General features: G+C 54.0%; 9 protein-coding genes and 1 long non-coding RNA gene across 24 annotated transcripts; 4 read left to right on the forward strand and 6 right to left on the reverse strand.

Annotated features, from left to right (window-relative positions):
• Positions 1-1,733: 1,733 nt before the first annotated feature.
• On the forward strand, positions 1,734-10,765 carry CBARP (CACN subunit beta associated regulatory protein). 4 transcript variants are annotated; one of them, XM_037138253.2, is made up of 10 exons: positions 1,734-1,985; positions 3,738-3,848; positions 3,932-4,071; positions 4,321-4,385; positions 4,723-4,867; positions 5,096-5,267; positions 5,486-5,623; positions 6,136-6,346; positions 7,485-7,668; positions 8,521-10,765. In XM_037138253.2, the coding sequence occupies exons 2-10, from the start codon at positions 3,756-3,758 to the stop codon at positions 9,572-9,574; spliced, it is 2,202 nt and encodes a 733-aa protein (XP_036994148.2). In that variant the 5' UTR covers positions 1,734-1,985; positions 3,738-3,755; the 3' UTR covers positions 9,575-10,765. The 4 variants fall into 4 exon arrangements, with proteins under 4 accessions (XP_036994148.2, XP_036994151.2, XP_036994157.2 ...); XM_037138256.2 differs by lacking the exon at positions 1,734-1,985 and adding an exon at positions 2,964-3,071; XM_037138262.2 differs by lacking the exon at positions 1,734-1,985 and having other exon boundaries at positions 3,766-3,848; positions 3,936-4,071.
• Positions 10,766-10,821: 56 nt separating this feature from the next.
• STK11 (serine/threonine kinase 11) lies at positions 10,822-28,815 on the reverse strand. 4 transcript variants are annotated; one of them, XM_037138286.2, is made up of 10 exons: positions 27,485-28,815; positions 20,889-20,972; positions 19,904-19,993; positions 19,039-19,171; positions 18,828-18,964; positions 17,496-17,623; positions 15,232-15,289; positions 14,950-15,146; positions 11,934-12,132; positions 10,822-11,355 (listed from the first exon to the last, which is right to left on the reverse strand). In XM_037138286.2, exons 1-10 carry the CDS (start codon positions 27,772-27,774, stop codon positions 10,977-10,979), a joined length of 1,695 nt encoding a protein of 564 aa, XP_036994181.2. In that variant the 5' UTR covers positions 27,775-28,815; the 3' UTR covers positions 10,822-10,976. The 4 variants fall into 4 exon arrangements, with proteins under 4 accessions (XP_036994181.2, XP_036994198.1, XP_036994190.1 ...); XM_037138303.2 differs by having other exon boundaries at positions 11,264-11,355; positions 11,918-12,132; XM_037138295.2 differs by having other exon boundaries at positions 11,267-11,355; positions 11,914-12,132.
• An 8,390-nt stretch (positions 28,816-37,205) lies between these two features.
• RPS15 (ribosomal protein S15) lies at positions 37,206-38,989 on the reverse strand. 2 transcript variants are annotated; one of them, XM_037138248.2, is made up of 4 exons: positions 38,890-38,989; positions 38,413-38,498; positions 37,428-37,662; positions 37,206-37,343 (listed from the first exon to the last, which is right to left on the reverse strand). In XM_037138248.2, the coding sequence occupies exons 1-4, from the start codon at positions 38,890-38,892 to the stop codon at positions 37,230-37,232; spliced, it is 438 nt and encodes a 145-aa protein (XP_036994143.1). In that variant the 5' UTR covers positions 38,893-38,989; the 3' UTR covers positions 37,206-37,229. The 2 variants fall into 2 exon arrangements, with proteins under 2 accessions (XP_036994143.1, XP_036994146.1); XM_037138251.2 differs by lacking the exon at positions 38,890-38,989 and adding an exon at positions 38,640-38,662.
• Positions 38,990-39,029: 40 nt separating this feature from the next.
• LOC128626341 (uncharacterized) lies at positions 39,030-43,638 on the forward strand. The gene is made up of 3 exons (XR_008390266.1): positions 39,030-39,113; positions 39,817-39,957; positions 43,548-43,638. It is a non-coding gene; the product is annotated as an uncharacterized LOC128626341 (long non-coding RNA).
• DAZAP1 (DAZ associated protein 1) lies at positions 43,512-68,821 on the reverse strand. 3 transcript variants are annotated; one of them, XM_037138237.2, is made up of 12 exons: positions 68,610-68,821; positions 60,145-60,185; positions 59,281-59,447; positions 58,918-58,983; positions 56,178-56,285; positions 54,870-54,918; positions 51,710-51,792; positions 49,084-49,237; positions 47,764-47,793; positions 47,506-47,646; positions 46,352-46,528; positions 43,512-44,465 (listed from the first exon to the last, which is right to left on the reverse strand). In XM_037138237.2, the coding sequence occupies exons 1-12, from the start codon at positions 68,636-68,638 to the stop codon at positions 44,293-44,295; spliced, it is 1,218 nt and encodes a 405-aa protein (XP_036994132.1). In that variant the 5' UTR covers positions 68,639-68,821; the 3' UTR covers positions 43,512-44,292. The 3 variants fall into 3 exon arrangements, with proteins under 3 accessions (XP_036994132.1, XP_036994123.1, XP_053514336.1); XM_037138228.2 differs by having other exon boundaries at positions 56,178-56,288; positions 68,610-68,820; XM_053658361.1 differs by lacking the exons at positions 51,710-51,792; positions 58,918-58,983; positions 59,281-59,447; positions 60,145-60,185; positions 68,610-68,821 and having other exon boundaries at positions 56,178-56,265.
• A 17,827-nt stretch (positions 68,822-86,648) lies between these two features.
• Positions 86,649-102,526, forward strand: APC2 (APC regulator of WNT signaling pathway 2). Its single transcript, XM_037138218.2, has 14 exons — positions 86,649-86,789; positions 86,965-87,055; positions 87,175-87,355; positions 88,243-88,351; positions 88,489-88,605; positions 89,337-89,414; positions 89,607-89,705; positions 90,192-90,582; positions 91,186-91,281; positions 92,512-92,651; positions 93,056-93,133; positions 93,328-93,444; positions 93,834-94,048; positions 94,898-102,526. Exons 1-14 carry the CDS (start codon positions 86,649-86,651, stop codon positions 99,840-99,842), a joined length of 6,798 nt encoding a protein of 2,265 aa, XP_036994113.2. The 3' UTR covers positions 99,843-102,526.
• On the reverse strand, positions 102,492-106,505 carry CUNH19orf25 (chromosome unknown C19orf25 homolog). The gene is made up of 3 exons (XM_037138206.2): positions 106,133-106,505; positions 105,817-105,958; positions 102,492-104,112 (listed from the first exon to the last, which is right to left on the reverse strand). The coding sequence occupies exons 2-3, from the start codon at positions 105,947-105,949 to the stop codon at positions 103,886-103,888; spliced, it is 360 nt and encodes a 119-aa protein (XP_036994101.1). The 5' UTR covers positions 105,950-105,958; positions 106,133-106,505; the 3' UTR covers positions 102,492-103,885.
• A 2,319-nt stretch (positions 106,506-108,824) lies between these two features.
• Positions 108,825-115,472, reverse strand: PCSK4 (proprotein convertase subtilisin/kexin type 4). Its single transcript, XM_037138141.2, has 15 exons — positions 115,278-115,472; positions 114,916-115,020; positions 113,171-113,260; positions 112,970-113,098; positions 112,799-112,875; positions 112,614-112,702; positions 112,165-112,337; positions 111,855-112,067; positions 111,185-111,285; positions 110,978-111,081; positions 110,791-110,908; positions 110,349-110,528; positions 110,005-110,129; positions 109,617-109,739; positions 108,825-109,497 (listed from the first exon to the last, which is right to left on the reverse strand). The coding sequence occupies exons 1-15, from the start codon at positions 115,470-115,472 to the stop codon at positions 109,439-109,441; spliced, it is 1,881 nt and encodes a 626-aa protein (XP_036994036.2). The 3' UTR covers positions 108,825-109,438.
• An 828-nt stretch (positions 115,473-116,300) lies between these two features.
• Positions 116,301-121,327, forward strand: REEP6 (receptor accessory protein 6). 2 transcript variants are annotated; one of them, XM_037138184.2, is made up of 6 exons: positions 116,301-116,524; positions 119,273-119,366; positions 119,446-119,584; positions 119,863-120,031; positions 120,238-120,324; positions 120,550-121,327. In XM_037138184.2, the coding sequence occupies exons 1-6, from the start codon at positions 116,410-116,412 to the stop codon at positions 120,585-120,587; spliced, it is 642 nt and encodes a 213-aa protein (XP_036994079.2). In that variant the 5' UTR covers positions 116,301-116,409; the 3' UTR covers positions 120,588-121,327. The 2 variants fall into 2 exon arrangements, with proteins under 2 accessions (XP_036994079.2, XP_036994088.2); XM_037138193.2 differs by lacking the exon at positions 120,238-120,324 and having other exon boundaries at positions 116,303-116,524.
• A 16-nt stretch (positions 121,328-121,343) lies between these two features.
• ADAMTSL5 (ADAMTS like 5) lies at positions 121,344-133,842 on the reverse strand. Of its 5 annotated transcripts, XM_037138160.2 has the most exons (13): positions 133,452-133,731; positions 132,986-133,058; positions 132,787-132,878; positions 132,470-132,530; positions 132,218-132,326; positions 131,058-131,185; positions 130,444-130,555; positions 130,004-130,090; positions 129,723-129,886; positions 129,220-129,415; positions 129,072-129,143; positions 128,626-128,731; positions 121,344-124,160 (listed from the first exon to the last, which is right to left on the reverse strand). In XM_037138160.2, the coding sequence occupies exons 1-13, from the start codon at positions 133,514-133,516 to the stop codon at positions 124,100-124,102; spliced, it is 1,326 nt and encodes a 441-aa protein (XP_036994055.2). In that variant the 5' UTR covers positions 133,517-133,731; the 3' UTR covers positions 121,344-124,099. The 5 variants fall into 5 exon arrangements, with proteins under 5 accessions (XP_036994055.2, XP_053514384.1, XP_036994046.2 ...); XM_053658409.1 differs by lacking the exons at positions 121,344-124,160; positions 133,452-133,731 and adding an exon at positions 133,823-133,842 and having other exon boundaries at positions 127,541-128,731; XM_037138151.2 differs by lacking the exon at positions 121,344-124,160 and having other exon boundaries at positions 127,541-128,731; positions 133,452-133,767.
• Between the last annotated feature and the right edge of the window lie 2,006 nt (positions 133,843-135,848).

The following is a 135,848-nucleotide window of genomic DNA, read 5'->3' on the forward strand; positions in this document are numbered from 1 at the left end:
ACTGAACGGGAAGGTTCTTTGCTGAGAAGCAGATGATTGCAAGGCGCAGGGGGGTGGGTGTCACTCCTTGGCTCGGAACAGGTGGTCTGCGATGCGGGGCTGCTGCAGAGGTTCCCAGCCCCAGGGGCAGCATGAGTCCTAGCTCCCTGCAATGTCTAGGCATTCGCTGAGGCCACGCCCCTGCCTGGCACCGTCCTTGCCAAAAAAGTTTGTTCCCAGCCCTAGTTATGGGGGAATGTACATTGGGAAGCCCTACTCACGTGTCTAGGGGTGTATTGTGTGTGCAACCTGACCTCTTCTGGAGGCCCGGACCCTTTATCGAGACCTGATCTATCTAATCGACTGCTCAAACACATCAATTGGACTTTTTTCCAGTCCCCATTCCAGTGTGGCTCGTGGGTCAAGACACCGCCTGTTAGATCCAAAACCTGAGGTTATCGTGTAATAAATACCCTGGTGGACCCATTGGCAAGACCTGACCACTCAGCTCGGCCACCTGGCCACCATCAGTGGCTTGGATGGTTCCAGCCTCCTTCCCCAGCCTCAACATGTGTACCTTCTCCACACACAGCCAGAGGGACCATGTTATTACTCTGCTGAGAACCATAAGCTGGTTTCCCCTGCTCCCTCAAACATGTTGGTCTTCTGCAAACATACTTTCCTACCTGATGGCTTTTGCACATGCCATCCTTATTCACCTGGTGCCAACTTTCATGGGTATTTATCCACTTAGCTGCCCCTTTACTCTCCTTTAGTGGTGTCACCCTTTCATCCACTCAATAAGCACGTTCCCTCCTAGGTGCTATACCTGGGAACCCAGCCTTAAATGAGTTACTGTTCTTGGAGGTCATCATGTAATGGGGACAGGGGATACAACACATAGAGGGCCACAGCGAGAAAAAAAGTGCAGCAGGGGACAGGAGTGGGGGGTAGTGGTTGCCATGTTAGCAGACATAGCCAAGAGGAGAAGCAGGGAGGCTTTGGTATTTGGGAAGTGTTGAAGGGGGTCAGAGCCTCTTACAGCTGAGCTGGGAAAGAATGGTCTTGGCCTGGTGCCTACAGGTGCAAATACCTGGAGGTTGAACTTGGGCATCGCTGAGCATTGTGGGCCTTCCCTGGAGAAGGGGTGTCGTTATGGGATCTGGAAGGATGGGATCAGGACCAGACTGATGGCAGGGTGATGGCCTAGGCATCTAGAAGGGCAAGGCACGATTTTAGGAGAGGAAGAAGAAAAAGCAGCTTTGGGGTTTGCCAGGCGTGGGGTTTCTGCAGGGTAGTTCTGCTGTCACCGGCACTGGGCAGGCCCCGATGGTACTCTACGTAGGCTGTGTTCTATTATCTTTGCTTGTCCCAACGAGGCAGGGTGCACCGTGAGCCCTAACTGTCGCCCTCACACGAGAAGACATGTGCCTGAAAACCCTGAGCCTTCCTCACACAAGGGAGGTACACACAGTTCCTTGAGGACCCCCAGACTGGGGAAAGATAAGGAGGGGGTCTGTACACTCCAGGACCCAGGGCTGGGGATAGTTTTGCATTCCACGGTGCTCCCCATCCCCAACCCTTTGGGTCCACGGGAAGGGTCGACGAATCTTGCTGCAGAGGCTGGGGGCGGAGATCAGCCGCAGCAGGAGAGGGCGGCTCGTGGGGAGGGGGCGTCAAGGAGCGTAAGCTCCGCCTCCTCTTACCCCCCTCCCCCGCTGCCGCCGGAAGGGAAGGGGAGGCGGTGGCCAGTGCGGACCAAGCCAGACGCTGCGGCGAGTGCGGCGGGGGCGGTCGGTCGGGGACCCGGCGGCACCCAGCGGGTGGGAGCGGGCTTGTAGCCAACGCGGTCACGTGAGCGGCCCCTCCTCTCGTGCCCGCCTCCCCCGCGCACCGGGCTCTCCATTCATAAATTCTTCTGCTCCGCGGCCACCGGGCGCCGGAGCCAGCCGGGAGCGCCGCGCATCTCCGCCCGCTGCCAATGGGCCGCGCGCCCCGAGACTGAGGTAGGCGCGACGGGCCCGGGGCTGCACACGGGCGGGCAAGGAGAAGGCCGGGACCGCGGAGCCCAGGATCGTGGTCGGCTCTGGTGCCCGCCTGGGCTCCGGACCACTGTCCTTTCCCGGCGAGGCACGAGGAAAAGACCGGAGGATGCGGGGAGGGCGTGGGAGCCAACCCGCGGGTTTCTCCACCTTGCCTTCCGAGGATCGAAGAGGGACCCCCCCTTCCGCCTGCGGCCTCTCGGGCCTCAGTTTACCCCTGGGAGATCCAGCACGGGCTATGGCGTTTCCGCCTCTTGGCTTAGCCCGGGGTTTAGATGTGCCTGGAGCCCCTCTCTCTGCTTGTCCTCGCTCGTCATCCCCGCCCCCGGGGCCGGATGTAAGTGCGGGGTTAGGCTCAGGCTAGCGAGCTCGGGGAACTGAGGCCCAGCCGGACCTCAGGGTCTAGCCCTTGGGGAACCTCCGCCCTCGCTCCGGTCCCCGCCCACCCCGGGAGTCCACCTCTCTTCTTCCTCCGCCTCCTGCCATCTTTTCTGGTCCCTTGTCATGTCCATGCGCCTCTGCCCCCTCCCCCTCCAGCCTGAACTCATTTCCCAACCTACATATGCGCGAACCCTACCCCCGAGGAGATGGGAGCCGCGGCCAGAGCCTGACCCCGAGAATTGTGGACACCGGACTTTCGCCAACACCCACACTATCTCTGGGCCTCAGTTTCCCCCGCTATCGCGTGGGGTCAAAACCCGAAAGAGTTGGGGACGCTGGAGCCTGTGTACAGGTTTCCCTTTCCTCTGGGGAAGGACCGAGCGGGAGCCCAGCCTATTCAGCGCTGCCGGTCATCCATCCGGCTCCAGTCTGAGATTCCAGACTGCACCCCTGTCCTTCCCGCAGCGGGGAGGGTCAGGTGCACTGTGTGAGCAGTCCCTTTCCCGAGTGCCGGGTCCCTGCCTGACCTCAGTTTCCCCCAGCGTAAGGCAGGCATGGAGGCCTGCCAGCCCGAGCTGGGAGAGCCTGCTGGCGGAAGCGCCCGGTCTCGGGCTGGGCACCGGTGCGTGGGGAGGCTCGCAGCAGCCATTTTGCCGCCCAGGGCTCCGTGTGAGTCGCCCTGCAGGAGGCCTCTCTCCCCCGCCCCGCCCCTCCCCAATACTCCCTGGCAACCCCCCCCCCCCAGCTCAGCCTGCTCGCTCAGTCGCCATGGGAACCAGATTCTTCAGGGCTGGGTACAGATGCTCCTTCTTTGGCTTCATTCCCTCTAGCGATCAGTGGAAGGGGGCCTTTAAATCCCGAGTCATGACCCTGGAGTCCCTGTGCTCAGCCACTCTGCCCCGCTCCCACCAGTGGACTACCAGTCCCCGCTAGCTTGGAGCCAGTCTCCTGGGGTGGCCCCTCCCTCTCCCTCGATGGGGCAGGCAGGGCCCTGTGGTCTCTTGGCATGGTGGGCATGTAGGTGTAGCTGACGTACTCAGTTTCCCCATTTTTCTGGGGGTGCTTCCCCTTTCTTGGGCAGGGCTCCCAGCCCAGTTACCATGCCCATCTGGCCCCACCAGCTGGGGAAGCAGGTGATACACACACACCTTTGTCTTAAAGATGGGGAGTTGGAGGTCCCTGCTGGGCACCCATCTGAGGTGGGAGGTGGCGGCCTCTGGTTCCCCCCACCTTTCTGTGAGTCACTGCCCTGCGTAGGCTCCTGCTTTGACTCCCTGGGATAAAAGAGGGGGTGGGTGCCAGGGAGCTGGAGCTGAGCAGGCCCTGCCCCCACAGGGCCCTCCTCACATCAGAATGCAGCCCACTACTACCATGGCCACAGCTGCCACCACCTCCACCGCAGCCACCCTGACCATGACATGGGACAACACCACAGTCCGCCCCACTGTGAGTTATGGGATTAGGGAGGGAGATTGGTGGGTTGAGGCCACCAGAGGCCACAGCAGGACCTGACCCCTGCCACTCCACAGGCAGAGCCTGAACCCATCCTGGACAGCTACATGCTGTTAGTGGTGGTGATGTCGCTCTTCGTGGGGGGAACCCTTGTGGTGCTGTCTGGTGTGTTGCTCCTGTGCAGGCGCTGCTGGGAAGTCCACCAGCACTTCAACAGGTGCGTGGCCACCACCCTGCTGCCTTCTGGGGGGCTGTGGAGCAGGGTGAATGTCGGACAGCTGGCCAGTGAGGAGCAGGCCCATCACCCCTGTGCAAGGGCAGCAGTGTTTGGGAGCCGCAGGTGCATGGGCATCTGTGCAGGGACCCTATCCCAACAGTTGGGATCCAGTGAGCTCGAGGCACTGCCAGTGGTACAAATCCTTCAGGGACACTGACCCACCTTGCTCTTCCTGTTGTCCTGCCCCAGAGCCACAGAGGAGTTAGAGAAGACCACCACCACCTACCTGGACAATGGTACCCACCCCATCCAAGGTGAGGCCTCACCCAGGCTCCACCCTTGCCCAGGCCCTACCCCTGTCCACTCTTGGGCCTCCCACCTTGGGCCTCCTGACCTTCTATGTCTGTCTGTCTCCCCCACCAGACTGGGCGCAGCTCGATTCCGACTCATCTCTGTTTCCTTAAAGCCCACGCGTAGGTCCTCACAGGCGCATGCTGAGCGAGTGAGTGTGTGAGCGGATGAGCGAGTGCCCGCCCACCTACCTGTCCGTCCTTGGCGGTCAGTTGGGCCCCCTCGCTCCCTCCCAGGCCAGTCCCAATCACAGTCAGCCAGCACCAGGCTCGGCCCACCCTCTCTTGGCTCTCCTCACAGACCCCGAATTGAGGGGGGAGGACCTCGAGGGCCAGGATGCAGAGACCGAGCGGTTCCTGTCCACCAGCTCCACTGGCCGCCGTGTGTCCTTCAATGAGGCAGCCCTGTTTGAGCAGAGCCAAAAGGCGCAGGACAAGGGTCGAAGGTAAGGGGATCCCTGGGTGGTCAGCACTGTCAGGGCTGAAGTATGGCCTCACTGCTGGGCTCACTGGGCAGACTTGGCCTCTGCCGAGTGGCTACTCGTGTTCTGCTTTCCCCAGACCTGGCAGGGTGGAGGATGGGGCCATGGAGTAGTGCATTGTGGGCAGGGGGAATCTGGCTGAGCACAGAGACCAGCCAGCTGCTCAGTGACTGGTGGGCATGCTGGGCACAGGTATACCCTGACAGAGGGGGATTTCCATCACCTGAAGAATGCCCGTCTCACCCACCTGCACCTGCCACCCCTCAAGATTGTCACCATCCATGAGTGTGATTCCAGTGAGGCCAGTGCAACGGCCATGCCCCACCCCACCGCCCCTCCCAAGGCCAGCCTTGCCATATTCCAGGTGAGATGGAGGGTTTGGCAGCCAAACCTGGGTTTTGCTGGGTGGGAACCCCGCCCTTACCTGGCAGGTGGCACCTTTCTCTCTCTCTGGCCCTCATCTCAGGATGGGAGGGGGCCGACTGGGATGCATAGAGGGGGCTGGGTCCAGCACACCCCCTCACCCACCAGTGCTCTTTGACCTGTCACTGCTTCCTCCTCCACCCTGGCTCTGTCCCACAGCCCCCGGGGAAGGCCCTCACTGGCCGCTCCGTGGGCCCCAGCTCCGCCCTGCCAGGTGACCCCTACAACTCTGCCACGGGCCCTGCTGACTTCGAGATCAGCCCCTCTGCATCCAGCGACTCCGGGGAAGGCACCTCGGTGAGGGCCCCCATGTGTCCTTCCCCTCTCCATGTGCAGCTCCAGAACAGGTCAGCCCGTGGCCTCCCATCCTCCACAGCTCCCCTCGACCCAGCCTGGTCCCTGCACAGGGCACACAGCACACAGTGGGTTCCTGCAGGCTGGGGAGGCTGCCCGTGGGCACGAGCCCTGTGGGGTGGGTAGCACACGGGACACAAGCACAGCTGTCTCCCACACCAGTGTGCTCACACATGCACAGGGCACTTCGGCAGCTGGCAGGGTGTGGTTAGGACCCAAGCCAAGTAGCAGGGTGAGCACTCCTGGACATTTACCCTTGGACCCCCTGTGTCCAGGGCTGGGGTGGACAGAGCTGGCCAGCACCTGGCTGAGCCCCTGGGGACCTTTTGGGGAGTGTCTGGGGTGGGAGGAAGAGTTCCATGTTCCCCCTCTGCACTTGGCCTGGGTGGAGTGACAGGTGGGAGACCATGGGGAAGGGGGCCTTCCTGCCTGAGAACATCTCTCTTCTTTCCCAGCTGGATGTGGGTGCTAGCAGCACCAAGCCTGCTGGGCCTGGAGCTTCTGTGGGGCCCCAGGAGGTGGGCCCAGGCTCTGGGGCAGGCCCTGTCCTGCAGTTCTTCACCCGCCTGAGGCGCCATGCCAGCTTGGATGGGGCCAGTCCCTACTTCAAGGTCAAGAAATGGAAGCTGGAGCCCAGCCAGCGGGCATCAAGTCTGGACACAAGAGGTGAGCTGTAGCCCCTGTTGATTGAGGGCCACAGGCCCTGCTGCAAGCAGCTAGAGTGGGAGGCTCAGAACCCGGGGGGGGGGTCTCTGTTCCTGAGGGATGTCCAACACCTGCCCCATGCTGGCCAGTGGGTACCCTGTCCAAGGTCTCCAAGGTGATCAGGCAGGGGCACAGGGCCACACGCCAAGCTTTTATGGGGACCCAGATGATAGTATTTTTAGCTTTGCAGTCAGACTGTCTACAGTGGTAGTGGGCAGTATACAGCATGGAAGCGAGTGTGGCCACGTGCCAATAAAACTCACAACAGGTGGGGAGCCCATTTGGTCACCCCTGGACAAATGACAGCAGCTTTCAACACTGTAGACCCTGGGGCATGTGGGGTCATGGATATAGGGCTTCCTTCTCCTCAGCCCAAGGCAGGGCTCGGTAGGAGTGTGGGGAGGTGGGCACTGACAGCTGGAACCAGCCCTGCTTAAAGGAGTTTAGGCTAGGCTAGACCATGCCTGTGTTTGCTGCCCTGTAGAGGAGGCAGGGAGAGGGGACAAACTATCAGAGAGGGGCATGGTTAGTGACAGTGCTAGCACCTTGTTGGGCTCCTGGCCAGGGAGGGCGGGTCTGTCTTGCTACCCTGTTGGAGCCCTGCGTGCAGCCTGAGATTTCTGAGGGTGACGAGTCAAATGCAGGTGCAGAAGCACCCAGGGCCTATTTGCTAGGTGACTGTTCTCTCCACTCCTGAGGCCTTCCCACTGAAGCTTCTCCCAGGCCTCCATGGTGAGAGCATCCCGGCCGCTGTCCAGGTGGCCCAAGGGCAGGCATGGGGCTGGCAGGAGAGGGCTTCACCTCTTCCCTCACCCCCCTAACCTGTTCCTTACTCTTCACACCTGCCTGCACCACATCTGCTTTAGTTCAGCTGTGCCTGCCACTAGGTGGCCAGTGACAGTCCTTGCTCTAGCTAGGCCTGTCTTCCCAGGCTGCTCAGGGCACTGCTGCTGCCTTGGCACAACCTCACACCTGTACAGCAAGGTGCATGCTCATCTGGCCCAGACTGGTGCCTACAGATCTGGGGTGGGGCACAGGGCTGGGAGGGGCACAGGGCTGGGAGGGGCCCAGGCAGGCTGATGTGCCTCCCTCTGCACAGGCTCCCCCAAGAGGCACCACTTTCAGCGGCAGCGGGCAGCCAGTGAGAGCATGGAGCAAGAGGAGGGGGACACACCCCACATGGACTTCATTCAGTACATTGCCAGCACAGGCGCTGCCATGGCCTTCCCGCCCCCCTGCCCCTTTCTGGCCAGCCCCACCAGCCCATCCCCCGCTCTCGGCAGGTATTTTTCAGTAGATAAAGGTGCTAGGGGTGGGCCTGTGGGCCCCTGCCCGACCCCGTCACCCAGCAGCCCAGGGAGTGAGTTCCCCGCCCTGTCTGCAGGGCAGACAGGCAGTCAGATTCCTCCAGTGCCACTGCCCCTCTTGGAGGCTGCCTCCCTAGGGCTACCTCTCCAGCATGGATCAGAGAAGGGGAGCAGGGGGAAACTGGAGAAGGGCCCAGGGGAGGGTGGGGACCCTGGTGATAGCCTGAGGGTCACCAGGACTAAACGTGTGCTTAGGCAGGGCTGCTGGGGGTCCATGCATGCCAGGGCAGTGCCCCTTCCCAGTGGAGTCCTCGGCCTGCGGGGACCCTTCCCACCTGCCCAGGCTCCTTCTCAAAAACTGTCCTGACCAGTCTCAGCAGAGCCCCCTCCCCAAGCCCAAGAGCAGCTATCCTGAAGCTCTGGGCCGTATCAGTGAGATAGGGGGTCCAGCGAATAGGGCAATTCCTACAATCTGATTGTGTGTCATCCCCCTAGTTTGTTATCAATCCAAAATGGTGGGAGGGCATGAAGTGGCTTTTGCAGTCATGCAGGGATAGGGGTCCCCCACCTGCAGTCACTCTTTCTGGGTAAGGAGCCACAAGTGTTTGGATCACATAAGATACCCTGGGTGAAAAGGAGGCTCCAGGAGAGCTCGGATGTGTACCCAAAAAGCAACCCCTACAAAGGAACAGCATTTTTAAAAACTCACCTTCTGCAGAGCCTGGCCAAGGTGCAGAGTCCCCATCTGTCCCTACCCTCCCTGACCAAGCAGGGTAGCCAGGGAGGGGACAGGGTGAAGGTCCTCTGACGGTTGCGCCTGGCTTGCAGGCTAGAGGTGGAGGAGGAGGAGGCAGGCGCCATGGGAGGATTGAGCCCCGAGCCCCCCACGGAGCGCAACGTAGGTGGTTCGGGGCATGAGCAGCAGCAGGAGTCGGACAGTGAGCGAGATGCAGGGCCGGAGCAGGCCCAAACCATCTACCGCGACATCTGGAGCCTGCGCGCCTCGCTTGAGTTGCATGCAGCCACCGCCTCAGACCACAGCAGCAACGACCGTGACTCAGTGCGCAGTGGCGACAGCTCTGGCTCCGGGGGCACAGCGCCCGCTTTCCCACCACCCTCACCGCCGCCTATGCTGCGCTCTTCGGAGGGTGAGGTGGGAGGGCCGCGCAAGCTGCTGCAGATGGACAGTGGCTATGCCAGCATCGAGGGGCGCAGCGCTGGTGATGATGGGCCTCCCAATGCACCCCAGAAGCACTCCTCCATCAGTGCAAGCTATGCGGCTACCACGGGGGGCAGCTTCGATGGGGCCCCGCCTGAGGAGTCCACCTGGCCTTCCAGCCCACGTGCCTGGCCCCGTCGCACACCACGCCGGGACTACAGTGTGGACGAGAAGACTGATGCCCTCTTCCATGAGTTCCTGCGCCATGATCCGCACTTTGATGACGCCCCGCCCAGTGCTGCACGCCATCGAGCACGCGCGCACCCGCACACTCATGCACGCAAACAATGGCAGCAGCGTGGCAGGCAACACAGTGACCCTGGCGAGCGAGCTGCGCACTCTGCACCACCTGGGCCTGATCCCCGCCCCACACGAGCGCCTCTGCGCCGTGGTGACAGTGTCGACTGTCCACCGGAGAGCCGTGCAGGTGAAGACTCGACGGCTGTCCCGGTGTCCACCATCCCTGCCATTGAGGAGGAACCTGGCAGCGGGTGCCCTGGATCAGGTCTGTGTGCCCGACCCTCGGGGGAGCTGCTGGACAAGCTGGCAGCTGGCCTTGAGGACAGACTCTTCCTGCCACATCTTGCCCAGCCAGTCAGCACAGCCCCCACGCTGGCTGCTGCCACTGCAGCACCCACGTCGCCAGACCACAGTCCTGCCTAAGTCCCACGCCCTGCTCTCCAGCTCCTATCACATGCACAAGGGCTCCGCAGATGAACATACCAGGGGCACGAGGTCCCAGTGTGTGTGCACTGAGATTTCATGCACACGTGTACCATCCTGGATGCCCATGCTGCCCCAGTGTACATGTGCCCAGTCCCCTCTGGTCACTAAGCTGGATTCCCGTGTTATTTCCAGGCCCAAGGACTCTGGTCCATCTGGAGGGGACGAGGCACATTCTCATCTTTACACTTCGGAGGAACATGTTTAACTGTTCTTACCCCAGACAGTGTGGCCTCTGGATAGTGGCTGGGCCTTTGTTTGAAAGAGGCATAAATGCAGCACACACTTCCCTGGGCCAACTAAGCCTTGAGGCACATCTGGGCTGCAGTAGCTGAGTCCACACCAGGGTGCATGCTCCAAGCCTGCTGGAACATGGACCACGGTGTACTGAGAATCAGTGGAGTGCACCGGCATAGCTGCCAATTACCAGAAGCCGTTCTCACTGCTGTGTGTGTTTAATGCAGCCCAAGCCTCCTCCAAGCAATAACCACACTGACCACCACTGCTGCCCCCAGCCCTGGACGAGAACTCCTTGTAGTCCCTTCTGGGTATCTGCAACTGCCCTCTGCATGTGAGTGGGCTGCCTGCCCCACAGCCACACATCCAAAGAGCCCCAAGACTCATCAGTGTTTGAGACTTACACAAAATCCAAATGGCCAAGGTTTCAAGTTTCCCAAGCTTTATTTATTGCCAAAAGATGGGGCAGCTCAGCCGCCCTGCCCCGCCAAGCTTCCTGCAGTCTGTGTACCATTCAGTGATGAAACTTCTTGTTTTCTGGTTGACTATAAATATTTACTGCATACTCTTGCTCACTCTGAGTTTTCTCTGGGGACCTAGGAGCAGAGGCCTTGGGGAAAAGGGCCAGGATTCTGCTGTCACACTTGGCCCCCTGTGCTGTGTGAATAGGCCCCTTGGTTCCAAGGGCCTATTCAGCTTTGGAGAGGCAAGGTTGCCACTGCAAGAGCACAGAGACCCAGTGTGGCAAAACACCCCCATGGAGGCCCAGGGCCTCCATGCACTGAGAGCAAGACCTGAACACTTCGGCCAGCCCCTGCACTTTGGGGCCCACCGAGGGGCCCCAGGCACAGATTTGGATGACACCTGACAGCACAACTTGCCACCCGACAATTTCCAAACACCCCTCACAACCACAGCTCAAATCGACCTGTTTTATTTTTTTCTTAAAAAAAAAAAAAAAAAAAAGAAAGAAAAGGAACCAACCAAGCAACAAAAACAAGGCAGCCACCTGGCTCCCACGGGCACTGGGCATGTGTCTCGGTGGGCAGGCCCATCCACCCACTGAAGTCCACCCCACTCAATCGATTGCAGTTTGAACACATTACTAGGTGTGGGAGGTGCTGTGTAGCAAAGTAAAGAGAAGTCGGGGGAAAACCAGTAGTCTAAACGTAAAGTGCATGGCGAGGTCTGTGCGGAGCCCGTGGCCTAGCCTCACCCTCCCCTGGCCAGGAAAGGGCCCAGCACAAGATTGCAAAGTCAACCGGAGGTTGTGTCCATGGCCCACAAGTGGGAGGAGGGAGGCAGACCCCAGTCTCTGCTGTTCCCCAGCCACAGCCTTCCAGGACCCCCTGGCTTCCTGACGGGTGGTCAGCTCGAAGGGTATGGCAGTGGCCTTCCTGGATGGTGGGCAGTGGGCCAGCAGTCGTCGGGAAGACTGAGGAGGACCCGGGCCATGGCATCTGGCCAGGACTCCCAGAGATGGGCTGCAGATGGACAGAAGGGGTGTCAGTTTCAGGCCAGCAAATATGCTTGCATTTCTGGGGGCATCCCCACCCTGGGCCCCACTCTTAGGGCAGGGAAACTTGAGGCCCAGTCCCACAGGGCTTTCAGACATCTGAGGAGATGGGTCCCACAGCTGGGCAGGGGCAGCTGCTGCCTTCAGCCTACACCCCACTGCCCACATCCTGAGCGGTGACAGGATCTCCAGCACCTCTGGGGCCTGATCCACACTTTCTGAACTGGGGCAGCCAGGGATAGGAAAGGGAAGCAGGAAACAGAATTATAGCCTCAGCTAGACCCCCCTGCCACTCCCCACCACCCTGCCCCCTGGCCTTCCTTCGGCACAGGGGACCCACTTCCCAAGTGGCTGGTGTCCTACAGAAGTGGCCTCTGCCCCCAACCCTGGTAGCAGTGATCACAAACTGACAGGACTTTGAAGGGCAGAACTGGACTCGGTCAGCCATAGCCACAGGTTGACTTGGCTAAGTTTGAGCAATGCTTATTCCTGCCCCCCCCCCCCCATCATCCCCACTGTGGCCCACCTACAGCCAACCGCCCTCACTGCTGCTTGCAGGCTGACAACCGACGGATCTTGCCACTGGTGGAACAGGCCTTGCGGGCAGGGTTGGAGACAGCACTAGCCCGGCGCTCTGCCCTTGATTTGGTGCTCAGCTGTGCCGAATCGGTACCATTCATGCACATAGTCTTGGACAGGCCCCAGCTCTGTCCATTCTGACTGGCCTCCTCTTCTGGGACTTGTCCTAGGAGAGGGAGGACAAGTGTTGGCTAATGGGGGCGCTGGACCAATAGTCCCCACACACAGCCACCCAGCTCCCCAGGCATGACCCCACCTGTCCCACCCAGGTCTTGCCTGCAGAGGCCCTTACCCGGGTAGAGGGAGAGCTGGTCTCAAAGTTGGCTAGCCAGCCAGGGCAAGACCCAGACACCTGGTGAAGGACCAGGGTCCTGGGACAAAGTTGAGAGCCTTGGCCCTCTCATCTGTTCTGAGGCCATACCTTGCTGGCACCTGTGGGACCTGGGAGGGGTTGGGCTCAGGCCAGGTGTCTCTCCCAAAACAGCCCATTGGGATGAAGGAATCTGAGCCAGAGATCTACCATGACCCCACCCTCACCCTCGAGGCATCCTGGGGGCCATGGGCCTGGGGCTTCAATTCTGTACTCACTGAAACAAAGGGCCTGCCGGGAGGGGCCCACGAAGCTCAGTCAGTGCGCACCGAAACCTTGCCTACCCATCTGTGACATTTGGTTGGAAACTGACCTCAGGTGCCTGAGGTCCCCAACTCCTTTCCAGCAGAGCCCCCTCTCTGCCAAAGATGTCCAGGGCCCAACCGGTGGCTTCCAGAACTTGCCATACCCACTCATGTGTGCCCAGGTCAGAGCTCATCCCTCCTCACAGGATCCTGCTTAGACAGAGCACATCAGGGGGTCTCTCTGCGGATGACTCGGAGCCTAGCCATCAGCACAGCATCTGAGACCTGCCCCACTCACCCTCAAGGCACTGTACAGGCAGCAACTGCCTGGCCCAAGGCTCACCTCTCAGGGTGGGTGGCAGGACCTCCATGGTTTAGACAGCTGAGGGCCTCTGAGGGTGACCCAAAGTGGGACAGGTTTTGGCCCCAGGACAGCCCATCACTGACCCACTGCAGGTCAGAAAGAAGTGGATGGCGGACATCTTATCCCAGAGGACATTCCCAGACTGGGAATCCCCACTGGGGAAAGGCCACCCTGGCTTCTCACACAGGCCTGAGGGTGCTTGGGAGCCAGCTGCAGGGACCTGTCAGGATCCTCACTCAGCCTTGCTAGGACAACAGACCCTACCTATAGGTGAGGATGACATTCAGCCGCCTGTAACTTGTCATAGGTCCCAGTGCCTCTGTGAGGCAGGACACCTCATTCCTGTTCTGTGAAGGGAGGAAGAGGGGACAGAGGGTCTAAAAGGCCTTAGATCCAGGACTGGATTGCATCCAGGTCTCCCAGGGCCAGAGCACCACACATGTATCACCTCCAGGGGCTCCAGGCCCCAGGACTGACCCCACAGGAAAATGGCTAAGCCAATGCCACAGTGACCTGAGACCCTAGGGCACCAGGTCTAAGCTGACCCTGTGGCTAGCTACAGTGGGCATCAGACCCCAGAACAACAGGATTTCTGGACCCTGCCCAACTCTACCAGGGAAACAGCTCCTGGGACCCTGCCCACCTTGCAGGCTATCACTGCACAATGGTTCTACCCATAATAAAAACCCACCACCCGGCCCTGGCAGGGTAGCTAAGTTGGTTAGTGTCGTGCTGATACCCCAAGGCTATGGGTCCAATTCCCCGTTAGGGCACACACAAGAATCCACCCATGGCCCTGGCTGATGTGGCTCAGCACACTGAGCGCCAGCCTGTGAACCAAAGAGTCACTGGTTCAATTCCCAGTCAGGCACATGCTCAGTTGCGGGCCGGGTTCCCAATAAAGGGCGCATGAGAGGCAACCACACACTGATGTTTCTCTCCCTCTTTTTCTTCCTCCCTTCCCCTCCTCTCTAAAAATAAATACATAAAATCTTTTAAAATTATATATATATAAAAAAAGAATCCACCAATGAATGCATAAACAAGTGAAACAACAAATCACGCTTCTCTAAAAACAAAAAAATCAATTTTTAACAAAACAAAAACCTACCATCAGGCTGACAGCCAGGGAGGGAACATGAGCCCCCCCCCTTCTCTCTCTCTCTCTCTCACACACACACACACACACACACACACTCTCACACACACACACACACACTCTCTCTCACACACACACACACACTCTCTCTCACTCTCACACACACACACACATACACTCTCTCACACACACACACACACACACTCTCTCTCACACACACACACACACACTCTCTCTCTCTCTCTCTCTCACTCTCTCTGAGTAAACCTTTATGATGGGGACTGCAGAACCAGCCCCCAAACAACAGAACCAGAAAGGCTGCAAGGGGATACAACCAGCAACAGGGGAAACTGCCCAGCCTCCCTCCGACACTGGACAGGGTCCGCGTGGGCCTGTGAGAGGTGCTCGGCCTGGCCCCTACAGCCCAGGTGGGCACGGTGGCTACACTAAGCATGGAGCTCCTCCTCGAGCTCCTGTGTGCCCCCGGACTCAGCTTCCTCTGCAGAAAGGTCTGGGCACTGGCTCTGCTGGGTGCCTTGCTCCTCTATAAGCCCTGCCTCAGACGCCTCCTCGCCACCTGGGAAAGCAAGGCCACTCATCAGGGCAAGAGGCAGGGCAGGAGGGCCACTGGACCCTCAGGGCCGTCAGAGGGGCTTCCCACAGCACTCGCCACCCCACAGGATGAAATGTGGTCTGTGGAACTTATACAGGGAGAGCCTGCACAGCCTCTGCCCTCTAGGGCCCTACTTGCTCCTGTAGGGGAAGGGGGTACCAGTCCACCCACAGCTGTCTGTGCACCCCAACAGGCCCTTGGGCCTGTGATGGCATGGCTGGGCTTGCTCTGAGGATTTGGGGATGTTGGGGACATCCAGGCTGGGCTATGAACCTCCACGGCTGCCACTCACCAGGCATGGTGAAGTCCTGAGTGTAGATGATGTCGTCCTCGATGTCAAAGAGGTCCTCGTCCCCCTCATCGTCAGCACAGCCATGAAGGTCCTCCAGGTAGGGCACCACAGTCATACTGCGCCACCGGTCCTTGCAGTCCGAGCTTGGTGGGATGGGCACCGGCTCCTCTGCTGGTGGGTGCTTCTTCCGGAACCAGCTACAGAAGCCAGTACATCAGGACAGCCTGGAGCACCTGGCTCCCCATGCAGGCCCCACTCAGCCAGGCACCTGGGTACACTTACCTGTGCTGCCTGATCTGCTGGATGGAAAACCTCTTGGCTGGCTCATATTCCAGCATCCCTGAGGAGGAGACCATGGGGGAGTCAGCACAGGCCCCTGTCCAGCTCTGCCCCACCTGCCCGGTGCTCTCCAGCAGTGCTGGGCCTGTAACTGTGTAGCCCTCGCAGATCCAGGGCCCTATACTATGGGGACACAAGGTTGGTCCAGGCACCAAGGCACATGCAGCCACCTGTAGAAAATTGCAAAGCCATAGGCAGTGTGGCTGCGAAGACAAGGAAAGACTGCTTTCCAAAACGAAACCAGAGCAGGCCAGGCAGGACACAGCCCCAGCCCACAGGTCTTGGACCTGCTGTCCACATGCTTGAGGATGAGAAAGCATGGATCTGCCTCTGCCAACACCCAGCCAGCAAAAGACAGTAAAGCTGGTGACTAATGATTCTAGCCAGGTGCCCATGGCCCCAGAAACAGTGGCAAGGGCAGCACATCATGGGTGTTCATGTGCCCAAGGGGTAGGTACCCCATGAGGACAATCCCATACCAAAATAATCACTTGAAAAAGGGCAAGACTGGCCCATGGCCTACCCAGCCAGGGTGGCAACACCACACTCAGGCCACAGGGGACCCCAGAGCTGCAATTTCTGCTGCCCCTACACCTTGTTCCCTGTGTTTCCTGCTCCCTTCCCAGTGGGAAGACAGAGTTGTGCCTCCTGAGCATGATGCAGAAGGGATAGGAGAAAGAGCTAAGCTCTGAACACCCCTCCCCAAAGGAGGGCAGGTTTGTGTTCAGAAAACAACAGCAATTTTGAGAGCTGAGGCTCAGAGTTGAAGGTCTCAGTGTTGTGGGGACGGGAAAGGACATGGTGATTGCTCAGGGGATGAGAGGCCCCTACAAGTTTCTGCTTCCCCATCCCTGTCTCTGTCACCAACTCTCCACACGTTGGTACAGCTGCCACCAATGTCCTCTCCCAGCATGCCTAGGGGATCTGAAACAGAACTCAGGGCCAGGGTGACTCTAGAACTCACAGGGACACTGCCCACCACCCCAGCTGATGGAAGAACCTCCAGGGTGACCATTCAGCTAGACCCAACTGCAATGGAGGAGGAGAAGGCACAGCCCATGTGCCCAGCTGGCAGGGAAAGTAAAGAATGGGGCTGCCCTGCCTGCATCTGGGGACAAGGATGTTCTCTGCCATGTCATCACCCCACATGGGGCCATTTCAGGCATCAATGAGGGTATGGGAAGTAAAGGTCAACCTGTAAGGGACACGAGCTCCGGTAGAGAAAACGTAACTGACACTTGCCCAGGGAAGGCAAATTCACAACACCCGCCCCTCAGCAGAACTGAAACCACTTGTTATGGAAAAAGCCTGATGAGTGGAGGTCGATGGCCAAGCTCTGGGCACACCAGAGGGTGGGACACTGAGATCATAGCCACCCTGCAAAAGGCTGCCTGGAGCCCATGAGCACTTGGGAGAGTTCATGGAGGACTGGGGATGGAAAAAAGCCAGGCCAGCCTCGATCTGGGGTCCCTTCTGAAACAGGTAGACTGCTTCCTGACTGCTCACTCCTTCCCTCGTTCCAAGAATAATCAGGGCACTGTCCCCAGAGCTGGCCATTTTCCTTTAAGTCCTTGGGTGGCCAGCAAAGCCTGCACTCAGCATCAGGAGCCCAATTCCACCTTTGAAGCATCGAATGAACTTGCATGTAAGAACCAGCTTGACTCAGTTACTAGGAAACTAAAGTATATTTGGAGCAGCTTGGAAACATAACTTGATCTTTCCAGTTGTGCCCCAAACTAAGCCCAGATACTGACCCAAGCATCCAATGAGGACAGGATGTAAAGTCAGTCACACACCAGAGCATGATGACTAAGGGGAGAAAAAGAACCTGAGACAGTACTGCACCAATAAATCTTACATACTGGTCACAAGCTGGGTGTGCAACATCCTCATTAAGTGTCTCATCCAAACTCACTACAGCTGGACCCCAGGCTGCCAGCTGGGGCTCCCAGCCACCTGCCCACACCTGTACAGCCATGGTGTGGACCACAGCACCACCTGCTGCACTGGCAGTAAAATGCAGAGGACAGTGACCAGGGCAGGCAGGCTGGGTTCCTCACCCTTTGGGGAGTGGGGTGTGAAGAGTATTTCCTGGACTCAGCTACTCTCCACACCCCAAGGAGAACCGTGCCCCCATCCACCCTCAAAAGCCCCATGTCCTGCCCCTCCCCAGGGCCCATGGTCAGTCACCATCCTGAGGGCCTCACCTTTCAGCAGGTCCGAGAGTGGGGGGCCGCAGTCGCCTGGGATCGTGTAGTCCCCCTTCCCGATGTTCTCAAACAACTTGTAGATGTTGTCCCCCTCGAAGGGGTACAGGCCTGTTGTGATGTTGTAGCTTCGCCCCCGAGGGGAAGGACAGAGGCCCAGTCAGTCGGGGCTTGTCCTGCAACCCTGGCCCAAAACCCACCTGGTCCAAAACCCACCTGGCACAGAAGCCTCAAACCACCCCCACCTGTAGGACCTCATATTGGGGGTTGGGAGAGATCTGGAATAAAGGATGGTGGCTACACCACTGAAAACACTGTAAACTACTTGACTGTATGTGTACTTTAAAGGGTGGGTCACAGCCCTGGCTGGTGTAGCTCAGTGGATTGAGCGCGGGCCTGTGAACCAGACAATCACGGTTCAATTCCCAGTTCAGGGTACATGCCTGGGTTGCAGGCCGGTTCCCTGAAGGCCAGTTCCCAGCAGGGGACGCACGAGAGGCAACTATGCATTGATGTTTCTCTCCTTCTCTCCTTCCCTCCTTCCCTTCCCCTCTAAAGATAAATAAAATTTGTAAAAATAAATAAATAAAGGGTGGGTCGCCCTGGCTGGTATTGAGTGGGTTGAGCACTGGCCTGCAGACCAAAGGGATGCCAGTTCGATTCCTGGTCAGGGCACATGATGAAGCCTTAAGAGAGGCAACTGACTGATGTTTCTCCTGTGCTCTTTCTCCCTCCTTTTCCCTCTCTCTAAAAATAAATAAAATCTTAAAAAAAAAAAAAAAGGTGAGTCACATACTGTATGAGTTCTCTCAATGAAATACAAATGCCCAGCGTGCAGATGCCCTGTGACAGGGTGGTAGATGAAGGTGCTCAATGGGGAGCTCTGCCCGCACATCTGGAGCATGAGTACCACCACTTCAGGAATGAACAGGGTTCCAGAAAACTCTGATGGGCCCACCAACACTGCTATTCGAAAGTGCTCAGGGACACACCTGGATAGGCCAGCAGGCCAATGGGGCAGAATGGGGGCAGGGGCATAGGGGTTGGCTGAACAACGGTTTCAACTTGCTGTGTCTGAGAATTCCCAGTATGAAGTGAAAGGACAGAAGGTGCCCACAAGATGAGTGTGGCTAGGTGTCAACTGATGAAAGTAAAGACAAACGGGGCACTCGACGACCACGGGGGACACAACCTTCAGTCCCACCCGCAGGGGCTGCTAGCCCCGGCTCCATGGCTGCCCCTTGCTCAACCACGTCAAGAGGGGTAGGGTCCAGAAGCCTGAAGCCCGAGCAGGGTGAGCAAGAGAGGGTGCCACAGCTTACGGTCACTTACAGGGTAACCCCAGCCGACCAGATGTCCACCTTGAAGCCGGAGAAGGTGTCCAGGCCATTGGCAATCTCAGGTGGCTGGAACGCTGGGGAGCCCTGGCTCGTCCTACACGTATCGTCCTCAGCGAAAGGGTGCAAGGCCTATAAGAGAGCCAAGTAGCCTAAGGAAGTGGCCTTGGGGACTGCCCTGCCCCCACCATGTCCTTGAGTCCTACCTCAGCCACACCCAGGTCAGAAATCTTAAGCGTGCCACTGGTGGTAAGCAGCAGATTGCCCGGCTTGATGTCCTTATGCACAATGCCCTGGCTGTGCAGATACTCCAGACCATCCACCAACTGGCAAAAGTACCTACAGAACACAAGGGCCACCCGGGGTCATCCAGCGAAACCAAACAGGCCATATAGCTTGGGAGCCACCAGGGCCAGAAAACAGAGAAATGATAGGACAGGAGGCTCCTCGGGAAACCACAGGCCACAGGTGAGGCTGAGCCACTCCTAGGCCCCTGAAGGCTTCAGTCACCCCTAACCAAGCCTCCTGGGTAGGACACAGAAGGGCTCCCCGGCTTCCCTCCTGCCTTTCCCCACCAGGCAGCCCTTCCTCGCTCTTCCTGTCACATCAAGGCATGTGTAACAACACCCCTCCCCAACTGCTCTGACACAGACATGGGCATATAGTCCCCCTGGAGCCCTCCCTGGGGCCAGGGACCCAGGCTCATCCTGCCAGCCTTCCACTCATGCCACAGGCCAGCTAGTCCTACGGCAAGGAAGGGGGATGATACTTCAGGAGGGCCAGCCAGCAAGTGGCAGTACAGGTCACTGTCAGGGGTTTCCTAAGGTCCAGGAGGTCTCAAAGCCTCAGGAGCAGGCATACTGGCATAGGGGATGCACACAGAGGGGCAACCTGCCTGGGGTGCTGCAAACTAGGCTCCCCAAACTCTGAATTTTAAAGCACACTTGAGCCGTCACTTCATTAGTAATCAGAAAAAGTTGAAACATAGGACTGAGCCCTTGAAGCCCTCGGGCCTGTGGGTGACATGGCAGGACAGAGGGGCAGCCGTGAGGCCTGGCAGTACACACTCACCCATGAGCCTGGCACACAGGGAACCGCTTCTCGGGCACGCTGTCCAACATCTCCTGCATGCCGCACACGCAGTACTCCATGACCATATACGTGCAGTGCTAAGGAAACCACAGCCCAGCCAAGACTCCACCCTACACAGAGCCAGTCCCTAGGGAGAACTGGGAAGAAGGCCCTGGAAGGTGCTGGTAGGAGACCATAGGCAGCCAGTACAGGAGAAACCAGAAGTGGCTGCATGTCTCAGGCCAGTAGGAAGGGGGCTAGACACACAAGGCTGCAGGGCCGGGCAGCACAGGGTCAGGCCAAAACCCCTACTCTTGGCTGTGTCTCCACCATATGGACAGAGAGGAGCCACATGCTGAGAACCCTGTCACTGAACCAGTGAGTTGGTGACAGGCACCTGTGGAAGGACATGGACTCCTTAGAAGGACTGAGTCCACACGTGCCTGATTCCAGGAGCTAAAGCAGAGCTGTCAAACTCATTTTCACCGGGGCCCACATCAGCCTTGAGGTTGCCTTCAAAGCACCAAAATAATTTTAGGACTGTATGATTGTAACTCTTCCTTAACTGTTACAGAGTTGAAATTACAGTCGGCCCTTCAAAGCCAACAGTGAGGCTGATGTGGCCCCCGGTGAAAATGATTCTGACACCCCTAAGCTAGAGTCAGCCAGAGCCACACGTTTTGGAGAAAGGGAGCCTGTCCCACTCGATGAAGGGCAAAGGCCAAGGACACTCCTGCATTCCAGCGTAATACCTCTGGCTTCAGCAGGCGAGGCCCAAATACCAGACTCAGGTGGTGTGCCCACCACGGGGGCACGTAAACATGGGGTCACCCAGGCTGAGGCTAGAAAGCATCTTTTTTCCAGACTTAGTACTCCCACTGAAGCCACAGAGCAAATGGGGACGCCAGCTAGTATGGGAATAACTGGGAAAACGGATGCATGGGTGTCATGACCCGTGTCTACCCACTCTGACTCTGAAGGATATATCTTCTGCTTCTCCTCATTGTACAGTACATCCACTAGCTGGATGACGTTTTTGTGCCGCAACCTCCGCAGTAGCTGAATTTCCCTGGAGAGAGGACAGAGCATTAGCCAAGCCCTCTGTGCAGTGGGATGTGGAGCTTGCTCTTGGGTGCTGTGCATAGGACATGCCAGCTCTTAGGCACCAGGAGGACTGGTAGGCTCTGCCACTCCCCCTTCCGTTGTACCAGTTTGCACAGGGACAGCTAGCTGGTGGGGCCTGGACAGGGACAATGCAATCGGGACACCTGTTATACATTTCAACTGAAGATGAACAATTTGTTTTACAAGAGATCACACATAGGGACAGTACCGCGAGGTTGGCATGAGCAACCATTGTGTATGGAGCTGGGTTTACAGAGGGCCCCAGAGATGGGACTGTCACACAGTAAGATGAGGCCACACCCATCCTCTGGCATCTTATAAGGGCTTCCTTCCTCTCCAGCACTCCACAGCCCTGCAAGAAAAACGACGCAGCCTGCTTCATTAGAACAGACACTGAGGCACCACTGACAACCAGACACAATGTTGGCTTGTGACAAGGGCTGGGCCCAGAAACCACCCACGTGTCTGTCTACACATGACGTGGGTCCTCAGGAGCAGGGGCAGCAGGAACGGGGAGCCTATGGTGGTGCTCCCCATGCCTGACTGCCCAACCCCAGAAATGCCCTTCTAACCTAGGCATAGACAGCCCACAAAACTGTGTGGCTGCGCTGGGAGCGGGAACCCCCACTGCTAACTGGGGGGCTTTGGGGAGCACTCTCCAGGTTCTCAGTGATGAGGACCCACCCACAGTTCTGCATCCCTGCATCTGAAGATCACCCGGGACCCATCTCCTGGACTGTGCCCTACTCTGCTCACAGTTAAGGTAAAGTCTGACAGAGCAGATGATAGCACACTGTCCTCTGCAGTGAGACAGCTCGGTGCTCCTGCTGAAACCAATAAAGTGTGTTTTGTTTTTTAAGAGGGGGCCCATCCACTTAACTTCACTGTGGGGGGAGTATTTGTTTGTCCAGTACCAGGATCAAAGCACTCTGCATAAACATCGAAGTTCCATCACTCACACCAGGAAAGACGGACACACCATCAGCTTCGCAGTGACAGGGCAGTGGGAACTACACGCCCCCAGAGGCAGAAGCATGTGTCAGCAGTACCTTAGGTGAGGGAACTGGAGACCGCCACCAGCACGACTGGAGCTGCCTACCACAGAAAGCAGGATGCAGCCACCAAAACCATTACTGCAGTGGCCTTGAGAGAACAGAGGGGTCTGTACCTTGTTAACCTCTCCTACAAGTTGCTTCTCTGGCCAGAAAATGAGAACAATATTTAAAGAAAAAGGAAAGGCCAAGTGCCCAGCCAGGATGCAGAAAGTGAAGGTAAGGAAGTGGCGCCTTCTATGTCAGGGAGGCTGCCTCTGCTCCTCTGGACCTGCCCATGGACAATGCCCAAGCAAAGTGGACTGTTCCATGACTCTGAACAACAGAAGAGAAATTGAAAAGCCAGGGTCAAAGCTTTAGAGAAACAGAAAGTGGCCGCCTCCATGCTGAGGCTGAAACACACGGAACAAGCAGGGGAGACAGGGCTGCGCCACAGCCACTGCTTGAACTACCCTACCTTGCTCCCCTCCACATGCGGGGGGGGGGGCAGGTCCAGGGCTGATGGCAGCTCTGGAAGAGGAACACTAAGCAAGATCCCGTTACCTCCTGGTCCTTCTGCAGAGATTTCTAAACACACAGCAAGAGGCCCTCAGAGGTGGAAGAGGGAGTAAAACAAGGGGAAATTTGCTATAAGTACAAGTCGACAAACACTTGCCCGTAAACATTCACAGCAGCAGGGTTCATAATAGCCAAGTAGCAGAAACAACCCAAATGCCCATCGACAGACAAACGATGAATAAACAGAATGTGGCCATCCACAAAGTGGATTATTAATCAGTCACACAAAGGATTGAAACACTGATACTTGCTACAACATGGATCATCCTTAAAAACAAGATCCTCAGTGAGAGAAGCCAAACACAAAAGGCCTCACAGTGTGTGACTCCATTTATGTTAAATGTCCAGAACAGGCACATCCACAGAGACAAGAAGTGAGTTCATGGTTGTCAGGAGCTGGGAGAGAAGGATGAGGGTAACTGATGATGAAGATGGGGCTTCTTTTGGGGTGATGGAATGTTCTGGAATGGTTAGTGGTGAGAGTTCCACCATCTATGGAAGTACCAAATGCCATTGAAGTACACATTAATAGGGTGAGTTTTATGCTACATAAATTATAGCTCAATAAAGCTGTTAAAAAAAATAAACTAAAGTTCAGCCACAGGATGGATGGATGCAAGATAAAGGGCAGCATCAGCTGAGATTTCCAACACACTCACAGGCAAGGAGCCAGAATTCCACAAGCACCCTGGCCCAGTGTAGCACCCCACGCTCCCACTGCATCTCAAGAGTTCTCCCCTCCCTTCCCCCCCTCCCGGTCAGGAAAGGACCAGGCAAAGAGGGAGTCCCTCAGAACATTCCGTGCAGGTGAGCCCCACACAGGCTGTGCCCTCTTGCTGTTTTTTGTTGCCTCTGGCAGCAGGCCAGTCTGGGCTCACAGTGGAATCCTTCCCAATACTGAGGGGGCAGGCAACCCAGCAGGAACCGGGACCTTATAGAGGCCATCTGGGACAAAGATGAAAGTCAACAAAGTCCAGGGTTCTGGTTCTCAACATGCTAAAACCACAACTATGTATCATCCAGAGCCAAGTACCTGTCAATCACTGCAAGGTGCTCCCAGTCTTGCCAGGCCCAGTAGGGACACTAGTGTCTGCTCCCAGAGCTACCACCCCCCCCCACTGAGGACCCACCCACATAGGGGGCAGCAAGGGAAAAGGAGAAACATCCCGAGTAGCCAAGCATGTCATACTACGTCACCTCCCTAACACAGACAGCAGACACGTACCAGAAACCAAACTCAAAAGAGAAGAGATGGCAATGTGACAGAGCTGCAGGGGACCAGTGGTCTGGACAGTTTATCACACTCATGCACGCTTCCTCCGACCCAGAAACTCCACTTCTGGTGATGTTCCCTTCATATCCTTGACCTGTCACACCACATGGCACAAAGTAACCCACCAACACAGCAAAGGTCCACAGCACAGGAAGGGTCAGACCCAGCCCTTATGGACAGAGCCCCATCCTAGAACAGAAAGGCAGGTCAGCGTGGGCTGCAGGGCAGGTCATCCCATGACTTTGTATGGTCCTGAGCAGGAGTGAAACTGCTTCACATTTCTAAACAGTCAGTGAAAAAAACCCCACAAAGACTGCAATTTGATGACACATGAGTGTTTTGTTCTATGAATGCAAGATGCCATCTGTGCAGTTGTACCGGGGGTTTCCCTCAGCCCTTAGCAGAACCTGCCCAGCTGAACCCACTCACATGTGCCCACCCGGTAGAGAACTATCTATACATGCAATAAACCTTGTTACCCTGATAAGGAGTGGGTTTGACTCTGCCAGCTACCTTCTTTGGGTTCAATCCATGAAGTACTACTGTGTGTTGGAAAAACAAATACATACAACTTATTTTTAAAAAGCAACCCTTGCCCTGGCTGGGTAGCCCAGTTGGTTAGAGTGTTATCCCTATACATGAAGGTTGCAGGTTTGATCCTCAGTCAGGGCACCTACAAGAATCAACCAATTAATGCAGAAGTAGAACAACAAATAGATGTTTCTTTCTCTCTTTCTCCCTTCCTCTCACTCTCTAAAATCAATCAATATATTTTTTTAAGTAAAACTTAGGATACGTTTATTTTTCATTAGAAAGTGCTTGGTTAGGGTAAGAAAAAAAAGAAGGGAGGCAAGATGCATTGGTATGAGGAGTACAGAATTTTAAAAAATTTTTATTTGATGCTTTATGGAACTTTCTTGTTTTACAACAAGCAAGAGGCCAGATGCAGACCTATGGCGGCCTTCCTAGAGGGAGCCCATGAAGGGAGGGGTGTTCTGACCTGTCCCACAACCTGGGCAAACACTGTTCTTTCAGGAAAAAAAAACAAAACAGGTCCAACCAAGGCTTGTCTGTCAGGTTCTGGACACTCTAAAAGAGCAATGGCTCCAATGGAGTTTATTAAACCTTTCGCAGACAAAGAAGCTTCTTCCCCTCCAGCAGGCTGGCTGGCAGCAAGGGCAGCCCAGGAGCTGACACCTGTTCCTCTCCCACCAGAGCTCTGTATAGGGTAGGCCCGCCCAGTCTCCTCCTACAGACTTGGGACAACAGAGCAGGGGCTCAAGAAAGGCCAGCCAGGGGCCAGCCTAGCACTCCGAGGGAAACCTCAACAAGGGGAACCGCCACACCCGGGTCTGGGCCTGAGCCAATGAAACTGAATGCTGGCTCACTGCCTGCAGCTGACACCTTATGCTATTGTCAGGTTGGCTGAGGACCACCAACCACTGGCCTCCCTGGCCTGTTTCCCCTCTGGTCCTTCCCACGGATTCTTCAAAACTGGTTCCATGCAGCCCCAACACCACATGCCCATGTGTTCCATAAGCTCTTGGGACCTCAGCTGACCCTTTGGGAAACCAGAAGCAGGATGCCAGTGCTTTGTGGCTCCCAGTTGAGCTCTGGTCATTTGTGTCTCTAATGGAGCATGAGGGAGCTCTTGAGTGGTAAAATGCCCTCTAACTTGACCTTGGTGTGTGCAAACTGCATCTCCTGAACGGGTGCCTTTATCACTGGTACATTACACCTTAGCAAAGGAGGACCCTCAGCCCAGCCCAACATGCCCTCCATCATGGCCGGGAATACAGACCTTCTGGGACCTTCTGGCCCTGCAGCTCTGCTAACGGGGTGGATTTGGGTGGGTGACTAACCAGACAAATCAGTTGGTGCTAGAACCCAGCCACTGGGACCATACTCTGGAAACCCTGCCTACCTCGGGCTGCTACACTGGAGAGGCTGGGGCCTGAGATGCCCGGCAGCAGGATATTTAGCAGCCAGCACCAAAACATGTCATAAACTAGTGCTGACTCCATCCAGAGTGCTCAGCCAGGCGGGAGGAGACCAGAGACCTTTCCAGGATAGATGGGGGGATGATGCTAAGAGAAGCCAGGAGGACTAAGGCAACTCTGGAGGGCAGGAGGGAGGTCCATTTCTGGAGCAGCATTCCAAATGCAGGAACTCACTGCCCTCAACCTGCAGTGGTAGCAATCTGGCTGTCCAAGGGCCACACTGCCCCCTGTGAACTTCTAATGGGAAAAACATGATTTCAGGCCAGCAGTCAAGTGGGAGATTCAAGCTTGAGGATGAGGTGTCACTTGCCCTTAAGAGGACATCTTGCCTTTAGGGCCCTGAGTCTCCCCAAGGACATGGTGGCTCATGACCAAACCCCACCTCCCAGATAAGAGATGGGGACAGAGAACTGACCAACTGGCCCCAGACACACCTCACCTGGTGTCCACAGGCTGGGTTGTAAAAACCCTTACCAAAACACTGCCCACCTTGCCCTCTGTCCCGCCCACCCTGAAGCTGCTCAGAGTACCAGGCTCTGACATACCCTCTTTTCACCTCCCCCAGGTAGTTCCAGAGGAAAGGAGAATAGCTCAGCTGTCCTGCCAGTGGCAAGGAGGGAGGTGAAAGCCGAGTGGTGGTGGTGAGCAGCGGGCAGCACTTCCAGTACGAGCCTGGCCAGCCAAACAGTCCAAGGTCACAATCAGTCCTACCTCCTGGCCCATTAGATAAACCTCTTCTGGGAATCTGGAAGCTGGGAGGAGAGTGGGCGTGGGGAGGGCAGGGTTCCACCCTGAGGCAATAAAGAGGAACACCCCCATCCTGAGAACAGCAGGAGGAAGACAGGGTCTCCACCACTCTTGGGGAATTCCTGCTGGCAGTCCCAGGCACCTCTAGGATGGGTGCCCCTAGGGGGCAGATGGCACATAATTTATGTAAAAATTTATGTAAAAAGTTCCGCAGAACACGAGCAATTCCCCTGTGGGTCACCAGGCCTGCAGTCAGGGATGTCTAATGTAACAGCCAAGCCAGCAGGAACTGGATAAGTCCTCGCTGCTGACTGATAAGCCGGTGCAAACAATTATTTTTGGCAACAGCAGGGTTCCCCTCCAACAGGATAAACAAATTGTGTTTCACCTGGCGCTAGTACTGGCTGCTGGAGGGGCAGAAAACCTGCCGGCCTCCAGGGCCTTTCCTGGCAGAAACTCTCAGGGCCAAACACTGGCTGGCTCCACTGAGCACCTAAATTCTTTGACCAGCTGGGAGGGGGAGAGGGGCACGCCCCTGCCCAGAACAACTTTGACACCGGCTCCCAATAACACAGACGCACAAGGGCCCAGCTGCAACAAGCTAGCCTGACTTCCTGAAAGTACTTAAGCACGTGGACACTTTCCCTAATAAGTGGGATGCAGGAGCCATCTGCTCAGCTAAGGTTAGGAAGCAAGGAAGGAAGGAAGGAAGGGAGGGAGGGAAAGGGGGGAGGGAGAGGGGGGAGGGAGAGGGAGGGGGAGGGGGATGACCCTGGAGCACTCTGGGACCCCCCAAAGTTGGGCAGACCAAGAAGCTTACACTTACTTCTTCACGTTGGCTTCCCCATTGGGGATCCTCCGCAACTTCTTCTTCTTGAGGATTTTGACGGCTCTCCTGCACAACGTCTCCGAGTCCAGCACCTCCTTCACTTTGCCGTAGGACCCCTCCCCCAGCAGGTCCCCCATCAGGTATTTGCCAATGAGCTTCGCCCGCTTGCGGCGGGGCTGATAGATGACCTCGGTGGAGTCGATGCGGTGGATGAACGTGTCCATCCCCACCGACATCAGCTCACCCTCTGTAAACATGCCCAGCTGCTGCGGGTCTGCCACATCCATTCTGGACTCAAGATCTCCGATTCGCGCCACTGGCGGTCCCTTAATCCCCTTTATGGATACCCCGGTGAGAGGTTCTTCTTTTTGTCTCCCCCACCCCAAATTCCCTTCTCAAAAAAAATTCAAGAAAAGCACAAAAGAAAAACAGAAAAGAAAAACCCTTCTTCGAAAAGAAACGATTGTACTAAACGTGAGTTCAAGAGACCTGCCTGGTCCGAGGCCCGAGCATCCGACGCGGAGCAGCGTCGCAAGTGCGACCCGACCTGCCAACTTCAGGTCGGGCCGGCGTGTCCACGGGGACCCTGGGAAGGCCGGTGGGGTTGCGAAGTGCTAGGTCATCCTCCAGGGACTTTAGACCCTCGGGCAAAAGCGGACGCGGCCAAGCCAAGTCTTCTCCCGGTCGTCCATTACCAGCCAGCCGCAGCCCGCGCCCGGAGCCCCGGCAGGCCCCGGAGCCCCCAAAGCTGGGCAGTTAAGCTTCGCTGGGGACCAGGGCGTATCTACCGGCCTCACTGTCCTAGGCTCCCCGAGAAGTCGCAGGTGGCTATCCGGCTCGGTCCGCTGAGGCCAGCCCCGGGCGTGTGTCCGGAGACCGCCTGGGGCCCTCCTGCCACAAGGAGCAACTTCCGTCGGAGCCGGCCGCTTGGGAGCCCCCAAACGGGCCTGGGACCCCCCCCAAGCGGCCTCGCGGACACCCCCCTGACCCAAACGGCAGCCGGCGCTCGCTCTCCGCCCCGAACGCCGTCCGCTGCTGCCCTGGAAGCGCAGGGGAGCCCGTAGGACACCAGGCAGCCGAGGCAGAACAGGCCACAGGCACCGGGCAGGGGGTTCCCAAGGCAGCGGGGCCCGGGCGGCACGTCCCCAGCCGCTGCCACCGCGCGCGTGGAGCAGAAGGGGCGAGGCTGAGACCCAGCCCATGCAAGGTGGCCGCGTTGCCGCCCGGACCCACTGCCGCCTCCGTCCGTACCTCCACCTCACTCACGGGCGCCGCGGGCCGCCTCCCCCTTCCGCACCCAACACTCCACCGCCATCTTGTTTACCTCCCGCCCCCACCCTGCGCCGTCGCGCCGCCTCGGGCCCGTCCCCCGCGACGCCGACGTGCCCGCCAGTTGGCCGAGCTGGCACGCCCCGCCCTGCCACGAACATCGATTGGGCCGTTTGGACCCAGGGGCGCCTAAGCGGGGATTGGTTCGCGCTTGGCCCTGCCCCAGGGGTGGATACTGCTCGATCATTGGTTTGCGGAGGTGTCCTTCCTGGGTACGGAAGCGGGAGTGGAGAATTAAGGCTGTGGTTCGACCTCGGAAGGGTTTGGGGTTATGCTCGGAGGTCGGAGAGGCAACGTCCTCCTCGGAGTCCTCATCGGAACGTGCGCGGGGTAGGTGCAGTCTTCGTGGGCCAGGATGTGGCTCGGGGACCTCTCCCCGGGGATCTTTCTCGAGGCGAGGTCAAGGGCCAAAAAGCCCACCTCTTTCCATTTCTGGCTGCCGCGGCGAGAGGAGCTGCCGCCTCGTTTGCCACCCATTTGCACTGGATTTTGTAAGGAACTGCTCCAGCTTCCTGATCTAGAGGAACACGCAGACGTACAGCACCGAACTCAATAACCTGAAGGCCAAAACTCCTTTAGCTACAAGTTGATTGACGGCAAGACGGGCGTGGAGCCGGCAACCAATGGCAAAGGTGTATTGGTCATCTTCAAAAGGAGTTCTGGCCAGCTCTACGAATCACCATCAACAAAAGTGCCCCGGCCACCCTGAACAGCATCCGGCACTTGATCCGCAGGAACTGGTACCACCGGGATCTGTGCAAGGCCACAACTGCAGGGCCAGCGCCATCCTGCACAGCCAGAATCCGGTGATTGTTAAGTGGAAGCGGGTCACCCTACCAAGAGCTCCTTAGCAGCCCCCTTCCCTCGAAGCAATAAAAATATCAGCCAACTTTAAAACAAAACAAAAAAACGGTAGCCCAAAGTAGCCAAGGCAAAAAGCCTTAATTAAACACAGCTGGGGCCGGAGGGTGAGAAAAGTGAGCAGGTCGGTCTCTGCCCTCAAAGAATTCTGGAGTGAAAACGCAGAAGAGAGCTGGGTGAAAAAGTCTGACAAGTTAGTTTGATGAAGTTGAAAATAGCTCCTTTGTACCTTTCTGCTTCTTTTATTTTTTAATATCTTATTTATTTTTCGAGAGAGGGGAAGGGAAGGAGAAAGAGTGGGAGAGATATATCAATGTATGGTTGCCTCTCATGCGTTGTCCCCTGCTGGGAACTGGCCTGCAACCCAGGCATGTGCCCTGACTGGGAATCAAACCGCGATACTCTGGTACTCTGGTTCGCAGGCCCGCGCTCAATCCACTGAGCTACACCAGCCAGGGTACCTTTCTGCTTCTTAACACTAGATTATTTTGCCAGAAAAAATTGTCTTGTGTGAAGCTCCTGACTCACAACAGTCAAAAAGTGAAAAAGGTTGGATGCTGACACATCTGATTCGGGATCCAGGTTGGGGGTTCTGAGTCTGTGACCCTTGAACATCCTTAAAACCGCAACATTGAGTGCCCATGTGCATGTTGGAAACAATCCTTGAGTTTCATCAGATTTTTTTTAATTATTTAATTTTTAAAGTAAATTTACATCAGATTTTCCAATGACCCATATAAAGGAGATTGGTGTAGCTTTGAAGAGAAGAGGGGACACAAGGGGCACCACCATACCAGCAAGCCCAAATCAAAACGTGGGGATTGGCCCCAAACTCCTTTTGAGAAGGAAATCATAAAGATCAGAGCAGAAACCAAGGTAATAAACAGAATAGAAAAAAACGCTCTGGCTGGAGTAAATCAGTGGATTGAGTGCTGGCCTGTGAATGTAGAGGTCACAGGTTCCATTCCTGGTCAGGGGACGTGCCTGGGTTATGGCCTAGGTTCCCATTTGGGGGAGAAAAAGAATAGAAGAATTAATGAAGCAAAAAATTGTTCTTTGAAAAGATGCAAAGAAATCTACAAAGTTTAGCTAGATTGGCAAAAAAACAAAACAAAAAAACCAGTATCAAGAATGAAAGAAAGCATACCAGTCACCACAGACTCTAGAGATTAAAAGAATTTAATACCAGGGACAACTCTATGCCCATAAATTCAATACCCTACCTAAAATGGATCAACACCTTGAAAGATACTAAAATGAAAGCTCACTCAAAAAGAAATAGATTGTCTGCAGTCATATCTATTGAAGAAATTAAGTCTGTAGTGAAAAACCTTTCAACAAAGACAACTGTCAACAAAAGATCTCCTCCACCAACTAGGGAGACACAACCATCAGTAGAAAGAGAATGTACAACCCCATAGGCAAGGGTATGGCGGATTTAGAAGCTCCTGCTCCCTCCCTAATTGGTATACTTCTACATGAATAAGAACTCCAAATCTCCATAGTTTGATTGGTCAGTGAAGATGCAAGTAAGTCTATAGCTGGGTAGGTCTGATTGGATGAGGAAGTCTGAGTACTATTGGTCAAATTTCTATCCTAGGAGATCTCTTACAAAGGTCAATTTAGCATGCAAGAGGCTTAGAAGCCTGTCTATAGACAACTTGGGTAACAGGCCCCTATAAACAATGGCTGGTAGACCCTATAAACAATGGCTGGTTATAAATTTGGGCCCAGTTAAACACAAGAAGTCCTTCTTAGCAGCTATTCCTAGAGTTAACACAATTAAGGCTCAGATGGTTTCACTAGTGAATTTCCACTGAATGTTTTAGGAAGAAAAACAAGATGAGGGAATGCTACCTAACTTGAATTCCTTTTGGCATGTTTTTTTTTTTTTTCATTGCTGACTTATGATCAAACTTCTTGGAATCTGGGAGTCTCATTGACAATCTTGGTATCTGTAGGCCCCAATTTCCTTCAATGAGTCCAGACTCTTCTGATATGCAGAACACACGAAGGGACTTGGGAAATGTCAGGTGACCATTGCAGAAAGTCCTTGAAAGTGAAATTTCTGCTCAGATACCACATCCTCCAAGAAGCCCTCCTGGTCATTCCCTGGAACATACCTCCCTTTTTTTCCTTGTTACTGAATTTATTGCGGTGACAGTGTTTAACAAAATTATACAGGTTTCAGGTGCACAATTCTGTAACATCATCTGTAAACTACATTACATGTTCATCACCCCAAGTCAAGTCTCTCCTTGACTCTTGATCACTCCTCCACCCTCCTCCACATAGTGCCTTCCTACTTGATTTTCTTCTTCTTAACCCTTGTCACCATCAGAAATTATCTTATTTGCCCTGGCTGGTGTGACTCAGTGGATTGGGCACTGGCTTGAAACCTAAAGGTTGCCAGTTCGACTCCCAGTCAACGCACATGCTTGGGTTGCAAGCCAGGTCCCCAGTTGGGGAAATGTGAGGCAAGTGATCAATATATCTCTCACACATCAATGTTTCTCTCCCTCTCTCTGAAAATAAAATCTTTAAAAAATAAATATTTAAGAATTGTTATATATATATATCTATATCTATTTATTTAAAAATCCTTACCCAAGGATATGTTTATTGATTTTACTTTTTAAAAATTTTTATTTACTTATCTTTAGAGGGGAAGGGAAGGGGAAAGGGAGAGAAACATCAATGTATGGTTGCGTCTTGTGTGTCCCCTGCTGGGAACTGGCCTGCAACCCAGGCATGTGCCCTGACTGGGAATCAAACCGCAATCCTCTGGTTCACAGGCCCGCACTCAATCTGAGCTACACCAGCCAGGGCTGTTTGTTGATTTTTTAAGAGGGAGGGAGAGAGAGAGAAACATCACTAGTTGCCTCCTGTGCGAGCCCTGACCAGGGATGGAACCCAAAACCTAGGTACATGCCCTGACCTGGGATCGAACCTGCAACTTTTTGGTGTATAGGACAATGCTTCAACCAACTACACCACCCAGCCATGATCATTTATATATCTTCATCTATTTTTTTTCTATCTCTGGCAACAGACTGGGAGTTCTCTGGAGCTGAGTCTGGGTCTGTCCTGGTCACTGCTGTACCTACCCTCAGCAGTGAGAGCTGTGAAGTCCAGTTCAGCAGCCACTGGCCACATGTGTCTAATAAGCTCTTGTAATGTGGCTGCCCGAATCAAGATATTCTGTGCATGTAAATTATACACTGGATTTCAAAGGCTTATCATGGGAAAAAAAATATATCAATAACTATGATGATAAAACACAATAACATACTGATTGTGTGTTGAAATAACTATTTTGTTCAAATAAATGTTATTAAAACCATACCCACTAAGATGGTTATGATACCAAAACATGGACAATAACAAGTATTGACAAGGATGTGAAGAAACCAGAATCCACTTAGAAAAGGTGCAGCTATGTTGTAAAAAAGTCAAAAGTTAAACACAGCCCCTGCCTGGTGTGGCTCAGTGGATTGAGCACCAGCCTAAGAACCAGGGGTTCACTGGTTCGATTCCCAATCAGGGCACAGGCCTGGGTTGCCAGCCAGGCTCTCAGTTGGGGGTGTGTGAGAAGCAACCTAATGAGATGTCTCTCTTGCACGTGGATGTTTCTCTCCCTCTTTCTCCCTTTAAAAATAAATAAAATCTTAGGGAAAAAAGGGTTAAACACAATGTTTCCATATGGCCTAGCAATTCCGGGTCCACACAGAAAACTGCCTACAGATGTCCACAGCAGCAAGATTTACGGCAGGATTCACAGCAGCCAAAAAATGTAAACAGGAATATTTGAGATCTTGCTTCCTGGTACTTACAAGTTTGGGCTCCAATAAACTCATTAAAAAAAAATTCTTAGCCCTGGCTGGCATAGCTCAGTGGATTGAGCGCGGGCCTGCGAACCACATGATCTTCAAAAAAAAATTCTTAAAATAACTCAAATGCCCATCAATGGATGAATGGACATACATAATGTGGTCAGTCCACAAAACAGAATATTACTCGGACACCAAAAGTAGTGAAGCACCGACACTCACTACAACATGGATGGACCTTGAATGCATAATGCTCATTGAGAGAAGCCAGATCAAAAAGCCACATAGTATGTGATTCCATTTATGCGAAATGTCCAGAACAAGCAAATCCAGAAACAGAAAATGGGGAGTGACTGCTAAGAAGGGGGCTTTTTTTTTGCAGTGATAGAATGTTTTAGCCCTCCCTCTTTTGCCCCCATCACAGGTGAGCAGACCGAGATCGCAGAGGGGAAGCCACCTACCCGCTCAGGCTGAGTGGGAACTCTTATCTCAATGCCCATCCTGGGAGCTCCTAGGAACCCTGTAAGGATTCTAGCACCATCTGCTCAGGGTGATGCAGGCCTTGGGGCTCTCCAGCTACTCTGTCTGCTTAGGGTTTGTAGCAATGAACAAACCCAGGTCAGGCCAGCATGGAACCAGATTTGGGGGTGCTTGAGACCCCTGTGGGGCTGCTCTCAGCCTCTCCAGGGACCCTCCCGCTGACTTCAGTTCTTTTCCCAGCACAAATCCTCAGCCAAGGCACCTTGGCCTCTCACTTCCCATTTCTATTAAAGGACAATTAACAATACTGTACGTCATTAAGTATAAGGCCATTGGTGGTGAGATGCACTGTTATTCGGTGAATGACCATGAAAAGCAAAGAACAGCCAGCAATACTTTGAGCCTGACCTCTGGGAAGATAAACTGTGACAAATGGGAATAACCATAGGGCTAGGCAGTAGTTGTAAGTACTTGGAATAGCCCTGGGAAAATTCTTGTCCTGTATCTTCTCATGCTTACCACCCTACAGGTTTTGCTAAGAATCCTGGGTTTACAGGTGTGGGCCCCAAGTTATAGGGAGAGTACTCAGATTTTAAATGGAGGGCTCCACACAGACATTCATGTTCAGCCAGCCCCCAGACCCACTTGCCCCTGTAAAGCCCCCTTGCTAACCCTCTTGCTTCCCCCAGCTCTGATGCCAAGAACCACTTCCCCGCTGAAGACAGAGGAAGCCAACTCCTCCTGGCCACTCTCTGGGGTGGCTGCCCCCATCCTGGATCTGCTCCCACTTAGTGGGTTAAGTAAATGTTGAGTTTCTGACCCCAGGCACAACTCACCCCAGATCTAGCTCAGCCCATGCCCCATGATGCAGGGCCCCCCGGAGCAGGAGTCCTTCCAAAAATAGATCAGCTCTCTCAGATAATCCAGCCATGTTTGCAGATTAGGATGTGGCCAGAGAGGGGCCAGGTCTGTGTGAACTTCTGTGGTGGGGAGCCATGGCCCAGGCTTTCTGGGTGCTTGTGATGCTGGGGCTCACATACAAACCCAGTCCCTTGGGGTAGTAACACCTGGATTGTCCTTGTTGTCACCCCTTATTGGACCTTGTCAACAATAGGATGGGAATGCGCAGACTCACATGCTGACAGTCACCTATCTTTCACTCTAGACCACATCCCTCTCCCTCACCATGGACATCTGGGCTGGGTCATCCTCTGTGGAAGAGGAAAGTCCTGGATACTGTGTGTATGAAGCAGCTTCCCTGCCCTGACTGGTCAGTGGTTTGGGCATCATCGTGCAAACCCAAAGGTCACTGGTTCAATTCCTGATTGGGCCATATGCCTGGTTGCAGGCTGGTCCCCAGATGAGGGGCACATGAAGCAACCCATTGTTTTTCCTGCCTGTTGAAGTTTACCTCCTTTCTCCTTCCCTTCTTCCTAAAAATAAAAAATTAAAACAAAAAGATCTCTTTACACTTCCACACCCCACACCTACCTACCTCTGTATATCGATTAGATAGATAACACATACTCATTGTGGAAATTTTGGGAAATATAGATTTTAAAAAATGAAGCAGCTTCCCTGGCCCCACCCATTCAATGCCACGAGCACCCCGGTTGAGACAATTACACATGTTCCCAGACATGACCTAGTGACCCCTGGTACCCTGGTACCAGTGACATAGGTCACCTGGGGTAAGGATCACTTATGCCTGAGAACCACTGGTTTAACAATACACATGTACCCATGAAAGTTTATCGTTTCAAAATACTCCTGGGCATAGTGTATTCTGGAGAAAGTGTCCTGATGTGGATCCTAGGATTTTTTATTTTTTAAGATTTTATTTATTTATTTTTAGACTGAGAGAGACAGAAAGGGAGAAACAAGAGAAACATCAACGGCTGCCTCTCGTGAGTCCCTCACTGGGAACCTGGCCTGCCACCCAGGCATGTTCTCCAATTGGGAATCATACCAGCGACCCTTTGGTTCAGAGGCTAGCACTCAATCCACTGAGCCACACCAGCCAGGGCGTATTTTTATTTTTAAATAAGGTGTAGCAAGTTCCTGGTTCACATAGGTGGTGCATTACTTGGCCAAGGAAGGCACAGGGTTCTGCTTCTGTGACACAATGTTGGGAGGTCTGCCACCTTGCACCCATTAGGATGGCTACCACCACAAAACAAAGACTGCAAAAGCCCCCCCACAAAAAACAGATAAGAAGTGCTAAGGAAGATTTAGAGAAATCAGAAGCTTGTGGACAGCTGGTGGAGCAGCTTCTATGGCAAAAAGGATGGCGGTTCCTCCAAGAATTAAACATAATCACCATTCAAGCCAGCAATCGCATTTCCAGGCAGACTCAAAACAATTGAGAGCAGGATACGGAAATTATTTGTGCACACATGTATGCAGTAGCACAATTCACAGCAGCGAAGTGTCCCCCACAGGTGACTTTAACCTTCCACTTGCTTAGGCCAAAACCCAGGTGTCATTTGGACCTTCTCCCCAGACACCATCAGTCACGAGGACTCCTTAAAATCTCACTGCTGAGGCTTGTCCCCCACCCCCCATTAAGGAAACAAATCTGATCAGGAAGCTTTAAGGAGCAGGATCAGGACCCCTCGGCATCACACTGTACAGGGGTGGTATGTGACACCCTGATCTGTCCCTAGAGAAGGCTTAACCCAAGGCCCATGGTCCTGGGGCCATTGTGTAAGGCTTTCGGATACCAATCAGGAACATCATGTCCAAAGAGAGGGATAGATGCAGGCAGCAAGGTAAGAACAAGGGGCAATGAGGGACACTGGGCAGGTATGTGAATTGGAGGGAGTGGGGCAAGAGGCTCAGTCCATTCAAAGGCTCTTGCTGTTCATGTGCTTGACTGTAGAACCGAGCCCTTGAATGGGGAACGTGAAGGGCCCAATTAGGGGATGGGGGCCTGAGGGGAGATACTACACTCAGCCCAGCAGTGGCCACCTCTTTGAGCCAAAGGGCATTCAGAGATGCTATGTGGCGAAACTTGTGGATATGGGTTTGGAGGGTCAAGGCACAGGGGCAGAGAGAAGACAGTTTAGGTTCCTGACTACCCCCCCAATCTCAGTTTGTCACAAGGAGCTCCCAACCCACCCACAGTCTATGTTGCCACCACTGAGGTCCCCTTCACTGCGGGGGTGGACACCCTGCCCAGGGCCCCAGACACTTAAAAGGATGGGCTGCACTCAAACTAAGTCAGTCTGTGCTTTTATTGACTACTTGAGAGGGATGAAGCGGGAAGAGTGGGTGGCCCCAATGCCGGGCCGACCATGCTTCACTGGCTTATAGGTGATGGAGAACTCGCCCAGGTAGTGGCCAATCATCTCTGGCTGTGGGAGGCGAAGAATGGACCAGTGTTAGGTTACCATGGGTGGAAAAGCCCACACCCACCCAAGCGGCTCAGCCTCACACACCTTGATTTCCACCTGGTTGAAGGTCTTCCCATTGTACACGCCCACCATGCTGCCCACCATCTCTGGCAGGATAATCATGTCCCGCAGGTGTGTCTTCACCACTTCAGGCTTCTCCATGGGCGGCGCTTCCTTCTTCGCCTTGCGCAGGCGCTTTAACAGGGAGTGCTGCTTCCTCCGAAGGCCGCGGTTCAGCCGCCGCCGCTGCCTGGCACTGTAGAGCTGCATCAGCTGCTCACTAGGTGGGAGAGGGCAGGCGGCATGGGTGGTCTAAGCCCTGGGAGAAACCAATACCCTTCACCCACTAACAAGGCTGCTCCCTGTTGTCCCCAAAAGCAACGTTCACGGCCCAAATATTCAGGATGAACCCCGCAAATCCGACAACCTTCACATCACTGTCTAGAAACCGAGGCAGCAGTACAGGCAGCTCAGGTGAGGTAGTGCAGCAGGAACCCCGTGGGCAAAAGGCTGTGCTCCTAAAGGCCTCAAGAATCTAGGAGAAGGGCCAAATCTAGAAAGCCCTCAGCCTGCTGTGTTTCCAGGAAACTGGGTCCTCCACGCTTACACCCAGGTACACCTTCAGCAGACAAGGGGTCCCTGGCTGTCAGCAAGCCTTCCCCCTCATCTGGAGGCCAAGACCTGTACCCACCCTGCCCCGGGGGGCAGAGTTTTTAAGAAGCACAAGTCAGACCACCACTACCCTGCCTAGAAGCTTCCAGCTTCGACCAAATCTTAAACCAGGAGCCACAAACTCCCCAAGTGCCAAGCCCGGGCCCGCTGCCTGACCCTACAAGGCTCGTGAGGTACGGACATTTGCGTTTTCAAGCAAATGGGAAGATGTCAAACAAGACACGTTAAATTTAAATTATTGTCAAACCCATCCGTCCACCCTCGGGCTAAGGCCGCGTGGGCATGTCTGGCCGTAGTCCCCAGTCCCCTGGCGGCCCCCTTCCGCCTCCACCCATTCCTTGGTCCGGCAAACCCTTACTAGGACATGTCAAGTAGTTGATCGAGATCCACGCCACGATAGGTGAACTTGCGGAAGGTCCGCTTCTTCTTCTGCTCCACTTCCGCCTGTGTGGGCCAGGGTCAGGGGTGAGCGCGAGCCCGAGACCCACCTCCCACCTCTACGGCCACAGCGGGGACACCAGGCCCAAGAATCCCGCCAGAAAACACACGACACCCCCAGCAGACGAGTCCGTCGGGACACATTACCATGGGCTCGCACCAGGGCGGCACACGCGGCTACGGGGCCTTGGCTGTGAAAGAGAACTCGTACAACTGTACGACCCGCCCCGGGCCGTCGCGACACCCCCAGGTCCGCACGACGACCCCACATCCGGCGGCCCCGGCAGCATGGAGGAGGCTGTCGGAGTTGCAGGAGCTAACCCGGACCCCAAAGAAGCAGCCTGAGCCAGGATGGTGCCAGATAAGACCCAGAGACCAGCAAAGCTTCAACTCTTACCATCTTGTTGGTTCTCCGGAAAGGACCACCCACTCTGCGTCTGCGCAATTACCGCGAGCTCGCCCCTGTGCCCCGCCCCTCGGCCGTGCCTGCGCATGCGCTCCAGCTTCTTCGGGGGAGGGCGCGCGCCCTCTGTTGTCCGGGGGGTAGAGCTCACGCTGCGAGGACAAAAACGGCAGGCTGGAGACCTTTGCTTTTGCTGGGATTGGACGCCAACCCCCAGGGTGAGGCCGGGCGCCTGGAGTTTAGGGCCCTTTTCTAAATGTCACTACCCCTTCCAAACATCATGTTCATGCTTGCGATCTCCATTAATGGAACCCAACCTAACAAGTGTTTATGGAGCACCTACTGTTGGCAGTCAGCGCTGTCTAGTTCGGGTCCAACGTTCCCTGATAGAGCTGTTGTTGGAGTGAGAGGCAGTCCCTGTAAGGAACTCTGATGTAGTTATCAGAGCCAGGAAGGGTGGGACACTAGCTTCTAACAGATAGTCAGAAAAAGGCATCCCTGATAAGAACCAGCCAGCCTTGAACTGACGAAATTATTTAAGTAACAAGTATATAACAATGCACTGCCAGGTCTGTAACATACGTTGATGTAATAAATATAACAGTAACAGCAAAAAAAGGAACAAGGCACTAAGCTATATAGGAGTACTGTTTCTGTATTCACTGGAATTAAGTTATTACCCATCTGAAGGTGATTCTGGTATATTAAGATGCATATGGGCCCTGGCTGGTGTGGCTCAGGGAATTGAGTGCCAGCCTGCCAACCGAAAAGTTGCTGGTTCCGTTCCCAGTCAGGGTACATGCCAGAGTTGTGGGCCAGGTCCCCAGATGGGGGCGTGTGAGAAGCAATTGATCAATGTATCTCTCGCACATTGATGTTTCTGTCCATCTTTCTCCTTTCTATATGTATATGGTACCAAAGGACCAAGCAATCCCACTTCTGTGTGTACCCCAAACAATTGAAAGCAGTTACTCGACCAGATCTGCACACCCATGTTTAGAGCACCATGATTCACAATGGCTAAGAAGTGGAAGCAACCCAAGTGTCCATCAACGGATGAATGTAAGCAAAATGTGGTGCATCCACACACTGGAATACCCTATTTGGCCTTAAAAAGAAAGGACACTCTGACATTTACTACATGGATGAACCTTGAAGACACACTCAGTGACAAATACTGTGTGATTCCACTCATAGGAGGCCCCTAGAGGAGTCAAATTCATAGAGACAGAAAGCAGAATGGTGGGAGCCAGGGCTGGGGAAAAAGGGTGAAAAGTTAGTGTTTAATGGGGACAGAGTTTCAGTTTGAAAAAGTCCTGGAGATGGACGATGGGAATGATTGCACAACAATGTGAATGTATGTAATGGCATGGAGCTGTGCACTGAAAAATGGTTACACATAGCAAATTTATGTGTATGTTGCTACAGTAAAAAACCAGCCCTGAGCCCTGGCTGGTGTAGCTCAGTGGATTGAGCGCGGGCCTGCAAACCAGACAATCGAGGTTTGATTCCCAGTCAGGGCACGTGCCTGGGTTGCAGGCTGGTTCCCTGCAGGCCAGTTTCCAGCAGGGGACGCACGAAAGGCAACCATACATTGGTGTTTCTCCTCCTCTCCTTCCCTTCCCCTCTAAAGATTAAAAAAAAAAAATCTAAACAAACAAACAAGCAAACAAAAAAAAACCCAGCCCTGGCTGGTAGCTCAGTTTGTTAGAGAATCAACCCGATACACCAAGGTTGTGGGTTCAATCCTTAGTCAGGCACATACATGAATTGAGAATCAACCAGCCGTGACCAGTGTGACTCAGTTGGTTGAGCATTAGCCTCCAAAGCAAAATGTTACTGGTTTGATTCTAGGTCAGGGCACATACATAGGTTGTGGGTTTGGTCCCCAGTCAGGGTGAGTACAAGAGGCAATTGATCAATGTTCCTGTGCCGTACTGATGGTATTTCTTTCTCCCTTCCCTACCACTCCCCTCTTAAAAGAAAAGAAAGAATGCATAAATGAGTGATGAGTGGAACAATTTATAAAAAGAATATACTTAAAAATCCAACCGAACATGTATATAGTAAGCTCTTAGAGGATCCTCTAAGAAAATTACCCCAAATACAATTTATAAAGTCATTAAAGAGGATAAAAATGCTACACTAGAAAACAGTCGACTGTAAAAGAAAGAACTAAGAGAGGCATTAAAGACAAAAAAACACTATGACATAGAAAACAAAGTGAAATGGCAGAGCACAGCCCAAGCATATTGGTAATACTAATGTGAATTCATCGAAGAGGCAACCAGCCCTGCTGGGAAGGCACTTTCCTGGAAGAGGGAGCATGTGTGCAAAGGTCCTGGGGTAGGGATGACCTGGGTACTCTTAAAGCAAGAGAAACCAGTGTCACCGATTGAGCCCTCAGTTCCCTCCTGGCCTTCAGTCCAGCTTGTTGGCTAGGGTTTGGCTGACACCAGTGACTGTGGGGAGCTGGGTAGGCCTGGAGGAAAGGAAGTTCAGAATCTCAACCATTTTCACAATCCTAGGGAAAGAGCCAATTAAATTCCACTCAAAGGAGGGGCTACCCTCTCTGTCCCTAAGGGAGTAAACTGTTTGGAGTCAAAGGATATGTTCTTTAGGATGTGAAAGGTAATACATGTTATTGAGAGTCCTGGCTGTCTGGAAATCTGTTTGCATGATGCCCTTTGCCAGGGACCTTAATTTTGCCAATTAATTTCACTAGCGAAAGGAGCTAAGATTTAACTCTGATACCATGGTGTGAGCCTGCTCCTCCTGCATTTTCTGTAAACCTGGGTGGCAGCAGCTCCAGAAGGAAAAGGGAAGGGCCATCCAGAGGCCCTCTGGAGATCATGAGGAAATTTGCCTGGGCTGAGTTCTGGGAATTTGGGGGTATGGCTGTTTTCTTCATTAGTTTTATCTCAATCCTGGCACATTAAAGGTACTGAGTTCATTTTGGACAAATCAGTTTATGTTTTAAGAACATTTTAATTCTTTAGAAAATTTTTTGATTTTAGAGAAAAAGAGAACACAGGGGAGTCGATTTGTTGTTCCACTTACTGATATAAATTGGTTGATTTTGTATGAGTCCTTACTGGGGATGAAACCCACAACCTTGCCCTACCAGGATGATGCTCTAACCAACTTAGCTACCTGGCCAGGACATGTTTTAAAACCTTTTTTTTTTTAAAGATATATTTTAAATTTATTTTTAGAGAGAGGGGAAGGGAAGGAGAAAGAGTGGGAAAGAAACATCAATGTGTGGTTGCCTCTCATGTGTCTCCTACTGGGGACCTGGCCTGCAACCCAGGCATGTGCCCTGACTGGGAATCGAACCAGCCACCCTTTGCTTCACAGGCCTGTGCTCAATCCACTGAGCTACACCAGCCAGGGCCATGTTTTAAAATCTTGATTGTGATCATTAAAACTACAAAATAACAGTCACCAACGACATCCCTGTGGATTTTAACCCCGAGACCATGTCAGATTCAGGAATGTAAGAGAATAAATGTTTTTTAAAGACTTTATTTATTTTAAAAAAAAAAGATTTTATTTTTAGAGAGAGGGAAACATCAATGTGTGGTTGCCACTTCTGGGGACCTGGCCCACAACCCAGACACGTGCCCTGCTGGGGAATCAAACAGGTAAAGCTTTGGTTTGCATACCAGCCAGGGCTAAACATGTTTTAAGCCATTTTGTGGTGACTGGTCACAGTGGCTATAGACACATACACTAGAATAATTAGTCACAATTGTTTCCCAGGGGCCTGACTCCTGGGACCCAGAAGCTTATCCCTACTACTCCCACCTTATGGAGAGAGGCCAGGCTAGCTTCAGCCTGCATGCAAGCTCTAACTCACCTCCCTTCTCAGGGGGGCAAATAGGGGCTTAACTGAATGTCCAGAAGCCCTGGACATCTGGGGTGGGGGGCAGTCAAGACAATAGAAGGGTTTTGCAAGCCAGGCCCATGTGTGTCCAAAAGGAAGGGGCAGCAGCCCTTATGGGGTGTCAGATCCCATTCCACATTCCTGGCTCCAGGGCCCCTTCTTTCCTTTTGCCTCCTATCCCCGACTCCCTACTCCTCTCCAGGTGGACTTGAGCCTAAAGGCTGGGAGCAAGCTGCCCTACTGCCTGGTCCAGCCCTACCTCTAGGGCTCTAAGTGTCCCAGCCACCATGCTTCATCCCAAGGCCCTGACTGGATGACCCAATGCAACATCACTAAAAATCAATAGCCTAGTTTGTGCAAAGGTAAGCAGGCTGCCCAAGGCCACAATCCAGGTGCCATTCCCACAGGGACTGGGGAGGCCTGGTCAATCAATCCCCAGCCAGATCTGTCTGGTTGCCTTTTCCTTGACACACAGTGAGTAGCCATGAACCCTAGAACCCAGGCCTCTCGTACTGGCTCTGCAGCTCTCACCAGGCCTCTACCCGACCACCCTAAAACCCATATCCACCAGAACCCCAAGACCCCCAGACCCACTGAGGTAGGGTCCAGGCCCCACAGTCAAGTAGGCCACAAGTAGCTGCAAGACCATGGAGGAGCCAGAGTAGGCACAGGTCCTTCCATGGGCAGGGGCTCTGCCCTGGCAGGGAGGGAACAAATGACACAACGTGGGTTCTAATCCAAACGCACTTCTCTTTATTCAAACCAGGGTCAAACTGGTCAGTGGGGATGCCCTGAAGCCACATGCGCAGGAAGTGGGCTGACAAGGCCTCCTGGTCCTGTATGCAGTTGGACGCGGGGTGGCTGCCAGCTGAGCCAGGCGGTATGGCACCCATGGCACACTTGCAGACACCGCCAGGCAGATCAATCAACAAAAGCAAGGAATAAACAAAAACAAAACACGCTCAGTAGATTACTTCTTTAAGCTCCAGAGTTTCTGGACCAATGAGTCCCAACCCTCAAAGCCAGGAGTACGGGGACCAAAAACACCCCTCACTTCCACCAGTGCCGACAGAAACCCTGTTTTAAATTAAAAAATAAGCCAGTATACACTGTAGAAAATTTCTCTTAAAAATCTCACAATTTGTAAATGTATATTTTTTTCTTTAACATAAAAGTTTACAATATACGGTAAAACAAAAGGCTCAGGAAAATAATTTCAAAAAAAAAAAAGGAAGAAAAAGAAACCTGAAATTTTGAATTAAAGCTGAAGACATTTTTTTAACCCTGTTGTTGAACCAGTGACTTTTTTTTATTGTGCTGATGGGTTAGAGAAAGAAATGTATTTAAAAACTCCAGTCCAGACACCCACAGCCGCCTCCAAGAGCCTCACATCTGCCCCTCCCCCCAAGGTTGAATCTCAATTTTTTCTGCCAAGTTTTGTGATTGTCACGAGTTCACAAGTTTTGAATCCTGGGTCTCAGCCATCTAGCCATCTGCGTGGCGCCAGCCAGCTAGCGTCGGTAGGGGTGGAATCCTTGCACGTTGTGGTTCTGACCTCGTCCAAAGCCACTTCCACCGGCAGGGGGGCCCCCAGAACCTGGCACTGAGGGGCCCCCATAGGAGGGGGGCTGCTGGCTGGGGTCTGAGAAGCCCTGCCCAAAGCCGGCCAAGTCCTGTCCATAACCTGTGGGGAAAGAGCACAGTGAGTGGCCAGGGAGCCAGTGCCACCAAAAGGACCCAGGGTCCCACTCCTGCCTGGTGTCACTGGGCCTCCAGGAGTAATTGTCTCGAGAAAAGCCCACCTTGAAACCCCAGCAGGACCCTGTCTCTGCATGGAAAGAAAAGTCGGAGAGACCTCATGGACCCATAGTCTATCCTCTCTGCTCTTGGTCAGTTTCCACTTGTCCCCAGACTCAGGGTGGGGGCCCTGGTGGCAGAGCTGAGGGTCAGAAGAGACCTTTGGGCTTGGAGACACACATCACCCGGCTCAGTTCTGTGGACCTCAGGCTCCTAGAAAGTCTGTTCTTGAGGACCATGCAGGGTGGGCTCAGGCACAGCTTTTAGGATTTAAGGAAACATCTGATCTACCCTAACCTCCCTCCCTCCCTCCCAAATGCACCCGATTCCAGCCAGTCCTCCCTCCAGCCTCGACTCCCTTGAGTCAAGGCTTCCATAGCACTGGGAAACACTGAGTGGTAGCGGGGTGGGCAGGACCTGCATACTGAGCATGAGGCTTCAGTGACTCAAGTTGGCCACACCTGCAGAGCCCATCTGGGTGGGGCAGGTCCCTACACTAAACAGGACCCTGACTCTGCACCACTGACCTTGGAGGAAACGAAGGCACTTCTGGAAGAAGGGACAGTACTACCTTTGCTCTCTGCCCACCCGGACCACACATTTTGGATGACGGCCATCCCAGGGCCCCCAGATTCCCATCGGGAGCACACTTGGAGGCAGAGCTCCTGGGCCATGTCCCAGAGGGCAGCATGAGTCCACCCCACCCGGGATGGCAGAGGAGGTGACGTCCAGTGCCCGGGTGCAGGCAGGTGAGGACCGTGCATGAGGAGGCGCTACCTACCTAGGCCATATCACTGCTCAGCCTGACCATAAGAGTGTAAACAAAGTATGGGCCCGAAGCCCGCAGGGTCTTGAGAATAGGTACCCAGGCCTGGCGAGAGACGAGACCAGGGTGACTACCCCAGGGTGTAGGGAGAAGACACTCTCGAGATCAGGTACACCCCCACCCAGGGCCGCTCACACGTCTGCCGCCAACACGTCCTGCTCGTCAGGGTCGAGAACCCATGCGCTCAGTGACTGCAGCCCTGCAAGGCCCCGAAGGGAAGAAGAGTGCAATGCAGGGGTGCTGGGGAGCATCTGGTCAGCTGGTGAGACTGCACTGGAGGGTAAGAGTGGCCTGACTCACAGACACTGCAGTCTTGGGTGACCCACAATTCATGCCATGAAGTGGGAAATGAGGGGCTCAAAACTCTCGCAGGAACCCTGGAGGCCCTGGCACCTAGCAACTGGCAAGGAACTGAACCCAGTGTGGAGAGACCCTAGGCTACACTCTGTCCTCACACAAGCTCCCCCACTCAGCCGTCACCTTGCAGACCCGACTCAGAAGCACCTACTCCATGACCAGCCCCTAAAGTGAAGCACGAAGCCAACGCCAAAGCCAATACCTGTCCCAGACCAGAGCTGAGACCACCCAGCCAACACTCTTGCCTATGCTCTGTACTTGGATATTCAAGGCATCCATAAGACGAGCCTGCCAGGGATGCCCTTGGCCCAAGAGCAATCACAGCCTCCCTCACACCATCCTTCTGGGGGCCCAGCCAAGGCCTCAGGTTCCCAAACCCACAGGCCCAGGGACAACTGCTGCACAATCCATGCTTTTCTATGACTAGTGCCCTGGCAAAAACCCAAGCAACTTAAATCTCTCATGACACTTGCTTGATCCTGCATTACACGAACTCTCCAACCACTCCCCGCAACTCGGATCACCCGACCTGGGAATAATGGCAGGAAATCCACCTGTGAGAGATGAAGGCAGGAGGCACAGCCACTCACCGTACTGACTATAGGGGAAGTCTGGCTGTGCCGTTGGGGGCTTGTTCATGTCTGGGGCAGCCTGAGATGGAGGTGGCGGGAAGGCCAGAGGTGCTGCCCCTGGAGTGGCAGGTGGAGGGGGGACCCCTGGAGGTGCAAACTGATCCGGCGGTGGAGGTGGAGGCCCGTAGCCGAAACCTGCAAACAAACAGGACAGAAAGACAAACACCATGCTCACCCATAGGAACCTTCAGATTTCCAGCTGAAATGTGTGAGCAGCCAGGCCCCGAGGACAAGGGTTAAGAGACCAACATGAAAACTGTGGACAGGTGGGACACAGGGAGGTGGCTAGTAATTTAAGTGGAAGTCACTGCTTGGGAATGTTAATAGGACAGAAGTCAACCACCCAACACAGCACAATCCATGTACTTTGAGAAGACAAAAGTCACACCCAACTCGTGTGCTGTCCTCAGACTGCAGATATTGTTTCTATCGCTCTCTCATCTTGTTAGAAATAGACTTCATCTAGGACACGAGAGCAGACCTTTTCTGTAAAAAGCCACAAGGTCATTATATGGCCTTGCTCTAGGCCAAGGAACTGAACTGCCCAGTCCTGGTCCACAATGCTGCCCCAAAAGTGACATACCCAGATCCCAAGAACTTAATAGGAAAAAGCCTGTATAGGACCCTTTATGCTGGTAGAATGACATGTGGCCATTCTGGTTTAGGTGAGGGGTTCCCCTTTAGTGAGGAACCCAGATCTCAGCACACAGATGCACTGTTTTGTTCTAAAGGTGCTGGGGCAGGAGGAGAGCCCTAACCTTCCTGGCGAGTTGGCTGTTCAACCACCAGATCTTTAACCACAAAGCAAAGCACAGAGAAAAATTAATTGAGACCTGAAGCTCCCTCAATCTTGAACCACAAAGATCAGGTCCAGAGACCCGTTCCAAGAGATAACCACGAGAAAGAGTGAGGTCTCTGTGCTGTGAAAAGTCCTGCAGAGCCCATGGCGTCAGCCCATAAGGGGGCCAAAGCCAACAAATGTACAAGTCCACAAGGCCGACCTGCCCCTTTCCTCCATGCAGAGGAACTGTGACAGGCTGCACCCCCTAAGTAAACAAAAGGCAGTCTATAAAAGGTATGCAACAAAGGCTTTCCATGGCCCAAGGACTTACTGAATTGCGGGGGTGCCCCATAGCCCTGTGGGAAGCCTTGTGGAGGGGGGAACCCTCCAGGAGGGGTGGACACAATGTAAGACGTAAATGGCGGGGGTGGCGGGGGAGCTCCTCTTCCTGCAGGCGGGGGTCCATAGCCACCTGGAACACAGGACACAGGTCGAGAGAGAGAGTATGGCACATGTAGTCCCCAATTATCGAGACCCAGGCCCACCGCACTTTGGACTGTCACCTCCTGTTTCCCAAACAAAGACTTACCAATTGCCTGTCCTGCTGGCACCCACATTCCTAAACCAGAAAACAAAAGATGGGGATTGGTGCTGTGTCAGCCCAATGTCACCAACTGGGGGCTGAGCCTACCCTCTCACCCCAGGAGCATGACTGCCATGCTGGCGGGACCCTCCTAGAGCCCCACTGGACACAGGGAAGATGTAGCAGTCCTGAGGGACATGTCCTGTGATCTTAAGAATGCTGAGTATTGCTGTCCATGTCCTCTCCCACAGGGAAAGATCCCAAGAAAAGTCATCAGGTCAAAGGGCCCTGGCTCTTCAACAGAACAGTCAAAAAGGATGAAGAGGAGCCCTGGCCAGGTGGCTCAGCTGGAGCATCATCTCACATACAAAGTTTGCGGGTTTGACCCCCAGTTGGGGCATATTCCAGAGGCAGATAGATCAATCTCTCCCCCCACCCCCTTCTCTCTCTAGAATCAACAATGAGCATAACCTCAGGTGAGGACTTAAAAAAAACAAAAAAAAGGATGGAGGGGATACCCACAGATTAGGGCCAGGGACTCAGGTACACATGTGGGATCTCAGGCCAGGCTGCTGGCCAAGCATAGGTCCTTCACCTGCTGGTGGATGAGTGTCTGGAATCAGTAAACAGTTTACCAGAACTGTTCTATTTTGTAATAAAATGCAGGTTTTAAGAGAGACAGCTCTGGAGAGAGCAGGGATAAAGTCTCAAGCTGTGTAGACAGCTCTGTGAAACCGCAGGTGTCAGGTGCCTGGCTGCAGACAGACCCACCTGGCCTCCTTTTGCCTCTCTCTAGATGTTGCCACTTCCTTGGGTTTCCAATGAGGGTGGAGGCTCCCAAATTCTGTCTCAGGGCCCACCCACCAGCTGGCTTAGGTATCTCTAACCACTCTGCGGACCCTACACAGAGGACTTGACAGTCCAGCTGATGTCAGCCTGGGGAACAGGGACAGACCCAAAGGGCCTGAGAGGTAGGACTCTCCTTTCAGCCAGGCAAAAGCCCCACATCACCCAGAAGCCTGTGATCAAAGTCTACCAGCTGGGAGGGTTCTCCTGACCTATCTCTGGAAGCCCTGCCCTAGAAAAGAGAAAGGGTTGTAGGACATGAAGCATCTCATGATGCCTGACCTGCAAGGGCAGGGATGCTCACTGTAGCCCTGCTGGCCCAAACACTAAACAGGGACTTAGCCAGGATCCACGTATACCACAAAGAGCCATTCCGCCCTTAAGGTGGACCTGGTGACAAAGAGGAACTGGCTGAGTAGGGAGCCCCACCTCTGCGCAAAATCTACTGGAGGGGGTATGGTGGCTGGGCTGAAGCCTTACCTTGTGGGCCATATCCTTGTTGCCACGTGGGTGGGGGCTGGCCTGCCCAGCCATTGGCAGCACTGGGCACGACTCGGCTCCCCCACTGGCTGGCCCCTGGCTGGCCGGGTGCTTGGCTTTTGCTGTCACGAGGCTCAGCCCTTTTAACCTCCACCTAGACAAACCAAGGTCTGGTTCAGGAGGATGCGCGGATCCCAGGCCCCTTCCCTTCAGATACACCCTCAGGTAACTTACGACTACACTTAGCATCTTATTACAACTTAAAACTAAATACTTAACTATAAAACTTTATTTAGGCCAGTAGCTTTCTTCTTTAAAAAGTTTTTTTCTGTTTTAATCATTATATTTAAAAAAAATGTTTCTCAGGTACAACAAATGTGACTGTGACATGCTAAGTAAGCCCTATGTGCTGCAGAGCAGGGGCCCTTGAGCATTTTATGCGTGACAAGGGTCTCCCAGTCAAGTTAAAATGGTAGCACCCAACTTCAATAGCCTCATCAACCCAGGACAGAGACCAGGACCATTCCAATAACAGCAGCCCTGTCACAGACCTCCCTGGGAGTGGCAGGAGCCAGCCCCGTGGCTGCACCCCGATGGTAGGGGACCTCTCCGGAGCCCACCCACCCTGCCTGCGCCTTCAGCTCATACCTGAGAAACACAGTTGGTTTACTTAGGTTTTTAATTTAAAATGTCTAAAGGAAGATAAAGACTTACCTTCCCCAGGCTAACGCTTAAAGAATCTCAATTAACTCAAAATAATGTCAGAGGGAATGGATGTGATAAAGAGCCTTACGTTACATCTAACAAAAAGTAAACAAACATGCAATAAAATAGACATTTGGATCAGTAAGCAATCTTCATACTGTGTTGGGTCAGCAGCCCAGGACCCTTCCTCTCTGGACGTGTCAGGAGCCACAGCCAGGGGAGGGACTGGCACAACAGGAGGTGGTGCTTGCCCCACTTACACTGTTGTTGCCCCCATGACAAAAAGATGCCCCAATTCCAAGGTTGTCCCAGCCTCTGAGAATCCTGGACTTTCTTGTTTTTATGATAAATTTTAATAAGAGACACGGTGAATCCATACACTCACCCTTGGGGTCTCAGCCTGGTGAGCTAATTCACCATCAAGTGTCAGAATTCCGTCAGTGCTGCCTGACCAAAGAGGCACAAAACCCCCCCTTCCTGATGCCCCATGGCTGCTCCGTGGATGGGAACAGAGTGCCCCTTAGCTGAAGGCAACAGGACAGCAGGATCAAGGGAGTTCTGAAGAGCTCGAATTAATGAGTCTTAACACACTCTCAAGGGAATTTGGCTCCTGCTTACAAAGCAAAGCAGCGCTTGTAATTAAAACTTCCTTTACTCTTCCTATGGGAGCTCAGGTGTAGTCACTCTGCTCCAGTTTTAATTACAAGCGGGCCCCATGCCTGTCATGATGGGAAATCCCCACTGAAGAAATGGCAGGGATCAATAAAGGTCTTGTGACAGCAGCCAGCCTCCCATGAGCATGAGAAGGCCCCTCAGCATCAGCTCTGAGCGGGCCAGACTCAGACACCCTCTACCTCACAGAGCCGGGATCAGCAACCAGAGTGGGGGCAGGAGAACCACACTCCTTCCAAGTTTTAAATGTTACAGGTCCTTCAACTACTGAGAGGGAGGCTCCTTTGACCTCGTGTTCTTAACTGGTATGCTTCCTTGAAGTCCTCATGCTGATTTTAAACTGGGAGCTTCAGTGAATGTTAGAATAAGGTGTGTGTCTCCCACTTAGCTGGGTTCAAGTGGTATTAAGTGTTCATGGAAACCTGAGCCTCTGGCAAGTATGAACTCCTGTCCTGTTGATAAACATAAGAGAGCAGGCTAGGGCCTGCTGCCTGAGCAGGCCCCGGTGCCATGCTCCCTCCCGTGCCTCAATCAGAAGGGCTGGGCATGCTGAACCAAACGAGGAGCAACTGGGAACACAAACCAACAGGGACTGCCACCGGGGTGCACCGAGCAGGCTTTACGAGGACCCAAACAGGGACCCTGCCAAGACGTGGACCCCAAAGACTTTTCTAACTGTAAGAAATCCCACACAGCAGAATTTCTACCAGTTACTCATTTTACCTTTAACTTCTCCAAAAGCTCTACGGGCCCGGGCAAACGAGGAGTTAAGGGCCACTTTCTGAAAGTTACCTCCGTGGTGGCAACACAGTATGAAGATAAAACAACCAGAGGTCACTTGACTGCATGGAGTTAAGTACTATCGAGAGCATGTGGTTGGTACTGGAATTTCACAGTAAGTGACCCAATTAAAACAACCAATCCTTCAGGATGTTTACATTTCTTTCAGTTTTATAAGAAACCTATTCTCAAAGGTTGGCTGCCCATCGCAGGTTGGATGGAACAATTGGAATACAGTACAGACATCTGAAGGAGTGGTCACTGGAACCAAGCCTGAGGCAACCTGTGATGTCACTGGACGCCCGCCACACAACCCATCACCGGAGGTCCAGGTCCCACCCAACAGCAGAAGGCCCCAGTACCTCTTGCCCAGATCTTTTCTGTGAAGGAATTTCCGTTTCCAGTGACATCCCTCAGTTGCCTGAGACTTGGTTTGGTCTTAAGGTAAAATAAAACTACAACTACACACTTTTTTGCCCATGATGTCGTGAAAATGCATGTTGACAGCCTGGTCCACTGATTGTTCGTCCTCGAAAGTAATAAATCCAAAACCTAGCCAACGACGAAGAGTGAATCAAGGTAGCAGGGTGTTGTGACACAAAACAGGATGATGAACAGTATTAGGGACGGGCCGAAGGATCAACCCAGGGCTTCAGCAAAGCAAGTGAGGGAGGGGGTTGTGGGCCTACCCGGCCAGTGACTGAGGTGGGGGACCGCCAGACGCCTGGGCCCAGCTTGAGCTGGGGTTCCGCTTGGACACTTTGGAACAGCCGGGGCATCTCTTAGGGAGTAGCAGCCCGGACAGCCCAACAGCGAGGGCCATGAAACATGGCAGGGTGTGCCGTGTTGGTGCTAGAATATTCTGTGGAAGACAAGTGCAGGCAGGGAGTAGTCCAGTGCCCTGCCTCGGTCGAGGGTGCTGTGGGCGCACTGTTGCTCCACTGAAACCCAGGGTTCTCCCCCTCGGCTTGCAATTTGCTTTGTAGCTAGTGCTGACAGCAGCCATATATTGTCTTAGGCGTTAACAGTATGGTCTCTACCACAGTTAGTGCCTCACTAGGCTTATCCAACACCGTTGGGTAAGCCCAAGGAGTCCTGTCAAAGTCACATACATATGTATACAGTATCTATCTGCACATATCTACATAACAAAATACACAAAGATACAGGCCACAGCGGGTTCCAGCAGGTCAACTCTGCTGTCAGCAGCAAGAGCAAGAGGCACCATGTCATCAAAGAGAATTTCAAAGAGAAAGTAATTTAGCATTTTCCAAACACAAGGAAGTGGCAGTATAAACGAAGTTTGGTTGGTCTGGGTGAGCGCGACCACCCGGCTAACGTGGCGTGTCTGGTCCTCAGTCTATGCCCTTGCTTCCAGGGCCCATCGGCTCTGAGCACAAAAGGACACCTGGCAGACAGCTGCCAGGAGACCCTGAAGAACAAAAGATGGGTGAGGGGAAGGACCAGCAGCAAGAAGGGGCTGAAGATAAGCACTGTGGGGGTGGGGAGGACAGTGTTCTGTCGCAGAGTCACAGAGCCAGGGGCAGGCCTGTGCTGCGTGGGTAGCGCGGCCATCCTTGAGACCACCTGGCAAGATCACAGGAAAACCATGATGGACGAAGAAACACAGAAGGCAGCTCACAAAGCTGGGTGACAAGACTAGCAGGGAGGGACAGCTGGGATGCAGGAGCCCTCTTTGGTAGTGTTCCCTCCCCACATGCACGCACACAAGAATCTACATATGGTTTTGAGAAAAGAAATAGAACCATGACAGCAAAACAGGAGAGGAGACAAAGCTGGGGTGGATGGGGATAAGGAGAAAAGAATGAGGTGAGCAAAGGCAGAAACGGAGCTGAGTGGGCCAGAGGTCAGGGCTGACAATCCAGCAGATACACAAGGAACCTCCAGGAGAGGGACACTGTCTTAAACAGACTGGAGGAGTATGAGATGATGCAAAGACTTAGCGAAAGCTTTTGGAAGGTAAGGTAGTAAGGAGCTGTTTCTGGGACACCTGGCTGACCAACTGCTGCTCTGGGTGGCGCTCCTGCCCTGTGCTTGCCTAGTGCTCATGGGGAATCATGGAGACTCTCAGGGACCTACAGAGCCAGATGGCTGAGGACGATGTGCGCCACAGGGAAATGTGGGCCCAAGGGTCAAGCCCAAAATGCTCTCCCCACCAGTCTGTCCTGCCTGCACCCCCAATACCAGGCCCAGGGTGAAAACCACAGGTGGCCTGGGAGTGGGGGGGCAGGGGCCCAACCTGGAAAATCTAAGAGCAGCCCTCAGGATCCCCACATCTTGAGGCTTCACAAGATCGGAGGCAATAGTGAAATACAGCATAGGTGATGAACACACATATTACAAGGTCACATTTTCTCAGAGTGCAGGAGTATCTGAAACCACAGGGCTCGCGAGGTCCATTAGGGCACAAGAGGCGGTGACTCGTGGGTAAGGAGCCTGGGGCGGGACGTCTAGGGATGCGTCTGTGTCAAGAGGCGACATCACCACTGAGGAAGCGGCACAGAAACACACTGAAACTTCGTTTACACCCCACTGGAGCAAAGCCCGCTCCCTCCTCTGACTGCAGGATGGCCTGTACCTGTGTGATATAATTTAACACCTGGAGAAGAGAAATCTAAAGAGAGATCGTTAATCACAAAAATTCACAGAGAGAAAGGAAAACAACTTACTTAACATTACTATATTTATTATGAAACACTTAATATGTCACTAAGCATGTACGTCTACATTAATATTAAGACTATGACTTAACAGCTTAATCGACATGAAGGGAGGAGACATTACTTAATCATGGAGTAAGAGGATGGAAGTTCAAATGGCAAACTATTCTCCAGCATGGCGGGCGCATGCTGCGGGCGGCAGCCCAGCGCTCTAGGGGTCTCCGCAGGGCAAGGGCTGCAAGGCCCGGACCAGCAGATCAGCTCCCGGCCGGGCCCAAAGCGGCTGATGAACCAAAACAGATGGGCAGGAACAAACAGCAGCAGTCACAAAACAAAACAAAAATAAAACAAACCCCCTCCAAACCCAAAAGGGCATGGAGGTTGGGTGCCGGCTGGCCCAGGCCAGACGTGCAAGGGAGGGCTGCTCAGGGAACCCAGGTAGGGACGTGCCCCTCCTCCCACCAGCCCCACTGACTGAGGAGAAAAACAAGAAAAAAGCATGAGATGGATAAAGGAAACTCCACGTTCAAGCTGAGCTGCAGCAGATCTGGCCTGACGACATGAAATGAGACTTCTGCCTACACTGGTGTGAGCTGAACGCAGGAGGTGGACTATACTGGTGTGAGCTGAAGGCAGGAGACAGTTGTAACTAAAGAGTTCACAATGGAGAAGGACACAAGTCTTTCAGTGCACACTGAAGAACAGACACCATGTTCAAATTCATGTCAAGTTGTAAAAAACTTTAAAAGAATGAGCCAAAAAAAAAAAAAAAAGACAGTAATGTCTGACCTTGGGAAGCACAGACAAGCTGGGGGCTGCACAGGAAGAGTCTTTGTTTTAATCATTTGTCTCCAAATCACCCTTTTCTCACTACAACCACCACCTAATTGTGAGATAGTTTGCCATCTGAGGGGAAAGGTCAAGAAGAACAAGCTCCATCTCTTTTACCTCGAGGCCTCTGCTTTTCTGCATCGTAGATCATGACCACTTCTGTGACCTGCAAAAGAAAACAGCCATTTGAGGATCTGGGTGCCACAGCTTGCATGAGCATCTCTGGCTATGACAGAAGTCTCAAGCCAAATGCCTGCTGGGAAGTCTCTAGTCTGGGGTAGGTCCTGAGGCAAAAAGCTGGCCTTCCAGGGTATGCTGTCCAATACATGGGACGAGGAGCGCAGGCCACCATTCCACAGGGGAGATGATAGGAGAACCATGGGGTAACCCTCCCATTCACTATGCCAGGATGGAATGACCCAGAGCACTGGTGGGTCAGTGCTCCCACTGTCCTGCTGACTTGGCCCTCACTGCCCATCACCCACCGCCCCATTCACCGAGTGAGGACCTTATCGTGTACTCTGGCACTCCTAAACCCGGGTCCCAACCACTAAACAATCAGGTGCCACCTGACAAACATGACACAGACAGAGCAGGCAGGGCCACACTGTTAACAGGGCATTTGAGCAACAGAAGCCTGAGAAGGCCTATGCGACAACTCCACCAAGGCTGGCACCCTATCCCTGTCTTTTCCTCTGCTAGCCCCATGACAACTGAGTTCCCTGTATGGCCCTGATTAACTCCAACCCCCCCAGGAGATTCTAAAGGATTTTATCCTCTTGTAGAAAACAGGACCACCCTCAGGAGGTCTATGTCACAGAGGAAACACTGAGCAGGACACAGGGCCAAACATCTCTTATGAAGCCTGGCAGCCTAAATAGCAATGAAGAGCTTCCAGAGGGAGCAATGGGCTTGGGCCAAGCCCCCCCCCCCCCCTACAGTGAGGTCCTGCTACTTGTACAAGGACCTCGGAATAGTCTCTGCTCTAAAAGTCCCCTATCACGCCAGGCCCCATCCTCAGCTGCAGCTACCAGGGGAGGGTACCTTGCCTGGGGTCCTGGGCAGGAAGAGGTAACCCAAAGTCCCAGGTGAACCTGATCTGGAACACCCCCTACTGCTATTGAAAGATAGCAGGCTGGCTTCTCAGCAACACTCCCTAATGCCTCACAATCAACCAGAAGGCCTCCTGGGTACCAGCCTGTAGAGTTTTACATCTGCCTGAAAGTCATGACTACTCTCAGGATGGGAAATGGCCATGAAGGGAAAGGATGGGGTTCTGGTTATTCTGTTCTGGGGGGATGTGAGGCAAGAGGACAGTGCTGCCAGGCTGAGCTTCCCCAGGACATAGGGCTCCACCATGCCTGTCTCAACTAGGCTGAGTTGAGCAGTTGCTGCCTGGGTGCTGGCGGTGAGGGAAGAACTCACCACTCCAAATTTCTTGAAGTATTCCCTGAGCTCTGTCTCACCACAATTGTGAGGAATTCCACCGACAAATATCTTATTTGATTTACTGTTATCGCTCCTGGATCCTTTCTGCTGTGTCAAGAAGGAAAAGATGGGTTAGTCCATGTGTGGATCCCTCAGCATGCTCCCCAGGATTTTGAGTGACTGCATAGGTTTCAGAGACATTAAGCTACAGAACACTCTGAAAGTTCAGTGAATTCAAAGAGAACCAAGAACAGAATTTTCCCAGACACCCAAGGAGACAAGATCCAGCACTGTGGCACCACTGTTTTTCAAGTGCTTTTAAAAACAGACTACAGCCCTGGCTGGTGTAGCTCAGTGGATTGAGCACGGGCCTGTAAAGCAAAGGGTCGCTGGTTCGATTCCCAGTCAGAGTACATGCCTGGGTTGCAGGACAGGTCCCCAGTGGAGGACACATGAGAAACAACCACACGCTGATGTTTCTCTCCCACTTTCTCCTTCCCGTCCCTTCTAAAAATAAATAAATAAAAAATATATAAAAACTCAGTACTATGTTCAATTATTCTGAACCATGACAGCTACATAACCTAAAGCTCTACACTGTGAAACTAAGCATTTCAGGAGCACAAGGAAGACACAAGGGGGACTCCATGATTAAAACTACTGATGAGTCTGTTTTTTTCAAGCTGGTGACCGACAATGATGATGGAAAGTTCTAATAACTAAAGAGAGTCACTCCATCATTTGTCTTTCACTACCCCTGACTCTGATCCTACTATCTGTGGAATGACCTTGCACCTACCTTGGAGGAAAATGCTTGAGCCCAGCTTGTCACTGGGGGGGACGGGGGGCGCACGTGAAGGAAACAGGCCCACCTGAACTCCCTGGGTAGACCCCAAACTCAACTCCTGGCTCTACAATGCTGCCCCTCCCACACCCTCTACTCCTATTCCCCTTCTTCTTTCTACCCAAGGAGCTCAAGATTAAGTTATCTCAACTGCCTTTAAAAAAAAAAAAAAGACTTTATTTAATCCTCATGGGAGGACATTTTTTCATTGCTTTTAGAGAGGAGAGGGAGGGAAAGGGGGAGAGAAACACCTATATGAGAGAAAAACATCGACTGGTTACCTTCTGTACACACCATGACTTGGGATCAAACTCTCAACCTAGGTATGTGCCCTGACCAAGAATCAAACCTACAACCTATTGGTGTATGGGATGACACTCCAACTGAGCCACACCAGCCAGGCTGTCCCAACTGCTACTGATTAGCAATTCTGAGGGTGGGCAAGGTTTCCTCTAGTGTGCAGGTTATGGCCCAAGCGTATTCTATCTTAATAAAGCTGCCAAACGACTAAAGGATGTTAATAACCAAATGGAATCTGAACTCTGCTTGGAGTTCAGTCTGAAAAGTTGTGAAGGTTGCCTGTGAGATGATCCCAGGAATGTGAGTATGGTGGTGTGGACAGGGGTGACACTGACTGTCACCACGGGCATTTTAGCTGTGGGGGGATGGGGGTTCTGTGAGAGGTCCATGCTTTTAGGAGATGTACACTCCAGAGGTTAGGAATGGTCTATGCAGACAGAGATAGATATTAATACAGATAACTTTGCAAATAGTAACAATTAATGAATCTAGTTTTCTGTAACTTGAAAACTTCCCTAATAGAAAGCTGGAAAAATAAAAATGATTTCAGGAGTCTGAGGCCCCTGTCTACCAGCGGCAGCTGGGATCCTGCTAGAAATACAGGTCTCAAGTCTCCACCTAGACCTGTGATTAGTCAGTCACATGTGGAGGGGCCTACTATAGCTTCTTAACAGCCTCTAGCCCAGCTCCGTTCAGTAGGGCTTTCTGCAAGGATGGGAGCGTTCTGGATGACAGTCTTCTCTGAAAATGACGGGGTGGTAGAAGGGGAGGTGTGGGCAGGGAGCAACAAGAGGACAGGTCTGCTCCAACTGACCCAGCACCCAGGGCCACACACAGCTCACAGGGAAACCCCCAGGAGTCATCATACTGGCTGTTCCAGCGACCAGTGACCAGGTTCGTGTCTGGAGGAGAGCCACAGAGCTGGGTGGTAGAAGCCTTAGAGTCAAGGATGACCAAGCCACCAAGCAGAGAGGCGTGAGGGACTGAATGGAGAAGATGCTCTTGGTCCTCTTGGGCAGTCTGGGAGCACTTGGGACAGATAAAACCTAAGGTTCTACCAGGGGCATCCAACCTGCCACCCATGGGCCGCATGCATCCCAGGATGGCTATGAATACAGCCCAAAACAAAAATCATACATTTACTTAAAACATTGAGATTTTTTGTGATTACATGCTGTGACATATTTAATGTGCGACCCAAGATAACTCTTCTTCCAGTGTGGTTCAGACACACCAAAAGGTTGGACACTCCTGGTCTAGATGGTAAATGGGTGTGAGCTGTCATTTTTTTTTTAAGTTAGACTAATACAATTTTTCCTCTTGGCTACAAGATAAAAATTTTTACAGCACTGAGTAAAGCTGAGCAATTCTCAGCTGGTCAAGTGTCAAAGGAGAAGACCTTCTGTTACTCCTAATCTTAACATGCACAATCACCAGAACAAAGGCACGTGTTTGTCTAAATACTATGCAGTACAACTGAAAATAATACTGAGTAATACTGAATGTAAACTGTAATTGAAAAACAACAACAAAGGCACACGTATCCTTTAAATTGGCTGCTGAACATACAAGGTCGCCCACCCAGTCCCTTACCCAGCCTTCTTTTGGCCGCGTCCTCTCTGGCTGCATCCCCCGAGGTGTGCATGGCTTTGGGTCAATCTGTAGAAAGTTTCAAACAAGCCAGTGGTGAATGTGAAGCTCTTTTCTTCTAGAAAAGAAGGCATCAACAACAGCAGGCAGCAGCACAACACATGAGCACTCTCCCTAATCAATTCATACCCTGTCCCTATCCATTTCCTACTCCGACCTCCAGACCAAACACAGAGACATCATGCTTTTAGATCACCGCCACAGGAAATAGTCTTAACACAAAAACATCCACAAAAGCTCAGACCTAGAGAGCTGAAGGTCAAATGACAGAAAGTGGCAGGGAGCTCGGGACAGCTGGACACTTACATTTCGCCCATCCAGTGTGTGTGGTCTGCTGGCCAGCACTGTGCCCACACAGTTGGGGTCTTTAAACTTGACAAACCCGAAGCCTCGAGACTGGTTGGTTGTCTTATCTTTCATGATCACACAGTCCACAACCTCTCCATACTGGGAGAAGTAGCTGCGGAGAGTCTCTGCTCAGAGATTGGGACAGAAACACACACACCAGAGTGTTAAGCACAGCGTCACAGCACGAAAACACACGCGCAGGTGCATCACTCTCCGGGTTCATCAGTCTGACCTGGAAACTGTGCAACTAGTCTCTTTTAAACAAACTCATCTAATTTGGGAGGCAGGGGAAGAGGGTAAAGGGCAGGAGACACATGAGAAAGAATGGGGGACTCCACACGATGGGTACAACACGTCTCCATATAAACTAGAAAGGCTGCAACTAAGCATGGCTGTGGTGAAGGCGTACAAGAAAGATTAAGAAAATGCAGAACCACCACTTTGAAGGCCACTTGACAACAAGCTTCTTTCTGCTATGTCTGAACTCACTGACAGCTGGGCAAAGCCCTGGCCATCGCATTTTTCATGTTAATCGTCCTGCCTCCAGCACCTACCTTGGTCTTGAGCTAGGAATCTACAGTCTAATTTATTGCCTAATTCTGCTGTGAAACATCAGGACAAATTTAACCATTTCAAAGCCAATACTGAGTTCCCTCTGGCCCCCACCAATGCCCAATCAAATGCCCTTGTATCCCCAAAATCAAGACAATAAATCAATCAAGAATTAAAGAAGCCCAAGGTAATAGCAAGAGATGAATTCACACAACTTGAAAACCAAGGTCAGTCCACCTGCAGCGCCTGGCACCCAGCCACAGCACCTACCTTGGGTGGTGCTCCAGTCAAGACCGCCCACGAAGAGCTTCCTGCAATTCAACAAGAAAACATTTAGGGTCAAATGGTTCTTGCATTAAAGACACCACCCATCTGACCCCTTCCAAGGCAGTAATCCACACCAAAGGAGTTCACGCAAACATGCTGACACTGTCAGTCATAGCAATGGCACAGGATAGCCTTGGCTATCACCTGGCCTCATTGGCTGCAGACACAAAAAATAATTCTGAGACCTGCCAACATGGCATGTTGAGTGTTATAACGTAGTGAATTGTACATGCACACAGACTACAACCATAGCAAGTCCCTACCCTACCACTCTTGCAATACTGTTCATTTGCAATCAAGATCTGAGAACACAGGTGACAAACCAGAATGACAGCAAGGTTAGGGACTGTAGGGCAAAGCCTCGGGTACCCACCATACGGTCCTGAGCTAGGACCCACAAATCACTGGAAAGGTCCCCAGAGCTCCAGACCCAGCACTGGATGCCCAGCCCACATTGCCCACCCCAGGGTGGCCTGGGCTGTACTTTTGAGCAGACACACTAGATGATTCAGGAGGAAACCTGTGTCATCCCTGCAGCCTACCTGCCTTGTGTCTGCCTTCAGTGGGTCCAGAACCCAGAGTCCCCCTACTGGCCCCAGGGGAGGACTCTACACAATGAAGAGGCATGGCAGCCCCTGCCTTTCCCACCTCTCATGCCACCCTCAAACTGGCTGGACCTGGAGTGAACCAAGTTGCTACAGCTGTTCTAGCTTCCACAGGGTACAATGCTCACCAGCCTCACCCTCGGCCCTGGAAGAAGGTCTGACAGAGAAGGTAGACGGAGGGGGTTCAAGCAGCAGTGGTGGCAGTTCTCCATCCCATTTGTTTCACCCAGGAAAAGGGGACACTACTACTGTCACCCTCAGAGCTGGACTGAGGCACCAGTTGGTGGGTCTTCAGATGCTGGCAGGTGGCCCAGGCTCAGTACCCCCCCTGAGACACAAGGACCCTGCAAAGCTTATCACTGTCCTACCTCCTGAGCAATCAAGAGAACCACCAGACAGAGAGCCTTGCTCTCTGCCCAAGGGCAGAAACATCAAGGGAACAGGCACAACTGTCACCTCTGCTCCATCTGGTGACTCAAGCCTTGGTATACCAACCACTGGCAAAATGCCTGTGACAGCAGGACTGTCATCAGGCTTATTCCAATCTGCCTCTTCTCTAAGGAAGGGCAATCTAAACTTACTGTGTGAGAAATAATTTCCCACCACTTCCAACCTCAAAATGCCAACACCAACACACAGGCCACCTCCTGTCCCTGGTTGGAGAGGACTGTAAGGGGACTCAGGACAAGTGTTGAGCCATGGCTATTCTTCCAGTGCCCTAGAAGGGAACTAGGTAAGAAGAGGTTTCAGGGAACATGCTGACCAAGCAGCAGCAAGACTCACATTTAGGCCTAGTTAACTTAAAACTGAGTTGCAGGCCTCCTGCTTTCCAACAATTGCAGGGGGGGGTGGGGCAGGGGACAAGGAAGCCTCTTCTGTCTGTGTCCCACTCTCCAAGGACTGTCCAGGCAATGCCCAGAGCAAGCTGTGACTCAGGCCCAGCCACACCCAGTGCGCCCAACCCCCTGAAGCCTCACATCCAATAGGGGCACAGGGACTCTAATGACAAGGGTCAGAGGCTGGCTAGCACTGCTGAGGAACTGCCCATTTGCCCAGTCGTCTAGAACAGGAACAACCAAGGGTTTGGTGTGGAAGAGCTTCTTTGTGCAGGAAAAGATATCTTAAGCATTCTCAAAAACAAAATTAAAACAAACCTCAATTCCCTTAGAGAATACCAGCCTCTGTTTAGCACTGTGTTCACTAAACAGTAAAGTAATAAAGCTGCTGCCCATCCGAGCACATCAACCTGCACCGCCTACCCACAGAGGAAGAACCCGCTGGACCAGTCCAGGCTCCAGCCTTCTCTTACTTAAATTTCAAAATTAGGCATTAAAGGGAAAAAACTAGAAACACCATCACCTGCACAATGGACAGAACTGGCATCTGCCCCGTGGATGGATAATAACATGGCATCGATACTATGCATTCCAATTTTATCACTGCACTGTGTGCATTCAAGAGAATGCTTCCCTTTTTGAAAATGCAACACACGGGCCCTGGCTGGTGTAGCTCAGTGGATTTAGCGAGGGCCTGGAACCAGACAATCACGGTTTGATTCCCAGTCAGGGCACATGCCTGGGTTGCGGGCTGGTTCCCTGCAGGCCAGTTCCCAGCAGGGGATGCACGAAAGGCAACCGTACATTGATGTTTCTCTCCCTCTCTCCGTCCCTTCCCCTCTAAAGATAAATAAATAAAATCTTAAAAAAAAAAGAAAAAAAAGAAAGAAAATGGAACACACGAACAGGTCCACACAGAGCAGCAGGAGGGCACCACTTCTGCTCAAAAACTTCACTGAAGACCCAGCACAGTTTAGAAGTATTACCTAGTTTACAATGATCTCTTCAGCTGTACCTGATTTTCAACTTAGTGTCTATGTAATTCTATTTTCACTTATTTTTATTTCTAGAGTTCCACTTGGTATTACTTCAAACAAAACATTGATAGTCTCTTATTTATTCATATTTTCCATATCTTATTTTTCCCATAAAGTATTTTAAAAATATATTTTCTATTTAGTCTCTGGTATTTCCAGTACTTGCTGTCTCTGCAAGTATTATTCTGCAAATTGGCTTCTCCGCCGATTTTTGCTCGTGGCAGCATTCTTCTTGTGCTTTGTGTATTTGAATTGTACCCGCATGTTCTTCAACCATGCATTTAAATGCTTCTCTAAAATAATGTTGTGTCCTGCATTTTATATCAGCAGGATTCATCTAAATATCTAGTCTTTCATTTTTTTTTCAATTTATTTATTGATTTCAGAGAAAAGGGAGAGAGAGAAAGAAACATCAACTGATTGCCTCCCGTACACACCCCAACCGGGGATCCAACCCCAGGCTATGTGTGTGCTGCATGTGCCCTGACCAGGAACCCAACAGGCCACCTTCTGGTTCACAGAATGATGCTCTAACCGAGTCACGGGGCCAAGGCTAAATAGCTAGTCTCAAATATTGCCAGAAACAGAAGACCAATTATCCTTTTATATAAGCTTTCTTATGTTCTTGTTTTCAGTATGTCTCTTGTTAAACAGTAATTATTTGCATTTTATTTACTAGATTTGAGCTAAAAACAACAACAATAACAAAACAGGCCCATGGATGAATGAATGGGGCAGAATATTAGCCCCCGGGGAATCTGGCTGGATAAAGAATATGGCAGCCCTGGCTGGCGTGGCTCAGTCGATTGAGTGCCAGCCTGCAAACCAAAGGGTCATCAGTTCGATTCCCAGTCAGGGCACATGGCTGGGTTGCAAGCCGGGTCCCCAGTTGGGGGGGTGTGCAAGAGGCTTTCTCTCTTGCACGTGGATGTTTCTCTCACTTTCTCCCATCTTCTTCTCCCTCTCTTCTTTAAAAATAAATAAATAAAATCTCAAAAAATACATTGGGGACTTTTGTTACTAATCTGTAACTGTCCTGTAAATCTGAAGTTATATGAAATTATAAATAAGGAAATTCTCATCATTGAGGAAATACTAGAATTTAGGTTTCTTCTGAAACAACAGCACTGACACATAGGATATCCGAGACACTTGGTAAGAGGTGCCTCTTGTATGACCATCACTTTATGCAGCGGGAAGAACACGCCAGCCTTTGTGCTGGGCGGCAGCATGCTGGGCACTTTTATGTGTTTCCACTTCCTTTGCTCCTGCTCTGAAGGCACACTCTCCCAGTCTGCACACAGAAGGTTCCAGAAGGTCCTGGGAGGCCAGCTAATTCATGGTAGCAGGGACCTATCCACAGCCCAGCACAAAGCCCTAACCTCTAAGCCTTACGTTTTTGTAATTGATACAGTCAAAATGGCCCTGGGTGCCAACCTCACCAGGGTGAGTGAGAAACAGGTCCTCCGACAGCCCAGAGACTAAGGCCCCCACAGGACAAGCCCAGACACAGTTCTTCACTGCCCTGGCAGCAAGACACACACGGACATGCAGTCCTGGCACCAGCGGGAGGCTTGTTCACCCTGCTAGCCGTCCAGGAACAGCCCAGACAGACTCACTTGGCACCATGGAACCTCAGGAGTCTATGAGCATGTACACATGAGACTCTGCAGATTAAGGGATTGACTAACTGTGCCAGCTTCCCTTCTCCAGCCCTTCCCTGAAGGGTAACATTACTCAGGTGCAACTGGATGTCAGGGCCACACAGACCCTGCACTTCCCAAACCCATGCACGGAATTCCTGGCTCTATCAGGTCCTCCCAAGAAAACAAAGGTCAGGAAACAGGCAATGCCACCACCTGGGGGATCTGAGAGAGGCCATCTTGCTCCCAGGGCCTGTACCTCAAGAGGGGTTGGTGACCTCCTCCTGACAGGGGTTCTGTACAAGTGACCAAGCACCAGGCTCCAGTTAGCATTCCTCTGGAATGTTCTGCCTGCTGAAACCAAATCTGTTTCTGGATGACTACCCCACTCTTGTTCTGTGGACTTCAGAGCAACCATGTAGTATCTGCACCAGAAAGTCAGTCTTTAGTGGCTTCCCCTGGCTGAGGCTGACCACTCTGGGCTCTACCGTGGATGCACCGTGGCAGGTTCTGGAAAGTTCCATCCTGCCTGGCAAGAATGCCACCCAAGGCAGCAAGGGGCAGGGGCAGAGGGCCCAGACCAGTCAGTTGTTGAGCAAATGACCCTTTCTTCTCAAAGAACGTCCTACCCAGTGCTTATGTTTGCACCTTCCTGGTTTCCAGTGGGGACACACTGGGACCTGATCTCCCTCAGTCTGTCTGTCCTCATTTCCCTGTAGAAAGGAGGTGGTCCTAGGAGGGCACACAAAGCCCTTGTCCATGGGCCTCACCCCAAATCCCCCCACACCGGCTCCTGCCTTCAACACTCAGGCTTCCCTCCTGCTGGCAGGGAAGAACATCCCCTCCTAGACAACTGTGGGGGCTGTGTGACATGGAAGAAAACCCCAGGACTGTGTGCTGAGTGATGGCAGGAGTCCCTCCACTCACTGCCCTGTTCCATACAGGAAAAATGTCCACCCCAAATCAAGCCCTCTCTGAAGCAAACCAATGACCCCTCCCACATCATTGGGCAATCAGCAAAAACAGGCATTTACAAGTACAGATTACAGTCCACTGCTGCTCCTGATCCCACCTTCCCAAGCCCCCCAGAGTTCAACTTAGGGGTGTCTACTTCCAGAGTCTCTCCAACAAACTATTCCAGAAAGACCTGGGAGGACTCAAGTGCTCCACCTTGGGACCACTCCACATGCCATCACTCAGCCAGTGCCAGGGCTGCAGCCTGCTGAGGTCACCTACTTGCAGCCTCTCTGACTGAGCAGCTGTGGATTCACCCCACATTCCCATCTTTCCTTGAAATGATCCAAGTGCAGCTTCACTTCCCTTCAAGTCTTTCCATTCCTGCAACTCTGCCATAAATGACATGCAGGTGTCCCTTGTCTTACCAGTCCCTGGTTGCGCAAATAGGACCACGTGTGCCAGACAAAATCTTCCTCACTTTTCTCCAGTTCCTGACACAGTTTGGCTGTCCCAGAGGTGGGTGGTACAAAGCACCTCTGGGTGGCTGTCTATCTGTAAAGGGAGAGAGCCCTCCCCCCAGCACCCAGGAGCACCAACACAGTGGCAGGAGCCCTCAGAAATACACCCACAGACTCTAACTGACAATCTGAATCAAGGGTCCTTTCTTTAAGTTGATTTTCCAAGGTCATGGCAGGGGAAGGAGTGCCTGTCACTGCCAGGCCTTCCTCAGAAGGGAAGGCATCTAGCCTTCCACAAATCAGCTACAAGGGGCCACATGCGACTACAGGTGATTTCCACCACTCCTGTTATCCTTTTGCCCTCAAGACCTAGCCCTTGCTCTGTTCTAGCTGACTGTGAAAATAAGGATGCTAAAAACATTACTAAAGCCAGTGGTCTCACCCAGCTTCCATTCTCCCATCAGAGTTTATGCTGATTTCTAAGCCAACTCAGGTAGTCAAGAACTGGGGAAGTGCTTCCTTCAAAGACAAATTCAGGAGTATAGACCAGGGAAGAATGGTGCCATAGGCATCCACACATTTCCTAAAGCTTCTGCAGTGCACCCACACGTGTGTCTATAAAAGAGGAGAATCACCCCTCCTGTCAAGTGCTCCCTGGGGAGCTACTGGGGCAAAGACCAGACACCAAAGTGAAGGAGGGTTGGAGGTGAGAGTGGCTGCCACCAGATATCACTCAGACCTGCCACCCCCTGATAATGTCTGCCATTGCTTGGATCTGAGCATAACACACCTCCCACATGGTAACCCCGCCAAAGCTGAATCCCTGCTCCTCTTATAGAAAATTGCAAAAGGGCCATCGCCAGGGGGCCTGACTAGCAAAGCTACAGAGCAAGGAGATCAGAATGAACCTGGGACTCCACATCCAACACAAACAAGGTTCCCACATAAAATAGAAACTTCTTTTTGGCAACAGATTTTTACTTGCAAAGCAATAAAAGGTTTTCTGGGACACCTGTGATTTACAAGTTTAAAACTGAGTCCATCCAGGTAGATTTACCAGGATGGGAAGAGAACATCTCCAAGCAGGATCTCTAGGCCCAGTCCTGGTTCTGCTACTCACTGTGCAGCCTTCCCAAGTTGCCCACAGGTCTGGAAGGTCCAGATCTGGGCTCGGATCCTGGCTGGGATCTGTGAGTTGGGACAAGTCAAAGGGTTAAAATGCCAGGTATCCCTTCCTCTTCATGAGCATTCCTGAGGGGCAGGCCTAATGGGCCTCCAGACTCCCTTCCTTCCCTAACCTTAGTCTCTGCTCTCCTGGTGAGAAGGGAAGGCAGCCCAGGCCTAAAGACCCCTGTGCCTGTGGTATGGATATGAGAAGCATGACAACTCTTTCCCTGCCTCCTAGTTTCCTGTTAGAAGTGCTGCAACCTTTGAGTTACCTAACAGAACACAGCCTTCTAGTTCATGAGGGGGGTGGGGGGAGAAAAAAGCAAACCAGCTTGGAGTTAAGTGCTTTCCTCATGGGTCCTCTAAATGGCATGGGTTTTGTGGGAGAGGGTAAGCACACAACATACATTTTAGTCCTAGGTGTATGCAGTGGCTGAGCCGGATGCGGGCCCAGTGATGCCAACCTCCCACCAGCAAACGATTACTGACTCACCAAATCAATTACTTTGTAAAAAACACATCTGTTCAAAGCTAAGGGCCCCAAGAAATGTACAGAAGACCACGGAAAAGCAGCCCGCACTGTTTTGCCATTTTCTTCAGGTAAAAAAAAAAATCTAACTGTAAAATTACGCTGGTGCAGTGGGAGCTGGTCTCTGCATAGAAAACTAGAGCAAACCCCTCCACCAGGACAGAAATGTATTTTCTAGCTCCTTTGGGATAGCTTCTCGGGATCTCGGCTGGTTCAGCGTTAGAGAAGGTTATAATTAAAGGGAAACAGCTGTAACAAACCTGCTCTAATAGCTGCGCCCAGAGAAAGACCTCAGAAGCAAGACGTTTTGCCCACCCGCCGTTTCCCTTTTTCTTTATTTTAAGTACACCCCTGGGGGTTAAGTGGGGGCAGAGTGAGAAGGCGCTCCACCAACGTAAAAACAAGTCACAGAGGCCGCGGGGTGCCCGGACCAGGCCCCCTGACCTTGGCCCGGGGGCTCTGTTTGTGACCCTTCCTTGTTCTCAGCACTTAGGGGGAGGAGGAATACACTGGAAAGGCAGGGATGCCGCCCAGAGTCTGCGGTGGTAAAACTTGGGCGGCTGCAGAACCGGAACCCCCACGTCGGGTCCGCCACGTGCGCTGACCCACCAAGTTTGTGCGCGGGCTGGGGGCGCCTCATAACCCTCCAGTTCCAGATTCCAGTTCCGGTCCACCAGGAGAAACACAGGCACTGGGACTCCCACCCTGTACATTCAGGTTTGGAGTCTCCCAGCGGGAAATCTAGGCACGGGGGCAGAGGGGGCGCCCGGGACCCTTCTGAGTTCCTGTTCAGGCTACCCCAGAGGGAAATCCAGGCGTGAGGGCGCCTCAGACCCTCCACATTCCCGCTCGGGATCCCCAACGATAAACTCGGGCGCGGCGGCGGCGGCCCCTCCGAGACCCCACAGGCTCCCATTCAAGAGTCCCTCAGCGGGAAACTCGGTCGCGGCGGCGGCGGTGGGCCCCTCCCGGCTCCCCTAGGCTCCCGTTCAGGACCCTCCTGGGTCAAGAAGCAGTGAGGACTCTCAGAATCCTCACGTTCCCCCTCGGGATCCCCCTCCCCCGGCTAGGAAGCGGCGGGATCCCGGCTGCGGCCCCGCAGCGTGACCTTGACGGGCCAGGCGGAATCTGGGAGGGGGCCGGCCGAGGCGGCGGCGCAGCTCTGTGCGTCCTCACCCGATCTCGTCGGCGCCCGAGTTGTTCATGGCGGCGGCGGCAGCACTTAGCGTCCCGGGCCCCCTGGCTCGCTCCCGCCTCCGGAAGGTCACTGGCCCCGGCGCCCTCCCCACAACAGCGGCCCGGATCTGCGCAACGGCGACAGCCGCGCTGCCTCCTCCCCTCAGCGCCAACCCAACAGTCACCGCGCGCCCCCGCGCCCGCGCCACCGCCCTGCACACGCTCGGGCGCGCTCCAACACAGGGCGTAAGGGGGCGGGGGCGGGGGCGCCACCTCGTGCGTGCCGGCGTTCGTGCGTGCGTCGGGGTCCGCCCAGCTGGTACTCCACCGCTGCGCGTCTAGCTTCCTCTTCGTGGGCTGCCAGCGCCGCTGCAGTGCACGCTGGGAAATAGAGTCCCTAGCGCAAGCCTCGGCCCCACCCCTGGTGGAGGGCGCGCGGGCTGAGCCGCGTGCGTGCGCGTCCGTGCGTGCGTTCATTGCGGCGCTCCCGGATAGGCACTGCGGGGCGCAGGCGCGCTTACGGCTTTCTTGTTCAGTCTCTAGTGGAAGAAGGTGGGTGTATCCCTTGGGAGAGCTGTGGACCCGGGCCACGCCCGTATCCCACGGGATCCCCGTCGGTATCATGTCCCATTCCTGCTACTTGGCTGTTCCTGCTGTCCCCATCTCACAGAAGAAGTTACCAAAGGTCAGAGAAGCTTGGTCACCTGCCCCAAGTCACTCAGGGGAAGAACTGGAATCAAATCCAACAGTTGTCTGGAAATTCATGGTTATGAAAATATAATGAGCATCTACCACGTGCTTAGTATTGTTTCTGCCCTCAATTGTCCTCACAGGTGGGTCTTATCCCTGGTGATCTTTCCCTTTCACTCCCCAGTCTTATGACTGGCAACCCCATTAAATGTATAGAAGGCTTTAAAATTCTCTTGTGGGTGTCTGCCTGAGACTTCAAACATTCAGCCTGAAACTTTCAGCCCATCACATGAAGAATGAATACGTTTTAGGTGTTAGATGATGTTATGAGTTCAGGTAGGTCAGTACTTTGCGATTTAAAAGCCTTTGCTGCAAATTGGAAAGTCTCTGTAGGACACTGGACAAAAGTTCACTTCATTCAGAAAAGTAGAAGCCTTGGGCGATTCCGCATTCAGTGAACTGCCTACCTGCGCCCAGCAAAGAGAAAAGGAAGAGAAGAGTACATGATGGCTCACGGTAGTGTCATTGTCTATTTTTGGAATTTCCATAATTTAAAAAATGAATTTGATGAAATGTAAGAAACAAGTTTTTCACATCAAATTTGCAAGGGCAAAAAGGATGCCCAGGGTGAATACACCCCTTTACTGGAAGGTGGGTTTTGACCCTAAGCTTGAATAGCCGTAAACATGGGCAGGACTTCCAGCTACTTGTCTGCTTGCAGGAGCAACAACCAAGTACAAGTGAAACTTTGAGCTCCCCTCCATCTTAAGGGGGTGGGGGAGGCCCTGGTGGAAGTGGCAGCTGGTGCTCACTCATGGATGGACAAACTACCACTCTCTGGCCAAAGAGCCCACCATCTGTTTTATTTAAATAAAGTTTTATGGGCACACAGTCACAACCATTCTTATATATGGTGCTTTCACACTACAATGGGCAGACACTGGCCTGCACAGCTGAAATTGACTGGACCTTTAACAGAAACTTTCTGTGTTCAATAAAAATGAGCAGGACCCTCCCTAGGATAGCATCAGTGTCATGCCCTCATCAGGCTTGCTAGGGTGTGTGTCACCTTTTGAACCTCCTTAGGAAGGTTCCAATCTGATCACTTAAAGTCACCTGGGTGGACTCAGGGTAGGGGTGGCCAGTGATCATAGCTTTCTTTCATTTTTTTGCAGTTGGAATTTATATAACAAAAATTATATGATTAGTGGAAGATGCATAGGATTACTGAGGCAAGAAAGATAGAATATAGAACCCAGGCCTCAAGCTCTACCCCTCCCCTTCTCCATCTTGAATGGGGCATGATAGGACCTTCACCCCGCTTGCCCCTCCCCAATTTCCTGTAATTAAGATGACCAAAAAAATAATATCTGGAGAAGAGGGAAAAGAATGGGCAGTGTAGGCAGCCACCTCCCCTCAGTCTCAGAAGCAGAGGACAACCCTATCCGCATGCCCCCATTGCATTGCCTACATTTAATGAAAACCTGCCTATTCCCCATCAGTGCAACTTGTTCTCCAAGGTCTGCTGCTCTCAGGGGCATAGTATTACTTTAGTAAACCTGTGCTTTGCCAGATCTTTCTGTCACATTCTTGAATTCCTTCTTGTTTCCTAATAAGAACCTCAATAAGTTGAGGCCACCCTTGACCTTCCCAGGTATGGGTACTACCCTGCATCAGGTTTTGGTGAGCCAGCCAGGAGGTCTCTTGCTTTCACAGGCTCTCTTGGAGACTTGCAACCAGGGAGTAACAAGTGGCTGCAGTTTGCATCTCCCTCCCTGAAACCGAGAACCAAGTCTTGTTTCTCTCCTCCACTTCCAACTGGGTGTCTCCTTTCTACTCTCTGAAGGACTCTTTCTCATGTCCCCCTGCTAGGCAACCAAGTGCCTCAAACTTGCATCCCAGAGGATGCAAGTTTCCTGCTCACAGTTTCTGGTAAGTTAGTCCACCTGGATTTGCCTTGTGTTGCCTCTGCTTTTCATAAACACATCTTTTGTTGGATTTTTCTCTTTTTTTTCCTGGGGATCAGACCTCCATATTTTCTTTGGAATCCCCATGCACCTTAGTTTTACCTGGGTCAGTTGCAAATTTGAACTCTTAGAAACCATTCTGTGGTCCCATAACTATTGTGGCTTCTTCCCAGCATCTCAGACTTAATAATTGGCCATGACCTTATTAGCCCAAAAAGAGTGGGCTTCTGGGATGGGTGGGGAGCCATGGACCCACGGTAGGAGGAACCACACTGGACCACTCTGGAGATGCCTGGGACAGGTCAGCTGCGATTATGGGTGTAGGGGACACCTGGCCCCCTAAGTTAGGACCTTCTTAGCCTACCTTCAGTGATTGGTGGGTGTATTCTCTGTCCACCCTCTAGTGGGAAGACGTCAGGTTGTCTAGCCCTAACTAGTACTCCCCTTTTCTTTCTCAAGTCATTATGGGATACTCCTATTCTCAAGGACTCACTACTACCCTGCATTCTAGCCAAGTGGAAGGACTTCAAATTCAATAGCTTAAAATAAAATAAGAAAACCTCATTTTCTTCTACATTAGGGCATGGCCCTAATATAAGTTAGGGAATCAGGAAACATGGCCTGATAATGGGACCTTAAATTATATTATTCTTCAATTAGATCTCTTTTGCAACCTCCATAGAAGATAGAAGTCCCTTTTGTACAGCTTTCATGGCCCTATTCCAGGACCCAATAAGAAGAGACTCATGTTGCCCTGGCTGGTGTGTCTCAGTGGATTGAGTGCCGGCCTGTGAACCAAAGGGTCACCAGTTCAATTCATGATAAGGGCACATGCCTGGGTTGTGGGCTGGGTTCCCAATGCAGGATACGCAAGAGGCAACCACACAATGATGTTTCTCTCCCTCTCTTCCTCCCTCCCTCTCCTCTCTCTAAAAGTAAATAAATAAAACCTTTTCTTAAAAAAAGAGGCTCATGTAAATCTGTTATGCCTATTACTCTTTTTCTAGAACTCCCCTTTTTCTAGCGATCATGGATGATCCTCTCCTGTGAATGCCTCCACTACACCCAATGGATAATCCCGAGGAACATGAAGGGCAGGATTGGGCCCTCCACCTCTTAAGATTCCCCTGGGGCACCCCTTCCACCACCTTTCACCCCACTTATAAGCTCTCTTCCTATGCCTCCTCCTTATCAACAGTGTATTTTCCATTACCAATGGAGATTAGAGAACCCAGCCCTGTAGGGCATAGCAGGAATGGAGCTTTTTATCTCCCAGGCCCCATCAAGTTATGTCCTCTCAGAGAAGTTACAAATGGAGATTCAGGAACCATTAGTTAACATCTCTTTTAGCATGAAAGACTTCCCCCAATACAAAGTAAAAATGAGCAGGTCTCAGAAGATCTCAGTTGGGTCTGTAGATAAATTTCAAGCTTTGATAGTATCTTTTGACCCGACTTGGGAAGACATTCATATTGTCCTGTCCACCTGCTGTGCTCCTGAGAAAAAACACAAGGTCTAGTTAGTAGCTCATGGACATGCCGATGAAATGGCAGCCCAAAAGCCCAACCAGAATGACACCCAATGAAGGGTGAGTGCAGTCCCAACCCAAGATCCAGCCTGGGACAGGCAGATCTCACTAGCCTTGCCTTATAAGTAACATGAAAAAAATGTGTCATCCAATCTGTAGGTTATGAAAAAGTAAAAGAGGTAACTCAAAAAAGGAATAAAATCATGTTTTATTTCAGAGCAGACTGATTTAGGCCTTTAGAAAGTACACCAATATAGACCCCTCTGTCCCTGAGGGCCAAGCCTTACTTGGTTAATATTTTGTTAGCCAATTCGCGCCAGACAGCAGGCAAAAGTTGTGAAAATTTCAATTTGGTTCTCAGATTCTAATGGCTCAGTTACTGGAAATGGTCTTCAAAGAAGTCAGTAATCAAGGGCAAACAGAGAGGGATGAAAGGGCCCAACTTGAGACCAAACAGGCCAAGCAGCAGGCTCAATTAGTAGCAGTGACAGGTGCCTCTCAGTCTCAAGATCACCCAAGGGAAACATTGGGAAACCTTAGTAGGGCAACCCCTGGATCCTCCAAATGGGCTTGCTTAAGTGCAATGAGCAGGGTCATTGGAACACATATAGTGTCCCCAAAAGCCAGGACCTTGTCATCCCCTCCCCAGAAAAGAGGCCCCCACCAGGCTTTGCCCTCTTTGTAACTGGCCAGCCATTGGGAAAGAGACAGTCTCCAGCTCTGAAGATTGAGGGGGACTCCTGAACACATAATAGCCTTATCTAAAAAAAACGAAAGGGGCCCTGAGTTCCTGGTAGCTTGCATAAAAGACATCTCAAGACTACAGATAAACTCCTGGTGACTCTTGTAGCCTCTTGAAAGGCAAAGTTTTTCCCTAAACAAAGAAGGTAGATAAGCTATCAGAGACTACTGCTCCCAATTAAGGATCAATAAAAAATTATAAAATCCTTTAATGACTGGATCTCTACCTCTATCTAGGTAGAGATGTTAGCTATTCTTTAATAGCAAAGATTTTTTCATTTGCCCTGGTTGGTGTGATGCAGTGGATTGAGTGCCAGCCTGCGAACCAGAGGCTCACAGGTTCTATTCCCAGTCAGGGCATATGCCTGGCTTGTGGGCCAGGTTCCTGGTAGGGGGCACTGGAGAGGCAACCATACATTGATGTTTCTTTCCCCCTCTTCCTCCTTTTCCCTCTATCTAAAAGTAAATAAACAAAATCTTTTAAAAAAAAAAGATTTTTCATTTGGAGAGGTCTATCTTGAGCCTTAAAAGAAGTCACTCAGGCCCTGGCCAGCTAGCTCAGTTGGTTAGAGCATCCTCTGGATATGCCAAGGTTGTAGGTTCAATCCCCAGTCAGGGCACATACAAGAATCAACCAATGAATACATAAATAAGTGGAACAACAAATCATTCTCTCTCTCTCTCTCTCTCTCTCTTTCTCTCTCTCATCAGTAAGAAAAAAGTCACTCAGGCCTACACCCTCTGTTCAGTTAATGAGCCAGGAAGAAAAATAAAGCACCCCACCCCTCTTCTCAAGCCCATCCAGAGAAGGGGTTCCTGCCCAGGAAAAGATAGGTAAGTAAATTTTACACAAATGCCTTCCTCCCAGGATTTCTGCTATCTTCTGGCATAGACACTTTTACTGGATGGGTAGAGGCCTTCCTTATCTGGACTAAAAAGGCAGCTGATGTAACCAAAGCCTTCCTTAAAAAGTTCATTTCCAGGTTTGGACTGCCCCAAAGCATCCAAAGTGACAATGGCTCTTCCTTCATGGCCGAAATTACCCAACAAATAGCCCAAGCCCTAGACATTAACTATCATTTACATAGTTGATGGAGGTCTCAGACATCAAAAGAGGTAGAAGAGGCAAATCATATCTTAAAAATAAATCTTAGCAAAGTTATGTCAGGAAACCTGGGAGACATGGCTCCAGTTCCTGCCCATAGCCCTCCTAATGTACAGAGCAGCTCCCAAATCAAACTTAAAACTAAGCCCTTTCGAGCTGTTATACAGGAGACCCTTCCTAACCTCCAAATATATTTTGACCCAGAGGTTCAGAAACAACTTAAATATTATACATTATCAATGTTCCCTGCCTGGTGTGGCTCAGTGGATTGAGCACAGGCCTGTGAACTAAAGGGTCACAAGTTTGATTTTTGGTTGGGGCACATGCCTGGGTTGCCGGCCAGGTCCCCGATACAGGGTGAATGAGAGGCAACCACACATTGATGTTTCTCTCCCTCTCTTTCTCCTTCCCTTCCCTTTTCTCTAAAATAAATAAATAAATTTTTTCAAAAAGTATTGTATCTCATCAGTGTAAAACAGGTGCAACAGGTCCCCTTCTTTCACCTGGTTCTTTTCACTCCTTGGTCCATTAGTACCTGTTTTCCTTTTGTGATTTAGTCCATGCCTTTTTTTTTTTTTAAGATTTTATTAGGACTTCCAGCCAAGATGGAGGCATAGGTGGAAACACTGTACCTCCTTGTACGACCAAGTTTATGAACAACAAAGATTTGGAAATCAGAACGCAACCAAAACAGAGAGAAAATTGAACTGTACCAAAGTCCGACAACAACAAACCATTCATCCAGACCGATAAACCAGGCAAAGGAGCAAGCAGTGAGACAGACCGCGCAACCCAGGGCCCCAGCACCGAGAAATAAAGCCTAAAAGCTCCAATTGTAAAAACTTTTGGGGGTCAAGGTTCCAGGAGAGGCTCCCAGGCTCACAGAGAGTTTGTTGGAGAGACCCACAGGGTCCTGGAGGGTGCACAAGCCCACTCACCCGGGAACCAGCACCAGAAGGGCCCAATTTGCTTGCAGGAAGCCGCAGAGGTGATGGAAATCCGAGAGAGTGCAGAACAAATGCCATTGCCCTCTCTGCCCCTGCCCCCACATACAGTGTCACGACCCAGCATCCTGGGTTGCCCCACCCTGGTGAACACCTAAGGCTCTGCACCTCATACGTACAGGCACGAACAGACCAAAACATTATGGCTCAAGAAGAAGAACAGCTCAAAGCCCCAGAGCCAATACTTCTAAGCAACCAAGAGATCAGATGCACAGTTAAAAACACTGGTGATGCTCACAGAACTGGTTGATTTTAGTTACAAATTAAAGGAACAAATGAAGGCTAAACTAATTGAAATGAAGGGAAATGCACAGGAAGTCAATAGTGATGGAAAGGAAACTGGGACTCAAATCAAGGGAGTGGACCAGAAGGAAGAAAAAAATGACCAAACAGAAAAGAATGAAGAAACAAGAATTCAAAAAAATGAGGGGAGGCTTAGGAACCTCCAGGACATCTTTAAACGTTCCAACATCCAAATTATAGGGGTACCAGAAGGGGAAGAGGAAGAGCAACAAGTGGAAAACTTATTTGAACAAATAACAAAGGAGAACTTCCCCAATCTGGCAAAGGAAATAGACTTCCAGGAAATCCAGGAAGCTCAGAGTCCCAAAGAAGTTGGACCCAAGAGGGAACACACCAAGGCACATCATTACATTAGCCAAGATTAAAATGAAGGAGAGAATCCTAGAAGCAGCAAGAGATAAGGGGACAGTCACCTACAAAGGAGTTCCCATCAGACTGTCAGCTGATTTCTCAAAAGAGACCTTACAGGCAAGAAGGGGCTGGAAAGAAGTATTCCAAGTCATGAAATCCAAAGACCTACATCCAAGATTGCTCCATCCAGCAAAGCTTTCATTTAGAATGGAAGGGCAGATAAAGTGCTTCTCAGATAAGGTCAAGTTCAAGGAGTTCATCATCACCAAGCCCTTATTATATGAAATGTTAAAGGGATCTATCTAAGAAAAAGATAAAAAATATGAACAGTGAAAGGACAGCAAACTCACAGTTATTAACAACCATACCTAAAACAAAAGCAAACTAAGTGGACAGCTAGATCAGGAGCAGAACCATAGAAATGGAGATCACATGGAGCATTAGCAACAGGGGAGTGGGAGGAGGAGAAGGTACAGAGGATAAGTAGCATAGACGGTAGGTAGAAAATAGACAGGGGGGAGGGCAAGAATAGTATAGGAAATATAGAATCTAAAGAACACATGGACATAAACTAAAGGGGGGAATGGTGGGGGAGGGGATGTGCAGGGTGGAGGGGAATGAAGGGGGGAAATGGGACAACTGTAATGTCATAATCAATAAAACATATTTAAAAAAAGACTTTCTTAATTTATTTTAGACAAGCGGAAGGGGGGGGAGAGAAATATCAATGTGTGGTGGCCTCTTGTGCATCCCCCACTGGGGATTTGACCTGGTTCACAACCCAGGCATGTACCCTGAGTGGGAATCGAACCAGAACCCTTTGGTTTGCAGGCCATTGCTCAATCCAGAGCCACACTAGCCAGGGCTAGTCCATGCCTTTTTTATTTTCTTGTTAAATGTGTATCTTCTAAGTTACAACTTTCAAGGATTCCAGCCTATACTTCAACATGCAGGGGATATAGAGCTCAGGCCCTTAGATAGGCAGAGATTTTTCTTTTAAAAAAAGATTTTATTTATTTATATTTATATTTTTAAAGATTTTATTTATTTATTTTTAGAGAGAAGGAAGGGAGGGAGAAAGAGAGGGAGAGAAACATCAATGTATGGTTGCCTCTCATGTGGCCCCTACTGGGGACCTGGCCCGTAACCCAGGCATGTGCCCTGGCCGGGAATTGAGCCAGCAACCCCTTGGTTCACAGCCCACACTCAATCACTGAGCTACACCAGCCAGGGCTATATATTTATTTTTAGAGAGAGGGGCAGGGAGGGAGAGACAGAGGGAAAGAAACATTGAAGCATGAGAGTAACAATGATCGGTTTGCACACCCCCCAATGGGCACATACAAGAATCATATGTCCTGACCAGGAATCGAACTGGCAACCTTTCAGCTTGCAGATCAGCACTCAATCCACTGAGCCCCACCAGCCAGGGCCAGAAAGAGATTTTTTTGATCCTAGGCTAGGCAGGGTCTATGCCCAATCTCAGCCTGAAGCAACTACAGAAGACTGACCATCAACCCTTCATTTCCCCATATGATTATGGGATTGAAATCATTCAGGGCGATTTACGAGGCAGGAAAGTTAGAATAGAGAACGAAGGCCTCAACCTCTACCCCTCCCTTTCTCCATCTTGTCTGGAACATCACAGATGCAACATTCACTGACCTGATTCTTCCTCCTCAATTTCCTGTTATTGAGAATACACCCTCCAAAAAAATTGATATCTGGAGAGGAGGGACAAGGATGGATGGCATAGGCAGTTGCCCCACTAGTGTTAGAAGCAGAGGACCACTCTACCTGCCCTTGACCCTTTTTATTAAAAACCTTCCACCCCTACCCATTAGCATGTTTTGTTCTCCAAGGTCACCCCCTCTCATTTCTGGAGTGCATACTATAGCTTTAGTAAACTTGCTGTGTTTTGGTAAATCTTTCTGTCATGCTCTTCAGCTTCTTCTTGTTCCATGACAAGGACTTGGATGGGGTTGAGGTCTCACTTGGCTTGCCCAGGTGCCACAAGACATCATTACAAACGAAGAGAACAGTGTGTCTTACTCAGACTGAGGTGTACGTCCCAGCTTCCAGGGGGTGCTCTAATCCAGGAGCACTTTCAGGGAGTCTAGGGGACTGGGAGGAGCCTTTGTAATGCCAGATGTCTCACTACCAGGCCCCTCTCCTGTCCTGTGGCTAAGGCTCTGTCTTCAAACCTTCCAGCCACATTCCCACCTTTGTGGCCTGTCCCTCCCCAGTCTGTCCCTCTGGTCTCACTTCCCTGGGCTGCAGCCCACTTTCCCCAAACCTGCTCCACCCCTGCCTCCATCATCTCGGTAGGGCAGCTCACTCCCTTTCTGAGTCATTCCCTTTCAGTTGTCAGATGCCTTCAGAACCTGTCCTGGATCCAGCCATTTCCCATCGCCCCCATGGCTATACCCTGGCCAGGCCTTCACTATCTCCCACCTGGAAGTCAATTTGAAAAAAATACAGAAGTCATTCTCTCCTGACTTTCCCAAGCCCCGTAATATCACCCAGAGTCCTGCATGGCCCAGGAAGCCCTGCCTTCCCTCCTCTCCTCCCTTCCCCCCCAGCATCTGCCTAGTGTGCCTCCCTGCAGCTGTCCAGACTGTCCAGGCTTATCTCACCTCCCAGCCTTTGCATGGGCTATGCCCTCTGCCTGGATTCCCTTTGCAAGGATGCATGGCACCTGCTCACGAGGCCTGCCCTCGCCATCCTGGCCAAAGCAGTACCAACTTTCTCTTCTTGCCACTTGTTCTTTGCCCTCCCAGGTCTTAGCCGGGTACATAATAGCATTCCCTCTTGTGACCCCCACCATCCCTCCCAGACCAGCACAGTCCCCCCTGTCCTGGTCTCCCCGCACCTAAGGTCTGTTCTCCCCAGCAGCCACCAGAGGGCTGCCTGTGAGCATTTGAGTCAGATTTGGTCTTCAGACTGACACCCTGTTCTCCCCGCAGCCATCATCGGCGCCAGACAACACCTAGTCTACATGCCCCTGCTCTGCCCAATGCCCTTCATGACTGCCACGTTTCTCGGGGTAGAAGCCCAAGTCCCCCCGCGCCTACTGGGACCCTGCACGACTTGACCCTCCCTTTGCTCTGGGTGTTATTTCGGCCGGGACACTCTTCCTATTTGAGTCACTACTCCAGTCTCTATTAAAGTGCCCTTCCCAACAGCCCCCTACCTTCCTCCGAACTCACCGCTAGCTAATAAACACATTGTCCTCTCATTGACTGTCGGCTCCCCCCCTCAATGTTAGTTCCTGCGCTCAGGGATTTGACTTCATTCAACACAGAGGGCCCGGCACACAAGCACATATGAGGTACTTAATGTATGTTTGTTAAATGACTGAATATTTACGGGTGTTGTAGCCTCATCTGGCCTTCCATGTCCAGCTCCCAACTCAGAGCCTGGTAAAAGCAGACGCACAGCCAATATCCGTTGAATGACTAATGAACTGAGCGCGTAGCCCCAGCCCCGGCGAACTCGAAGAGGTGCCCGGGCTTCCGCAGGACTCTGTCCAAGCGGGCAGTTGACTATCGCCTCCGGGGCGGCGACTCCCACCTAGATATCCATTCCCGGTGGGGCCCCTCCTCCGTGGGTCTCCACTACTCCACAACGTATCCCTCTCCAGCAATCATAGGTGCCCTTGCCTGCTCTTCCTCCGCCTGCACAGAACCCCTCTGCTCACGCTCCTTCCCTCTCCCTCGGGATCTCCCCGCACCTCACGTCCTGGGTACTCAGTCCCGCGAGAGTCCTTCCCCTCGCCCCTGTGAGGTCCCTGAGAACCCCTCATTTGCCTTTTTCCCCAAAGGAATCTCGGCTCTGGCCGGCTCCGAGACCCTCCCTGCCCCCTCCACGCAGGCGCAGGGAGTCTCGGTCGTCCTTCCCCTCCCCCCACACTCCTGCCTGCCCCACTCCCCCAGCCGAAGGCGGGGCGAGGGTTGGTCCAAGGTAGCCGCGGCTCCATGGGGCTCCTAGGGCTCCTGAGCTCGCTGCACTCGGCCTTCTTCCGGGACCAGGTAGGGCGCGGGGTGGGGGGATCCGGCCTTGGGCGCAGCTAGAGGGTGCAGACAGCGGGGAACAGTGGTCCCGGCGGCAGGCGACCCAAAGGCTTGCGTACACAAACTTGATGGGTCTGGGGTCTCGCCCAGTCGCAGGGGAGATCGTTGCCTGGGAAACGGCCTTAAGCTGTTGGCAGGGCTGGGAGTCCCTCTTCTGCACTGCAGGGACCCCCTCTCCCAGTCTGCTCGAGCGTAGCCTTGCCAGGCCCAGGACTTGGCCTGAGAGGCAGACCTCCAGACCCGACCCATTGCGCGGACGCCGAGACGGCTGGGGCAGTGGCGGCTAAAGCAGGAGCCCTCTGTGCCGAGGATCTTCCCGGAACAGGGTTTTTTGAGGGGCCCAAGCCACGCCCTGCGCCTATCCGGGCCTTAGTTGCCCCTTCTGGGCGCCGAGCGTAGGGTCGACCCTGACGTTCGCTGACGCTGAGGTTTTTCCTAACAATAGCCATCTCACTTGGCCCAGCTCTTTGCAGGTGTCTGCAGTCGTTCTGAATCCTGGAGCTATAATAACCCCTCGTTAAGAGGAAATTCTTGAAAGGGGCTGGGAGCAGCCCAAGGTCACTCCCAGAACAGGGCCAGGAGTCTGATGATCAGGCGGAAGCACGCTCAGAAATCACCTGCACACAGCAGGGAGCTGTCCCTGGTGCTGACAGGGCCGCACTCCCGACCCCTCCTCACCCATGAAAATGAGGCCCAGGACCCTGGTCAGGCGACCCACTCAGGGTCGGTCTTTGGGGGTGCGGCTTGGACTGACCGGCCCCTCCCCTACAGTTAGGGACAGTCTTTCCTCACCTGTCAAGGTCAGGTTACCTATCCCCAGGCTTGTAGTTAAATGATGAGGACCTGGTGCTTTCCTGCTTCCCTCCAACCTTCCACCCAGTTCAGAATGGAGGATGCCCCTGGTTCTGCCCCCAACCTCTGGCATGGTGGAGAGGCTCGGTGGAGAAGGACAGCAATTATGGGGGTAGAGACTCCTGAGGTTAGCCTAAGAAGGCCCAAAGACACTCCATGAATAACCTTGCAGTGTGTTGAGATGAAGGGGGGAGTGCTTCAAGGAATGTGAAGAAGTGAGCATCATAGTTCAATTTTCTTCTCCAGAACCCAGCAGCAGTGAGTGGGGGTTGGGGGGTGGGAAAGGGCCCCTCTTGCTAGGCCTGACCACTGTGCAGTGTGGGGGGTCTTTCAGCCCCTCAAAATGGAGCCTGGGGTCTTGGGGGGGTGGGGGTTCCCAAAGCTCTTGTGGCTCTAGAATTTCCAGTGATGCCTAAGTGTGACTGTGGCTCAAAGGTTTATAGGGTCAAGGATTTGGGGGTATGTCAGGAACATAATGTTCAAGAGGCTTGTGGACAAGGGCATCCTGCTTTGGGGTCTCAGTCCCCACATCCTCTCAGCCTTCCAGGTTCCCATCATACCTAGATGGATGAGGGAGGCCTTGGGCCTGGTGAGACTCTTGCATGAACACAAGCAAGGTGTTCCCTGCCCTGATCTTCAGTTTCCCCATATGTATGAGGACAGGACTGGCCTTTGGATCCCATAAGCCCCTACCATCATTAAGGTTCTGGCTGAGAGAGGTCTGGGGAGCAGCGACGTCTTAAGACTAAGTGGGGGAGGTGACTTAGTTCAGCGGAATGTAAGGGCATGGATTCTTTAAAACACCTTCCAGTGAATAAAATGGGAAACTTAGGCCAGAGAGAGACATACCCAAGGTTACACAGGGATAGCAAGGTGGAGCTGAAACCAGAGTCCTGGGCCCTGTCCCCTCCACTCCCCATTTCAGCTTTAAACCCTTCACAACTCCCCCAGTCTGGCCCTACCACATGCTGTACTCCTCAGCATGCTCCACCAGAAGCCCATGTCCCCTGAATGAGCTCTAATCTCTCACAGCTCCAGGCATTGCACATGCTCTTCCCTCAGCCTGGAATGCCTTTTCCCTCCTTGACCCCAGGGCCAATTCTTATTCATCCTGAAGAGGCCCAGCACTGGCGCTGCCTTCTCCTTCCCAGTTCAGCCTTCCCAGCCTCCAGAAAGAGCCCCTCTGCCCAATGCACTGCTTCCCCAATCCCACAAGCTGGGGACAGCTGTGTCCAGTTCTGGAGGTCTGGGATAGCCATGCCTGAGTCCTCTAGGGTCCCCAGCATTGCTGGCCCAGGATGGCCACACAGGGCCTCTTGCAGTAGACCGAGCAGGAAACAGCGTGGTCCCGTGCTCTTAGCTGTCCCCCCTGGTCTCTGGCACCTGCCATTGCAAACACTGCAGCTGCCTCCCCATTTGACATATGAAGACACACAGGGTCATGTAGTGAACAATTTTCCCTGGGCCCAGACACAGGAAAAAGACAGAGAGAGGTCCCAAACCCACGTCTCTGTGTCTTTGTCTTTTGCGGGGTGCATGTGTCAAGCTGCAGGAATGACTGAGCTACAGCTTCAGGTTCTGGCCTTGGGTGTTAATCCTCAAGTGGCCTCTGTGGATCCATCGAGGATCTGAGACAGCTAGGGACGTGTCCTTCTGGGACCCAAGGCCTCTCCCTCCTCTGGCTTCCCTACTATAAGGGTGAGTTAGGGATTCGATGAGGGACAGAGACACAGGGAGACAGAGATGAGAGAGACGGAGAAAGACGCTGGGACATGGGAGGGGGTGGGAGGAGACAGGAAGTCACGGCAGATGCCCACGGAGGAGCTGACGCTCTGCCAAGGAGACAAGGAGCAAGGGGGCACAATGCAGGGTCCCAGACACTCCCCAGTTTACCTGCCCATCCCCCATCCTCCCCCTTCCCCCACCAGCCAAGACCTCGTGGGGGTGCGGAGTCCAGTCTGGATCCTGAACCCTGCCCCACCCTGGACCATCCTCACAAGGTCGGGTAGATCGGAGGGGAGGAGGCTGACCGGCCCCAGCTCCTGTCCCAGCTCCTGCCCTGGGTGATCCCCGCCCAAGATGCTGATGTAACACACAAGACTGGATGTTTTACTCTTAAATTCTGTGAATCTAGCCGTGAGAGGTTCTGAGGCGTTTCATCCTGGAATGAGGTGGGGGACACTGGGTCCTAGTCCTCGGGGAGCCCCCTTTTCATGGGGACATCACCTCCCCACCCCCATCCCCGCACCTGCAGCCCCTGAACCAGCGAGATGGCCAGACACCCTGCGGCCGCGGCTGGTCCCCCGCCCCGGGCCTCCATTGGCTGTTGCCATGGCACCAGTCCGTCTTCCCGCGCCGCCATTGGCCACAGCGCCTGCATCCTGCATCCAGCATCCTCCCCCGCTAGCGGTGGTCTCGCCCAGCGCCCTCAGTGGCGGTGCCGCCTGCCAGGCCCGTATCGGCCTTTGTCCGCCGTGGAGCCCATTCTCCGCAGTGGAGCCCATTCTCCGCGTCTCCAAGACCCCCAAACCTGGGAGCCCGCGCGCCCGTGGCCGCCCTGGCCCAGGAGCGCTAGGATCTCAAGAGGGGTCTGGGAGCTGCACCAAGGGAGGAGGACCCAGGCCCACGGCGTGGTGCGTCGCCCAGCCCAGCCCAGCCCAGCCCGAGTGAGATAAAGTAAGCAGCGTGCTTTCCTGGGTGAAGGGCAGGGGGCGCGGCCTCCACCTCTGCAGGGTTGTCTCCATCTCCCTCCTTCTCTCTGCTGAGCACATTCTGGAGCCTCTGTTTCTCCAGGGTGGGGCCAGAGGGTAAACTAAGTCCTAGGGAGGTGGGTGCCTGTGTCGCTGCAGTCGATCTCATGCAACACAACACCTGGACATCCCAGAGTCTGAGGGCAGGCCTGCTGTATGCCTTGGGGGAGGGTGCTGCCCCTCCCTGGGAGCGTTTTCTTCTCAGTAAAGTCGGGGTTTGGATTGAAGGAAAGACAAGGGCCCCTTTGATCCATATCTGTGCTACCTTCCCTGAAATTTGGCCATTCACTCCTTAATTAAAGGAACCTCCAGCTATTAGTGCTTTCCCTTTGGTGATGAAGATATCTCAGGGAGGCCCCAGGAGGCCCCTGATGCAGCCTGGGGGTCAGGGGCAGGCTGGAGGGCTTCCTTGAGGAAGCTACTGTGTGAGAGATAGTAAGTCAGGAAAGGTCCTCCAGGCAGGAGAATTCAATGTGCAAAGGCCTGGGGGAAGAGCATGGAGTGTATGTGGAGGAGACAGGTCTAATGTCCAGGACACTAGGGGTCCATGGCAGCTTTTGGAGCAGGGGAGGAGTGGAATCCCAAAGCTTCCTTCTGCCTGTGCATGAGGAGCAGACTGTGGGAGGCCAGTGAGGCTGCTCTGATGGGAGGGATGTGGGGAGCTAGGGTCCAGCTGGGCAGGGCTTGAGGGGCTGGTGAGAGAGTGGGATAGGGATCCAGGCCAGAATGTGGGGGAACCCTGTGGGGGCCCTGCTGCCAATTTCCATCTAATGAGGACATAGAGTGTCAGGGGGAATGAAGGTATCCCAGGCTGGCCCTGCAAGGGTGGCTTGAGTCAGGGGTTGATTGAGAAGGTAGTCTGGGTTTGGGAAATGGGAGGAATATACAGGGGTTTGTGCTTCACCTAGTGCTTCCTCTGTACTGGGCACAGCGCTGTGGCCTCAGCCAGGACATAGGTCTCTGGCCAGACCACAGGGACCTTACCACAACCCCAGGCCTGATCCTCTGCTGGGACACCTGACTGAGCCTTGGGAAGGACTGATATTGGGGTGGTAGGCAAAGGCCATGGTCCCCAAGCAGCTGGCTTCCCCATCCTACACTGTGTCCCCTTCTGACTTGTGACTTGTGGTGTGGTCCCCTCTGCCCTGTGACTTGTGTTTGCTCAATGACCACTGTTCCTCCTGACCCTTGCATCAGCCACAAGATGGGACTGGCAGACCGAGTTCCCCTGACTCCTCTGATGGGCAAACTGAGGTCTTCATGGGGGGCGGGGTTTGTGTGTCTCCAGCATTGCCTGGACTTCTGAGCATGCTTAATGTCTGGGTTCCAGTCATGCTTTGTCTGTCCCCCTGGCCTCAGCTTCTCCCTTTAATGGTGGCCCCCAAGACCCAGAACTGTGACAAGAAAGCCAAATGACAGAGCCAGGCATTCAGTAGTTTCTCTGAACCAGTTTGGATGGCCTGATTCATCCCAACACTGGGGCCAGGCCCCCTACCCCTACTCCAGACCCAGCTGTGTCCTTGGTGACTTCAGGGTGAGCAGAGACCTTCTGGGGTAGGAAGAGAGAGAGGAAAATGAATAAGCAAGGGAATAAAAAGTGTGGCCAAGTAGGGGAGGGAGGCAGGGGAGGGTTGGCTGATTTGGGGAGGGGGTTAAGGTGGGCAGGGAGATGTCTCCCAGGAGGAGGTGGCAAAGGGGAAGGGCCGCCATTGGTGAGCCTCAGACAAAGGCGGAGGGAGGAGGAGCGCTGATGTTAAGGGAACAAAGAGGGAAGGTGGGGTGGGCAGGAAGGCTCTGGCAGGAGTGCCAAGCTGAGGGAAGAGGCACTGGCCGGTTAGACAGAGGGAGGAGGCTGGGCCTGAGCAAGAAAGGACAGCCAAACACACAAAGAAGCAGGTGGTAGTGGTGGAGCCCAGGCAATGGGGCCTGGGCCACTGAGGGCCACAGAGGCTGGGAGAGGGCTGACTGCAGGGCCCCTGGGCTACACAGGTAGCTACCCAGATACAACCGCTGATGGAGGGGTTGTGAGAGCTGCAGAGCATCCAGGTTCTCAATCCCCAGGGTGACTGTGGTGGGGCTTGGGTTGGGGCTCTACTGTCAGTCTGTCCATTGGTTTCTTAGAACATTCATGACATTCTTTTTGTCCAGCAATTGGGCCAGCTGGTGGACTGTCCACCCAGCCCCTGGGCAGCTGCACTGCTACAGGGATGCGTCTTGGCTGTCCATATGTTTCTGGCTGGGACTGTGTCTGTGAGCCTAATGGCACTGAGTTAGCCACTCCATCTGCTGGGTTAGACTGTCAGGGTCTGAGCTGTCAGTCTGGCCGTCTGGCCATCTATAAGCACATGTGTCTGGGAGCACAGGTGTGAGGGTGGAAGTCTATCTGTGTCTGTTGGTCAGTTGGGTGTTTGTGTTGTCTGTGTGTCTCAACACCCATGTGATGGCTCTGCCTCTCTCTTCCATTGTTCCTGCTTGTGTCTGTCACTCCATCTGCCATACCGTCTGTCCCTGGGATTCCCTAGACCAGCACCATCCTGCCTGCAACAGTCCACACCAGCCTCTCCAGCCTGGGACCCAGCTCCAGGTTGGGTGGGAAGGCTAGGGCTTAGGTCCAGGACTGCCTTCCCCTCAGAGTCTCATGTGACCTGTGGCTGCAGGCACTGCAGGAGCTGAAGATGACAAGCTCCGTGGCATCCTATGAGCAGCTGGTGCGGCAGGTGGAGGCCTTGAAGGCCGAGAACAATCACCTGAGACAGGAGCTTCGAGACAACTCAAGCCACCTGTCTAAGCTGGAGACGGAGACATCTGGCATGAAGGTGGGGTGGAGGGGCTGGGCAGAGGACATGGGCCCGGGTCACAGGGTCAAACGCCAGAGTACTGGACCCCAGAGATGGGTAGGCAGGGCCAAGGGCATCTCACAGGGTAGTGGATCTGGGGCAACCCAGGGCAGTGGCCATGCTAACCAGCACTCTCTCTTGCCCCCATCTCCAGGAGGTCCTGAAGCACTTACAATGCAAGCTGGAGCAGGAGGCCCGAGTGCTGGTGTCCTCAGGGCAGACTGAAGTGCTGGAGCAGCTGAAAGGTGAGGGGCCAGCCTGAGGCCACTCTCTGTACACCAGGGTGACCCCATCTATCCCCAGAGGGAGCTGGAAGGAGGAGAGGCAGGCAGGGGTACTGACCCCTCCTTCTGTACTCATCTAGCCCTGCAGATGGATATCACCAGCCTATACAACCTAAAGTTCCAGCCCCCTGCTCTGGGCCCTGAGCCTGCTGCCCGCACCCCTGAGGGAAGCCCCGTACATGGCTCTGGGACCTCCAAGGACAGCTTTGGGGAGTTGAGCAGGGCCACCGTCCGGCTGCTGGAGGAACTGGACAGGGAACGGTGAGACCAAGGCAGCTCTCATATAGCCCCGCCCCCAGCCAGATACCACCCCAGCAGTCTCTGCCCTTTGATTGGCCCACCTGCATGCGCCCCAGTCCCACCCACCTTTCTGGCTACCGTTCTGTGGCTCTTCCACCCCCTTTCCTGGCACAGCTGACCTCAGCTGAAGGACAAAGAGAAGGGGACATTCCTGCCAAAGGGGAGGGCTCCTAGGAGACCTCCCCAGAGGTCCCCAACACCCAGTCATCACTAGAGACAGGGCTGTGTCCAGTGCCAGGACTCAGAGTTAAGCCTGGAGCCAGAGGGGCTTAAGGCAGCCTTTGTGGAGAGATGGCTGCAGCCCAAGAAACCTGGGCTGGGGGCCAGCAGAGGGATGCAGGGTCCAGGCACTCTGCTCAATTTGGCTGGGTTGTGTGGGGTCAGAGAGACCCGGAGGTCCATGCTCTACTGCTGTGTGACTCAAGTAAGTCCTCTAAGCCCTGTGAATCCTCGAACTTGTGCTCTGTAAAATGTGAATAGCAGTGTCTCCCCACAGGGTGTTAAGAGGGAGACTGTTGCAACTAGAGCAATCTGAGCCTGAAGCCTCCCTGTGTAGGTTGGAGGGAGATTGGTGAGTGTGAGATAGGTGTTAGAGTCAGAACAGCCCCCCTCAGGGTGGTTCTCTGAGAACCAGAACAAGGAACTGCTTTCTCTTTTTGAATGACTTTCTGTGCCCCACCCACCCTACCCTAGTGTTGGGGAGCATCAAGGGCAAGACTTTTCGATGCTGCCTGTTAAACTTGGCATACACTAAGCACTCAACCAAGCCATTGCAAAAATAAAAATACACCACCCGTATTAATGGCTCCTTCTCTGCGGGCCGGGCCCACCTACCTGCCCTCCCCCAGGTGTTTCCTGTTGAATGAAATTGAGAAGGAAGAAAAGGAGAAGCTCTGGTACTACTCGCAGCTGCAAGGCCTGTCCAAGCGCCTGGATGAGCTCCCGCATGTGGAAACTGTGAGCGTGGAGGGAGGGGGCAGGCGGCAAGGGGAGGTGCCGTGGGTCGGCTCCGCCCCGGGCCAGGGGCACGGTGAGCAGGCCTGTAGGCCCCTGGCTCCCGCAGTTCCTCAAGGCGGTCTCCCCGCCCCTCCCAGCAGTTCTCCATGCAGATGGACCTGATCCGGCAGCAGCTTGAGTTCGAATCCCAGCACATCCGTTCATTAATGGAGGAACGATTTGGTACCTCTGACGAGATGGTGCAGCGGGCGCAGGTGCGGCGGTGGGCCGGGCCGAGGCAGGCGGGCAACGCACAGTGCGCGAATTGTAGCACAGAGATAAGTTGTGGGACGAGTCTGGGATCAAGTTATGAGCCTCTGGTATAATCAGTGGGCAGGGACTGCTGCGGGCTAGGTCTGGCTCAGGAGGCCTGGCTCAGGAGGCATAGTCAGAAGGTAGCAAGGGCATGGCCAGGCTCAGAGGCAAAGAACACCGAGGCCAGGGCAAACAGTGGAAGATTTGGCCAGTGGGTAGAAGCATATCGGGGACTGAGTGGGTCCGGAAGGATGGGTCCAAATTGGGATGGGACCAAATGAGGGAGTAGGAGGGTCTAGAGTGGGACCTAAATAGGGGCGGGGCTAGAAAAATGGAGCAAGGTCTAGACAGCTAATAGTACCAAATCTTAGGTAGGTGGAGTCAGAACCTAGGGAGAGGGCGGATGATGGACCATGGGTGGGGCCAGGGTGTGGGTAGAGTCAAACATCAGGGTACAGTTTAGAGTGGGTGGGCCATATCAAGGAATAGGTGTAGTCAGAGCCAAGGGTGGGCTTGGACAGTAGGTACAGCCATACCATAAAATAAGTAGGGGTGGGGTTAGAAGGGTGGGCAGGGCCCTATCAGCGAGTGGACGAAGTCAGAGGTGGGGGGTAGGCCATATAGGGAAGTGGACGGGGTCAAAGCAGGGATAGGTCAGCCACAGCAAGCCTTGTGTCTTTCTCCCTCATAGATCCGCGCGTCACGCCTGGAGCAGATTGACAAGGAGTTACTGTCTGCACAGGACCGGGTGCAGCAGACGGAGCCCCAGGTACTGGGAGGAGCAGTCAGTGCCCTTGGGGGAGGTGATAATCCCAAGCAAGGAGGGGACCCTGAGGGACCCACCCAGAGTGTAGGAATAGGTGAAGCCTCTACCATGTCACCATAGGACTGTGGCCAGCATCACCAACCTGGGGGTTTTTGGGGTGCTCCTGTAACCCGAGTGCTGATGTTCTTTCCACAGGCCCTGCTGGCAGTGAAGTCAGTGCCAGTGGATGAGGACCCTGAGACTAAGGTCCCCATGCACCCAGAGGATGGTGCCCCTCAGCCAGGCAACAGCAAGGTGGGAGGCAGTCCAGTGGGAGGGGCACTGACAGGTGGGATGGGGAGTGAGTAACTGGCTGGATTGGGGTACATTGAGGCTGGTGGGGCCAGTGTGTGGTCTGGACGGAGCCTGGCAATGTGAGCAGAGATACCTGTCCTGTGTGTTTAGGCGGGCACTTAGATGCAGGGCTATCCCTAGGAGTACCTGGTGATGCCAGTAGAGTGGGCATTTGGCCCTCAAGGGCTGGGGGCATCAGCACAGTGACTGAGGCTCACCATCCATCTCCCCATGTGTATGTGTGGTGCCCCTGGGAGGTGCAAGGTGAAGGTGGGGGGCTGAGGAAATGGTTCTCCTAGCCTGGAGTCACAGGGCTCCTACTGTGTTTAGGGTGAGTCACCCCAAGTATGGGGGCTGCCCCTGGCTGGGGAGGGCAGCAGACTGGCTGGGGCCAGGCATACCGGGTGGAGCTCCCCACCCTGACTCCATCCCCGCCCACCCCCACAGGTGGAAGTGGTCTTCTGGCTGCTGTCAATGCTGGCGACACGGGACCAGGAGGACACAGCTCGCACACTGCTTGCCATGTCCAGCTCTCCTGAGAGCTGTGTGGCCATGCGCCGCTCAGGCTGCCTGCCACTGCTGCTGCAAATCCTTCATGGCACAGAGGCTGGGGCTGGGGGTCGAAACGGGACCTCTGGAGCACCTGGAGCCAAGGACGCACGCATGCATGCCAATGCAGCACTACATAACATCATCTTCTCCCAGCCAGACCAGGGACTGGCACGCAAAGAGATGCGTGTCCTGCATGTGCTGGAGCAGATCCGCGCCTACTGTGAGACCTGCTGGGACTGGCTGCAGGCCCAGGATGGAGAGTCTGAGGGAGACAGAGTGGGCCATGGTGAGTGGGCAGCCTCTCTGACCATACTTGTGTAATGGGCATAGGGCCTGGGCTTCTTGGGTGACAGGGCAATATCATTAGCCGTTGTCACTGCTAAAGATACTATTACAGTCTTTTCTGTGTACCTTGTCTGTGCCCCATGCAAGTCGAGGCCTTATGGCAACATTGCCATGACAGAATGGCAAAAGGAAAGCCACCTGCAATCCATGCCCTGGTTACAGGGTGGCTCAAGAAACAGTCATTGCATGAACGGATGGATTGTGGGTAACCAGAAACACGGGTGCAGACTTATAGATTCCTAGTTTTGGCAGCCGATCGCAAAGTTAATCTATGACAAAAGCACAACCAAAAGTTTCTGAGCACTCGGCATGACTTCACCTCCCATCTCAGCTCTGGGTGAGGCAGGCCCATCATTATTCATTTTAGGAAGAGTTGGAAAAGGGGGCCACTGCTCTGGGAGTGACCCCTCAGGTGCCAAGTGTGCATGCGGTGGTTTGCAGAGCACTGGGGTCTGTGAAGGTTGGAGTAGACAGGGAGTCATGGGACCCAGCAGGGATCACTTCATGGACTGGGAGGGCTCTGCCCTGGTTTCTTGGCCCACAGCCCCGGTCCCTATTGAGCCTCAGATCTGCCAGGCCACCTGTGCGGTGATGAAGCTGTCATTCGATGAGGAATACCGCCGTGCCATGAATGAGCTGGGTGAGTATACCCCTTGCCTCCTCCAGACCCCCCTTTTGCCCATAGGCCTTATTCAGTCTGGAGCAGCCTTTTATCCTTAATGGTCCTGGGACTCAGAGGACAGGGAAGTGGCCAGGAAGCCAAGGACAGAGGTGAGAGGTCCAACTTAATACAGAGAATCAGAGCTACCAGGTGGTTGGGGAGGGGGTGAGGTTATAAAGTTTTAGATTTGGAAGCGTTACTACATCTCTTAACATAATCGAAATATGGGGAAAAAACCCATCAATGTGCTTAATGTTACTCCAATTTAATACAAAGTGAGATTACTGCTTCTCACCCAGCAGATGGCCAAACACTCAAAGGTTTCGTCAGATTTCCTGTTGTCTGGCTGTGCGAAAATGGGTGTTTGCAACCTTAACAAGACAGCAGACACTTAGGAAAGTGTATACTTTTGAAGTCATTCCTTTCCTGGCTGGGGAACTTCTTCCCTGGTTGGATTTATGTAAGAAGATGCAGAGAAATGAGGAAGGCAGCAACAAACCAAAATGAAACCCCAGATCCAGAAAGCACAGGAGTGTCTGGCAGCTCCAGCCACTGCATGCACAAATTGCCTTTGTTGTGCTCGCTCGGTGAAGGGGGCAGGGCACTTTCCGTTTGAGTTGTGAGTTCTTTCTCTACTCCTCAGCCTGACCATTTCCCCCCATGTTCACTTAGTCTTTGTAAAGTGAAGGCCTAGTTTTTGTAGTGAGTAAAGAATTGTGTGTGTGGCAATAATCAGTAGCCCCTGAACACCTGCTGTCCAGGCCCTGTCCCTGGGACCTGGCCCTGCCTTCAGAAGCTTGAGGTCTAATGGTCTTGAGGTGGTTCACATTTGGGGGGGTTGAAGGCCTTCTTGACCTGGGAACAGAAGGGAGCCAGGAACCTGAGCAAGTAGCAGGGAAAAGCATTCCATGCAAAGGCCAGGTAGCCGGAAGAAGTGTGAACGGAGGTGGAGGACTGAAAGGAAGCAGGCGGGTGTGGAAGTCACAGCTTATCCAGGGAGTTGTGCCAGCCTGGCAGCAGGCTGCCTAGATGAGGTGTCCTTGGAGTTGGGCTTTGAAGGTGGACTTGAGAAGAGCAGATCTTGGGATAGGATGGAGAGCACCTAAGCAGGGGAATGCCATGGACAGAGGCTGGGATGAAGGCAGGGGGTTTGTTTGGGGTGCCCCTGCTGTACATACCCTTGCTGTGCCCCCTCCCATGTTCCCATAGGTGGGCTGCAGGCTGTGGCAGAGCTACTACAGGTGGACTATGAGATGTACAAGATGACCCGGGACCCACTGAACCTTGCCCTGCGCAGATATGCTGGCATGACCCTCACCAACCTCACCTTCGGGGATGTTGCCAATAAGGTGCCTGGGGTGGGCAGGTGGTGTCAGTGGTCTCCCCACCCTCTTCTGAGGCTCCAAAAAGGCTTGAGAGGTGGAAACAGTTGTCCCCAACTTATAAGCGGGTAGACTGAGGCCCAGAGAGGGCTTTTGAGAGGAGAGGCTATGGCTGGATGTGGTCAGCCAGGCCACCATCTGCTTGGTTGCTCTGCAGCTGAGTGGGGCCTCTGGGCTAGGGGAGGCTGGGTGTCTGTGCTTGTCTCAGCCTCAGTTTCCTCATCTAAGCGACAGGATGACTGCTGTCTGTTTGCCATGGTGGTGAGGATGGGGTGCTGGGGCTCTGGGGGAGAGCCTGAAGGTGGGGCATGTTGTCCTTCAAGACTCCTGCCCCACTGACCATGGTGTGAATATCCTGTGGCACTCCACAGGCCACACTGTGTGCCCGGCGGGGCAGCATGGAGGCCATCGTGGCCCAGCTGGCTTCGGAAAGTGAGGATCTCCAGCAGGTACCTGGATAGAGTGGGGTGGGGCATGGGGAGAACCTTGCAGGGTGTCCCATTGCCCAGGGCCCCTACTAACAGAGTCCCTTCCCCCATGGGTATGATGGGCATCCTCCCCAGTCTCTCTGTAGACCTGCCATGTGTGAGGTTGAGGGTAGGGGGCCCTGGGTCCACCTTGCCTGCCCTGTGCCTTGCCCCAGGTGGTATCTAGCATCTTGCGCAACCTGTCCTGGCGGGCTGACATCAACAGCAAGAAGGTTCTGAGGGAGGTTGGCAGCATGACGGCCCTGATGCAGTGTGTCCTGCGAGCCTCCAAGGTGGGCACTGGGTGGGTGTGGTGAGGTGGGGGGCGGAAATGCACCTGAGATCCAGCGCAGAGGGCACTGGCATGGCTGCTTAATGCCAGCTGCAGGGCAGGGAGACACTGGCAACAGGTGATAGGTTCTCCATCGTGAGGAAATCAAACTGAACGGTCACTGCTTAGCTTAGCAGGTGGTCCTCAGATGGGCCTGGGGCTTCCAACCCTGCAACTCAGAGATCCTGTGAGAGCCAGGTTTATTTATTTTTTTTACTTTTTCTTGAAAATGTATCTGGGTGCCTTTCCTTCCAGCCTTTTGTCTGCACCTTAATGGAGAAGGCCAAGTGGGTGGGGCCAGTACCTGGAGTCCACCCCCACTGACCTCCCCGCATCCCAACCCGTGTCTAGGAGTCCACCCTGAAAAGTGTGCTCAGTGCCCTGTGGAACCTCTCAGCGCACAGCACAGAGAATAAAGCAGCCATCTGCCAAGTGGATGGTGCCCTGGGCTTCCTGGTGAGCACGCTGACTTATAAGTGCCAGAGCAACTCGCTGGCCATCATCGAGAGCGGCGGGGGCATCCTGCGCAATGTGTCCAGCCTCATTGCTACCCGAGAGGACTATAGGTGGGCCTTTCCTCCCCAACAGTCACAGTGGGTGGGGGGTGCTGTGGAGGGTGCTGTGGGAAGGTGGACCCCCAGATGTGGTCTGGGGCTGGGAGTAGCAGATCCCATTCTGCAGGGAACTGTCACTGAGGCAGCCCTGGTTTGTCTTCCTGCAAGTGGATGTTCCTGATTTGTCCTCAGGGACTAATTTTTTTAGCATAAATACTTCCAAATATTGCAGGAGATATACTTTGCTAAAGATTTCATTTATTAAAATACATAAAATTTATTTATTAAATAATACTAATAGTTTACAAATGATACTTAATATTTTTTAAAGATTTTATTCATTTTCAGAGAGGGGAAGGGAGAGAGGGAAAGAAACATCAATGTCTGGTTGCCTCTTGCACACCCTCTACTGGGCACCTGGCTTGAAACCCAGGCATGTGCCCTAACTGGGAATCGAACCAATGACCTTTGGTTCGAAGGCCGGCACCCAGTCCACTGAGCCACACCAGCTAGGGTATGATACTTAATATTTTTAAAAACAAATAAAATTTATCTATAGTATGTCTGTCCCAAATATCACAAGATATTGTGCTAAAATGAGATATACTAAATTTTATTTTAAATGATAAGTATTATTAACTTATTAATATTATTTAATAAATATATTATTTCTTTTAAGTAAAAGAATTAACACAAGTATGTCCCATTTGATACTTGGAATAGACTTAAACTACATAGTTATTCCTTTCTCTGAAATTTGAACTTAGCTGGGTGCCTTATATTTTTATTTGCTAAATCTGGCCACCCTGCTCCTGGTGAGACGAGGGGTGGCCCTGTCTGACACGCCCCTCCGTGCTGCAGGCAGGTGTTGCGGGACCACAACTGCCTGCAGACGCTGCTGCAGCACCTGACGTCACACAGCCTGACCATCGTGAGCAATGCCTGTGGCACGCTCTGGAACCTGTCTGCCCGCAGTCCTCGTGACCAGGAGCTGCTGTGGGACCTGGGCGCCGTGGCCATGCTGCGAAACCTTGTGCACTCCAAGCACAAAATGATTGCCATGGGCAGTGCTGCCGCCCTGCGCAACCTGCTGGCCCACCGGCCTGCCAAGTATCAGGCAGCGGCCACTGCTGTCTCCCCTAGCACCTGTGTGCCCAGCCTGTACGTGCGTAAGCAGAGGGCCTTGGAGGCTGAGCTGGACGCGAGGCACCTGGCCCAGGCGCTTGACCACCTGGAAAAGCAGGACCTGCCTGAGGCTGAGGCCGAAGCTGCCTCCAAGAAGCCACTGCCACCCCTGCGGCACCTGGATGGGCTGGCCCAGGACTATGCCTCGGACTCGGGGTGCTTCGATGATGACGATGTGCCCTCCCTGGCCGCTGTGGCTGCCACTGCTGAACCTGCCAGCCCCACTGTGCTGTCCCTCTTTCTGGGCAGCTCCTTCCTGCAAGGCCAGGCACTGGCCCGTGCCCCACCTGCCCACCGCAGTGGCCCAGAGGTGGAGAAGGAGGCCGGTGGGGAGGCATCTCTGGCAGCCAGGGCCAAGGCCAAGCTGGCACTGGCAGTGGCACGGATTGATCGGCTGGTGGAGGATATCTCAGCCCTGCACACATCATCTGATGACAGCTTTAGCCTCAGCTCTGGGGACCCTGGGCAGGAGGTGCCGAGGGAGGGCCGAGCCCAGTCCTACTCTCCTTGCTGGGGGCCTGAGGGCGGGCAGCGGGAGGCCAGCAGCCGACCTCATCCACTGCTGCGGCTGAAGGCAGCCCACGCCAGCCTCTCCAATGACAGCCTTAACAGTGGTAGCACCAGTGATGGGCACTGTCCCCGTGACCACACACGGCCTTGCCCATTGGCCTCGCTGGCTGAGCACCGAGAGGGGCCGCCATGTGGCCAGGTGCGGCCCAGCCAGCTTGACCTCAACCTGCTGGATGGCCAGGCTAAGCCAGCAGCCCGGGAAGCTGCAGCCACTGACGCATGTGTGCGCACCATCAAACTGTCACCCACCTACCAGCATGTGCCACTGCTTGAGGACACAGCCAAGGCTGGTGTGGGGCTCCTGGCCTCTGGGAACAGGAAGCAGGCCTGGCTGCCTGCAGAGGGCGTGAGCAAAGTGGCTGAGAAGCTGGTGGTGGAGGCAGCACCACTCTGCCTGTCCCGTTGTAGTTCCCTGTCCTCACTGTCCTCAGTTGGCCACCCGGGCCCCAGCGAGGCAGGGGACCTGAATGACAGTGACTCGTCCCTAGAGGGACTGGAGGAGGCTAGCCCCAGTGAGGCAGAGCTGGACCAAGCCTGGCATGGGCCAGGGGATACCTCCCTGCCCATGGCTATCCCTGTGCCACCTCCAGGCCGGACCCTGGGTGGGGAAGATGCCACACCATCTAGCTCCTCAGAGAACTGCGTGCAAGAGACACCACTGGTCCTGAGCCGCTGCAGCTCAGTGAGCTCACTGGGAAGCTTTGAGAGCCCGTCCATTGCCAGCTCAATCCCCAGTGACCCCTGCAGCGGGCTGGGCAGTGGCACAGTCAGCCCCAGCGAGCTGCCTGACAGCCCTGGGCAGACCATGCCACCAAGCCGCAGCAAGACACCACCACTGGTTCCCCCACCTCCGGGTGAGCGTGAGACCACCCAGTTCAGCCTGCAGTGGGAAAGCTATGTGAAGCGTTTCCTGGACATCGCTGACTGCCGGGAGCGTTGCTGGCTGCCCTCTGAGCTGGATGCTGGCAGTGTACGCTTCACTGTAGAGAAGCCGGATGAAAATTTCTCCTGTGCCTCCAGCCTCAGTGCACTGGCCCTGCATGAGCACTATGTTCAGAAGGACGTTGAGCTGCGGCTGCTACCCCCAGCCTGCCCTGATCTTGGTGGTGGTGGTGGCCCCAGCCAGCACTTTACTGGACACCGCCGGCGAGATGAGGCCAGTGGTCGCCTTGAGGGGCCACCTGCCACCAGTCAGGAGCTGGAGATGCTGCGGGATTGCCTGGGCACAGCCATGCCTACCCGACTCTGCAAGGTGGCCTCAGCACTGGTGCCTGGCCGCTGCACACTGCCTGTGCCCGTCTACATGCTGGTGCCTGCCCCAGCCCGGGAGGACAACTCATACACTGACTTGGCTGAGGGTACACCAGTCAACTTCAGTGTGGCCTCACTCAGCGATGAGACACTGCAAGGACCTCCCAAGAAACCACCCAGTGGGCATGGGGTTAGGCAGAAGCCAGCAGGCCGAGAGGCTCCTGCCAGGCAGGCTGCTGCGCATCGGCACAGGGTTAGGGGTGTGGGCCGCACCACAGAGCCAGCCCGAGGGACAGGTAGAAGGCGAGCAGGGCTGGAGCTGCCCCTCCAAAGGCCCCTGAGAGCTTGTGTGGACAGGGATAGCCCCCAGGCGGGCCGAACCCACGAGGAGGAGGCACTGCAGTCCCTGTGCCTCACCACACCCACCGAGGAAACTGTGTACTGCTTCTATAGCAATGGCTCAGATGAGGAGCCATCCACAACAGCGGCGACGGCACCCTCCCTGTGGGCACCCGCTATTCCCCAGGCAGGGAAGAGGGAGCGCCTGGCTGGCAGGAAGAAGGCACAGGCTATGCCCAAGGCCACAATGCCTGCCCGGGCCCAGCCCGGCCTCATCGCTGATGAGACACCACCATGCTACTCCCTAAGCTCCTCCACCAGCTCTCTCAGCGAACCAGAGCCCGAAGCAGGCAGGCTCCAAGCCCGGGAGCCAGTGGTCACCAAGGACCCAGGCCCTGGAGGCAGGAAAGATGGCCATCCCAGCCCTCGGGCCAAGGTGGAGCTACTGCGGCGCTGCATTGGCTCGGCCATGCCTAGGCGCTGGCCCCAGGCATCAGATTCAAGGTGCTGCAAGCCCAGAGATGCCCAGTTGGATGAACGGCCAGCAGAAGGGACCCAGGAACACAGCGAGGAGGCAGCGGGGTCAGACCATGCCTCAGACTTGGACAGCGTCGAGTGGCGTGCCATCCAGGAGGGTGCTAACTCTATTGTCACCTGGCTGCACCAGGCAGCAGTGGCAGACACCCAAGAGGCCTCATCTGAGTCTGACTCTCTCCTGTCCTTTATGTCAGGGCTGTCTGTAGGCTCCACCCTGCAGCCCTCCCCGCACAAAAAAGGGCGGCGACCACAGGCAGAGGGACAGGTAAGCAGTGTTACTAGGCCAGAGAAATGGGATGTGACCTTGGCCCAGCACGGCAGCAGCCCCTGTTCGCCCTGCGGTCCAGAGAAGCTGCGTGGTACTCAGAAGGCCGTGTCTGGGGTACCAGCCATGCTCCGAGGAAGGACAGTGATCTATGTGCCCAGCCCAGCCAGCCGGGCCCAGCCCAAAGGCACCCCTGGCCCCCGCACCACACCAAGGAAGATAGGACCCCTGAGCCCTGCACAGCCAGCAGCTCCCACCAAAGCCCTGGGCACCGGACAGCAGCGGTCTAGGAGCCTGCACAGGCCTGGCAAGATCTCAGAGCTTGCTGCCCTGAGCACCCCCCAGAGGAGTGCCACCCCACCAGCCCGCCTCACTAAGACTCCTTCATCCAGCTCCTCCCAGACCTCCCCTGCCTCCCAGCCCTTGCCTAGGAAGTCACTTCCGGCTTCCCATGCTTCAGGGCCCCTGCCTAACCCTGGGGCCTCCCCGGTGCCCAAGACACCCATGAGGACCCTGCTGGCCAAGCAGCACAAAACACAGAAGTCACCTGTGCGGATCCCCTTCATGCAGAAGCCCACCAGACGGGGACCACCACCCCTGGCCAGGGCAACCCCAGAGCCAGGTCCCAGGAGTCAGGTGGTGCCCAAGGGGTGCCCAGGTGCCCGGGGCGGCCGCCTAGGCCTGGTGCGCATGGCCTCAGCCCGATCCAGTGGCAGCGAGTCCTCCAACTGCTCGGGTTTCCGAAGGCAGCTGACCTTCATCAAGGAATCGCCAGGACTGCTGCACAGACGCCATTTAGAACTGTCCACTGCAGAAGCCACCACCTCTGCCTCCCAGGGCAGCTCACCCCGCCGCAGTCGGCCCACACTGCCTACCGTTTTCCTCTGCTCCTCCCGCTGCAAGGAACTACGGGCACCCCCACCACAGACCCTGGTCCAACGGCCCCTCGCACCTCAGCCAGGCCCGGGTGAGCGGCCACCAAGGCGCACTAGCTCTGAGAGCCCATCCCGTCTGCCCATCCGCAAGCAGGCTGCCCAGCCAGAGGCAGTCAAGCGCTATGCCTCTCTGCCCCATATCAGCATGGCCCGAAGGCCTGAGGGTACTGCCCCTGGTCCCAAAGCTGATGATGCCCACCAAAGCAGCAATGAGGAGGCCCGACCTCTGCCCAGGGTGGCCTCACCGGGCACCACGTGGCGTCGCATCCGGGATGAGGACGTGCCGCATATCCTTCGGAGCACACTGCCTGCTACTGCTCTCCCCCTCATAGGCACCTCACCTGAGGAGTGCCCTGGCAGTCCCCCACAGCGCAAGACCAGTGACGCCGTGGTCCAGACCGAGGACTTTTCTACCACCAAGACCAACTCCAGCACATCCCCAAGCCTGGAGAGCAGAGGGCCCCCCCAGGCCCCGGCTGGCAGACCTGCATCCTTCCTCAGCAGCGATGCGGATAGGCCTGGCCCTGCCAAGGGGCCCACCTTAGCCCCCTTCATCCATGAGGGCCTGGGAGTGGCTGTGGGAGGCTTTGCTGCCAGCCGGCATGGCTCCCCCAGCCGGTCAGCTCGAGTACCCCCTTTCAACTATGTACCCAGCCCCATGGTGGTGGCGACCACTGACTCAGCAGTGGAAAAAGCCCCTGCGCCCACTGACCTCCTAGAATAGTTGCCTGGACCAGTCTTTTGGAACATCCTCTCTGGCTGGCCATCTGGTTGCCCTGGGGGTAGTCCCAGGAACCACCTGCTCACCCAAGCCCCACCATCAGAGCCCCACTCTAACCCATGGGGGCCTCATATCTCATGCTTGCTTCAGTTCTGTGGGGACTTGAGAAGGAATGGGCTGCTGGCTGGACCTCAAGTCCTGGCCTGACCCATGTGCAGAAACCACCCACCCTCAGCCCCACTGGGCCTAAGCCTCAGCAGGACCCTCATCCCTCATCTCTGGGGAGCCAAGGGAGGTTACAGTATTCCCCCAAGTGGGGGATGGGGCTGCAGAGGGTAATGCCATCTAGCATCTGCCAGCTGGGCCCAAGGCATCCAGTGGAGAACAAAGCCCATAATTATGGGCGCAGCCAAGTAATTTGTTAATGATAACTGCTGGTTTGTTTGCCTTCTCACTCCCAGCTGAGGGAGGGGTGTGGCTGAGCCCAACAGTGAGGCAGGCCTCCACCTCTACCCACCCTCCCCACTGTTAGGTGCTTAGCCAGGGGCTGACAGAGAAGGTGCTGGAGAGGAGCAAGAACAGGGCAAAAGAAGACTGGGCTGGGTGATGGAGAGCCACTCCATGTCCCTACTCCTGGCTGGGGTGGGTGCTGGTTTCAAGTAGAGGAGGAAGTGGAGTCCAGGAAGGTGGGTGGAGTCAGGACCAGCTGTGGTGGGTGAGGTACAGTAGGCAGGATGATGAGAGTCACAGTCAAATCCGGTTCACCTTGGTGACACACAAAACCCCAGATCCATAGGATGGCATGACTACAGAGACTGCAGTGGAGTTGGCACCAGGGCCTTGGAGGAGGGTTAGGGCCTGGGGCCCCAGGACTGTGGCCAGGCCAGCTGGATGTGTGGAGGCCAGGACTTGCAGAGTGCTAGAATGTTGGTGTCAGAGAAGGCTCAGATGGTGGGCACGGGGAGCCTGGTGGTCTTACCTAGGCCCCTCCTAGTGTGTGTGCATGCAAGGGAGACTGCTGAGGTTTCTGCTCAGCTTCCTGCAGACAGAGCAAATGACCTCTTTTCTGGGGAAGTCTGGCTCTGGGAAGGAGCTGCTCTAGGCTTGCGGATCTGCTGTCACAGCCGCAGTGCAGAGAGCTGCCCAGGAGGGGCCAGAGAACAGATGCCATTTGGGAAGACTGGCAACACGGTAACAATTAGACTTTAGGTACCTTCTCTGGGATGTGGGGAAGCATGGTTGACAGATGGAAGTGCAGAAGGAGCCTCTGTCCCTACCCACAAGCACCACTGTCCTTTCCTGTCCCCTGTCCATGGAAGGAGCTGACCCAGGAGAACTGCTTCTTCTGCTGGACTATCCTCAGCTCCAGGGGCCATACTGATCCCAGCCCCTACAGACCATGCTGCTGCTGCTGCTGCTGCTGCTGCTGCTAACACATCTCTGTCATGCTGTATTACAAGCCCTGGAACATCCTGTCCTGCAGAACAGGTGCCGGGAAACCCCAGAAGGCCACAGGAAGGATACAGGAATGGCTGGACGCACCAAGTACTTCTCCTGTGACTGAACTTCCCAGGATAAGATGGCACACAGTGGACCATGGCAATGAGGGCTTGGCAGTGTGTTAGACACACCCACAGCTGACCCCTTGGGATATACTGGGGCAGGGATTGTCTAGGATGCATCTGAGAAATCACCAGTCCTTGTCCCTATCCATAGCATGAAGGAGCAGGAGTAGGTGATCTCAACTCTAAGTGCAGGGCCATCAGATGTATGCTCTTATACTCACCATGGGCCAGCTGCCCCCCAAAATGGCCCAGTGGGAGGAGAAAACATGCCAACACACCAAGCTTGCTGAACCATAGTGGGTCTGAAATGGTGGGGCCTGGGAGTGGGAGCACCTGTGCACTGTGAGACCCTGGGTGGTGCTCTCAATGCTCTATGTCTCAGTTTCCCCTTATGGGCCATGAGGAGAACTCCCAGAGCTACCTCTAGAGCCAGAGTGGCTGCTGCAACTGGGTGAGATGCCCAGACTCTCCCTGGCTGTCCCCTCCACCTGCCCCTTATCCTCAAATGGGGGCAGCTCCCACCTATGCCAGCACGTGGGGACCTCAAGCCCCATCCATGTCCTGCAGCCACATTTGCCTTCTCCGTCCCCATGATGAGGGCACACCTCACAACCATATGGGGCGGGACGGTGGGGGCCCTGAGAAGAGTGGTGCTCACTGGATGACTGATTCTAGGATGGAGCTGGAGGACTAAAGTCTTAGGACCCAAAGGACATCTCCTATGAAGCCTTGATTCCCCCTCAGGGATGCTTGGCCACCTGGCCATGCTGAGGGGACCCTGTTTGCCTCCAGAACACCCTCCGCCCATGACCTTGGGAAACCACCAGCAGCTGAGTGCTGGATTGAGGCAACGCGCCTGCAAGTACAGCATTACCTCACCCCCCTCTGCCCGTCTGTCACCTGGCCAGTGGCCATTACAACCCACCCTGAGTCTGGTTGTTTTGGTCCATCCATCTCTGTGCACCTTGAGTCTATTCCCTGGGTTCCTGAAGTGTTATGGACATGTGTAAATATAGCCCTGTTCCCCTCTCCCACCCCATTCAACCTAAAGCCATTGTCTGGTGGAAAGAAGGCACAGAACCAGGCATCTTATGTGCACCTTTAATAAATGGAGTTGTTGAATCTTGCTCTACATGGCCCCATTTCCAAATGGGAGAGGACAGGGTGGAACTGGAGTACTTTGTGGGTTTTCCATCAGATTGCCTGCCCTGGGTGGATGTGCTAGAGGCAGACTGGCTGCGGGATTTGTGCAGGGAGAACACTCAAAACAGGTGGATGTGAAGGGGAAGGTAGGTGCCTGATACCAGGGAGGAGGAGGTGTGCTCAGGAGCCCCCACAATCAGATTCAAGTAGCCCCACCTGAAGGCCAGGGATATGCAGGGAGGGGTGATCTCCCAGTTCAGAGCAGCAGGCACCTTCGATATTAGGAGATGGGCTGGGGGCCCTGGACAATGTAGCCTCCGTGTCCACTGCCCTAACTGGAGCCAAACCAGTATTTTCCGTTTTCAGGGTTCTCTCGGCCTTCGGTAGGCACCCTTTTTTCAAGGGAAAGAAAAATACCTGGGATGCTGGGTCACCCATGTCAAGGACTTGCCCTGTTGGGTCCAGGTGCTTCCCTAAGCTCCAGGGGAACCCTGGAAAGGAGCAGCTCACAGAGACACTGCCAGATGGCTGATGGCAGGGGTATTTCATCTGAGGGACTTGGTGGGGACACCCATGATAGGCCTTGCCTGCTAGGATGGAGGTGGCCAGATGAGAGCTTCAGGCAAGTAACCAAACAGCTTCTATCTTGGGAGCCCAGGCCAACACCCCCATCTGATGGATCCCATAGTCTATTGGTCAGTCCTGCATCCCAACCATGAACCAGATGGGCAAGTGCTACCCTGGGGGAGAGCCCACACCTTAGATCTGAGTGCTTGGGGCCACTGGAGGCCCCCTCTCAGATCTGGGCCCTGCTGAGCAATTGTTCCTACATGGACAAGACCACCATGGGCAAAGGAAGGGACAGAACCCCCATTGTCTTCTGGAACCTCTGGGGGCCCCACAGAGGTTCACACAGAGACAAGCTCAGTCTAATCGGTGATCAGTGAAGCAGGGTCACCAAAGGAAGAGAGGGGAAGATGGGTTCTGATGCCCCACACCAAGGGGCACCAGGCTGCCAGCAATCAGGCCCAGAAAAGCCTGGGGGTGAAAGGCATTCGCAAAGCCTGTCCTGACCCTTGGTAATGGGCCTGTGCCGGATGAGGCAGGTACACCCCTCATTCCACACTGTCCCTGCTGCAACCACACACAGGGCAGGCTCTGTCCCCTGGGGTCTCTGGGTCCTAGGGTAGGGCTTGTCCACAAAACAAAGAGCCCAGAATCTGCTTCTGGGACCTGGAGGCCCATATCTGAGGTGTACCAGGCCAGGATCAAAAGTTCCAGGAGGCTGTGGGGCGCACTGTCTGGGAGCTGTGTGCTCAGGTGAGTCCGAGGGCCACGTCAGCCTGAGGAGGTGGCCAAGGGCCCTGGCAGTGCCACTTGCTTCACCTGGATGACATCCTGTTCCAGTTCCTGGCTGGCCTGCCGAAGGTCATCACACCTCTGTCTTAGCTCCTCACTCGCCTGCTTCAGCCGCTGATTGGTGGCCACGAAGGCCTGGCTCTGCTGGTAGAGCTGGTCCCACTGGGCCTCAGGGTTCTCAGCCCTCCAGGAGGGGTCTGAGGTGTCTGGGGACAGAACACAGCCCACTGGTCAGGGAAGGGGGAGAGCAAAGACAAGGCTCCCCAGCAAAGCATGTGACCAGAGAGGATGGTCACAGAAGAGGCCCTGCCTGGGATTGGACACCACTCCTGTAAAAAGCACTGACCCCACAATGGAACCCCTGAGCAGGCTGGCACTCATGCCTGTTCTCAAAGCCTAGAATGCAAACTCCTGCTCTCTGAAAAACTATCCTATGGCCCTGTAACCTTGCAAAATCCAACACTGGTAGTCAGGAGGCCGCAAAAACAGGAGGGCATGAAAATATGTCTCTAGGTGACCCCACTTCCTAACAACAGTGTGCCCAGCCAAAGGAAGTGTGTGTGTGTGTGTGGGGGGGGGGAACAGGACAGAAAAAGCACAGCTTCAGGGTCACCCAGAGACATGTCCAAGTCCTTTCTGCTCTCCCTGTACTGTGTAAATGGGAACAAAATGGCCTGCCCTGCCCAGCAACTGTCTGCTGTTACAGCTCTGCAGGACAAATGCCTGGCACAGGCCCTGGAAACTCCGGTACTTATCAGTCACTTCCCCCTACACCCCCACACCTGTTTTAGTAATAAAGTGGGAGACAAGCCCTAAAGCACACATGGAAACTAAGTGTGGTCCCAGATCAGAGTATGGGCCCACTGGGAAAGCACCTCTTCTTTGATCGGCCCTAGCTCTGCCTGTGCCTCAGCTTCCCCACCCTCCAGATGCGGGCAGACCTGCACAAGATTCTTCAGCTAGGGCTCCAGAAGCCTCAGATGACCCAGGCTGGGGCTCAAAACAATTTGTGTTCCTATGGCTGCCCACCCGACAGAGCATTTCTGGTGATGGAAGAGTCCTCCGTCTGAGCTGTTCAATACAGCTGCAGCCTCAAGTGCCTCCTGAGCACTTTGAAATGTGGTTACATGGAGCAAAGAACTGAATTTGTTTACTATTACTTAATTTTAAAGAATATTTCCCACATTACCCACTAGACTCCAGTTTACTATTTCTGGTTTCTATGGCCCGAGGGCAGAGCTGTCATCTCCTTGGTTCACCTTTTCACTCCCAGTGCCTCGAACACAGCCTGGCACATAACAGGTTCTTAATGAAGATTTGTTTAACAAGTAAGCAAACCTCACCGCCTGAAACACAAAATTCACCCAATGACTGTAGGCCAAAGCCCTCAGTCACTAACCAGCTACCATCTCCACGAGGGACTGACCAATTTTTCCCACAAAAGGCCAGACAACACACAGTTTTGGCTTTGCAGAGCCAGCCAGTCAGTCTGTCCCAACTATTCAGCTCTGCCATTATATCCTGAAAGCAGTCAGGCCGGCACATTCACAACCAGGCATGGCTGTGCATCAACAATTTACCAACACAAACCATTTCATAACATTTCCACTTGTCACGAAATAGTCTCCCCTCACCCTACGAATTAAAAAAAAACTCCCTGGCCTTACAAGAACAGGCGGTGGGGGGAATTTGGCTGCAGACCCCAGTCCTAGACGCCCCTCTGAACACGCGCCCCCTTTATTGTAAGAAGAGGGGGGGCTCATGGAGGGCAAAATCGTGCCACAACCTCTGCTCGAAATCCGCGGTTTCCACGGGCTGGGGTGTGCTTCGCCCCCATTCCGCCACCCCGCACATTTCGCTGCTGGCGTCTTGGAGCGGCCTCTCTCCTGCCGGTGCTGGGCTCCCCCTACCTTCCGGGGCCAGGGCGGTGAAGACTGGGTCCTCAGCGGGCGCTCCACGTACATCCTCGAGGATCTGCTCCATCGTGGGGGGTGCCGGTCGAGTGGGCAGCACCACGCGCTTCTTGGCCTTCGAGACCATCATCCCTAGAGGCTACAGAACGGAGGAGCATTACAGAGGAGTCCACCTCTCGGCCTTCGCGAACTCCTACACACCCGCCCCGCCCCGCCCCACCCCTTCTGACTCGCTTCTACACTTCAGCGTCCCAGGTTGGTGTGTGTGGGGGTTTGACTTCTCAGTTCCCCGGCTGAAGTCACCTCGCCTCACCTAGACTAGCCCCCTTCAGCGGCATGCGCCAGTGAAACTACTTCTGCTTCCGGTTGGAGCGCGCGTCTCCCTCCAGGTACTGACGTAAACTTCCGGCCTCCTCCTCCTCTTGCGAGATCACGCCCCCTCTTAAAGAGGCCGCTCCTGGGAGGGACTTGGGGCACACGAAAGGAGGTGCGACCGAACTAGAACTAGGAAGGAGGCGACCTCAATCTCTCCAGCGCGCTGAGCCTGGGAACGCCAAGCCTGGGAGCGTGGGGTCCAGTTCCAGTTTCCCTTCTTGCGTAATAAAGCACCAGAGACCCAGTTTTCTGTAAAAGGGGGACATAGTCCCCACCCCACGTAGCTGTCCTGGGAACAAAGTTGTTGTTCACGCAAGGTAGCCTGGCTCACAGTGAGCGCTCAGTGAATGCTAGCTGCGTGAATCACCAGCGAGGTGACCAGAGACGCAGGACACGTGGCAGCATCTCGCCTGCTGGATCTGGGTTAAGATCGCTCCTGTGACCTCTAAAAACCCCTCCCCTGTGGGTGGTGCCGGATGGGCATCTCGGCTAGAATGGGAAGACAGGCTCAGAGCAGAGGGCAATTCTTAAAAAAATTTTATTTGATGTTTTTTAGAAACATTGATTTGTTTTCCCCTTATTTATGTGTTTATTGGTTGATTCTTATATGTACCCTGAGGAGGGATTGAACTGCAACCTCTGCTTATAGGGACCATGCTCTAACCAACTGAACTATTTGGCCAGGGCTATTTGTGTGTGTGTTTGTGTGTGTGTGTGTGTGTGTGTGTGTGTGTGTGTGTGTGTGTGTGTTTTAACAGCTTTACTGAGTGCAAATTACATACCATAAAGTCCACATGTTGAAAATGTACAATTCTATGGTTTGGGAATATATTGGTGTATATATTTACAGAGTTATGCAACCATCACCACAGTCTAATTCTAGAATGTTTGCCTCACCCCAAAAAGAAGCCTATTAGCAGTCACTCCCCCACCACCAATCCACTTCTTGTCTCTGTGGATTTGCCTGTTCTGAACATTTCACATAAATGGAATCACACACTATGTACCTTGGGTGTTTCACTTTTCTCACTGAGCATCATGATTTCAAAGTCCATCCATTTTGTATCAAGTATCAGTGCTTCCCTCTTTTTTCAGGGCTGAGTAATATTCCAGTGTGTGGAGGACTGGAAGACTATGTGTTTATCTGTTCATCTGCCTATGGACGCTTGGGTTGTTTCTATATTTTGGCTGTTGTGAACCCTGCTCTGTGAACACACTTGTACAGGTTTTTGTGTGGACATTTGCTTTCAGTTTTCCTGGCTACATACCTGCAAGCAGAATTTCTGGGTCACTAAGTAAGTGTGTTTAATAGCCTGCCCAACTGTTTCCCAGGGGGCTACCCCAAGCTGGTGCATTTTGGCTGCTTACTGTGTGCCAGCTGGGAAAACTGCCTCTTGTGATAGATACTTGGAGGCATTTGGTGAGATATGTGCTGTTGGTGCACAGCACAGGGGAGGCCACAGCGGCTCTGAGAGGCTGGCCAGGTGCCCCTGAACACAGAGTCTTGCCCTGCCAGGGCTGGGCTCACCCTCCAACCTAAATCCAGAGCTGAGGGTTAAGTGGGGTGAGACTCTGGGTGCCTGGGCAGGACTGGGAGGGCAGCTGAGGGAGGGAGATGAGATTCCACCCTTGCTGACCACCTGCTTCTTGTGGGTCCAACTGGGCATCCATGTCTCCTCCTCCAAGATCTAGGCCAGGGGTCCATGACAGTGTCTGGGTCCAAGTGCTGAGGCATAAGCCTCTCTCTGTCCAGCAGCAAAGCCCTCAACAGATCCTTCCCCCCTTCAAGGCTCGAAGTTGGCCAACCTGAGCCCAGTGGCAGAGTCAATTCCCAGGTTCCCAGGGCCACAACAGGGAATGGTTTCTGGGGCCTGTGGGCTCCTACAAAAGGCAAAGCCTGCCCCTCTGGTCTGAGTGAAGCCCCATAGTCAAGGGCACAGGCCAACCTTCACTTCCTTGTGGAGGTCCCCTCCCGACTCTGGAAATTGGGACAAACATGTCCCTACCCCATTGGTGTGAGGACAGAGGAGGAGCATTTAATAGCTTACCCTGTACCTCCTTTCCCACCCCCACACCTCAGGATCCTCTTTCTATTCCAGATGGGTGGGAAACCCACTTTGCAAATGGGGAAGTCAAGGCCATGAGGGGATGAGAGCAATGTACCTCAGGCCCATTAATTCCCTCAACCTCTCCACAACCTTCAGAGAACAGAGAACAATTATTGGAAGCTCATAGATACCCTTCTACTATTTGTCAGTATCAATGGGATGGAAAGGGAAAGGTGGGCCAGGTCCTAGAAGCTCAGCTCTCCGAGCACGTTAGGCATTACTAGGTATCCCCACCCATTTCCAACCCCCCACAGTTGAGATCTCTGGGCCCAGGCTGACCCCCTTTCCTTTGTGGGTTGCTGGGTTCCCTGGGATGTGGCACTTACAGTCTTGACACCTCCTATTCAACCTTTATTTGCAAACACAAGTCAGACATAGTACCCAAGACTCTGGATAGTGTTGCTGGCTCTCCCTCCACCTTCCCCAAGATTCTGGGGTTGAGAAGGGATAGTGGTCGAGGTTGTGATCTGACCTCTGCCCTATCCCACCGCACCCCCCACCCCACCCCACCCCACTCCACCATCTTAACTGTGTAACTAGACATCTCTCTATCTCTCTCTTTCACCTGGACCTGCCAAGTCCAGATTGCAGAATTCCACACAGGCCACCCCAGGCCTGTGGGTCTGGTGGCTATCCAGGGCCATCAGAAGCAGGTTCTCACCCCTGCCGCTGATCTGGAATGAGAGAGCAGGGCAGCAGTGCCTGCCAAAGACCTAAGCTAAGGCGTACATTGGCTTTCCTTACTGGATGTCTCTGGTGTCCAGCCAGCAGTTGGGACTGGGTGGTGACAGGGGTGGTCTCCAGCATCAGGGAGAGGCCCACACAGGGGAGTGGGCAGCCTGTGGAGAGGATGCTACAGAGGAGGGGGCTCACAAAGGCTATTGCCAGCAGGGTCAGCACCGTGGCCTGAGCCAGGCTGTGGTCTCTACAGCAGGGGTAGGTAGTCTCCATGGACTGGGGATGGCCTTTGTGGGGGGTGGGCCCTGAGCAGGAGCACCCATGCGCATCCAGTATGTATGGCAGGCAGCAGGTGGTTCAGCTGAGCGGGAGCCTCTGTGGCAGGTATAGCAGAAGTGCAGCAGGTATGGCAGGCACCCAGACCGAGCAGTCACTGCCTGGTGGGTGTGACTGAAGTACTATGATGGGCAGTGGGAGAGGTAGAGGTGGCCCAGGATGGAGGTGGGGCTGTGGCATTCTGCAAGGGGGACATGGACACAAAGGTGAGGCCAAAGCCTGCAGCTCCGTCCCACCTACCCGCCCTGGACTGCACACACACACTGCCAGCAAGTGGGCCATGCCACACCGGACACTCACCCTGGCATGGCCCCTCTGTGTCCCACTTCACACACACGGTGCTGGTCACCTGGGAGCCTGTGGGCCTTGCTGTCATGTCCTCAGCCGTCCCATAGAGCAGAAGCGTGTAGCGGTATAGCGTCCCTGGGCAGGAGTCATGATAAGCATGGGGATAAGCAGCAGAGGTTACTGGCAGCCTGATTCTGCCAATCTGGGCCACACTTCCCAGCCACCCCAACCCCATCCTGGAGCCTCAGACTCAGATGGTGCCCCAGCCCCCCAGCAGCCATTGCAGGCTGGTAACTGAATAGCTATTCTGGTTACTGGACACCTACTATGCAAGCAGACCACGGGGAGCCCTTCTTTAGCGGGGTAACCAAGGCTGGCCTCAGAGCCCCAAGCCTCTCACCTGTGTTGAAATAGTAGCCCTTGTTTTCCAGGCTCAGGGTCCACAAGCCCTGCGGGTCCTCATCCCAGAAGTGGGTGGACATAAAGATCCAGTTGTTGTAGCCTTGGCCACTGATGTCAAAGGGTCTGGGACAGACAGGTGTGGGTAGGGCAAAAGAGGGGCTCTGGAACCACAATCATGAAGAGGCCACTGAGCCACAACAAGTGTCTGACTGCAATGCCAAATGCTGGCTGTAGAGCCAGCCCCCATGGAGTTGGCCCCTCCCTGTGCAGACCACACTGGACCCCACACTGTACTAGCCCCTCCCTGGGTGAAATCACAGGGCCAAGTCCCTGCCCTTGTACCTGATGGCAACAAGGGTGGAGCGGGTGCCCATGGGGCTGGTCAGTGAGATCTCCAGGTCCCCCCGGCGGCTGTAGGACAGTGACAGCTGCACCTGCACATGCTCCAGTGAGCGGATGTAGTTGGCACGACCAGCACAAGCCAACACTTTCTTCCTCACGTGCGTCAGTGGCAGGATAGGGCTGGGGGGGGCCATGGGGGTGTGGGGGTCAGGGTCCCTCCTGCTGGCCTCCTTGGGGCATGGCAGCCAGCTGGCAGGGTCTGAGCTCAGGTTATGGGGCCCACTCTCTGGGGTTACTGAGGCCTCAGGGCCTGCCTTCCATGTGTCTGCCCCCTGGGTGTTACTGATAGGTGTGGGAGAGGGCTGGAGTGGTAACAGGCATGGAGGGAGGAATGAGGAGGTGGTAGGTGTGCACAGTGGTGGGGACTGAAGAAGGTGCTCACGTGGGGGTGTGCAAGACATGAATGATGCATTTCTTCTGGGGCTGTGTGGGCAGCCATGCTCGAGCCAAGTCCACCAGCAGCCCAGCATCCAGCAGCCCGTAGCCATAGTGGTGGCTCACTGCATGGAGGAGGGCCGTCATACACCCTGTGGGCATGGTGTCCCCACCTCCACCCGGCTCTGCCGCACCTTGGCGCCCCACACCATTGGTTCTCCAGTCCTCGGCCTGGAGATGTGCCTGCCTGGATGCACGAACCACCAGGTGCTGCATGTCTCTCCATGTCAAGAATGGGCTAGAGGCAGATGAGAGGGTAAACTGGGGCTACAACTGGAAGGCCACAGTGGTAGGCAGGGTGTGGCCCACAGTGCTAGGTAGGGTCCCCCACTGTCACCTACTTGGCCTCCAGAGCCAGAGCAATTATGCCTGCAGCTAGCGGGGCAGAGGCCGAAGTGCCTGTGTGCTTGTCAGTGCACTGGTGGTGCAGGTCTGTGGTGACCTGGGGGCAGAGATGGGGACTCAGGGAGCCTGGTACACATGGAAACCCAGCCCTTGTTCACATGGAACCAGGGATTCAAGAAGGCATCACAGACCATTACACCAGAGGAGGGGCCTGAGTGCTGCCCATGTCCACACCCCAGAAACATAGGCTGGAGGTATAAGGGGGCAACAGTGGGGCAGGGCCTGGGACCTGTGTTCCAGCACTGCAGGAGCAACCCCTGGATGGAGGGAAGATGGGGGAATAGGAGGGACAATGAGGGGACAGGACAGTAGGTGAGGGGTCAGGAGGGAAGGTGGGGGACCAGAGGGAAAGTAGGAATACAGGAGGGAAGTGGGGACACAAGAGGCAAGGTTGGGGCACAGAAGGTAAGGTAGTGGGGCATAAAGGAAGGTAGGGGGACTGGAGGGAAGGTGTGGGGAACAGGAAGGACAGTGGGGAACTAGAAAGAAGGCAGGAGGATAGGAGGGAAGGTGGCGGGGATTGGAGGGAAGATGGGCAAGATAAGAGGGAAGGTGGGAAAGCAGGCTTTGCCAGGCAGGGTGAGCATGGTGGTGGGGCCCACTCACAATCTGGGGGTCAGTAACAATGCCACTACTGTAGGTGGTGGTGAGAGTGGAAGCACAGGCCTCACTGTACCAGGGCACATGACCGTGCTGGGTGGTACTGCCGACGGAGAGGGTATGGATGCTGTTGGTGTAGCCGTCGCAGTTGCAGTTGTCATAGTGCAGGCCACCATTGCCAGATGCCCAGATGAAGAGCGTGCCTAGCCCACCTCGGCCCTGCAGATGGAGATGGGACAAAGGACAGGAAAGGGGATGGAGTAATCAGCCTTTCATGCAGGCACAAACCCTCCAAAGCCCCAGGTCCCCCACTCACCTTGGTCACGCCACGCCTGAAAGCCTCTTGGGTGAGGATGCCGGGACCGTCCACTGTTCGGCCATCATCCTCGGGGCCCCAGCTGGCACTATAGATGTGGATGTGCTGCGGCTGCAGGCTCAGTGACTGGGCCTCGATGACATCAGTGATGGTGCCATCCAGCATGCGCACACCTGCACAGGCAGTTGTCAGTCCTCTGCAGACAGCCCTGCCAGCACGCCTCCCTGTCCAGGCCAGCTCCAAAAGCCCTGGCCAGCTCCTCTCTCTGTTCCCAGGGAGTGGGGACAACTGGTAGTCCCTACCCTGAGTCTAGGGCTCCTGAATTGCTGAACCACCAGGGCATGGACACCAAAAAGCCCCCTCCCCTGTTTGATTTGCTAACTGTCCCTGGCATTACCAGCCACCCAGTGCCACCTGGTCCAGCCTCTGTCCCTAGTAGGCCAGAGTACCTCCTATTCGGGCGTTGTAGGCGACGCCTGTACCGCAGAACCTGTTGTTAGCTATGGCTGCCACTTCCCCAGCACAGCGGGTCCCGTGCCTGGTGCCAGGGCAGAGAGGGGTGCCCGTCACAGCTCACCTGGTCCCCCACAGGGCACAAGGGCCATCCCCAGGTCATGTGGGACACATGGCTCACCGGTTCTCGTCACTGGGTGTGTATCGTGGCTGAGGGTCTGGATCATAGTCATTGAAATCGTAGCTGGCCAGAGGGTCCTGGGGGTGGGGGGGGGATGTGAGAAGGTAGGAGTGGGCCATGGGACTGAGGAGGGTGTGGAGCAGCCCCTGCCCCAGTCCACCACAGGCTCACATAGTTTGCCCAGAGATCTGGATGGTCCTTCTCAATGCCATCATCCAGGATAGAGACCACGATACCCTGGCCCGACAGCCCCTGGCTCCAGACTTGCAGGATGTTTAGGTCTGGCTGCACTTCACTGTTCTGTGCCAGGTGGGCTAGAGTTAGTGGGGCTCCCAAATGGCCCAGCCCAGCCACATGACCCAGCCTGCTCACCATGTACCACTGCTTGGAGAACCAGGGGTCTGTGGGTACCACTGAGCGCTTCACCCGCCACTGCAGAGTCTGCTGCTCAAACCACTGCACCTGCAGGGGGACATGTGCCAAGGTGGGCGGCTGGACCAACAGGGCTAGCCCACCCTCCCATCAGCTATCCTGCTGTCACACCCATAAGCACTTTAGAGGATCCTTTCCCATGGATGAGGAAGATCTGCTCATCTTCCCACCAATTCCCAGTTAAAGGACCCAAGCCTGCATCTAGAGTCTTCATCCCAGACCTCTTCCCAGGGTCCACTAAAGGGCAACTGTCCATGAGGCTGTGGTTGGAGTGAAAGGTGGGTTTGAGTTGTCCACTGCTGTTTCTGGGGCCCTTGTAGTGTGGAGCAGGGCCTGGGACCCTCTGTTTTCTGGGGCTGCCCTTCAGAATCACCACATGCCTGGGGCTCTGCCTTCGGAGGGCGCCAAGGCACTTGGAGCACCTGTCCCCAGGGCCCACAGACAATTGGCCACTGCCTGGGATGACTGGGGGTCCTGGGATCCCAGCTCTGTCCCTTCCCCTGTCCCTCTTCTAGATTTCTCTGCCAAAGATCTGCCCATCTTCCCTCTGCAGTGGCCACTTCTACCACTCTCTGGTCCTCTAGCTGTGCCCCCCACTACCCACCACCCCCAACCCACTCTCAGCACACAGCAGCAGTAGCACTCTCTGTTGAAACCTTCCATGGCTCCCCCCACCTCACCTTCTCCAGGACTCACAAGGCCCTGCCTGTCTGGCCCTTACTAGCCTCCTTCTGCTGCTGCCACAGTGGCTGCCTCATTCAGGACTTTTGCACAGGTTGTTCTGCCTGCCCAGGCTGTTCTTCCTCAGATCTTCACTCTTCCTTATTCCTCGTTCATCTCCTACCTCCCATCCCCACCCCCCACCAAGCCAGCTCATGTCCACCACCCCATCTCAGCAATCAGGGCCATCGTTTTCCCATTTGCTTTGCTCCAGTCTTGGGAGCTGGCCCTGATTTCTCTCCCTCTGTCTTATGCATCTCAGCCATTGGCAAGCTGTAGGTTCTCTTTTGGAAACCACATCTCCAACTGGCCAGTGTTCCCTGTTGCCAGTGCTTCAGGAGGGTTTCGAACAGTCAGGCTTTTTGCCTCCTTGCCAATCAGCCACCTCGCCCAGTTCATACCCTTTATGGCTCCCAAGGGCTTGACAGACTCAGCCTCAAAACCTTAGCTTGGTGTCTAAGGCCTTTTCCTGTCATCTCTTTGAGTGTCTGGAGATAAGGTGCTTGGTCCCAATTCAGCCATGTTCTCATTGTGTGACTGCAGGCAGGATTCCTCCTCTTTGGAACAGTTTCCTTTGTCACAAAATGGGACAGTTCCCCTCCTTCCATCCCATGAGCTAGAATGTTAACTGCCCCTCTTTATGGGGTATCTGGGAACCTTAATCTTTTCAGATGAGATAGAGGGAAGGTGGAGTTTTGATAAGGAATGCTGATAGTGTGCCAGGCCCTGAAATGTGCACTGTGCACACATGTGTGATCTCTTGCTCTTCATGGATCTTCCCCATCGGGGTCCCCACTGTATAGACTGGAGAGCCAAGTGGAAACTAAGACTCAGAGAGAGCAGGTGAGTTGTCAAAGGTCACAGCCATTCATAACAATCACAAGAATAATGGTGTGTGTGTGGAGGGGAGAATAACAGGGCGATGACTAAGACCCCGAGGAGGCAGCCTCCAAGGCCAGGCTCACCTTAGGGTCTTTCTTCAGGCGCAGGCGGTGGCCCCAGTGCGGGGTCAGGGACTGCTGGACCACGCCCCGGTGCCGCAGGTGGAAGTACTGCCCGTCAGGGAAGATCTGGGAATGTGGAGGTGCAGTCGCATCGCTGGGACCCAATTCCCCTGATGGAGCCCAGGTCGGACTGGAGCCAGCCCCCTTGCTTGTATCCCCCAGGTGCCCAGGTGTGGGCTTCAGGTGTCCTCTGAGAGTGCCAGAATCTGAAGTTGGTTGAGGGAGTGGTTGGTTGGGGTTTCTTGGTATCTAGGGTACCTGAGGGTCTGGGGTCTTGGGTCGTCCCGTCCCCGCCCCCTCTCGTTCATCCGGGTCCCACCCACCTGCCCCAAGTTGACGAAGCCGAATTTGCGCGCCAGACGCTCGGCCTCCCGGTAACCCTGGGACACCCGCACGGCCCAGCTGCTGACATAGATGGGGGCCCTGGTTGAGGCCAACCCCACAGAGAGGGGGCAAACGAGGGCCAGGCACAGGGGCAAGACCAGGCGCCACCAAAGGGCAGTCTGAGTGGGCCGCATGGCGGTGGGGGCGGGGCCTCCAAAAGCCCCACCCCCTGTCCAAACCGCCGAGTCAGCCCAAGCGCTCGCCCAGCTCCCGGTGCCATAGCAACCCCTGAAAAGTCTCAACTCCCAGGGGCCCTTGCGACTCCCCTGAGGGGCACAAAGATCCGACAGAAATGGGAGGATGGACACACGCAGACCCAAACTCGCGGGAACTTCAGTCTCCATACTTGTACAATGACCCAGTTCTTCTGACCCAGAGACGCGAGTTCATTGTTTTGATTGACCCCGCCCCTTTGTTTAGCACCGCCCCTTCCAACACACCGCTCCCTCTGGAATCAGCCCTGCCTCCACTCCCGTCCAACCAGAATTGTTCTTTAGAGTGATTTCACCTCCTCAGTTTAGTTCCGCCTCTTACCCACCATTCAGATTCCGCCCCGCCTCTGAATAATATGCCCCGCCCCTCCTCTATTCTTCCCAATTAATTATTTCCTTTTCGCCAATCACCTCTGGTCTTTCTCCGGCCCCTCCCACCAGCTCCGCCTACCTCAGCATGCTTCCCTCCTCTCCCAGCTCCACTTACACAACCGCTCAGCCAATAATCCTTGTCCTTGACCCCGCCCCTCCAATCAGCTACGTCCCACTACTGTGCCGCTAATCCTGGTGCACTCAGCCACTGGCCCCGCCCCCTCCCTTAAAGTCTCCCCTGCGGCGCCCACTGCTGGCCAGAGGGCAATGCGGCGGGGGAGACGGGGCAGGCCCCACCTCCTTTGTCCGCCCTGCCCTCCCATTGGCCGGTGCAGGGGGCAGGGGGCGGAGACCAGCCAGGGGGCAGAGACTAGCCCCGGAGCCAAGCGGTGCGGCTCTCTCAAGGCAAAGGCTGCACGTGCGCGGCGGGGCCAGTGCGCGGCACTGAAGTCGAGCTCGGGCTGCCAGCCCCGGGCCCGCCGGTGCCATGGACGGCCTGCGCCAGCGCTTCGAGCGCCTTCTGGAACAGAGGAACTTGGCCACAGAAGCACTAGGGGCGCTAGAAGCAAAGACCGGTGTCGACAAGCGGTACTTGGCCGCGGGTGAGCCGTCGGGGGCGCTCGGGGCCGTCGCCCCATTTCACCGACGGGTACAATGAAACCTTGGGGCACCTGAGCCTCAGCCCTGCTTCCCTCCGGCTTGCCTCGGCTGCAGGGTCCGGGCCGTATGGAGGGGCGCACCCCCTTGTCCAGCAGGGAGACCAAGATCCTGGCTAGGGACAGGTGGTGGGCTGCGATCTCGGGTGAGCCCGCAGCCCCTCCCCCTGTCCCTCTCTCAGCTTCTGCAGCACCCCCACTCTAGCCTGGTCTAGAGGCCTTCCTCTGCCCCCTCCCTTGGGGCACTGGGTGCCCGCCATGTCCAAGTCCGGTTCTTCCAGTTGCCCTGCTGGCCCCAGGGATGGAGAAGAGGAGGAGGGGGCAGAGAGGCAGCCAGTTCCCCGAGTGTCTCTTCACCCTTTTCCAGATGTCCCCCAGCCTGAATGCAAGTGTAGAGATCTTGTGTTTTTTTCAGAAGACATGCTTCCTGCCAGGAAGGAGGGTCGCTCCCACCTCCTAGTACCATCCCCTTGGCCTACCTTCTCCTCTCACCGATCAATGGCTTTGGTCCACTGAACACGAATAGTTGAGTTGGAGTTGGGTTGTCTGGGAGTCCAGGGAGAAGGGGCTCTGTCCACCCCTGACTGTAACTTCCATTCTAATCTCTTCTCTTTCCTTCTCAATGACCTGGGGTGGCTCATTGCCACTTTCAGAAACTGTTTAGTAAGGTGTTAAATGCTTTCCTTCCCTCTTTTGCACTGTTCCAGGCCCACCCACTCTGCCACCTCTTCTAGGAAGACCCCTTGGAGTGAATCACAAGGACATTGGTGGAGGGGTGGGCTCTGGGTGAGGACAGTGCCAGGTGTATTGAGAGCACCTTCTATGTGCAGATGCTGCAAGTCCACTTTCTTCCCATTTTCCCACCAGCTGAGACATCCCCATGCCAGGCAGCCCAAGGAGAGTCCAGAATTTCCCCCAGGTTCCCATTGCCCAACTCATTTCTGCTTAGCCAGGGACCTGTCCTTGGGAACAAACCATTGACCTCCTGCCTGGCTTTCATCCTTAGTACCAGTGGTTGGGCAATTAGGTTATAGAGCAATGGGGAGGGGCCCGGAAAAGGCCTGACAGGGAGGCTAATAGTTACAGGGAGGAAACTAAGGCCCAGAGAGGATGCCCCTGCCACCTGCCTTGTCTGGAGTATCCACCCCTCCCCACCTCCCTGGGCCCATCTGTTGTTGATCTCAGGCCATGCCCTCCCCAGCCCATGTCCAAGGTTATCCTCATATTGCTGAGGCTGCAGGAATAGGGATTGAGGGGAGGCTTGCCCTGGGAGAGAGCCAATGCTCCCCGACTTGCAATTTCTGGGAAAGAGGTGACATTCCCTTATCCCTTCATCCAGATGTGGGAACTCTTGGGCTCTACCTGCCCCAGATGACCAAATCTCCAACCCCAGGTGACAGGGAAACCCAGAGGAGTCAGCTGGGGAGGCTCTTCTCCACTCTTGACCCTAGACTCTCTAATAATAACTAATACAGTGGAGGGAAGGGTGTGGATGACTCTGCCCTTTGGTCCAGAGTGGTTTCTATCTCTCTCTGCAGATTATCGCCTCAGAGAGGGAGGTGGGAGGCTGTAAATGCTCCTGAGTTACCCTGGGCAGGCCCTTCTTCCCAACAGCTTAGTTCTGGCCATTGCATGAGACAGAACAAGGAAGCATACAAGAAGCACTTAATAAATGTGATAGTTACCATAATCGTTTTCAGAGTGGCTAATGCTCCTGGTTCCCCACACCCCCACACTATTCTCTGAGCTTCATTGCTGGAAGTGTTTTCCTGACCAGAAGTCCCTCAGTAATATGTGGAAAGGACGAGTGCACCCTGCTGAGTGTGTTTAGCTAACCCCAGGACAACCCTAAGAGGCAGGGCCACTACCACCCCATTGACACATGAGAGAACTGAATCTCCAAGCAAATAGAGACTTGTTCAGTGTCATGTGGTGAGTGAATGGAAGAACAGAGGGCTCCCCAAGGTCTGAGAGATTATACAGCCCTTCGCTGCCTCCCACTAAGGCAAGGGGTCTCAAATAGGGCCACATTGCCTCCATTAGTACACTGGGCAGTGTCTGGGGACATCTGTGGTGTCACGACTGGGGGTGCTTCTGGCATTGAGTGGGTGGTGACCAGGGAGGATGCTCAACACCCCACAGTGCCCAGGACAGGTCCCTGAAGAAAACGACCTGACCTGCATGTCAGTCAAGACTGAGAAATGCCACCCACACTAAGATGAAATTTTAAATCTCATTGTCTTTGCTGCTCACCAGTAGTCATGTCTTAACAGAATGGCTTCAATTTTAGGTTTTTTTCCTGTTACTTATATTTAAATACTGGCATCATGTGCCTAGCTTCTCCTATAGGTCCCAGAGTGAGATGGTTAAAATTACAGATGATTACTTATTCATTCAACAAATGTTTATTAGACAAATACTCTGTACCTACCAGGGCCAAGGACCCTGCCCGTCTTTGAGCTCACAGTACTGTAGGGGGGGGACGGCCATGTTAAATAGTTTCAGACACAAGACAGGGTTCAGGGCCACAGTGGGGGTCTCCCAGGCGCTGTGGGGCAACAAACATCCTAGAGGGGTCTCCAAGGCTCATGACAGTTCTGTGTGGTGCATCTGCCAGGCCAAGAGGAAGCTGGATACCCTGCAGGCTGGGCATGGAATGGGCCAGACCCTTACCCACACCCCTTTTTTCTGCAGGAGCCACCACTCTGCTAAGCCTGTATCTTCTGTTCGGTTACGGGGCATCTCTACTGTGCAATCTCATCGGCTTTGTGTACCCCGCATATGCTTCGTGAGTGCCTATGGGCTATCCAGGTGGGGGGTGTCCAGGGGCTCTGGGTAGCCCCTGACCCTGCCACACCTCCCCCCAGGATCAAAGCTATCGAGAGTCCAAGCAAGGAGGACGACACTGTGTGGCTCACCTACTGGGTAGTGTACAGCCTATTCGGGCTTGTCGAATTCTTCAGCGATCTACTCCTGTCCTGGTTCCCTTTCTACTACGTGGGCAAGGTGGGCACCACTGCAACACACACACGACAGGGCCTCCTGGGAGCAGGCAGACGTCCAGAGACTGAAGGGTCTGAGGGACTTGCCCTGCTGCTTCCTGGGGTGTTTGATGGAGATGGCCCAGGCCCATCCCAAGGGGCGTCTGATGGGGGTGGCCAGGCCCATCTTAAGGGGCTTCTGATGGGGCTGGCCTAGGTCCACATAGCCCAGTGAGAGGTCTAGCCCCTCCTCATGGAGCCCAGATCAGGGGAGCCAAGCATAACAGCCACCCGTGCCCGCAGTGCGCCTTCCTGTTGTTCTGCATGATTCCCGGGCCGTGGAATGGGGCTCGAATGTTGTATCGTCGCGTCATACGTCCGCTGTTTCTAAAACATCACGAGGCCATGGACAGCGTTATGAGAGACCTCAGCGGGCGAGCCCTGGACGTGGCAGCAGGAATAACCCGGGACGGTGTGTGCTATAGGACATGGGGGTGTCCATCTGTCCCAGCCTGGGTCTGTCTGTGCATCTTTCAGCTTAGTCGCCCCCACTCACCTTCACTCCTGCCTCCCCTCCTCTTGACTCTGGCCTCCATCTGGCATCTTGGCAGTTGGCATCAGGCATTCTGCCTGCCCCTCTCACTGTCCATCTCTCTCTCCTATGCTCTCGGGAACCAGTCCTGCAGGCCCTGGCCCACAGCCAGACTCTCATCACTCCAGTAGCTGTGGTGGAGGGCCCCCCACTGCCCTCAGAGCCAACCATAGGTAACCTCCATCCCTAGGAACTAGGGCCTGTGTGTGTGCATGTGAGTGCATGCATGGTATAAGTTCATTTGTGTGAGTGCATGTAGATGACTGTCCCTACTAAGGTTGGCTGCTGACCCCACCCTGTCTCCCAGCAGCCTTCATCCCACCCTCCAGCAGCTGAGCACAGCCCCAGGGCTGAGAGCCTGGCCAGATCTACCTTACCCCATAACTTTTTCTCTGCAGCCAAAGTAAACGTAACCCAGTTCCAGCAGGACAAGTGAAGTCCCTGCCCAGCCCCCGAGCAGGCCTGCCGAACAGACAGCTAAAAGACACACTGCATCCCAAGTCCTCCATGGATCCCTCAACTAACTCCCCAGCGCAGACCGCCACTGTTCCGTCAGCCCCTGGGAGCTCCTCACGTACCACCTTAGGCCAATCCCAGCCTCAGTCCCGGGCCACAGGCCCTGCCAGTGGCTCCAAGCTGTCTGGCAAGTCCCAGGCCCAGCATGGGTTAAAAACCAGTTCTTCCAGCCAGCCCCAGGCCCCTGGCCAGCAGCACTCCCGGCCATCCACCAGTTCCTTAGGGCCCTCCCAGCCAGCCCACCGATCACCAGGCTCCTCGCAGCAATCACCAGGCTCCTCACAGCAATCACCAGGCTCCTCACGGCAGCCCAGCACCCCCTCCAATCAGGCCCCCCCCACTGTGCTGTTCCCCAGTGGTACCAACATCCCCGCGCAGCCCCCTCAAAATACCTCCAGTGGACCAGAGGAACTGGCCCCCAAGGCCTCCAAGTCCAGCAATCATCAGAAAGGGTCCCCAACACAAGCCCCAACCAGTACCTCAGCTCCTGAGCTTCCTGTCTCTTGCCAATCCGAGTCCTCTCTGGATTCCACCTCAGAGTCTACCACTGAAGTCACCTGCAGCTGGCCCCGCCACTGCCCCTGGCTCCAGTACCTGCACTGCTGGAGGCTGAAACACCTGGCCTGCTAGGGGAAGGCTCAATAAAGCACATCTGGCCAAGCCTCCTCTTACCATCTGTCCAGGGGGGAGGGGACAAGGGGGTTTGGGGGGATGATCAGAGATGAGATCATCTCTAATCAGAGATGAGAAGGTAAAAGCCCCACTTTACAGATGAGGAAAACAAGGACCAGAATAGAGGTCAAGTGGCCAAGATGAATCGGAGATGAGAATTCAAGTCCAGATTTTTCTTCTGGAAGGGGATCCCAGGAAGCTCCAGTAGGGAGTGGTAGGAGAAGGAGCCAAAGAAGTGGGCATGGCCAAGCCTGGAACAACTGTGGGCACCTGGAGCTCCAGGAGCCTGTGCCCAATGCACACCTGAGACTCTGCCCAGGTGCTCAGGGAGCCAGAGACTGTCCACCATGGTGGTAACTGGAAGAGAAGTGGCCATTTGTTCCATCCACCATCCCTCTGCGGGCAGCAAAGAGGCCTGCAGGCTGGCAGTCAATGTCAGACTGGCATTTGTGAAAAGTGGGAGAGGGGAGATGTGTGGACATTGATGGGGCCTCCTACAGCCTGCACTTGGGTTCCTTTGTGAGGCCTGCAATGACACTGATCATGAAACCAGGCAGAGATGGAACATGTAAGAAAGGTGACAAGCCTGGTGCATGGATATAGATGCAAAGAAAAAAAATCCAAAGAATAGCACATGTAATCCAACAATATACAAAGCACAGAACACCCCCTGTGCAAGTATAAGTTTCTGGAGGTGGATCCTGAGCTGGAAGCTGGGGGATATGGTGGGGTAGGAGAGGAGCTGAATCAAGAGGTGCTCTCAGTGGGGGCAGGAGTGCCTGGAGCCTGAACTGTACACGCAATGAGCTTGATCTTTGGCCTGGGGGGCAGGTTTTGTACCCAGGGGAGGGGGCTGTGACCCTGAGACATCTGCAGTCATAGCTGGGGGGGACCTGGGGCCCACACAGTGTCTTTCGGTCCACCCCTCTCACCACTCAGCCGCCATCCAAAGCTATGCTTCTCCTTGGTTCTACCACAGCTTCTGGTAGAAACACGAGAGGTTTGGCAGAATGAGCCACAAACTCTCACCCTGCAGGTGCTCCCAAGGCTGTAACATGGTTATTCTCAGCTGGGGGCAATTTTGTCTCAGAGGTGTTGGGCAATGATATCTGGAGACACTTCCAGTTTCTGCCTAAACGCATCAGCCAAGTCCCGAAATCCTTTGATGTGTCATGCCCCTCACCCCTTAGTAGGCCCTGCTTGTCCCCCAGCTGCGAGTGGCCTCTTCTAAAGCAGTTTCCTCCTAAAAAAAGGATGCAGCCCCATGCAGCCACCAACACCACTACCCTGTGTCCTCATCCTTGAGAACGCTAACAAGGAAAGTGGAAGTGCTGAGCTACTGCTGAGCAGCAGGTTCAAATCATTCATTCCATCACTCAGCAGATGCTCAGCACTTACGGTTTGCCAGGCCCTGATCCAGAAGCCAAGGTTACAGTATTGACCCAGAGAGATAAAAAATCCTGGGAGTTTGGGGAGGCAACAATTGTCAAGATAAATGTACAACATGTTAGAGGGAGGTGAATAATGGGGGGGAAAAGCAGCTGGGAGGTGAGGAGGCCAGGGCTGTAATGTCAGGGTCAAGGAAAGGCCTGTTTAAGGAAGTGACATTTGAGTAGAGACATGAAGGAGGGAAGGTGAAGGCATGAATCTTGTGAGAATCAGGGCAGGGGTGGTCCAGGCAGAGAGAAGAGCCTGTACAAAGGCCCAGAGGCAGGCCTGCGTCTGGCAGGACAGAGGAAGAACAGGAAGGACTGTATGGCTGGAGCTGAGTGAGTGAGGGGAAGAGAGGAGATGAGTATGGGGGTGGACCATGATGGTACCCAGAAGGCTTTTCCTTGGGGTCATAAGATTTGTCAAGGGGGAGGAAGGGACAGATTGAAGGTAATCATTGATGAACCCCCATCTTGCCAAGAAGCCTATGTGGGTGTTGGGGACAGGGATCTCATAATCTGCTTATATAACTGGCCAAGCTGTGTGAAGAACGTGGTGTTTGGCTTTGGTCTGGGGTGAGGGAATGGCTGTGCCGGCCTCGCTCTGCACCTGGCATCCCCTGTACCCCGCCACCCCGGGGGGGCAGAAAAACAGGTGCTCAAAGGTATCCCTCACCCAGCCCTGGTCAGCTCATCAGGGAGCACAAGTGGAGAGAACACATACTTGTCTTCCCATGTGGAGATATTGACCTTTAGCCCCTCAGACTTGGATTAATTTGAACACACAGAATAGTGTAACCAGTGACTCAGAGATAGTAGGGTGCCAGGGCCAGCCCCTCCCAGTCTCTCCCCAGTCCCAACAGTGCCTTCCATCCTTTCCTACGCGATTCAGAGCTGTGTCGGTTGGACTCAGCCCACTGTGAGAATTGCCAGTACTTTGCTCTTTTTCATTGGTGGATGGTGTGCTATTCTGTGCGTAGGCCAGAGTTCACTTGCCCCATTCCATTGCTGATAGGCATTTGAGTAGTTTCCCGTTTAGGGTTATTGTGACTAAAGCTGCTAGGAATATTCTAGAACTGGCCTTCGGCGAGCACAGCTCTCATTTCTCTGGGGTATAGACCTGTCAGAGATTGGAGGGTGTAGGATGACCATAACACATTACAGCATATTGGAGGGGGGTGCTTAAAACAGCAAAGATTTAGTCTCTCACATCTGAAGGCCAGTCACTGTTACAGGACCGCACTCCCTCCTGAGATTCCAGCAGAGGGTCCTTCCTACCTGTTCGAGCTTCTGGGGGCTCCAGCCTCCCTTGGCCTGTGGCCTTATCACTTCAGTGTCCACCTCCATTGTCATCTCCACGGCCATCTTCTCTGTCTCTCCACTGCATGTCTCTTATGAGGACAGTTGTTACTGGATTTAGTACCCACCCAGATAATCCAGAATGATCTCATCTTGAGACCCTTAATTACATCTGCAAAGACCCTTTCTCCAAATAAGATCCCCTTCAGCCCTGGCTGGTGTAGCTCAGTGGGTTGAGTGTGGGCCTGCGAACCAAATAATCGAGGTTCAATTCCCAGTCAGGGCACATGCCTGGGTTGCAGGCCAGTTCCCAGTAGGGGACGCATGAGAGGCAACTGTACATTGATATTTCTCTCCCTCTCTCTTTCCCTTCCCCTCTAAAGATAAATAAATAAATTCTTAAAAAAAAAAAAAAAGATCCCCTTCACAGGTTCTGGGGGTTGGGACATGGACATATCTATTTAACTCATTATTGTGATTTGCATTTATCTATAGCAGACATGGCCACACTGTTTTCCAAAGTGGTCTGCCAACCTCACCTGCATACCTGCATCTAACCCTGTAGGCTGCCACAGTCCAAGGCTTTCCATAGGCCTTTGAGTGGACATGTGCCCTCCCGTGGGTCAGCTGGCTGGTATAGGATCAGTGAGAGAAGAGTAGATGACAGGGTGGTGCCCTCTGAAGAGCATTAGAAACAAAAAGCATGACTGACCCCCCAGAGCTGGCGTTTGGAAATATTGTTGAAAACAATTTTTTGTGGGGCTAATGAAATAATTACAATTTTTTTTACTAATATGGGTGCGAGTTTTAAATGTGCCTGTTTTAATTCTTGATCTTTAATAAATATCACTATTTGTGGGAAGTCAGTTTGGAGAATTCCCAGTTTCTGGACAAGCAAGGATACATGCCCCATGTATTTCCTTCAAGAGGAAGATTCTGCCTGTAGCCATTTGTGGTTACTTTCCTCATGTGAGGATCTCTAACCCAGACGGGACACAGTAACTAATAAAAAGAGCCAGGAGACTGTGAAGAGGGGAAAAAAGAAGTCACTCTCTGTCATTCTGTGTAACCCCCCGGAGTATTAGTGTTTCCATGTAAAACAGTGAAACAGTGTGGTATTTTTGCTTGGCAAGTGCAAATGGTAGTTCTGCCCTGAACCACAAAGTTGCTGAATTTGAGCATCTTTAGAATGGTTAGATTGTTTTAAAGCTAAAAAGCAAACCAAAATAATGTGATTTGCTAGGAGTGTGTTACCAGATCATTACCAGAAACAATGAATATTGGTGAGGACTGTAAAGGGGCTGGGGAAGTCACTGCTCAGGTGGCCACAGGCCATCCTGCCTGCTAAAGATGGTTCTGTGCTGGCCCCTCTCTGGAGCAAGTGCCTCATGCCAATGGGTTCAGATGATTTGGGAGTAGGAGCTCTGGGGATGAGAGGGCCCCAGACTCATTCTCAGACATACCCACATGCTACAGGGAGGCAGAGGGGACAACCTTGGCTTAATGGTGGGAGGAATGGAGCCATAGGTGGATGCTAGTGTAAGGAGGCTGGTGGGTGGAGAGAGGCATTCCTGAGTGTGGAGAGCAGGACCGATAAAATGACATTGTTCCGGTTAAGCTAGCATGAAGTATATAAAACAAAATAGAGTCACTCATGTCAACTAAGATGGCTGACTGGTAGCCATGACACTTTGGTTCAAGAGGGAAACTACCTAAGTCATGCTAGACACATCTGGCAAGGAGACACACCCAAGATATCTGCACTTGTGATTAGAAGACACTTCTGCTGAGTGGAACCACCCATAGATAGGCTCCTGGGGAAATTCCACACTTGCCATTGGGGGTGCCAAGACATTTACCAAAAAGTCCCAGAAGGGTGGAGTACACCATTTTCAAGGTGTAACTGCGGCAGTTTCCAGACCACTGCTGACACAGCTGAGCTTCACACACCAGAGTGCTGTGAAGCACTCTGATCTCCCTTGGCATCAGCTGCCGGAGGTTTTGCCCTGCTGGACTGAGGACTTTGTCTGCCTTGCTGTCCACCTGGCTCCACAAATCCTTCCTTGCAAGAGGCCGACAACTCCCTTGCCCACTGTGCTATCTCCCAGACCTGCAGACTGAGATTCTGGGACTTGGGTTCATTATCCCCCATTGACTGCTGTGTGTGTTATAATTCTTAGATTGTTAGTGTGAGTAGGATATTAATATATATTGATGTTCTACTTTGAGTGAACATGCATTCAATAAAAGCTGAGTGAATAGCATAGTTACTGTGTGTAACTCTTGTCTATTTCTTTGCTCCTGGTGGCTCAGCAGGCAGCTAGCCAAGCAGTCGCCTGGCTAGATAGGAAAGACTATCATGAACACGCACTCCTGACGAGGAGGAAGGCAAGCGCAGATGACCAAAGTGGGCTGGCTGTACAAGAGGAGGTACAAACGCATAGGGCCCACCCGGCTACAGGTAACCCGGTGTTTTAACCGTTTCCCCAACCTGCCACCAGGGGGCACCCAAGCCCCACACGTCCCTCTAGAACTACATCCCACTCAGTCTGCAGGAGTTGGGGTTCTGCAGGAGTGTGTTTTCTGAGGATTCTTCAGCTCAGGCACTTGTTGCAGATGACAGAGCCAGGCCTGGGAGGCCCAGGCACTGCTGAACCCCTGGCATACTGTAGGTGCTCCATAAAGACCCAATGGAGCAATGCGTGAATGAACAGAGGGGCTGGAGAAGGAATCCAGAGTAGTGTGATTCCCATGGTCTGAGGGCTAAAAGGACACTCGCAGATGGAAAATTGAAGCTCAGAGAGGGGAAGGGCCTGGCCTAAGGTCACACACAAAATCAGGAGCTGAGCCCATCCAGTTCTGAGACCCGCACACTGTGTGTCCCTTGCCCACTACCAGCACCCGCACTCCAGGGAAAACCACGACCACATGGTACAGAAGAGCAAGATTATCCCAGATGACAGTGAGCCTCCCTATCCAGAGTGGGGAGGCAGAAGGCAGCCCCCCAGGGGCCCCTCATGGGGAGTTTGCTGGGCCACTGCACAGACACCCTTAATTCTCACACCACTCACGTTTGCTCTCTTGCTCCAGAATGAGAATCTATCCAAGACACCACATGAGGATGGGGATAGGCTGAGGGCAGGGCTCTGCCTGCCTCCTCTGCTGGGGAGAGGTCCCTTGGGTGACCTGAGATGAATGTGTGGCCCCAAGAAGGCATGGAGAAGGTGCTTGGGACCTATAAAAGCCACATTTACCCTCCACTTGTCCCCCATCTTCATATATTTCCTGTCCTCATCTCCCACACAGGGTCAGGCATGCTGAAGGGAGGTGGGGGATGGACCAGGAGGAGGGGATGGAGTCTGTGAGATCACACATGTGCATGCTGTTAAGAGCACAGTTGGGGAATCGGACTACCAGTGCCTCTCCTCGCCTTTGTGGCCATGTGTGTGTAAGTGTGGTGCCCTTGTTAAAAAAGAAGTGTTTGTAAAAATTTAAAAAATATATAAAAGGGATGAACAGCAGCGTGGCCCAGAGGAAACCCAGCCAGAACTGCTGAGGCTGTCAAGATTATCTCTTAATAAATAGTCATGGGCATATAAAGTATGGCATAGGGAATACAGTCAATACTATTGTGATAACTATGTATGGTGCCAGTTGAGTACTGGAAATATTGATGGGAACACTTTGTAAAGTATAAGATTGTCTAACCACTAAGCTGTGCACCTGAAATCAATACAAAATAAAATTGAAAGAAAGGAATAGATTATCTTTGCACTTCCTGGTATTTAGCACATAAGGGGAAATGAGTACAGCACAGTGCCTGGTTAGGCATGTCTTCCAGGGGGCATGTCTGTGACAATGTCTCTGAGTATATTAGCGTGTGTGGGTAAGTGGCAGTGAGAAGACAGAGTAGAGTGTCAGGAAGTTAAACAGTGATGACTTTCCTAGTAGACAGGGCAAGGAGGGAAGCTGGTACATCACAGTGTCTCCTTAGGCATGTCTCCTTCTGGGCCCTGCTTGCTTGTGAGAGCTTCTCTAAGCAAATGAGTGTGAGGCAAGGGGAATAAAGGCAGACATAAAGTTTCTAAGTATAAGCTATGAGTTTCCTGAAAGCGAGGATGACAGAGGAAATAAAAGTTAAAGAAGCAACTCAGTGTGTTTTCATCATTGCCTGCCTACTGACAACACTGGATCTGACTGTATGTGAAGGTGTATAAGTATGTGTGAGGGAGAGTCACAGAGCTATGGTGGGAGATATCTCTGAGCTCCCTGGAAGCCAGGGCAAGAGGGGAAATAGGTTGAGTTTAAGCCTGGGCAGGCACAACTTCCTTGCTGTGTGTGGTGAGGCCTTGTCTAGAGGCTCAGACAGGGCAGTGTCTAGCAGCCAGGCGAGCACGGCTATCCTCTGCGGGGCTCCAGGGCCGAGCATAGCCTGCATGGGGCAGCAGCAGCCGGTCCTGAGTGCCGTCAGGACTGACGAGGCGCTGGGCAGCCAGCAGGTACTCTCGATGGAGGGACATTGGTGGGCAGGGGCAGCGACCTGGTGCCCATACGTACTCAAAGGTCTGCAGTGGTGAGCGGTTCTTGTAGACAAGCTGCACACGCACCTCATAGCGGGTCTCCTGGGCCTGGCGGAGGTGGCCCAGCACTCGAGCCCGGAACACTGTGGGCAGAATGGTGCTAAGGCCAATTGGATAGGCTAGCCAGGACACCCATCCATGTACCCTATTGCCATATGAGGGAACTAGAGGTCAGATGGGGCATGGAGGCCCCATAGAGACTGTGGAGAGGGTACTGGGGTCAGGATCGAAGAGGACTTAGAGGTCAAGTTAGATCAATGAGTCAGCTCAAGGAGTCAAATTAGGGCCAGAAAAAAGGGATCAAATTGGAGACAGGTCAAGGAGTCAAGGGTAAAGTCAAATCAGGGTCAGATGTGGGCAGGAAAGTAGCCAAGCACAGGTCAATTAGGAGCCAGGGAAGGGTTGGGGTAAAGGGTCTCTCACCAAAGTCACTGCCGCAATAGTGAAGCAACCGATGGGCACGACCGCGGGTGTCGGGACAGGGTGGGCAGGGATCTGTGAGATGGAGCATTAGGACACAGGCCTCACCTCTCTGCTTGCCCCCACCCTGGTTGTGGTTGTTCCCCCTCACCTGGGGTGGGGTTTGGGGTCCTTGTGGGGAAAGCCGGGGCTTCGTTGGGCTCAGAAGACTGAGGTTCCACCTCCAGAGGCTGTGGCTGCCTCAGGGACCAGCTCAGGGCCTGTGCCTGCTCCTGGAAGGGGCTGTAGAGTTCCCGAGGGAGCCAGAACTCGAACTCAATGCCAGGATTGGGCTCCTGCAGGAGGACCTGGGGGAAGGGTCAGGTACTAGGGATTGGAAAAGGAACTGATAGCCCATCCTCCCTGCTCTGGCTCTCCACTCCTGCTTCGCCCCTCTGTTTCTCTACCCTAGTCTTCCTCCTCTGACTGTCTGCCCCAGCCTGGCCCCTCTGACCCTCTCTAATTCAGTCTCAACCCTCTGACCCTCTGTTCCTAGCCTCCCCACTCTCTCTCCTGCCTCCCCTGCTCTGCCCCTAGTCTCCCCTAAATCCTTTAATCCCCCCCACCACCATGTGCCCAGCCGCCCCCCACCCCCACCCCAGGCCAGGCACGCACCTGCAGAAGCAGGTTTTGGGTGGTGGGTCCCGCCGCACGCAGTGTCTCCTCTAGCCCTGTAGTGCGGGTGTAAACCACGCGGGTGCCTGCCACGTCGTAAGTCCCGGGCGGGCTGACCTCCCACTTGCCGTTGAGCACGTAGTGCCCGTCGCCCCCAATCAGCGCTGCAAGGGAAGGGTCAACCCGGGCTCTCCGGAACCCGCTCCTCTGGCCTCAGTCTTCCCGCTGCACCCGGGGAGCCGGCAGGGCGCCTCCCCGCTCCCCCTCGGATTCTGCAATACCCAAATGGTTGCGGCTCCGATGGGCGGCGTAGATGTGTCTGGCGCCCTCGGGGATCAGTGTCACATTCCAGTATCCAGCGTAGGCTCCTGGACAGGAGGGAAAGAGGGTGTTGTGGTGCGGACGGGGTTTATGAAGGATGCTTTGAGAATTAAGTGAGACGCTACAATTTAGGAGGTTAGTCTTGGTCCTGGTATCCCCCAAACACTCCGTAAACATTTGGAGTTAACGATTATTATCGCTTAAGTGAAGCAGCGAAAGAGTTAGAATACCATCTGTTCTGGTCAGGGCGGGACAATCTCGCATCGACCAATCAGAATGAAGAAAAAAAAGATAGGGCCGGGCCGCAGATTGCCCAATCAACACGGGACTTCACTTTCGGGCCCACAGGTTCTTAAAGGGCCCGCTGTACTAGAGTAGAGAGGATGGGGTGAGTGGTCACCGGCGTCACGAAACACGCGCTGTACGAAGAGGCACGAGTCGTTGGCGCCGCCACAGCGGCCGCAGTGGTCCTCGCGGGCATCCGAACCCATCAAACCGTCACAGCCGGCGCTCTAAAGGAGTGAGGAGGACACACATCGCAGAGAGCCCCCTGCCCCACTCAGTAACTCAGCTGGGTGTAGGGGGCAGGGCTCTGAGAACTGGGAGGAGGGGCCTAGAGACGACAGTAGAGCCTGAAATAAAGGAATCTGAGAGTAAATGGCTGGGCCCCAGAGGTGGAAGTCTGGGGTGGGGCCTAAGGAAGAGTGAGGCCTGTGGAAGGTGGAGAGACTAAGGAACAAAAGGAGAGGGGCCTGGGCGGGACCTGAAAGTAAAAGGACGGGCTTTGGCAGGAAGCTTGGGGTGGAGCCTATGGGGGGGCAGGGCCCTAGGGGGGGCAGGGCCCTAGGGGGGGCAGGGCCCTAGGGGGGGCAGGGCCCTAGGGGGGGCAGGGCCCTAGGGGGGGCAGGGCCCTTTGGGGGCAGGTCTAGGAGGGAGAGCCGGATCCAGAACTAAATAAGCGAGCTTTCAGGGTGGAGCCTCAATGGGAGGTGGGTTGGGCCTCCGAGTCCTTACTAGGCAGCGTCCCCCAACGCAGAGTCCCTGGCTACCCGGGCTGCAGGGAGTGCCATCCAGGACGCGGCCAAAGCTATGGTAGAAGGCATGCCCCAGGGCCAGGCAGTTGAGGTCGCACTGGTTGGGCGCTGGGGGGGCAGAAGGAGAAAGTAAACCAGGGGTCCTCTATCCCAGTTACAGCCCTCTTCCTTCCAGGCTCCCCCTGAAATCCATCCTCTTGGGCCGTTAAGGCCCAGAGTCTCAGCCAATACTACACATCAGGGTTGAAGCTGAGCCAGGACTGAATTTAGTCATTCTGCCTCCAGCTCCCTGGGACTCTCCCATGCAAGTATCTTGGGCCTTCATGCATGCGTGCATGCATTCATTTATTACACAAATACTCATTGAACACCTACTATTTTCCAGACACGTTTCTAGGCTCAGCGTTGAGCAGAACTGCTCCCAGTAGGTGCCCAATAAAAAATGTTTGTTCAGTGCTGACTGGGTTGCACATAGCCTGGGGGTATCTTTGGCCTGCCCTAGGACTCAGTTTCCCCCTCTACCTGGCAGGGGGGACAATGGGCAGTCCACTCTCAAATGTGGGCTCATAACCCTGACTCCTGCTCCTCCCACCTCCCTGAGCTTGGCTGACCCTGCCTGTAATGGATCCTGAGCTGGCCCTGGTGGGCCAATTCCTAAAGCAAAGGAAAAAAAAATACCCATGAGGTTACAGATGGACCTTTCTCCATCCTATGCTTTTCTTATCTGTGTCTGCCCCCATCGTGGCATCTAAAGCTGCCAGTCTTAAACCTGGAGGCACACGGCCTCAGGCACACAGTTATATAACTTGCTATTTTCAGCTCAATACAGGCTACATTTCCTGCTACCAGCATAAGTTTGAGAACTGTTGGCCTCTGGATACAGTTCTAAGTAAATCTTCAGCCTGGTGTTTAATCCTGTGCAGAATAGACGCTGCCTCCTTCTGCCTCTGCTTTGCACCTCACCTGTGCTTTTTTCCCTTCACTTCACGAACTCCTATTTATCCTTCAAAGTCTAAGTGCAGATGCTTACTCTTCTTACTACCCTCCAAGTCCCCTTTCCTTCCTAGCAGCCATTTCTCTCTACCAGCTCTGAGTTGTTCCCCCTGGAACAGCTACCCTACAGGAGGGCAAACTACTCACCGCCATAGAATGGCACCCATTGGTAAGTCTTCTGGAGGCTGAGGACAGGCTGGCCATTGTAGAGGGCACACTGGATGTCTCGGAAGGCCATGGCCCCTGGGGGACAGTCCTGGGGGCAGAGATGGGTGGGTCAGAGGCTGGGACAGCCTCAGGGAAGCCCAGAGAAGCTGGCAGGGTGGCAAACATATTTGAGGCCATGAGTGGGGAAGCTTTAAGACAGACTCAAGAGTATGGGAGGTGGACAGAGCTTACTGGCAACTGGCAGAGGCGGTACTCGTGGGTGTCCCCCCGGCACAGCTCCTCCCTGGGAAACCTGTGAGGAGCAGGGTGGCCAGAGTCTCATCAGGCCTGCTAGTAACCCCCTCCCCAGAGCCTGCCTCCACACCCTCCACACACACACTCCCCACCCCCCAAACCTACCCACATTCCAGGTGGATCAGTGGGATTAAAAGGCACAGCATGTGTGGGCAGGTGAAGGGTGTGGTCAGGGGCTAGGCCTGGCTGGCAAGAGAGGAGGGGCAGGAACCCCTTTGAACACGCTCAGACGATGTATCCTGCTCATTGCTCACCGGATGCAGCGCCGGCTTCGTACGGAGAGCCCCCGCCCACAGGAACTCGAACAGCGGCTCCAGGAACCCCATGGTGTCCACTCTCCCGGCCCCTACTTGGAGAGAGAAAGCATGGTCAGCCTGAAAGGGAGGCTGGCAACCCCCACGTGGCTTCTGGGTCCCCATGCCCAATGTCCCCTGGGCTCATGTGTTCCCTTACCTGAGCACTGCCCCCCAAACCACAGTTCAGGAGGATCCACAGCAGGAGCAGGAGGTTCCATAGGGGGTGGGGTCTGGGGGAGCAGAGGAAGGTGCTGCAGTAAAGGTGTCAGCAGACCAGGGGCTGAACCCCAGCTCTGCCTTGACTGTGATTTGGGGCAGTAACTTAACCTCTCTGAGCCTCCCTTCTCATCTCTGAAAAATACAGCCCACCTCAGAGGAAAGTTTTGAGGGGTCCTTCGGATCAGGTAAGAAAAACAGGAGGCACAGAGCCTGGAATGGAGATGAAGAGCTCAAAGAATATTATTATTATTATTATTTTATCATTATTATTGGTTATTGTCTTATGATGTACACAGTAGGTGCTTAATCAGTGTCTAATGACAGAACAAATCATTCCAGGACAGTGTACAAGTGTCTCCAGGGTCAGGGCCCCTCACTGCTCTCTCCACCATCATTGCTTCTACCTTCCTGTGTGGCCAGGGGCCAGCCACTCCACTTCCCCAGGCCCCATCTGTGCAGTGGGAACCATCTGGGGTCAGTCCAGGACTCTGAGACCTTGCAGAGGGTACAGCCAATGGGGGCTGGGTCAGTGACCGGGTCCCTCCAGGGCCCTTTCTGTTCCCAGACCCTTGGCAGCAGGGAATCCCTGGATTGTGGAGGGGCAAGGAGGGGTGACCTGACTCCAGGCCAGCCAGAGCTTCATGGCCTCATGAGCAGAGGGTGTGGAATAGAGCACCAGGGTGGTCTGTGAAGGGAAAGGGGCCCCTGATGAGGATGATGCAGAAAAGAGGAAGACAGCTGGGGTGGGGAGGCTGGGCTGGCAACTTTGCCTTACATGGGCCTCAGTTTTCCCATCTGTAAGGAGAAAAATAGAGCCAATTGCCATCCACACCCTCTGCGTGACCATGACATTGGCAGAGAAAGGAGGAGAGAAGTGTCAGCCTTGAGTCCTTACTTGGGCCAGAGCCAGGGAACCCAGTAGTCAGCAGTACCCAAAGGACACGCAGGACAAGCTCCTAGACACTGGGCGTGGGGGGGAGGCTGGGCCCTACTGGACCCATGGCCCCTCCTGAGCCTCATTTTCCCTGTTTCTCAGGCCATCCTGGCTCTGACACTTGGACCTGGGGCATCAGGGGTCTGCTGCTGAGGTGGCTGTAGGTGCTGAAAACCTGGAATACCACCAGCTGGGGGTTCCTCTTTCTGGCCAGAGCTGTGCTGCCTGATGCATCTCAGACCCTCTCTGAAGCCAGGGTCCTGGCTGGCCCATGAAGCAGGAATTTGGAGGGAAGAGATGCAAAGATGCAGGAAAGAAGGGTTGGCCTTCTGACACCTCCCCCTGACTCAGAACTGACTATGAGGTGGGAATCTAGGCGATGGAAAATAGAGGGCTAGAGCACAGGTGGCAAACACAAGGCCTGGTGGCCGAATCTGGCCCTCCACCTTAATTTATCAGGCTTAGCACCTTGTTTCTACCTGGCTGCAGGGCCAAGCTCCTCGCTCCTAGTTAAGGAGTAGTTTCATTTATACAGTCCTAAAATTACATTCTGTGCTTTGAAGGCAACCGCCAGGCTGATGTGCCCCCCCCCCCCGGTAAAAATGAGTTTGACAACCCTGGGCTAGAAGGACCACCTTCCCACTCCCCAGAGCCCCCTTCGGAAAGAGCAGGACACTTACTCCCTGTTTGGGTTGAACTCCTGACTGTGGGTGTGATCACAGGGTAAACCACGCCTCTGGGCCTCAGTTTCCCCGGGAGGAAGTGGGGGTGAGCTTTTTCTCTCCCTGGGGGATTGCTGCCTCACCGTCCCCCTGCCCCCGCCCCTCCACAGCCCTCCTGGACCCAGGGAGGAGGAGTAGACTTGTCCTCGGATAGTGGGTGGATAGGAAAAGGGGCTTACCGGCGACTTAGAGCTCTGGCGGTGCGTCCCAGCTCTCTGGACGGCCCCAGGGCGAGGCGAAGCTGCGGCGCCTGTGGGGAGGCTCCTTCCACCCGGCGTCTCAGGACGTGCCCAGGTCGGGGTCCAGGGAGGCGGCGGCTCCTTGCGCCCTCGCGCGGCCGTGGAGCGCTTCCGAGAGGATCTGTGGCAGGGGACTGCTTCGCGCGGATCCTGGCACCCCAGAACTGCGGTCTGGTGTCTGAGAGTCCATGTCCCGGTGACCTTGGGAAGCCCAGGGCGGGAGAACCGCGAGGGGACTGGCCGTCTTTAACCCCACCCCGGGGCTGCTATTCCGGGCTCCACGCTCAGGGCCCGGGAATGTTCGAGAACCGAGGTCGTCCTGCCCCGGTTCCGGGAATCCGAGGCGCTGCTCCCTGTCCACTAACGTCCAGATCGTGTCCCCGCGAGGGTCTCCTTTCCCAGCCACTATCCCCTTCTTTGGTCCTTCCCTCAGGGTCAGCCTACTCAGAGACTCGCGCGCCTGAGTTCCGATCCTGGGGTTTCCGCTTCAGGTCCCGGGCACCCCAAGCGCAGGCCCCCCAGCGCACTAGGGAAACGCTCAGCCCCAGGAATTGGGCGTAAGGGGCGGAGAGCCCACTCCCGGCCAGCGCATTTCCGGGCGCTGCTGTCACCGGAGGACGCGCCCCACCCCGCCCCCTGCCCCCCCCCCCCACCACCGCCAGGCCCCCGGACTGTGAGCGGCTTTGGAGCCAGAACCGAGTCCAAAGGTCTCAATTCTGCGTGGCCACGGCCCCACCCTCTCCTACCTCAATTTCCCCAATTGGACAAGGGGGCCACTGTGACTCTTTCAGCCAGATTTCAGCTCTTTGCGCGGACTGGCGAGATCAGGGTTATCCCAGGGCTCTCACCACCAAACCCTTTCCAGCCTGCCGCCGCCCAGTCCCCCGCCTACACGGGGACGCAGCA

This window comes from Artibeus jamaicensis, unplaced genomic scaffold (assembly GCF_021234435.1).
Source record: "Artibeus jamaicensis isolate MK-2021 breed Jamaican fruit bat unplaced genomic scaffold, CSHL_Jam_final scaffold_537, whole genome shotgun sequence".
Lineage (NCBI taxonomy): Eukaryota > Metazoa > Chordata > Mammalia > Chiroptera > Phyllostomidae > Artibeus > Artibeus jamaicensis.

Coding starts and splice junctions, on each gene's coding strand:
- CBARP (XM_037138253.2), top strand. CDS start 3,756: ATGCAGCCCACTACTACCATGGCCACAGCTGCCACCACCTCCACCGCA. Junction 4,072..4,320: donor GTCCACCAGCACTTCAACAG/GTGCGTGGCCAC, acceptor GTCCTGCCCCAG/AGCCACAGAGGAGTTAGAGA. Junction 4,868..5,095: donor GCGCAGGACAAGGGTCGAAG/GTAAGGGGATCC, acceptor TGCTGGGCACAG/GTATACCCTGACAGAGGGGG.
- STK11 (XM_037138286.2), bottom strand. CDS start 27,774: ATGGATGTGGCAGACCCGCAGCAGCTGGGCATGTTTACAGAGGGTGAG. Junction 17,624..18,827: donor TGGTCGGCTGGGGTTACCCT/GTAAGTGACCGT, acceptor TCGGGGGCGAAG/CTACAACATCACAACAGGCC. Junction 12,133..14,949: donor TCAGGACTTCACCATGCCTG/GTGAGTGGCAGC, acceptor TCCCTCTCCTAG/GACAAGTCCCAGAAGAGGAG.
- RPS15 (XM_037138248.2), bottom strand. Junction 37,663..38,412: donor CAACTACTTGACATGTCCTA/GTAAGGGTTTGC, acceptor TCTCCCACCTAG/TGAGCAGCTGATGCAGCTCT. Junction 37,344..37,427: donor TCAACCAGGTGGAAATCAAG/GTGTGTGAGGCT, acceptor CGCCTCCCACAG/CCAGAGATGATTGGCCACTA.
- DAZAP1 (XM_037138228.2), bottom strand. CDS start 68,638: ATGAACAACTCGGGCGCCGACGAGATCGG. Junction 47,794..49,083: donor ACAAGGATATGGCCCACAAG/GTAAGGCTTCAG, acceptor TTTCTGGTTTAG/GAATGTGGGTGCCAGCAGGA. Junction 44,466..46,351: donor CTTCCCCTATAGTCAGTACG/GTGAGTGGCTGT, acceptor CTTTCCCCACAG/GTTATGGACAGGACTTGGCC.
- APC2 (XM_037138218.2), top strand. CDS start 86,649: ATGACAAGCTCCGTGGCATCCTATGAGCAGCTGGTGCGGCAGGTGGAG. Junction 86,790..86,964: donor CGGAGACATCTGGCATGAAG/GTGGGGTGGAGG, acceptor CCCCATCTCCAG/GAGGTCCTGAAGCACTTACA. Junction 87,056..87,174: donor AGTGCTGGAGCAGCTGAAAG/GTGAGGGGCCAG, acceptor GTACTCATCTAG/CCCTGCAGATGGATATCACC.
- CUNH19orf25 (XM_037138206.2), bottom strand. CDS start 105,949: ATGATGGTCTCGAAGGCCAAGAAGCGCGTGGTGCTGCCCACTCGACCG. Junction 104,113..105,816: donor CACCGCCCTGGCCCCGGAAG/GTAGGGGGAGCC, acceptor TTCTGTCCCCAG/ACACCTCAGACCCCTCCTGG.
- PCSK4 (XM_037138141.2), bottom strand. CDS start 115,472: ATGCGGCCCACTCAGACTGCCCTTTGGTGGCGCCTGGTCTTGCCCCTG. Junction 110,529..110,790: donor CATGTCTTGCACACCCCCAC/GTGAGCACCTTC, acceptor GGCCCCCCCCAG/CCCTATCCTGCCACTGACGC. Junction 109,740..110,004: donor GGGCTACTATTTCAACACAG/GTGAGAGGCTTG, acceptor ACTCCTGCCCAG/GGACGCTATACCGCTACACG.
- REEP6 (XM_037138184.2), top strand. CDS start 116,410: ATGGACGGCCTGCGCCAGCGCTTCGAGCGCCTTCTGGAACAGAGGAAC. Junction 116,525..119,272: donor CAAGCGGTACTTGGCCGCGG/GTGAGCCGTCGG, acceptor TTTTTTCTGCAG/GAGCCACCACTCTGCTAAGC. Junction 119,367..119,445: donor GTGTACCCCGCATATGCTTC/GTGAGTGCCTAT, acceptor ACCTCCCCCCAG/GATCAAAGCTATCGAGAGTC.
- ADAMTSL5 (XM_037138151.2), bottom strand. CDS start 133,516: ATGGTTCCCACTGCACAGATGGGGCCTGGGGAAGTGGAGTGGCTGGCC. Junction 132,327..132,469: donor ACCGCCTCTGCCAGTTGCCA/GTAAGCTCTGTC, acceptor CTCTGCCCCCAG/GACTGTCCCCCAGGGGCCAT. Junction 130,556..131,057: donor GCGTTGGGGGACGCTGCCTA/GTAAGGACTCGG, acceptor TCACTCCTTTAG/AGCGCCGGCTGTGACGGTTT.